At 49.9% G+C, this 143,545-nt stretch overlaps 1 pseudogene and 13 gene segments (V, D, J or C); all 14 read left to right on the top strand.

Annotated features, from left to right (window-relative positions):
- The first annotated feature begins 4,797 nt into the window (after window positions 1-4,797).
- Window positions 4,798-9,498, top strand: LOC123810845. The segment is given in 3 exon segments: window positions 4,798-4,925; window positions 5,029-5,364; window positions 9,461-9,498. Coding segments are annotated over 3 exon segments (435 nt in total).
- A 2,961-nt stretch (window positions 9,499-12,459) lies between these two features.
- Window positions 12,460-17,422, top strand: LOC123810942 (annotated as a pseudogene).
- A 4,163-nt stretch (window positions 17,423-21,585) lies between these two features.
- LOC123810844 lies at window positions 21,586-22,175 on the top strand. The segment is given in 2 exon segments: window positions 21,586-21,696; window positions 21,799-22,175. Coding segments are annotated over 2 exon segments (423 nt in total).
- Window positions 22,176-27,558: 5,383 nt separating this feature from the next.
- On the top strand, window positions 27,559-28,143 carry LOC123810939. The segment is given in 2 exon segments: window positions 27,559-27,707; window positions 27,807-28,143. Coding segments are annotated over 2 exon segments (366 nt in total).
- Window positions 28,144-33,530: 5,387 nt separating this feature from the next.
- Window positions 33,531-34,062, top strand: LOC123810843. The segment is given in 2 exon segments: window positions 33,531-33,639; window positions 33,743-34,062. Coding segments are annotated over 2 exon segments (366 nt in total).
- A 20,550-nt stretch (window positions 34,063-54,612) lies between these two features.
- Window positions 54,613-60,844, top strand: LOC123810842. The segment is given in 3 exon segments: window positions 54,613-54,658; window positions 54,762-54,846; window positions 60,610-60,844. Coding segments are annotated over 3 exon segments (366 nt in total).
- A 20,521-nt stretch (window positions 60,845-81,365) lies between these two features.
- On the top strand, window positions 81,366-81,903 carry LOC123810841. The segment is given in 2 exon segments: window positions 81,366-81,480; window positions 81,584-81,903. Coding segments are annotated over 2 exon segments (366 nt in total).
- Window positions 81,904-85,849: 3,946 nt separating this feature from the next.
- On the top strand, window positions 85,850-86,379 carry LOC123810840. The segment is given in 2 exon segments: window positions 85,850-85,904; window positions 85,991-86,379. Coding segments are annotated over 2 exon segments (435 nt in total).
- A 4,485-nt stretch (window positions 86,380-90,864) lies between these two features.
- On the top strand, window positions 90,865-91,398 carry LOC123810839. The segment is given in 2 exon segments: window positions 90,865-90,975; window positions 91,079-91,398. Coding segments are annotated over 2 exon segments (366 nt in total).
- A 5,558-nt stretch (window positions 91,399-96,956) lies between these two features.
- LOC123810964 lies at window positions 96,957-102,669 on the top strand. The segment is given in 3 exon segments: window positions 96,957-97,037; window positions 97,140-97,277; window positions 101,526-102,669. Coding segments are annotated over 3 exon segments (597 nt in total).
- Window positions 102,670-109,428: 6,759 nt separating this feature from the next.
- Window positions 109,429-109,971, top strand: LOC123810838. The segment is given in 2 exon segments: window positions 109,429-109,548; window positions 109,652-109,971. Coding segments are annotated over 2 exon segments (438 nt in total).
- A 6,809-nt stretch (window positions 109,972-116,780) lies between these two features.
- Window positions 116,781-117,334, top strand: LOC123810971. The segment is given in 2 exon segments: window positions 116,781-116,869; window positions 116,973-117,334. Coding segments are annotated over 2 exon segments (366 nt in total).
- Window positions 117,335-122,773: 5,439 nt separating this feature from the next.
- On the top strand, window positions 122,774-123,291 carry LOC123810837. The segment is given in 2 exon segments: window positions 122,774-122,868; window positions 122,972-123,291. Coding segments are annotated over 2 exon segments (366 nt in total).
- A 9,788-nt stretch (window positions 123,292-133,079) lies between these two features.
- LOC123810836 lies at window positions 133,080-133,878 on the top strand. The segment is given in 3 exon segments: window positions 133,080-133,125; window positions 133,229-133,515; window positions 133,777-133,878. Coding segments are annotated over 3 exon segments (435 nt in total).
- The last annotated feature ends 9,667 nt before the right edge of the window (window positions 133,879-143,545 follow it).

The raw sequence follows: 143,545 nt of genomic DNA, 5'->3' as shown, positions 1-143,545 counted from the left end.
TGCAGAGCCCAGGCCAGGGTTGGACACCCCTGCTTAGAACGTCTGACTCTAAGGGTCTGACTTTGTGAGCAAAAACCCACCTAAAGTGTTAGTGGTAGCTGATTCTTCTCATATTGTTTATCATAACTTTGCTAAGATATAACTTGCACGCCATGAGTTTCACTGGTTCATTCCTACAACATAACATCATTTAGCATATTTACAAAGTGGTATTACCATCCCATATTCTAATTTTAGAACATTTTTATTCTCCCTCAGAGAAAGTCCCCCACATAAGTAATCACCCCTCATCACTCCTCTGTGGGTGCCAAGCCACTGCCGACCCACTTTCTGCATTTATATGTCCGTTCCCTCTCCTGGAGAGTCATGTAGATGGAAGCAGGAAATAGGTGGGTTTTGGTGGCTATCTTGTGTCCTTTAAAATTCTTTTGAACAATGTCCTTGAGGTCCCATGCATGCCGGGCATGGGTCAGTACCCTTTTTTTGGTCAAATATTACCGCAATGTCTGAGCACGCCGGTGTTTGTTGCCCATCACCTGCTGATGGGCATGGAGTTGTTTTTATCTTTGGCTGCTGTGCACAGTGCTGCTGAGAAAATCTGTGTACACGTTACGATTTTTTTGTTTTGAGTGGATATGCTTTTGTTTCTTTTGGGGAGACACTTAGAAATGGAGTTACTGAGACACATGACAACCTTCTGTTATGATTGTGAGAGGCTGTTAGATGCTGGTCAGTACAGCTCAATTGTTGACTTTTCTAGCAGCAAGATGTCAGGGCCTGATTTCTCCACATCTTCTCAGCAACTGCTCACCTGTCTCCTTTATCACCGCCCTTCTAGTCCGGATGAGTGACACCTCACCACAGGTTTAGAGAGCAGCACTGGTCGATCGCCCTTGTGCCTGTCCCACCCAGGAATCAAACCCGCAACCCAGGCATGTAGCCTGACTGGGAATCACAGCAGCCACCTCCTTGCTTTGCAGAACGACACCCAACCAACTGAGCCACACTGGTCAGGATCCTTGCTGCAGTTTTAACTTGTATTCCTTTAGTGACCAATGAAATCTTTCCATGTGCTGTAGTTATTGCTTTTCTCAAGTTTAGAACATTCAAAGCTCTACAGTATTTTATCTCAGTTATTGCTAGAATGACTCACTCAAACTGTGTTCATCCCTACACAGCAGGAATTAAGAAGGGAATCCCTCTCACAGATAGTGGGATGGGCAGTGTTCCCGTGTGAGGACCACAGTACTGGAAGGTCCTGTGGAATCGGCCTGTGATGGGCACTCCATCCGTAGCACTCTCAGGGGCCCTGTGAGCTCTGGGCTCTGGCTCTCACACCTGCCTCCCGTTTCGTTGTCCCCAGTTCCTGGAGTTCTTTCTCCAGCCTGACGTGCAGGTATAAACAGAGAGACTGCCACACCTCAGGATCAAATCTGCGTGACGTCTTGCTGGGCACAGGACAAGAAACAATTGGTGATGAGAGAGTTCCAGCAAATGGGCCTGAGCGGACAGAGGGCTGGGGCTTCCCCTTATCATGACCCAGATCCTTCTGCTCCTCACCATCCTCACTCATTGGACAAAGAGCTGCTGAGGTCCGCCCTGCCTGGTCTTAGGGATCTGTAACCACCTGTGACTATGGCTGAGTAAGAGGCCTCTGAACCAGGAGACACTAAAAAGACAAAAACTTATTTCCCTGGCATGAACACTGCCTGTTCTAATGCCTGGCTCCCTTTGCATGATCGGCAGTCAATGAAGGGTAACAATTCTCTAGGAAAGAGAATCAATCTAAGACAGATGCGATCACATGGGAATGCCCTAAGGGAAGAGACTCAGGGGGCTGTGGAAATGATGGGGTGATAGACATCGACCCTGCCCCCTAGGCTTTGCGACAGCCTAAGTCCTTGAGAAATTCAAGTCTCCCAGCTGCCTTTGTCTCCTCTACCGGACTCAGGCCTGCAGAAATAACAGGGGCGGTGCAGTCCAGACCAGAGTTGGTGGACCCCTGCGGTAATCAGGCCTGAGACATAGAATATGAGAGATCCTATGAGATCTGCTTGCTGGAGGATGCTCTTTAATTAGAATATGAAGGCACAGGCAGAAAACAAAACTAAATTTTTAAGTCCTGTAGTCTTTTTAAATGGCAAAACCCCAAAATCTCTGGCTTAGGATCCCAGCAGGAGATCTGCCAGCGCCTTTCAAAGCTGACTACTTGTAATTTGCAAACGGTATTTGTATTCAAGAATAAAAGCCTGTTGGGGCAAAAAAACCCAAGGAGCTCCCCATTAGAGGGAGTGGCCATTTCGTCCCTATTTCCCCACAGGACCCAGTTGTCTCTGTGTACGTTTTTCTCATGTTTCGATGAGCATCCGCAGCAGGGATGGATACTGCTGGCCAGTATCTGCCTCAAGGAGCTTCACTGGCAGGAGGGGGAGTGAAGGATGTCCATGGGGGACATTCACACTGCCCTTTACTTTTGTCATCTGGACATAAGAAGTGGGTTATCTCAGTCTTTCTACCACCTCTGTCCCCAGTTCCAGGGTCCTGGGTTCGACAGTGTTATTTCTGCCTTCATGCACACTCCCTGGGTCTGTGTGTGTGTGTGTGCACACGAGTGTGTTGGGGGGGATGATCTCTGATGCTGAATCTATGTCAGAAAGCATAACGACACACTTCTGGCAAATGTTCAAGAAGGTGTTCCAGGATACTCTTCCTATGGAGTAGCCATTCTCTGTCTCCTAGCTTTATTAATAAACTCACTTTCACTTTAAACTCCAAAAAAGAAGGTGTTTCAAATACCTGAAATAGAGGTACATGGTCTAATCTAATTCACTAATTATCGAAAAAGCAGAAACCCCCAAACAGGAACAGTCTGAGGTTTCAAAATTATAGGACATCATTTATGAGCATAGGTGGAAAAATTCCTCAACATGCCAGTAGAACCCATGTTATATCTAGAAAGATTTACTTGACCACGAGGGAGGACATGGGCTGAAGCTAGGGCATATGGCATGTTTCCGAGGAACGGAAACACGGATTTTGGAGGAAGAGCAAATATGAAGAAGTAATGAACCACATGGGAAATGCCCCATTCAGAGCTCTCACTGGTGTTGCTGTGACACACCATAATAGGACAAGATGGTGTAACCGGACACGATATCATGGACTCACTGATACTGCACCCCATGGTCCATAAAGTGCATCAGCGCGGTCCTTCGGAGATAAACAGCTCAGCCTAAAGGAAAGCTCTTACCTGGGTGAGGCAGCATCACCCCAGAGCCACCAGGGGGCGCTGCGCTCCACTCCTTCCTGCATTGTGACGGGTTCCTGGGCCCCCGAGTTCTCTCATATTCATTCTTGCAACCCTCAGTTCAGCACTCCCTCCCAATTGCAGCCCAATTTCCCCACGGCAGAGAACTGCTTTCAACCCTAGTGTCTCAGACAATTTCCGAAGAGACTCAGGGCTCCCTCCAGAGGTCAGGAACCCTGAGGGCAGCGGGTAGGACCCAGTGTGTTAACGAGGACACTCACGGTCAAGGCTGTGGTCCTTTGTCACATATTCAGATATGTCTGGCTGGCAGATTCTCACTTATTTCAGGGACAGTAATTCCTAATAACTTCTGGAAACTGATGTTGTTTATATATTGAGATATTTCAATTACCGTTCAAATGATTTATTTTTACCTTAAATTTTAGATCCTTCTCATTTCAAGATATAACATATATAATTACATAATTATCTCTATGGCATCAAATGCGAATTTGGTTACTATACACATACAGTATTTCAGTAGGAATCATTTTGTCTGATATAAGTTGAGCATCACGAACACAGTGATGAGAATAAAAAGTACATTCAAATTTCATTAATCAGTTTACTGGCAATTAAGAAATAAATATGAAATCATACCTTTTATTTCACACTGCAATGAAAACAATTGAGGGCATTGTCTTCACCAAATACTGGAAAAACTTTGCTCCTGCCACCTTCCCTCCCCCCAAGTCTCCCTCCTTCCTGTCCATTCCTTCTGCTCCACAGGGGACAGTGGGGACACAGGTGGTTAAAATGCCCCGTGGTGTTCACACCAACTAGTCTAGGCACCGTGTGACTCTCTTGTTTTTGTTTTTTAATTATTAGGCATATTTTTCTTATTTTGTTATATCCCTTGTTTGTTGGGATAAATCTGGTAATGTAATGGCGATGCTGTTGCCTTTCTCCTCAAAGGCAGCGATGTGGAGGATATTCCGTGCACTAGGACGACAGAGAGCTGAGGGGAGCTGGCACCCACGCCTGGGGAGACAGCTCCAGCCCTGGTCCCCTGACGGCTGCACCCAGAGAGCTGACAGGGCTGAGTCGGTGGGAGACTCGTGTCCCTTCACACCCCTGACACTAGCTCTGCGATTCCCTAGTGGTCTCAGTGCTGGAGGCAGGAGACCTGCTAAGAATCCACAGGGAGGGCAGGAAGGGGTTTTACTAGAGAGGCCAGAACATGTTCAGAAGGATGGGTTAGGTTTGGGAGAAACAAAGCCACTGGGGCAGGAGGGTGAGACCACACACAGGTCACTGTTCAGTCCTCCCCCTTTCCAGAGGGGAAGTAAGGACCGAGGTCCCCAGGAACTTGGGAAGCTGCTTGGGTGGAAGACATCCAGCCCCCTCACTCAGTGTCTCAGTCACTGTTCTCTGTGCGGGGTGCCAGCATCTGCCTCTTTCCACATCTCCCCAGGGGACTTCAGGGTGACACCGGGGCGGCAAGACAGAGGAAGCTGATTTGCATGAAGCACATTCTCCTCCTAGTGGGTCTGGGAGGCATGAAAAGGCCCCAAGGACACCACCCTCCAGCCCAGGAGCCTGAGGAGGCCGTGTCCTATGAGTGTCCCCACCATGGCCTGGACAGTTCTCCTGCTGGGGCTCCTTGCTTTCAGCTCAGGTCAGAGGAAGGGACTCTGCATTCTTGGGGGACACAGCAAAGCAGGTTCTCATAATTACTCTATCTTCCATAACAACCCATGTCTCTCTGCTCTTGGTTTTAGGTGTGGATTCTCAGACTGTGGTGACCCAGGAGCCATCCCTGTCTGTGTCTCCAGGAGGAACAGTCACACTCACCTGTGGCTCTAGCTCTGGGTCAGTCTCTACCAGTAACTACGCTAACTGGTTCCAGCAAAACCCAGGCAAGGCTCCCCGCACGCTCATCTACAGCACAAGCAGCCGCCCCTCTGGGGTCCCTGAGCGCTTCTCTGGATCCATCTCTGGGAACAAAGCCGTCCTCACCATCACAGGGGCCCAGCCTGAGGACGAGGGGGACTATTACTGTGTTCTACATTACAGCAGCCCTTATAATTTGCACAGTGCTCCAGAGTCACAGGGAAGTGAGACTAAAACCTCCCTGGGCACCTCCTGCCAGGGAACCTCACCCCTGCTCTGCCTGAAACCAAGTCTAATGCAGGGCTCACATCTGTTGTCACTTCTGCACACAGGACCTGAGCTTCCTCTTAACAGCAATCTCACCTTTCCCAATCTCTCATTGAGACTCACCATCATCACTATGTCTCAGCTGTTCCTGTCTCAGAGGCAGAGAGTCCTTTTAGAGAGAAACGTTCCCTAGTTATTGGTACTGGCCGTGCCCAGCCCTGAGTCCCGTTGGAATGATGGGGAGCTCAGGAGTGGGAAAATTTTAGTTTAAGGTCCTAGTTAATAAGCCTAGTTGTTAATGCACGTGAAAAGCTATTGTTTCGAGAACTGCAGGTATGGCCCACCCTGACTCCAGGAAACCACAGCCACGGACCTTCATGCTCCTCAAGAGACAGTAAGTGATCAGGGTGGCCTCTGAGCCATTGTGTTCCAGGCAGAGACAGGGGCACAGCTAACCCTCAGGGTGAGCATGCTGTAGGTTTTTTAAATCTAATTTTCCCTGAATTCCAAACTCCTCACCACACTTTGTTCTCTGTTATAAAAAGGCTGGATTTAAAGGAAGTGTAGGACAGTCTGTTACGGTACAACCACACCCTCTGCTCAGCTCTCCAGCCATCTGGATAAGCTGCCCATAAAGATTCAATCCCCGTCTCTGCTTATTGGGTCTGGTAGGTGACAGGCAGCCCAAACGCCAGCTTTTCTAGTTTCAGAGACTCAGTGATAGTTCTTCGCTAAATGTTTTAATGAGCTTTCAGATACAAAAGCATCCTACAGAAATAAGCAGCAATTTCACACTAAGAAGGAATCATCACAAATTAACAAGAAAACAAAAGTTAACAATAAATTTAAAAAGAAACATTTATACTGGTCCTCACTGGGTGGCTCAATTGCCTGGAGCATCATCACATTCACAAAAAGGTCACATGCTCATTTCCCAGACAAGGCACATACCTAGGTTACAGGTGTGACGCCCAGTGGAAGAGCATACGAAAGGCAACATATCAGTGTTTCCTTCTCACATGTGTGTGTCTGTCTGTCTCTCTCCCCTCTTTCTCTTGTCCTCTCTGTCTAAAATCAACAAAATCACCACATCCTTGAGCAAGGATTTTAAAAATGCGAAATAAAAAAAAATTATAATGGAATAAAAAATAAGAAATACTTAAAGATAAATATAAATATCTGACCATGTAAAATAAGAGGTTTGAACTTCCCTGTTATACATGGAAAAAAAAACAAAATAAATGAACACGATTACTTTATGGTGTTTAGACACTCAATATCATCATCCCTATATGTATTTATATATTGATGGCGAGAACTCAGTTACATCTGCTTACAATGAATGACCAGGTAGAAAATCTCAGCAAAGAAATAGAAACTGTAAGAAAATAATAAAATACGTAAGAACTCTGGGAAATCACTGCTCCATGTCCATGTGACCTGCCTGCATCTGAGGGAGGAGAGGCATATGGAGTTGGCTTGATGTCAGGAGACCAAACCAGGGGGTCAAAGCAGAGCCCATGCCTCCCTCCCAGTCCCTGAGCTTAAGGCTGCCTGAGCACCCTGGGCCCCAGGGATGCAGTACAGGGTGGTGAGATGCCAGGTAAGGACACAGGATGGGAGGAACTCCAGGCACACAGTGGCCCAGACACTTGGCTGGGTACCTGGACCTTCAGAAGTGAGGTGATGGAGAGGAGGATTGGTCCACGGGCAAATTTCAGGCCAGGGGCCAGGAGGTCTCTTAATGGAACAGAAGAGGATCGAGGATGGTCTATATTTCCTGTGAAATTGCCAAGCCTGCTCCAGGGTAAAGTGGGTCCAGGGATGAGACACTCTGACAGTTGACATCTGACACCACTGAGGACCACGGGGACTCCTGGGAGTGGATGCCTGAGTCCTTGGGCACTGATTGTGCCCCCACCCCTCCCACACCCTCCTGCAGCTCTCCAACAGGCCAGGGTGGGGGCTGGTCTATAAGACAGCAGGAATGGGTGCTCCCCACTCTGTTCCTGTGTCACATCCCCTGTGAAGCTCTTGATGGACCCAGATCCAAAGTCACCTTCTCCTGCACTGGGAGACCCAGAGCCACAGGAGCTGCCATGGCAATTGTTCCCAGGGCACTCAGGCAGGGCCCCAGCTTTCCTACCTGAGACAGCACAGAAGCACCTTCCAGGGATTCAGCTTGATTGTCCTGATCCAGGTCTGTCACCAGAACCTGTGTGATCACCACTGGGCTCCAGTCTGAGGCTCAGGCTGAAGCTCATCCTTAGAGAGATGGACACAACCCCAATGCCACAGAGAGCTCCTGCTCCATGGGGACACGTGATCAAATCTGCCCCCTCCTCTCCTGTCTGATCCATCACTGCCCTGTCCCTGCCCCTGAACCAACACCAGCTCAGTCGTGGGCTTGTTTTGTCTCTTGTGCTACTAAAGCTGGGGGGCCGGCCCTCAACTCAGTCTCCCCTTAGAAAGTAAGTGGAAATGTATGCCTTGGGTTCACTGGTCTCCAACACAAACATAATTCTGTTCTTAGAAAAAGCAAAGTACCTGCTCAGTGGCTGAGTGGGGAAGAGGACAGAAGTGCATCATGTGTGACAGAGAACCGGGTGGCCAGTGCCCAGGGCCCTGTGTGTCTCCTTGCGCCAGCCTGGGCTCCCCTGATAGCTCCCTGAGCCCTGGGTCCTTACAGAACCTGGGTCTCCCTGTCCCCTGAGATCAGAGCTCTGCAGGGCCCCTGCATTCCCTGGGCTGGGCAAAGCCTCCCATGGAGGAGAGGCTCTCAGACCATCGAGTGCTCACTGTCACAGCTCAGCCTCAGGACTTCCAATGTGTTTCCCTCTTTAGTAGTTTGGGAGGAAGGATGTCGGATAGATCTTAGTCATTTGATGCTGAGCTGGGGCATGGATTGTATAAATTCCAGCCCTATCACTGGACAGAAACTTGATTCTCTGTTTTATATTAATCTTTGCACTGAAGAAAATAGTATTTAGACTCTAATGTCTGAAATGTATTAGACAGTCACAAGAAAGTAAGGCATCACCAGGCTGACAAAGGAGGCCAATGGGAACCCAGAGCAGTAAGGAAGAGCAGAACACAGGATCCCAGATAACGATTAGTATGGTGGACAGACAGGGATCCATGCCACAACTTCTGCAGTGGGGGCTGGGGACCGACAACAGACCCTCCTCACAGCAACAGCAGGGACATAAGTTAACCTGTAAGAATGAGCAGTGCACAGGTGTTCCCAGGTGGCCCTGAAATATCTAGTAACAAGCTCTGTGCTCTATGTTCTGTTTTTAACTCTTTAGAGGTCATTAGGGATGTGGAAAATCAGTGTCTGGGCCCAATCCACACTGCAGGGACCTACTCAAGGGACTGCCTTATTCAGTGACATCAGATAACATCCAAGTGCAGAAGTCATCCCCCACTGCCCCTTGCAGGACAGCTGGGAGGATCAGGAGGCCAGAAGCATGTGGGCTGTGGAGACAGTAGGGGGTGCTGTTGCCTGAACCTGAGAGGACTCCCTTCCTGGACGAGACAAGTAGGAAAATTCTTTTCTGAATCTTGCCCACTCAGGGAAGCAGTGTCCTCACAGTGTGTGACTTGCCATCACCAGGGTCCCCAGGAGCTACATGATCCCTGAGGTCTCACTCACACCCTTGCTTCACTTCCATCTCCCCCTTGAAGGAGTTGTTCCTGCCTGATGTGCAGACAGACAGTTTCAGGTGGACAGACACACAGCAGGAGCAAATCTGCATAAGGAAACTAGGCTGATGAGTCTTGCAGGACACAGGACAAGAGACCCTTGGAGATGGGAGAGTCTCAGTTCCTACAAGGAGGCCTGACTAGGCAGAGCGCTGGGGCTTCCCCATCATGGCCCAGATCCCTCTGCTCCTCACCCTCCTCACTCCCTGGACAAGGAGTTTCACTGGGAGGAATTGGGGGGAGCGAAGGATGTCCGTGAGGGACATTTGCACTGCCTGTCACATCTGGCCTCTGGACTTCAGTAGTGGATATTTCCAGTCTTCTACCACCATCTGCCCCTAATTCCAGGGTCCAGTTCAGACTGTGCTAATGTTGCCAACACGTAGTGTCTGGTCTGTGCACGTGTGTGCACGTCTGTGCACATGAAATGAGTGATGGCCTTCTCTTGTACAAAGTCCGGGTCAGAAGCTCCATAGCAGGTGTCCTTGAAACACACAAGGAATTATTCCAAAGACTTAAAAAGCGATGGCTCGTAGTCCAGTGTAATTCACTGTTTAGAGAAAAACCAGATATCTCAACCCAACAGGAAGACTATGAGATTTCAAAATTATGGGACAACATTTATGAGCATAGGTGCAAAAATTCCTCGACAAGTTAGGAGAACCCATGTTATATCAACAAAGATCTACACTGACCACCAGGAAGGACTTGGGCTGAGGAGGGTGTTTGAGAAGATTCTGAAGGATGGGAACCTGGATTTGTAGGGAGGGCAAATATGAAGGTGTACTGAAATGTATGAATCAGATTCCCCATTCCAGGAAGGAATGGCAGAACTCTTACTGGCGGTGCCCTGACACACTACAGGAGAAAGAGCTGGTGTAACTGGACGTCATGAATGGACTCATAGATACTGCAGCCCATGGTCCATAATGTGCTGACATCAGCATGGTCCTTTCTGGATAAAACAGCACATCCCAAAAGAAAACTCTCCCCTGGGCAAGAGGACCTTGGGTGGTCCTCTCATCCAAGGACCACCAGGGGGCACTGCGTTCTGCTCCTTCTTGCATTGTGATGGGCTGCTGGGACACCTGCATTTTCTCCTAGGAAATTTAGCCATCCTCAGTTCAATGCTGGTGCCTCATTGCAACCAGACTGTCCCCACAGGAGAGGTCTGCTCTCAACAGATCTGCCCCAAGAATACCTGAGACAGTTTACAAAGGAGGCTCAGGGCTCCCCCCAGAGGTCAGGAACCCTGCAGGCAGCTGTGAGGACCCAGTGTGTTCACGAGGACACCCACAGTAAATGCTGGAGTCCTTGTGCTGTCATCTTCTGGGTCAGCCAAAAAGTCCATGTAGTTTTTCCGTTCGATGGCTCTAGTAGTGCTTAGTTGTCTTTAACTCCATTGGAAACAATTTTGTCAGATTGTGTTATGACAGCTGTCATATCAACGTGCATTGAAAAATCATCAAAATGCCCTGGCTGGCATAGCTCAGTGGACTGAGCACAGGCTGGGAACGAAAAGTGTCCCAGGTTCAATTTCCAGCCAGGGTACATTCCAGGGTTGCAGGCCATAACCCCCAGCAACCGCACATTGATGTTTCTCTCTCTCTCTCTCTCTGTCTCTCTGTTTCTCTGTCTCTCTCTCTCTCCCCCCGCTTCCCTCTCTAAAATAAATAAATAAAATATTTTTTAAAAATCATCAAAACTGGTGAATATTTGTGCAGTTATTTTAATAATGATGATGGAAGAAGATATGCAACATTTTCAGTGTAGTACGCTTTATTATTTGAATACAGGTTAAAGCGCAACTGAAATGCAAAATAAAATATTTGTGCAGTGTATGGAGAAGGTGGTGTGAGTGATCAAACATGTCAAACATGGTTTGAAAACTTTCTGAGCACTATTAATATTTGGACAAATAATTCTTTGCTGTGGGGTTGTCTTATGCACTGGAAGATGTTTAGCAGCACCCTTGGCCTCTACCCACGGAAGCCATTAGCAGGAGATAGCTGACGTACTCAAAATATCCAAATCAACACTTATTGGTGAAAATGAAACATGTCTTTCATTTTATGGAAAAAACAATGGATTTTTTGGCCAACCCAATATTTAGATTATATGTCTTGCCGGTCTATTTCCCATTTATTTCAGTGACATTAATTCCCAATGATTATGGAAAGTGATGAGGCTTATATTTTGAGATATTTCAATTACTTTTCAAAGGATTTATTTTTATATTAAGTTTTACATCCTCATTTCAAAATACATATAGGCACATATAATTATATAATTATCCCTATTTCAAACAGTACACATTTGGTTATCATAGGCATATCATATTGAAGTAGGAATCATTTTGTCTGATATAAGTTGAGCATCATTAACACAATGATGAGAATAAAAAGTGCAAATTTCATTAATCAGTTTACTGGCAATTAAGAAATAAATATGAAATCATAGTTTTTATTTCACACTGCAATGAAAACAATTGAGGGCATTATCTTCACCAAATACTGGAAAAACTTTGCTCCTGCCACCTTCCCTCCCCCCAAGTCTCCCTCCTTCCTGTCCATTCCTTCTGCTCCACAGGGGACAGTGGGGACACAGGTGGTTAAAATGCCCCGTGGTGCTCACACCAACTAGTCTAGGCACCGTGTGACTCTCTTGTTTTGTTTTTAATTATTAGGCATATTTTTCTTATTTTGTTATATCCCTTGTTTGTTGGGATAAATCTGGTAATGTAATGGCGATGCTGTTGCCTTTCTCCTCAAAGGCAGCGATGTGGAGGATATTCCGTGCACTAGGACGACAGAGAGCTGAGGGGAGCTGGCACCCACGCCTGGGAGACAGCTCCAGCCCTGGTCCCCTGATGGCTGCACCCAGAGAGCTGACAGGGCTGAGTCGGTGGGAGACTCGTGTCCCTTCACACCCCTGACACTAGCTCTGCGATTCCCTAGTGGTCTCAGTGCTGGAGGCAGGAGGCCTGCTAACAACCCACAGGGAGGGCAGGAAGGGGTTTTACTAGAGAGGCCAGAACATGTTCAGAAGGATGGGTTAGGTTTGGGAGAAACAAAGCCACTGGGGCAGGAGGGTGAGACCACACACAGGTCACTGTTCAGTCCTCCCCCTTTCCAGAGGGGAAGTAAGGACCGAGGTCCCCGGGAACTTGGGAAGCTGCTTGGGTGGAAGACATCCAGCCCCCTCACTCAGTGTCTCAGTCACTGTTCTCTGTGCGGGGTGCCAGCATCTGCCTCTTTCCACATCTCCCCAGGGGACTTCAGGGTGACACCGGGGCAGCAAGACAGAGGAAGCTGATTTGCATGAAGCACATTCTCCTTCTAGTGGGTCTGGGAGGCATGAAAAGGCCCCAAGGACACCACCCTCCAGCCCAGGAGCCTGAGGAGGCCGTGTCCTATGAGTGTCCCCACCATGGCCTGGACAGTTCTCCTGCTGGGGCTCCTTGCTTTCAGCTCAGGTCAGAGGAAGGGACTCTGCATTCTTGGGGGACACAGCAAAGCAGGGTCTCATAATTACTCTATCTTCCATAACAACCCCTGTCTCTCTGCTCTTGGTTTTAGGTGTGGATTCTCAGACTGTGGTGACCCAGGAGCCATCCCTGTCTGTGTCTCCAGGAGGAACAGTCACACTCACCTGTGGCCTTAGCTCTGGGTCAATCTCTAGTAGTCACTACCCCATCTGGTTCCAGCAGACCCCAGGCCAGGCTCCCCGCATGCTCATCTATGAAACAAACCGCCGGCCCTCTGGGGTCCCTGAGTGCTTCTCTGGATCCATCTCTGGGAACAAAGCCACCCTCACCATCACGGGGGCCCAGCCTGAGGATGAGGCCGATTATTACTGTAGTTTGTACGTGAGTGGTGAGTCTTACACAGTGATGTGATCTCATGGGGAAGTGCAACCTGAACCTCATGTTCTGAGAATGGCTCAGCTTTAGTGACAGATGGAAAGAGAGAGGGTGGAAACGGTCAACACACACAAGTAGAGGGGGCTCCAGGGCCCCATTCCCATGTGCAGTGGCTCCTCTCCACGTGCCTCCTCCAGTCTCCTCCAGGGTGTGCCCATGTGTCCCATGTGACCCTGGCACAATGGGCTTCCTCTCCTCCCCTGTCCTTAGAACAATGATGGGGTGAGGGCTGAGGGCAGACACATTAACAATCAGAGAGACCCAGAGCCCCCACTGCCCTTGTAGTCCTGCCTGTGTTCCAGGAGCTTTAACAGGATTTACTCTCATGTTGATTTCACCCTGTGGACCTTGTGAGGGTTTTATTAGCATTTAAGTGAGGGTATCACTGGGAGCTTGCAGGTGATGCTGGTCCCCTGACTAGGCCTGCTGGGTCAGATCTGTGTGTGTGTGAGCAAAATCTGTGTTTTAACAAATCAGTTAGACTTTTTTAGCAACACTAAAGTTTGAGAACTTCCTCTACCTTTGCTTTTTTAAAATTATTCCTAAACGCTTTTGCTTCAAATTTACTCAAGTTAAATTCTAGGTCACAGTCTCTCCTAAACGAACCTTTATAAATCCAGAAATGTTCAGAAACAGGTTTAAAATTTCAGGTCATCAATGAAAACTGTGACTTAATTTTTTTTATTCCTTGTTTTTAAAGTGAAAACTACAACCACAAGTTGAGAGGATTTCCATGACTTACATGAATATTGATGCTTTGAGAGGCCACCTGTTTAGAAGTGGCTACCAGAAACACTCCTCCCAGCCCTGGGCCACTTCCCCAGGCACAGGGACAGGGGAGGGGCTTCAGGTGGTGTCTCCACACCCCGTTCCCCAGGGCGCCCGGCACTGGGCTGTGAGGGGAGCAGCAGAGAGTGAACCTGTCCTTTTATTAGCACTTCTCATCTTTGTTAAAAAGTCTTCTCAGAGAACCTTCATATCAAGGCAACACACAATAATTTTTTTTAAAAAAAGCATTACATCTAGTAAGCTAGAAATATATATATTTGAGTGTGATTGTTTTCTGTAATGTTTACTGAATTATTGGATTCTTGGAATGGTTCTAAAACAGAAAAAGTATATATATGGGAATTTTGTGAAATTTTAATAAAACCTGAATATAGTTAATATTATTTTACCTAAGTTAGCTTCTTAGTTTTTAAAGATAACCTTAGGTTTGCAAGATTATAATGCTAGACAAAATGTGAATGACAGGCACAGAAAAGGTTTCTATTATGCCTGTTTTCCTGTCAGTGCAGAATTATTGCCAAATGAAAAGTTTGAAAACACTGACACAGGAATGAAGATACAGTCCCTTCTCTCCTGGGAAGGTGAAGTCCAAGGCCGACCTCTTGTGCAGGGCCAGGCTCCTGAGCAGACAGTCAACCTTTCACATGTAAACCATGGCCACGTGTTCTATGTTCATTTGTATCTACTTCAAATGATAAAAAAGTAAAAACTATATGAAAATATTAATCATGTTTCCTAGCCACTTATTTATATATACATAATCTCTGCAGAACCAGAAAAGCACAGCCTCTCATTCATCCAAGGGCTGAAATAAACCATTAGGATTCTATTCCTAGAATGGAATAGAATGAATGGAATGAGAATTTCAGAACTGAGTCCCTGTGAAGAGCCCCATTGTTCCCACAGTCTCTTCCAGTATAAGCTCCTGGCTGTGCAGCCAAAGCAACTCCATCTGGAAGCCAACCTGCTGTTTTAACTCCTGCTGCACCTCCCCACTCCCAGTAGACACACAGACTGTGCTCCTCCCTTGTCTTTATCTGTCTCTACACCAGCTCTGGTGACAGAGATGGTGGCACCTGAGGGTGCCCTCCCACCTTAAATTAAAGACACATTCATTTCCTAGCAGGTAGGCTCTGTGGTTGGAAGACTCAATAGATAGCCTGGAAGTGGTGGTGGAAGGCACAGAGCAAATACAAGGGGTCCTGTCTCTGCCTGAAACGCACCATGAGTGTGACTTCCCTTAATGAACTCCTGATGGCCTGATACATTCAGTCTCCTTCTCTGGTCTCTGGGGCCAAGGAAATCTTACATACACTGGACCTAGTAAATCAAAGCAGAAGTAGACTTCCAGTGTGAAAAGAAGGCTGACTTCCTACCTTCTCAAACTGGGGGAACACAATGGTTTGGAGTCCTTGGGTCCTCATTACCTCCCTGTAGGCACAGCAGATAGGTGCAGAGAACTCAAGGTTTCAAACAACTAAGATACAAGCAAAATGGTAGATAGATAGATGGATAGAGGCTCCTAGAAGACCCTTTCTCTCTAGCTGAAGAACCTGGGAATCAGATGCCTAACCAGAGAAAATCTTTGGGAGGACACCCCCCCACTGACTTCCCACACTATAGAACCCCCGACCTGCACCCCCATCCAGAGATGTCAGCTGTAAGGGCCAGGGTGTTGGTCTTCATTCCCTCCCAGCACAAGCTGGCAGTGTCCCTTTGCCACTTGGCAGTGTGGGTGATTCAGTGGAAGGTGACTCCCTCCCATTAGAGACTCAATGAGCCTTAGCCAGGTAGGGCCAGTTGAGGCTGGTTAGCACTCCAGTTCTCCCACTCATGACTCTGGCTGCCCAGTGGGAACCTGAACTTCAACCTTACCCCTCAGCAATGAGACTGGATGAGGGGGTAGAGGGCAGAGGAGCTGTGCATTTCAGCGCCCCTGCTTATACTGACAGGAGATGGTGAGGAGCTAAGCCTTGACTGCCCAGTGGGATTCAGAGCTCTGAGTAAGGAATGGGAGGCAGACCAGTGGGCCATGCAGGGGCCCGCAACCCTCCTTGTGTCAGTGCTGCCCTGGAGGGATGCAGTGGAGAGTTGAGCGGCCAGCCTGCTGAGCACAGCACCTCCCCTCCTCCCTGTGCTTCCCTCCCTGAGTTCAGAGGGCCTGGCTGTGGGCTCAACACTCACCCTAACTTGAAAGGAACCAACCGGTGACAGTCACAGCCCCACTGTCCCCAGGAAGGTGTCAAAGCAGGGGAGTCAGTGCTCCACCTCTGCTGGGCCAGAGGGAGCTGAACATCCACCCCCTCACCTCTGTGCTGCAGCTCAGCAGGCAGATGACCTAGTGGAAGACAGAGGAAATGGGACACAGGGGCCCCTAATGCAGTCTCCCAATGTCCTGGACCCGGTAAGAAATAACACTGGCCTTATCTAGAACCAGGAAAATGAAAACTTGAGGAAACCAAGAAAGTCTACTAAAACCAACACAAAAATGACTTAGATAATTAACTTATGTGACATATTTCTTCGGCAATCATCATAAAATCCATATAACCAGCAAATACAGACATTCTTGGAAGAAATGAAAAGGGACAGTAACTCAAATAGGAGACATGATAAAGATGCCAAGTGGAAATGTAGAACTAAAAAATACCAACAATGAAGTTTCATAAACCAATGGAGGGATCAAGAATACATAAAGTTGATCGATTATTTTATTTGTTTGTTGTATGTTTATAGATTGACTGTTGAAATGAAAACTGGGCTACAATTCCTAGTGAACAGCTCCCACACCATGACTCATCTGTGAAGGACGTCACCAGGGGGCGCTGTGGGTCTTCTCAGAGCTGCAAGGCCTGAAACCAACCCAAATGGTTCTAATTCAATGGGCCGCTTGCCCACATCCATGGCCTCAGTTAGAGGAGACAGCAGGTGCTTCCTCTCAAGGGGGAGACTCAGAGCTCACAACAAGCCCAGCCTCCTCCTGAGAGTAGAACTATAAACTGGGCCCCCGGACCCAGAACTGGATGGTGCTCTGGGCTCCCATTTGCATAATGCCCCAGTAAACACACCCCTCACCCAGGGCGCTGAAGAGGAGATAAAGGAACACCGGGAGAGCAGCCCCAGCCTCAGGCCAGGGGATTTGGAAAGTGTCCACCATGGCCTGGACTCTGGTCCTCCTGCTCCCCCTCCTCACCCTCTGCCCAGGTCCAGGGACACTTCAGAGACCAGCCTTTGGGAGGGTCCTTCTGCCTTTACTCTTCATTCCTGACATGTGACTGTTTTTCTTTCAGGGTCCAGGTCTCAGGCTCTAGTGACTCAGGACCCCTCCCTGACTGTGTCCCCAGGAGGGACAGTCACTCTCACCTGTGCCTCCAGCACTGGAGCTGTAACCAGCAGTCTCTATGCATACTGGATCCAGCAGAAGTCTGGCCAAGTCCTCACCACACTGATTCATCGTACCAGCAATAAACACTCCTGGACCCTTGCCCGGTTCTCAGGCTCCCTCCTTGGGGGGCAAAGCTGCCCTGACCCTGTCGGGGGCCCAGCCTGAGGACGAGGCTGAGTACTACTGTTTTCTGTGGCACAGTGACCATCAATAGAGTGACACATGCAGGGGGGGAGTGAGGTATCAGCCCCGAGCATCAGCCACAGCTCCGCCGTTTCTTATGTGTGCAAAGCTGAACAGAAGCCCTAGAAAGTGCATGTGGTGAGTGAGAGGTATGAACCTCTGGATGTCAGAAGGCAGACAAGCAACCAGACAGCCTGTGCTCTACCTCCTGGTGCTCATACCCTTATGTGACCTCTGCCTTTAGTGTGGGCTGCCCTGCATGGGGACTGAGACAGAGGCTGTCAGGGGACAGTGAGAAGGTGTCAGCGCACCCCGGTGGAGGCCCAGTGGGAGCTTGTTTGAACCGTACTTGTACAGGTTGTGTGAGGACAAACTCTCAGTTCAAGATCTCTTCCAGACATTGTCACCCAGGTGTGGAGAGCCCAGGGACTTTCTGGGGAGGGGGACAGAGAGAGGAATGAGTGCTCTACAGTTGTCACTCAGTGGTTCATTGGGCATCCCTGGATCAGAGAGCTGCAGGGCTGCATCCCTGTGACAACAGTGGTGGTCCCAGGGCTGGCCTTGTCAGTGGTGAGTGGGTGGGGAGCGCAGGGGACAGGGTGTGCAACACAGTCGGGCTCCAAATGGCTGAGAATGATCTTGTTCAGGTTGTTTTCAGCTGGATGTGTAAGAAAGTGAATTTTACACTCAGAATCCCAGCCTGCTGTGAGGAGGTGACAAGGACCTACACAGAGACCTCATCAAGCCTATAAACCAGGAGAATCCAAACTGTGGTCCTCGGGCTGACTGCACCTCAGGAAGTCTACGAATGGGGCCCAATGCAAAAATCATAAATTCACTTAAAACATTAGGAGATTTCTTGGTGATTACATGTTACAATATCATGTAAAATCAATGTGTGTTCCCTCTTGAAACTTGGATGCATGCGTGACTTCAGTTACTACTGATAGATGATTTTAGAAGATTATCAAAAGAGCAGCGGCACAATAGGGTTACCATGTGAGGACAGGTTTGCTTATCTGCAGTGGCAGATAACATGAAAATTATGCATGGACCTTTTTTTGTTGATCAGTTCTCATTAGTGTTTGTGTATTTATGGGTGGCCCTAGACAAGTACTCTCCTTCCAGTGTGTCCCAGAGACACCAAAAGGTGGACAGCTCCCTTCACAGGTATCACAGGAACATGCTCCTCGTGGGACAGCACAGGGACTCACTGAACCATCGCTGCCCTTCATTCCTACTCACTGGGATTAACCTGAACCTTCACTGTTTCACGGGGAGAGCAGCTGGCTACCTGCTACTGAGCTACGGTGCTGAGGCTTGGGGTTCTGTGTGCTGGAGCCCATGGATGCCCTTGGGGAGCTCTTACCCAATGCAGGGGCTGCTTGTCCCCAGTTAAAGGACAGAGCTACTTCTGACATTACAGGGGGAAGAGAGGTGTGAGCAGCTACTGGACAGGGTGGGCAGGGGACTCAGGACTGACGCTGGTCACAGTCAATATACTGGAGGTGTCATTGTGGGTCAGGACCCTCGTGGCAGCCCTTTCTCTGGGGGCAGGGAAATAAGGGCCGATGGAAAAACTCGAGAGCAGTGCAAACTCACCATTCTGTGTCTGTGCAGGGAAGGGCGTCCAGTCCCTGTTACCTACATCCACATCCCCTGTCACCCCCACTGCCTCCTCCCAGGGCAGGGTTCCAGGGGGTGGGTTCTCTGCTGGTCACATGGCTTCAGGAGGCCACATTCCCTCCAGACCCTGAGACACGGTCCTGAAATGCCCTCATCTGGTTTGAAGAAATCAGCATGGTGCATCCTGCTCCTCACTCACTCACTCACCCGTATCCCTGTTGCACCAAAAGCAATGTGTCTGCAAGAGAGAGCAGAGTAGCCGGGGGTTCAGAGAGGAAGGAGACACGTGTGGGGACCACACCCATGAGGAACCCTAAGAACAGAGCATCACAGGGATGTGAAGCACAGCGTGGGGAGTGTGGTCAGTGATGCTGCCCCAGTGGGGGTGTGGCCCTGTGGGGATTGGGAACATCTCGAGAAACACTTTGTAAAGGATCTGATTGTCTAACCACTCTGCTGTGCACAAGAAATCAATACAAAATAATGTCGGCAGTAACTAGATCAGGGCTAATGGAGACTGGAGATGATGAAAATAGATTTCTAAATCCCGTATTGAAGAAAGGACCTCTAAAAAGGGGTGGACTGCCTTTTATAATAATGTCAACACAAGAATTATATTTTTTCATCAATCTTTGTGTTGACAATATTTATAAAATTATGCAAAATTTTCTTAAATTCTTGAAAAATCAGAAGTATTTTTGGCATCACAGGCAAGGGTAAGTGAGAACCAGCAGGGGCAACCACGAACACAAGGCGTGAGCTCCTCCCAGGGCTGCGTTCTCACGGCAAAGACAGGAAGAGAAAGCCAAGGCCTGTCCCTGGGGCTGGGGACCCAACAGGAAACCCTCACAATGACAACAACAGCAAAAACAACACCGCTGGTTTCAACCTGAAGGAATCACCCAAATGGAACTGTGGCCAGCTATGCACTAACGGGGCTCCCTGAGGAACTTTAAACCTCAAAAGTAACTCAGAGTGGTCATGTACCAGCAACAGACCCAGGGGCCTGACAGAAGGAAACTCAACTATCCTGTCATCCTTCACCATCTGGGAACACAGCATTTCATGTAGCTGTATGGAGGTCACTAGAGACCTGAAAAAATTAATGACTCATCCCAGAGTCACAGAGGGGACCTGTTCATTCCACTGCCCTGGGTGGTGACATCAGAAAGACCCAACTGCAAACAGCAGAGCCCTCCCAGGAGAGCTGGGGGTGTGAGATGAGCTGGAGGATGTGCCTTCTCAGACCAGCAGGGGGAGCTGGTGGACTGGACCTGAGAGTCAGGGCTCTGGGCCAGGAAGGCTGTGAAAAGACTCTACTGGCCCTTGCACACTTGGGCAGGCAGTGTCCTCAGTGAAGTGTGACTGTCCTGCAGCTGGTCCCCAGGAGTCACATGACCACTCAGCTCTGACTCACACACATGCCTCATATCTTGCCCTCCTCCCATCATGTAGTCATTGTCCAGACCCGATTCACAGGACAAGGGAGATGGACAATCACACAATGAAAATAAATGTCCTTGGAAAAAAAAAAAACGTGCCCTATGGTTGTCCCTGGGCATAGGGTAGGAGACACCTAGTCAGGGACAGTCTCAATGTCAACAACTAGGCCTCAGACAGCAGAGCTCTGGGGCTTCCCCACCATGGCCTGCATCCTTCTGTCACATCCTCACTCACTGCAGAAGGATTTACTCCCGGGGACCCTGAGAGGATACGTGGGGGGAGGCACTGTCACTGCCTTTTCCTGCTGCCATCCGGGCGCAGCTGGTGGGTTGTCCCATTAATTCTGCCACCTTCTAGCCCTGCCTCTGGTCCTGGATTACACAGTGCTGTCCCTGCCAGAGAGAGAGAGAGATGATGTCACCTAAATTAATGTTTTCTTTCTAGCAAATCAAAGTGGTCATTTGCTGCTACACTTGCAAATATATTCTTAAAGAAATTGGTAATAAATGCTTTCACATTTTTCTGTCATCCTTTCAGTGGTTATTTCTTCCTAGTCTGTCCTTTCTCGTTCATTTCAATGGTCTGTAGTGACACTGTGTCCACACTCAGCCTTGGTCGGCTCCTTCACTGAGGCTGCTGGGTCAGAGCTGAGTGAGGGGAGACCCTGTTGCTTCACTCCCCACACACAAACTCTGGTTTCCCTGAGGACTCCCTGTAGGAGGAGGCAGTGTCTACTACCTCCTTCAAATAAGACAAGAATGGTTTTCACTGAAGAAGGAACAAAATGTTCTACTCTGAGGGACAGAGTGGGATTTGTGATGAGATAGATCGCTGGGGCCAGAGGGAAACACAGTCACCTCATCATGGAGGCCACAGACGATTCACAGAGACATTTACCACTAAGGCCACCAGGGATGTGGGGGAACTGATTTGGTGACAGAGGTCAACACTGCACATTCAGGGCCTTAGTCACTGTGCAGTCATTGGTGTTGGGAGGCAGCAGCACCTGCCTCTTTCCAGATCTCCCCAGGGGATATCAGGGTGACACTGTGTCAGGACAAGACAGAGGGAACTGATTTGCATGAAGCACATGCTCCTCCTAGTGGGTCTGGGAGGCATGAAAAGGCCCCAAGGACAGCACCCTCCAGCCCAGGACCCTGAGGAGGTCGTGTCCTGTGAGTGTCGCCACCATGGCCTGGACGGTGCTCCTGCTCGGGCTCCTCACTTACAGCTCAGGTCAGAGGAAGGGAGTCTGCATTCTTGGGGGACACAGCAAAGCATGGTCTCAGGTGACCTAGTCACCCATAACAACACCCATATCTTTCCTGTTGGTTTTAGGTGTGGATTCTCAGACTGTGGTCACCCAGGAAGCATCACTGTCCGTTTCTCCAGGAGGGACAGTCACACTCACCTGTGGCCTTAGTTCTGGGTCAGTCTCTAGTGGTAACTACCCCAGCTGGTACCAGCAGACCCCAGGCAAGGCTCCCCACACGCTCATCTACAACACAAACAGCCGGCCCTCTGGGTTCCCTGAGCGCTTCTCTGGATCCATCTCTGGGAACAAAGCCGTCCTCACCATCACGGGGGCCCAGCCTGAAGATGAGGCCAACTATTACTGTAGTCTGTTCATGGGTAGCTATGCTTACACAGTGATGTGTACCCATGGGGAAGTGCAACCTAAACGTCCTCATGTGTTCAGAATGCTGCAGCTTTAGTGACAGAAGGAAAGAGAGAGGGTGGAAATGGTCAGCACACCAAGGGGAGGGGCTCCAGGGCCCCATTCCCGTGTCCAGTGGGTCCTCTCCATGTGCCTAGTCCAGGTTCCCCCAGGGTGTACCCATCTCTCCCATGTGACCCTGTTAACCATCAGAGAGACTCAGATCCCCCACTGCCCCTTGTCAACCTGTTCACAATTCTAGGCTGGCCCAGAAGGAATGGAAAATCACTGTGGGAAACTGCCTGCAGACCCTACCCAGGACACACAGATGCCTGGCTAGGATTGGGGTCTAGGGTCATCCTATCTGCCATAACATGATGTAGCTTTAACTTCAGCCTGACAAGATGTATTAAGAACAATGGTCAGCAGAAAGAGCACCCAGCAACCAGCTCTAGCCAATCAGATGCTGACACCCAAACCAGCAACCCTTCATGGGTTTTTGTGCCTAAAAACCCTGCCCTAAGAAGAATGGAGCGAGTCCCAACCTCCCTGGCTCCACTTCCCCTCCTATTCCCTGCTGATAGACCCTGCTCCTTAGCTCACTGCATCTACCTGGTTTCTTCAGTGATTTAAACCTAACACCTGCCTGTATCCCAGGAACTTTAAGAAGTTATGCTCTCATGTATTGACTTCAGCCTGTGGACCATGGGAATATTTTATTAGCATTTAAATGAGAGTGTCACTGGGAGCTTGCAGGTGATGCTGTTTCCCTGACTAGGCCTGCTGGGTGAAATCTGTGTGTTCATGAGAAAAATCTGTCTTTTCACAAGCTCCCTGGAAAGTGTTTCGGGAGGGCTAAAGACTGAAATATACCTCCACTTCTATTATTGTAAAATTATTTCTGAATACTGGACATCATGGAACACAGGAGTTAATTTTCCTACTGTGTATTCTGGGGATGCTGACATCTGAAATACTTATATGTGCATGTTTTCACTTGCTGTAGACCAGAACTCTTTCTGGCAGTGAAAAGCAGTAAGGTTCACACACCCCATGATTGATCAACAGTATCTACACATGAGACCCTGGATGTGTGGGTAGAGACAGCCACCTGGTGAGCTGCAGATACCAGCTGGGCTCTCAGGGCTTTGGGTTATGACCAGCAGGGGGCACTGGTGGACTGTCCCGGAGCCTGTAAACAGTTGCTCAGTGAGGATCATTCTCTGGAAGGAATCTGGGCCTGGGGGCTGAGCACTGTGCTCAGTGATGGAGACTCAGGAGCTGTGCCATCTCAGGCCTTGCAGAGTCCCCTGAGCTGGTATCTTTGTGTGGCCTCAACAAGTGCTTCCTCCCTGGGCTCTCCCCAGGAATAAAGCCAACCCCCATCTTCCTCAGTTGTAGCCTAAACTGAGCTCCAGCACCAGGGCTCAGGGAGAAGCTGGGCAGCCCCTGGATGGACACACATTTGCATGGGCAGTCCCTCCCCTGGCAGAGGGTGGGGAGAAAAGGAGGCCTGGGCAACTCAGCCCCACTGTGGGCTCAGGGGCTGTGTGCACCATGGCCTGGACTCCTCTCCTCCTCGTGCTTCTCTCTCACTGCACAGGTAGGGACAGGACCTGGGTCCAAGACAGCCATTTAGCTTGGATCTTCCTCCATTTGAACAGAGCCTTGAGGAACTTTAACCTGAGTACCTGCTGCATCAACCATGAGTGTCTCTCTTTCTGTGCGCCCTCTCCCAGCCTGTGGTGGCTCAGCCCCTCCCTCTCTGCATCCCGAGAAACATCAGTGAGACTCCCATGCACACTGAGAAGTGGATTTAATGTTGGCGGCTACCACAGACTGCTACCAGCAGAAGTCGGGGAGCCCTTCCCAGCATCTTGTGTCCAAGCACCCAGATTCAGACAAGCACCAGGGCTCCTGCCTCTGCAGGTGCTTCTCTAGATCCAAAGACACCTCGACCAGTGCAGGGCCCCTTCTCATCTCCAGGCTGTAGCCCGAGGACGAGGCTGGCCTTGCTGTTGTGTCCATTACAGCAGCCCTGATGCTCACACCCTGCTGAGAGTCACAGATTGGTGAGACTGAAGGCACCTGTGCTCCCCCTGCCAGGGAACCTCACCCCTGCTTGGCCTGGGATCATGTTTCCCTCACAGGTGACATCTGTTGTCACTTCTGCAGACAGGACTTGAATTTCCTGTAAACAGCAATCTGGCCTTCCCCTCATCTCTCTTTTAGACTCATCATCACCACCATGTCTCAGCTGTTCCTGTCTCAGAAGCAGAGAGTCCTTTCCAGGAGAACCGTCTCCCAGGGGAGATGCTGGAGGTGCGGACACTGGTTAGGACCGGCCGGACTGGCTCTGAGTCCGGGGGAGACTCAGTGATGTTTCCTCCCTAAATGCTTTAATTGGGGCTTTGAGATACAAAAACAACATGCAGAACTGAATACCAATGTACACAGAAGGAATAAACCATCAATAATTAACAAGAAAACTTGTAAATTAACAAGAAAATTTTTAAATATTATAATAGCATCAGAAATAAGAAACACTTAAAAATAAAACTAAAAAACTAAAAGTTTTCTAAAAATGAGAGGTACAACTAATACCTGTTATACATGAAGAAGATCTAAATAAATGAACACACATCTACTTTATGGTCAGACACCGAATATCAACCATCCCCATACACATTTATACATTCTCAGCGAGAATATGAGTGACATACACATGCAATGAAAGAACAGGTAGGAAATCTCAGCAAAGAAGCAGGAACTGTAAGAAAATAATAAAATACGTTACAGCCCTGGGAAAACACTGCTCCATGTCCATGTGACCTGCCTCTGAGGGAGGAGAGGCATAAGGAGTTGGCTTGATGTCGGGAGACCGAATCAGGGGATCAAAGCAGACCCCGTCCCTCCCTCCCAGTCCCTGAATTCAAGGCTGCCTGAGCACCCTTGGCCCCAGGGATGCAATACAGGGTAGTGAGATGCCAGATGAGGACATAGGTGCGGTAGGAACTCCGGGCACAGAGTGGCCCAGACTCCTGAGTGGGTACCTGGACCTTCAGGTTTGAGGTGATAGACAGGATGGTTGGTGTAAGGGGAAGTTTGGGGCCTGAGACCAGGAGACATCTTAATCGGACAGGAGAGGATGGGGGTGGTCTACATTTCCTGGGGAATTGCCGAGCCTGCTCCAGGGTAAAGTGGGTCCATGGATGACACACTCAGAAAGTTGACACCGCTCAGGACCACTGGGACTCCAGGGAGTGGATCCCAGACTCTGTAGGAACTGACTGTGCCCCCAGCCCTCCCACACCCTCCTATAGCTCTCCACCAGTCCAGGGTCGGGGTTCGGTGGGGAGGCAGCAGGATCCGGTGCTTCCCAACCTCTTCCTGTGTCACACCCCCTGTGATGTTCTCAAGGACTCCAGAGCCGAGGTCACCTTTTCTTGCACAGGAAGTTCCAGAGCCACTGGAGGTGCCATGGCAATTGTTCCCAGGCCCCCCAGGCAGAGGCCCAGCTTCCCTTCCTGACACAGCACAGAAGCACCTTCCAGGGGATTCAGCTTGATTGTCCTGACCCAGGTCTGTCACCAGAACCTGTGTGATCACCTCTGGGCTCCAGTCTGAGGCTCAGGCTGAAGCTCATCCTTAGAGAGATGGACACAACCCCAATGCCACAGAAAGCTCCTGCTCCATGGGGACACGTGAGTAAATCTGCCCCCTCCTCTCCTGTCTGACCCATCACTGCCCTGTCCCTGCCCCTGAACCAACACCAGCTCAGTTATGGGCTTGTGCTGTCCCTTCTCCTACTCAAGCTGGAGGGCTGGCCCTCAACTTAGTCTTCCCTTAGAAAGTAAATGGAAATATCTGCTTTTGGGTCCCTTGTCTCCAACACAAACATAATTCTGTTCTTAGAAAAAGCAAAATTATGACTCAGTGGCTGGGAGGGAAGGAGGACAGAAGTGCATCATGTGTGACTGAGAGAACCAGGTGGCCCGTGCCCAGGGCCCTGTGTGTCTCCTGGTGCCAGCCTGGGCTCCCCTGATAGCTCCCTGAGCTCTGAGACCTTACAGAACCTGGGTCTCCCTGTGCCCTGAGATCAAAGCTCTGCGGGGCCCCTGCATCCCTGGGGCTGGGCAAAGCCTCCCATTAAGGAGAGACTCTCAAACCGCCGAGGGCTCACTGTCCCAGCTCAGCCTCAGGACTTCCAATGTGTTTCCCTCTCCAGTAGTTTGGATAAAGAATGTGGGATAAATGTCAGTCATTTGGGCATGGATCCTTTAAACTCAAACCCATCACCTGACAGAAACTTGATTCTCTGTTTTTTTTTTTTATTAACCTTTCACTGAGGAAACAATTGTTCAGATTCTAATGTCTCAAATGTACTAGACAGTCACAAGAAAATAAGAGATCACCAGGCTGACAAAGGAGGGACAATGGGGACCTAGAGCAGTGAGGAACAGCAGAACACACGGTCCCAGACAACGATGCGTCTCGTGAACACAGAGGGATCCAAGCTCCAGGCTCTGCGGTGAGGGCTGGGGACCAACAGGAGACCCTCCCCACAGCAACAGCAGGGACACAAGTTTACCTGTAAGAATGAGCACTGCACAGGTGTTCCCAGGTGGCCCTGAAATATCTAGTAACAAGCTCTGTGCTCCACATCCTGTATTTAACTCTTCAGAGGTCATTAGTGATGCAGAAAATCAGTGTCTCAGTTTGCACCATGCTGCCAGGACCTACTCAAGGGACTTCCTTAGTCACTGACACCAGATAACATCCAAGTGCAAAAGTCATCACCCCCTGCCCCTTGCAGGAGAGCTGTGAGGTTCAGGAGGCCTGGAGCATGTGGGCTGTGAAGACAGCTGGGGGCGCGGTTGCTTAGACCTGGGAGGACTCAGTTCTGGGACGAGACAAGTAGGAAAATTCTTTTCTGAATCTTGCCCACTCAGGGAAGCAGTGTCCTCAGAGTGTGTGACTTGCCATCACCAGGGTCCCCAGGAGCTACATGAGCCCTGAGGTCTCACTCACACCCTTGCTTCACATCCAGCTCCCCCTTCAAGGAGTTGTTCCTGCGTGATGTGCAGTCAGACACTTTCAGGTGGACAGACACACAGTAGGAGCTGATCTGCATGACGAAGCTCAGCCCATGAGTCTTGCTGGGCACAGGCCAAGACACCCTTGGAGATGGGAGAGTCTCAGCTCCTACAAGGAGGCCTGAGCAGGCAGAGCGCTGGGGCTTCCCCATCTCACCCAGATCCCTCTGCTTCTCACCCTCCTCACTCCCTAATTTGGTGACAGAGGTCACTATGCTCATTTAGTGCCTGAGTCACTATCTTCACTGGTCTGTGTGAGGTCCCAGCATGTGCTCTTTCTACATCTTCCCAGGGGACATCAGGATGACATTGTGACACCAAGAGAAACAGTTGATTTGCATGAAGCAGCTCCTCCTCCTAATGGGCCTGGGAGGCAAGAAAAGGCCCCAAGGACACCTCTTTCCACCCCAGGAGCCTGAGGAGGCCGTGTCCTGTGAGTGTCCCCACCATGGCCTGGATGGTCCTCCTGTTCGGGCTCCTCACTTACAGCTCAGGTCAGAGGAAGGGACTCGGTATTCTTGGGAGATACAACAAAGCAGGGCCCTGGGATGATCTTGTCTCTCATAACAATACCTGTGTCTTTCCGGTTTTAGGTGTGGATTCTCAGACTGTGGTCACCCAGGAGCCATCACTGTCCGTTTCTCCAGGAGGGACAGTCACACTCACCTGTGGCCTTAGTTCTGGGTCAGTCTCTAGTAGTAAGTACCCCAGCTGGTACCAGCAGACCCCAGGCAAGGCTCCTCGCATGCTCATCTATGAAACAAAGAACCGACCCTCTGGGGTCCCTGAGCGCTTCTCTGGATCCATCTCTGGGAACAAAGCCGTCCTCACCATCACAGGGGCTCAGCCTGAGGATGAGGCCGACTATCACTGTGCTCTGTACATGGGTAGTGATACTTACACAGTGATGTGACCCCATGGGGAAGTGCAACCAAAATCTCCTTGTGTGCTCAGAATGGCTCAGCTTTAGTGACAGAAGGAAGGAGAGGGGGTAGAAATGGTCATCACACCAAGTAGTAGGGTGCTCCAGGGCCCCTTTCCCATGTCCAGTGGCTCCTCTCCATGTGCCTCCTCCAGTCTCCCCCAGAGTGTGCCCATGTGTCCCATGTGACCCTGGCAGAATCGACTTCCCGTCCTCCCCTCTCCCTAGAACCATGACGGGGTGAGGGCTGAGTGCAGACACATTAACCATCAGACAGACCCAGAGCCCTCACTGCCCCTTGTAGTCCTGCCTGTGTTCCAGGAGCTTCAACAAGTTATAATCTATTCTATTGGCTTCATCCTGTGTTTGCAGAAATGTTTCATTTAACATTTAAGTGAGAGTGTCACTGGGAGCTGGCAGGTGATGCTGGTCCCCTGACTAGACTGCTGGGTCAGATCTGTGTGTGTGTGAGCAAACGGTGCTTTAACAAGACTCTCCTGGAGTATTTTAGGAACACTAAAATTGCAATGTACCTCCACTTCTATTATTATGAAATTATTCCTGGAAATTTCTGTTTGATATTTAATACAGTGAAATTCCAGGTCACAATCTCTCCTAAATCAACCTTCATAAATCCAGGAATGTTCAGAAATAGATTTCAAGTCTCAGGTCATCGCTGAAAACTGTGATTTGATTTCTGTTTCCTTCTTTGACATTGAAAACTACAAGCACAAGTTGAGAGGATTTCCATGGTTTATGTGAATATTGATGCTCTGAGATAAAATCTGTTTAGAAGTGGCTTCCAGAAACACTCCTCCCAGCCCCGGGGTCGCCTCCCCCGACCTCACCCAGGCACAGGGACAGGGGAGGGGCTGCAGGCGGTGTCCACACCAGGTTCCCCAGGGCACCCAGCCCTGGGCTGTGGGGGGAGAAGCAGAGAATGAAATTGTCCTTTTATTTACTGTTCTTATCTTTGTTTAAAAAATCTTAGAAAAACTTTATCTGGAGGCTACACAAAATAAAAGAATAAAGCATTATATCAGGTATGTTGGAAATACATTTATTTGTCTGTGCTTGTTTTCTGTAATGTTTATTGCATTGTTGGATTCCTGGACTGATTCTATGAATAGAAAGAGGATATATTGGGTATTCCATGAAATTTAAATCCAATTGCAATTTAGTTAATATTATTTTACCAAAGTCAGCTTCTTAGGATTTAAATATGACCCTAGTTTTCCAAGAATGTAATGGTAGAAAAAATGTGAATGAAAGTTGTGCAAGGACTTTTAATACTAACTTTTTTCTGTGAGAACTGCAACAGCAGCAGCCCTGTGAGGACAGTGGTGACCCCAGGGCTGGTTTTGTCAGCAGTCTCTGGGGAGAGCAGGTGACAGGGTATGCAACGCAGTCAGGCTCCAATTGGATGAGAATAATCCTTTCAGGTGTGTGCTGGGGCTCCTGGAAGCCCTTGCAGTATGCTTACCCACTGCAGGGGCTGCTTGTCCCCAGATAAAGAATAGAGCTACTTCTGACACTATGGCGGGGGAGGGACGGTGTGAGCAGCAACTAGACAGTACAGGCAGTGTCTCAGGGCTGAAGCTGGACTCAGGCAAGACGCTGGACGTGTCATTGTGCGTCAGGACCCTTGTGGCTGCCCCTCTCTGGGGGCAGGGTAATAACGGCCAATAGAAAAGCTTGAGAGCAGTGCAAACACAGAATTCTGTGTCTGTGCAGGGAAGAAGGGCATCCACCCCTCTTATCCGCCTCCACACCTCCTCATCCACATCCCCTGCCACCCCCACTGCCTCCTCCCAGGGCAGGGTTCCAGGGGGTGGTCACATGGGTTCAGGACACCACAGTCCCTCCAGTCCCTGACACACTATCCTGAAATGCCCTCATTTGATTTGAAGAAATCAGTGTGGTGCATCCTGCTCCTCACTCACTCACTCACCCGTATCCCTGTTGCACCAAAAGCAATGTGTTCGCAAGAGGGAGCAGAGTCGCCGGGGGTTCAGAGAGGAAGGAGACACGTGTGGGGCCACACCCCTGAGGCTCCCTAAGAACAGAGGGTCACAGGGATGTGAAGCACAGGGTGGGGAGTGTGGTCAGTGGTGCTGCCCCAGTGGGGGCGGGGCCCCGTGGGGACTGGGAACATCACAGGAAACACTTTGTAAAGGATCTGATTGTCTAACCACTCTGCTGTGCAGCAGAAATCATTACAAAATAGTGTCGGCAGTAACTAGATCAGGGCTAATGAAGGCTGAGAATATGAAACAAAGGTTTCTAAATCCCGTAATGGAGAAAGGACCTCTAAGAAGGAGTGGACTGCCATTCATAATAATATTCTTTTGATATCAATCCTTGTACTGAAGAACAATTATAAACTAGACAAAATACATATTAAATACCCCCAGAGTCAAAAGAAGGTATTGTCGGCATCACAGTCAAGGGTAAGTGAGAACCAGCAGGAGGAACCACGAACACAAGGCATGAGCTCCTCCCAGGGCTGTGTTCTTACGGCAAAGGCAGGAAGAGAAAGCCAAGGCCTGTCCCTGCAGCTGGGGACCCAACAGGAAACCCTCAGAACGACGACGACAACAACAGCAAAAACAACACTCAATATTTCCATCTGAAAGAATCACCCAAAGAGAACTGTGACCAGCTATGAACTAACGGGGCTCTCTGAGGAACTTTAAACCTCAAAAGTGACTCAGAGTGGTCATGTACCAGCAACAGACCCAGGGGCCTGACAGAAGGAAACTCAACTATTTTGTAATCCTTTACCATCTGGGAACACGGCATTTCATGTAGCTGTATGGAGGATACTAGTGACCTGAAAAAATTAGTGGCTCATCCCAGAGTTCTAGAGGAGACCTGCTCATTCCACTGCCCTGAGTGGTGACATCAGAAAGACCTAACTGCAAACAGCAGAGCCCTCCCAAGAGAGCTGGGGGTGTGAGATGAGCTAGAGGTTGTGCCTTCTCAGACCAGCAAGGGGAGCTGGTGGACTGGACCTGATAGGGCTCTGGGCCAGGCAGGCTGTGAACAGACTCTACTGGCCCTTGCACACTTGGGCAGGCAGTGTCCTCAGTGAGGTGTGACTGTCCTGCACCTGGTCCCCAAGAGCCACATGAGCACTCAGCTCTGACTCACACACATGCCTCATATCTTGACCTCCTCCCCTCATGTAGTCATTGTTCAGACCTGATTCACAGGACAAGGTAGGTGGACAATCACACAACGAAAATAATTTTCCTTGGGAAAAAAAAAACATTTCCTACAGTTGTCCCTGGGCATAGGGTAGGAGATGCCTAGGCAGGGACAGTGTAAATGTCAACAGTTAGGCCTCAGCTAGCAGAGCTCTGGGGCTTCCCCACCATGGCCTGGATCCTCCTGTCACGTCCTCACTCACTGCAGAAGGAGTTTGCTCCCGGGGCCCCTGAAAGGATACGTTGGGGGAGGCACTGGCACTGCCTTTTCCTGCTGCCATTGGGGCGCAGCTGGTGGGTTGTCCCATTAATTCTGCCACCTTCTAGCCCTGCCTCTGGTCCTGGATTAGATGGTGCTGTCCCTGCCAGAGAGAGAGAGAATGTCACCTATATTAATGTTTTCTTTCTAGAAAAGCAAAGGAGCTTAATGCAAACGAACTATGGAAAATTACCCAAAATATTTCATTTATGATTACTGCTGACATTTTCTCAAATGACTCAACACATTACTGGAATCCATGTCTTATCAAGGAAAATTCCTGACCCACAGTGAGGATTTAGGCTGAGGCTAGAATATGTTCACCTGTCTGGGTGATGATGGACCTGGGATCTCGGGGAGAGCAGACCTGAAGAGGCCAAGGTCAGCCTGCAGCAGGTGTCTCTCAGAAGTAAAAGCACCACCCAGAGAAAGCTCCTCCCTGAGCCAGGCTGTGTCCCTCAGAACCAACAGGAGGCGCTGCTCCATCTCCTTCATATGTGGGAGGGGCTCCTGGGAGAGTCCCCACACCCAGCCTATCCTTCCCTCCATCCCACACTGGCTCCCAATCCCTAGAGGCACCTTGGTATCAGGGGAAAGCCTGAGACAGTCTGTACCCCTGGTCAACCTCAGGGTCATTTGCTGCTACACTTGCAAGTGTATTGATGAAGAAGTTGGTAATAAATACAGTCGCTTTTCCCCTCCATATTTAAGTTGTTATTCCTTACTAGCCTGTCCTTTCTCATTCATTGCAATGGAGTAATGACCGATGGGACTGGTATTAATCACACATTCAGCTCTCTGCTTTGCTTGTGTCTTTCCTAATCTCAAAGTGCAATGGGTGTACCCTTCTAATTTCTCTCCACACTATCGCAGATCCAGTTGAATAATGGGAGAAATAATTCAGGTGAGTATGTTGTCTCCCATGAGCCCCGATCTCAAACACATATGAAGGGAAAGGAAAAATAAGCATTAAGGGCTCTTCCACACACAGTTTACTAGGAATTTCTGAATGGACCCAAAGACAGAATCTCACTTCCCTATGACGCACCCACTGTGCGGTCTTCCCTGAAGGCGGGAGATGCTCTGCCTTCTGCCTGTCCTCTGACATCCCAGATCCCTCGTCCGCCCTTCCCTCCCTCGGCCCCACAGCCCAATGCAGAGGGAAACAGAGCTTTTAGAAGTTCCATCATGTTCACACAGAAGCATGATTAACAGTTATTTTTATTTCTGATGATAAGACATAGTTTCCTACCTTGCATGTCTGATGTTGTGAAGTATCTCAGGACTTCATGGTGACTTTACTTACGATCTTCAGTTAAAATGAAGCTGCTCCACATAATTGCCGGCTTCTCAGCACAAATGAGAGCTGCCCTCCCCGCCTGGTGGTGCGGCCTTGTGTCCACTCTCAGCCCTGGTCGCTCCTCCATTGCGGCTGCTGGGTCAGGGTGAGTCAGGGGAGACCCCGTGCCTACAATCCCCACACATGAACTCTGTGGTTTCCCCGTGGACTCCCTGTAGGAGTAGAAAGTGCTTGCTACCCCCTGCAAATTAGACAAGAACGGTTTTCCCTGAAGAAGGAGGAAGTCTTCAAATCTAAGAGATGGATGAGATTTGAGATGAACTAGATCGCTGGGACCAGGAGGGAAACACAGTCATCCCATCGTGAAGGCCACAGCCGATTCACAAAGACATTATTCATTAAGGCCACCAGGGACATGGGGGAACTAATTTGGTGACAGAGGTCAACACCCCTCATTCAGGACCTTAGTCACAGTGCAGCCACTTATATATTTGTGGTCACAGCATCTGCCCATATACTGATTTTCCCAGGGGACACCACAGTGACACTGGCAGGATAGGAGACAGGAAGCTGATTTGCATCACACACCTTCTCCTCCTAATGGGCCTGGGAGGCATGAAAAGGCCCAAGGACACCACCCTCCAGCCCAGGAGCCTGAGGAGGAGGCCTGGTCCTGTGAGATTCCCCACCATGATCTGGATGGTGCTCCTGCTCGGGGTCCTTGCTTACAGCTCAGGTCAGAGGCAGGGACTCTGCATTCTTGTGGGACACAACAAAGCGGAGTCTTGGGGAGATCTTGTCCCTTATAACAACACCCATGTCTTTCCTGTTGGTTTTAGGTGTGGATTCTCAGACTGTGGTGACCCAGGAGCCGTCACTATCTGTGTCTCCAGGAGGGACAGTCACACTCACCTGTGGCCTTACCTCTGGGTCAATCTCCAGTAGTAACTACCCTAGCTGGTCCCAGGAAACCCCAGGCAAGGCTCCTCGTGCACTCATCTACAGCACAAGTAGCCGCCCCTCTGGGGTCCCTGAGCGCTTCTCTGGATCCATCTCTGGGAACAAAGCCACCCTCACCATCACAGGGGCCCATCCTGAGGACGAGGCTGAGTACTACTGTTTTCTATGGTACAGCAGCCATTACCACAGTGAGACATGACGAGGAGGAAGTGAGACATAAACTCCTGGTTCAGCCACAGCTCTGCTCCTTCCTGTGTGTGCAAAATTGAACAGAAGCCCTAGAAAGTGTGTGTGGTGAGTGAGAGGTATGAATCTCTGGAGGTCAGAAGTCAGACAACCACACTGACAGCCTATGCCCCACCTCCTGGTGCTCCTACCCTTGTGTGACCTCTGCCTTGAGTGTGGGCTGCCCTGTGTGGGGACTGAGACAAAGGCTGTCAGGGGAGAGTGAGAAAGTGTGAGTGCACCCTGGTCCAGGCCCTGTGGGAGCTTGTTTGGGCTGCACTTGGACAGGGTGTATGACAGACAAACTCCCAGTTCAAGGGCTCTTCTAGACACTGTCACCCAGGTGTGGAGAGCCCAAGGACTTCCTTGGAAGGGGGAAGGAGAGAGGAATGAGTGCTCTGGAGATGTCACTCAGCAGCTCAGTGGGGGTCCCAGGGTCAGAGAGCTGCAAGGACAGCAGCCCTGTGAGGACAGTGGTGGCCCCAGGGCTGGTCATGTCAGTGGTGAGTGGGTGGGGACAGAGTGTACAATGCATTTGGCCTCCGAATGGCTGCGAATAATCTCTCTGAGTGCCATTTCTCTCAACTGGATGTGTAAGAAATTAATTTAACTCTCAGAATCCCAGCCTGCTATGAAGAGGTGATAAGAGAAAGATCAACAGGCAGAGGTCATCAAATATGCAGACTCTCAGTGATGCTGATTCTGATGCGAACATGTAAGAAGGATAACACAGCATACTGCCAGCTCTGTTGGGGAGAAGGGAGCAGAGGGATGGAGCAAAAATGAAAACAAGAGAGGATTCCTGGACACCAGCAACCTTGGGGTGACTGTGGGGTTGGAGGGGGTAGAAGAGGGTATGAGAGGGATAAACTGTAATGGAAAAAACACAATGAAGTCAATTTTTATAAACAGAGGCCTTGGAGACATTTACATGGTGTTAGCCCAGGACAAGGGGCCACTGCCCACTGCTTTCCTGGTTGCAAGTCTCATGGGGGCACTTACTGTTTGGAAGAAATGCTGAGATACATGGTGTAGGTGTGCTCCAGTGAGATGGCCCCAGGGATCCTTTGTCTTGAGGCTTTTTATCTCAGCAGGGGGTCTTAAAGAATATTCATTAACTTTCCAGGTGTCCTGCAATGTATGGTTCATCAAAATGTGCATATAGAGGGGTCAGGATATTTTTGGTGAGCTTTATTATTAAGAACATATTGACAAGGGACCATGACAAATGATTTGCCCTATGACAGTCCAGCACAGGTGACTGTTTTGCTCCTAGTCTCCTGGTGAGGTAACATAAAAGCTAGGGATTCACTAGCTGGCTGTAATTGCTCAAATTCCTTCACCTCTTATATATTTTCTCTTTGATTCCCATATTCCACTCATCAAGCAACTTCCCTAGCTCCTTACCATCCTCCCTCAGGACCCACCTAATCAGGATACCAGTCACGGTGGCTGAACAACACCTGTGATGTATAAACGCCTAACCGGTGACTATGGTCGTGGTGCTCTCTCCTGACCTGCAACATAGTCTGGACCCCAGCACCACAAGGGGTGCAGAGGAGAGACCACTCCTTCTGTCAGGGCTGGGGTCCACGTGGGGTGTCTCTCCTTCCATTTCCTGCAGTGCTGGTCTCTGTGGGCTCTCATGCTGCTGCAGGGAGATGAGGAATTATTTATTCCAGGAACACAAGAGAAATCCTAACATTTCCAAGGTCAGCTCTACTGGGACCTATACATGAAGAGAAAAGTCACCAAACTGGCAGGAAGAGTTGACTTTGATTATGAGGACGTGGTGGGGCTGCTTTCACAGAATGGGGATGAGAAATGCTGAGCTTGGCTTTGGAGAGTCTCTCCTCCCCGATTGGGATGGGAAGAGAACAGCTACAGCAACAACAAACACGTCCTCAGAAAGAAGTGGATTTGAGCATAAACCCTTCGAGGAGGAGGTTCTGACCCACCCTGTGAGGTAGCCACCTGGACCTGGTGGTTAGAAAGGGCAGGGAATCACCACGGGAGATGGAAGGAGAGGACAAGCAACATCCTTATTGCTCGAGACCCACCTAGCAGCAGATGCTACAGTTCTTCTCATGGATGAGAGCTTGCAGTTTGCCCAAAGGTCCCGGGAAGAACAGCTTATGAGACAGATGACATAAACTGGTGGATCTAAACAGTACAAGGGTGGACCATAGGGGATGGAGCACTGTCCTGCTGTGATTGCTTCTTCCAGGACAGAGCGTCCTTGCCCAATGGCAGAGGGTTGTCATCCAACAGCTCTAAGCAGACACTGCCAGAGTCTCAATTTGAATGAGAGACCCCCTATGATCTCCCAGGGAAAGGGCACGCAGGATGTGAGCCGTGAGATGAGAAGAGTGTAATGGAATGAGACTCAGATGTTCAACATTAAGTATCATATGCAACTGAGCTCCATTCCTGTTTTTTATGGACTACAGATGGGAAGCTTAGGCAGGAGACATGCATCAGTTCATGGCAGGCCTGAAGATACGTTGAATGAGACACTAAAGATTTTTATTTAATCATGATGGGGAGGCAACAATTAGGAGTTTTATAACTGGAGACGGCCTTCATCATATGTATACATTGCAACTATGACTGTGACAATAATCCAAAATATTAAATAAAGGGAAGGAAAGGGTGCACAGCACCAGACAGAGATGGGTGCGTGGCCCTGGTGAGTGAGACAGGACGAGCACAGAGCCCCTGGAGCCCTGCATCTGGGCCAGAGGAACAGGACGCACTGTGGGAGGCCCTTCAGTCCAGCACTGCCCTTCCTTTGTGAGGCTCCTGTCTCTCAGCCATCAGGGGTTGCCTCCAGATCTGAGGGGGATCCCAGGCCAAGTGGGGATTCCAGCCACGTGGGGACATTTGTGATGACAGTGACTCTGTTCCCTGTGACTTTTCCTGCTGGTGTAGAAGCTCCATGAGAACTGAGATTGTAAATGTTTTTGTGTTTTGTTACTAATGTATTTACAGATCCAGAACACAGGCTGACATGAAAGACAAACTCAAACATGTTTGTTGAGTGAATATACCTGGGCACCTAAATGTGTAATCTCGGAAAAGGAGCAGATCTGAGGCCCATAGAAAGACTTCTGCTTTCTGGGCATTTTGGCATTCAGGTTCTGAGTTAGTTCTAGAAGAAGTGTAAAACATTTGACCCCAGAGTCTCAAAGGCAGGAAAGTGCCATGAATGTGAGTCCTCATCTCCTTAATTAACCAGGTATGTGAGGTACTGGCCCCAGGGCTGGGGAAGGGGACAGTGCCAGGACCTGGGTCCAGGGCCTCAGGCAGAGAAAATGGAGAGGTTGTGATGAGTCATCAGGACCTGAGTGAAGAACCACAGGGACAGGGAGATGGCAGGGGAGGCTGAGGACGACAGACGCCCTCCCAGAGCCAGTACAGTGCTGAGTGCGGGACAGCTGGGTGAATGTGCACTGGTGTCTCCCTTCACTAAGGTCCCATAATGTAATCATTTGTCCATACATGTTACCTACAGAGAACCACGTGACCTATGAAACTCTAGTATACAGCCCCACATCCCCAATCCCACAAAAGCATGATGGAAACATTCTTGAAAGAAGTGAAGATGGGTTTGTGTGCTCTGCATCCACAGAGGAGAGGCTTCTGCAAAACGAGGTGAGGGCAAAAGAGCCAGAAATGAGGAGGTGAGAATTTCTGTCACAGACTGGATGTCATTCCACCCAGCGTGTGCTTCCGTGATCCTCAGACCTGCATGACGAGGACCCATTGTCCGTCCCTCACTTTCATCAGCTCATGGTTTACATCGGCCGGCCCTGGGGGAATGGAACACAAGTCAGTGCTGTGACAGTAGTGGATTTAATGCACAGGAGTTTCTGAACATTAAAACACATGTACATAAAAAAGACTATCTATGTATAGTACATGCATGACTAGGACAAAATGTGCAAAAATAAATATGGCAGCATATGCAGGATACTACAAATACAGAAAAAGAAATATCAATTCTTGGTGTAAAGAAGTATATATGCTGGTAAATGCTAAGCACACCAATGTCTTAATTCCTCACAAATTCCTAGATATTCTCTGTTCCCTAACAAAATCCTAAAGCTTTGCCCTGATTTGAATATGCCACCAAGCTCAATTTTCGGAAATTCTTTTCATACCCATTTTACTTCCTCTTTTCTGACCCTGAATTTCATGGAACACAGGGGCCCTTAACATTTTCTACAACACTCTGGGGACACTGATATCTGAAATAGTTATATGTACACGTTCTTGCTTCCCGCAGACCAGAAGTCTTTCTGGCAGTGAAAAGAAGTAGGGTAATTGGGCCCCACAGGACTGATCACCATTATCTACAGGAGAGACCCCAGATGTGTGGATAGAGACATCCACCTGGTGAGCTGCAGAACCCAGCTGGGCTCTCAGGGCTTTGGGCCATGACCAGCAGGTGGCACTCATGGATCACCCAGGAGCCTCTAAACTCTTGCTCTGTGAGGATCATTCTCTCAAAGGAATCTGGGCCTGGGGGCTGGGCAGGGTGCTCACTGATGGAGACTCAGTTGCTGTGTCCCCTCAGGCCTGCCAGAGTGCCCTGAGCACAGATTTTTGTGTGGCCTCAGCAGGGGCTTCCCCCCACAGGGTTCTCCCCAGGTATGAAGCCAACCTCCATCATCCTCAGTTGTTGTCTAAATTGAGCTCCAGCACCAGGGCTCAGGGATGGGCTGGGCAGCCTCTGGATGGACACACATTTGCATGGACGGCCCCTCCCCTGGCAGAGGGTGGGGAGAAAAGGAGGCCTGGGCAGCCAGCACCACTGTGGGCTCAGGGGCTGTGTGCACCATGGCCTGGACTCCTCTCCTCCTCCTGCTTCTCTCTCACTGCACAGGTAGGGACAGGCTTAAGCGTCCCAGGACACCTACTGAGCTTGCATCTTTCTTTACTTGCCCAGAGACTTGTGAAACTTTAACCTGAATATCTGCTCCATCAACCATGAGTGTCTCTCTTTCTGTGTGCCCTCTCCCAGCATGTGCTGGCTCAGCCCCTCCCTCTCTGAATCCCCGGGAACATCAGTGAGATTCCCATGCAGCCTGAGAAATGGATTTAATGTTGCCGACTATGCACAGACTGGTACCAGCAGAAGTCACAGATCTCTTCCCAGTATCTCCTGTCCTACCTCATAGTCTCAGACAAGCACCAGGGCTCCGGGGCCTGCAGGAGGTTCTCTGGATCCAAAGACACCTCGGCGAGAATAGGGATCCTGCTCATCTCTGGGCTGCAGCCTGAGGATGAGGTTGGCCTTGCTGTTGTGTCCATTACACGAGCCCTGATGCTGACACTCTGCTGAGAGCCACAGGTTGGTGCGACTGAAGGCACATGTGTTCCTCCTCCCAGGGAAGCGCACCCCATCTCTGCCTGGGATCAAGTTTCACTTGGGGGTGACATCTGTTGTCACTTCTACAGACAGGACCTGAGTTTTCTCTGAAGAACAAATCAGGCCTTTCCCTCATCTCTCATTTAGACTGGCCGTCACCACTATGTCTCAGCTATTCCTCTTCTCAGGCAACAGTTTTCTCAGAGAGAAACACCTCCCAGTGGAGATGCTGGAGGCGCAGACAGTGCCCAGCTCTGAGTGCAGGGGAGACGCAGTGACCTTTCTTCTCCAAATCATTTCACTGGGGCTTTGAGATACAAGAACAACATGCAGAAATGAATACCAATGTACCCACTACCAGTAAACCACAAAAATTAACAAGAAAACTTATACACTAACAATAGAATTTTTAAAGTTATAATGGCAACAAAGACAAGAAATACTTAAAGATAAATCTAAAACCTGAAAGTGCTATTAAATGAGAGGTACAAAGTATTTCTGAGATACATGAAGAAGACCTAAATAAATGAACACATGTATCTAGTTTATGGTCAGACACTCAATGTCCACGTGACCTGCCTGCATCTGAGGGAGGAGAGGCATATGAAGTTGGCTTGACATTAGGAGACCTAATCAGGGAGTCAAAGAAGAGCTTACCCCTCCCTCCCAGTCCCTGAGCTCAAGGCTGCCTGAGCACCCTGGGCCCCAGGGACACAGTGCTGGGCTGGAGGTGCCAGGTGAGGACACAGTTGTGGGAAGCACTCCAGTCACAGAGCAGACAGGACCTCTGGCTGCCTACCTGGATCTTCAGGTGTCATGGACAGGAGGGTTGGTGTAAGGGGAAGTTTGGGGCCTGAGACCAGGAGACCTGTTAATGGGACGGGAGGGGATGGGGGGTGGTCTACATTTCCTGGGGAATTGCCGAGCCTGCTCCAGGGTAAAGTATGTCCAGGGGTGAGACACTCTGACAGCTGACACCACTCAGGACCACAGGGACTCCAGGGAATGGATCCCTGAGTATGTGGGCAATACCTGTGCCCCCACCCCTCGCACATCTTCCTGCAGCTCTCCAACAGGCCAGGTCCGGGGCTGGGCAATGGGGTAAAAGAACTGCTGCACCCAATCTTTTCCTGTGTCGCATCCCTTGTGAAGTTCTCAATGAGCCAAGAGTTGAGGTCACCTTCTCCAGCACTGGGAGCTCCAGACCAGTCAAGGGGCCATGGAAGTGGTCCCCAAGACTCTAGGCAGGGTCCCAGCTTTCCTTCCTGACACAGCACAGAAGCACCTTCCAGGGGATTCAGCTTGATGGTCCTGATCCAGGTCTGTCACCAGAACCTGTGTGATCACCTCTGGGCTCCAGCCTGAGGGTCAGGCTGATGTTCATCATTAGAGAGATGGACAGAGCCCCAATGTCACAGAGAGCTCCTGTTTTATGGGGACACGTGATCAAATCTACCCCTTCCTCTCCTGTCTAGCCCATTACTGCCCTGTCCCTGCCCCTAAACCAACACCAGCTCAGTTATGGGCTTGTGCTGTTCCTTCTGCTACTCAAGCTGGGAGAAGGTTTCCATTAGTCTCTCCTTAGAAAGCAAATGGAAACATCTACTTTGGGGGTCACTGTTCTCCCGACAAACATAATTCTATTTGAACAAGAAGCAAAATTGTGGCTCAGTGGCTGGGTTGGGAGGAGGACAGACATGCACTGTGTGTGACTGAGAGAAGCAGGTGGCCAATGCCCAGTGCCCTGTGTGTCTTCTGGTTCCAGCCTGGGCTCCCCTGATAACCCCCTGAGCTCTGAGACCTTACAGAAGCTGGGTCTCCGTGTCCCCTGAGATCAGAGCTCTGCAGGGCCCCTGCATCCCCGGGGCTGAGCTCAGCCCCAGGGACGCAGTGAGCTCTCAGGCCATCGAGGGCTCACTGTCCCAGCTCAGCATCAGGACTTCCAATGCGATGCCCTGTCCAGTAGTTTGGGTGGAGGATGTTAGATAAATGTCAATTCATTTCTGCATGGATCCTGTAAACTCAAAGCCATCACCTGACAGAAACTTGATTCTCTGTTTTTTTTTTTATTAACCATTCACTGTGGAAACAATTATTTAGACTCTAATGTCTAAAATGTACTAGACAATCACAAGAAAATAAGGCATCACCAGCCTGACAAAGGAGGCCAAAGGGAACGCAGAGCAGTAAGGAAGAGCAGAACATACGGTCCCAGACAACGATGCATCTCATGCACAGACAGGGATCAAAGCCACAGCCTCTGCGGGGGCGGGGGGGGGGGTGGAGGGTGGGGACTGACAGGAGACCCTCCCCACAGAAACAGCAGGGGCATAAGTTAACCTGTAAAAGTGAACAGTGTACAATATTCCCAGGTAACTCTGAAATATCTAATAATAAGCTCTGTGCTCCATGTTCTGTATTTAACTCTTCAGATGTCATTAGTGATGTGGAAAACCAGTGTCTTGCTTTCATTCCATGCTACAGGGACCTACTCAATGTACTGCCGTAGTCAGTGACACCAGATTACATCCAAGTGCAAGAGTCATCCCCTACAACCCTTGCAGGAGAGCTGGGTGTGCCAGGAGGCCTGGGGCATGTGGGCTGCTGCTTGGTCCTGGGAGGACTGGGTTCTGGGAGAGGAGAACTAGGAAAGTACTTTTCTGAAGATTGTCTGTTTGGGCAAGCAGTGCCCTAATTGTGTGTCACTTGCCATCACCTGCGTCTCCAGGAGCTACATGAGCCCTGAGGTCTGACTAATACCCTTGCTTCACATTCATAATCCCTTTCAGGAGTTGATCCCACCTGGTGTGCAGACAGACATTTTCAGGTGGACAGACACACAACAAAAGCAAATCTGCATGAGCAAGCTCAGCCCATGAGTCTTGGAGGACACAAGACAAAAGACCCTTGGAGATGGGAGAGTCTCAGTTGATACAAGAAGACCTGAACAGGCAGAGCACTAGGGCTTCCCCATCAGTGCCCAGGTCCCTCTGTTCCTCACCCTCCTCACTCCCTGATTTGGTGACAGAGGGCGACTCTGTTCCTTCAGTGCCTGAGTAGCTCTATCTTCACTGGTCTGTGCAAGGTCCCAGCATCTGCTCTTTCCACAGGAGCCCTGGGGACATCAGGATGACACTGTTACCAAGAGAGGAAGCTGATTTGCATGAAGCATCTCCTCCTCCTACAGTGTCTGTGAGGCAAGAAAAGGCCCCAAGGACACCTCCTTCTACCTCAGGAGTCTGACGAGGCCGTGTCCTGTGAGTGTCCCCACCATGGCCTGGATGGTGCTCTTGCTTGGGCTCCTCACTTACAGCTCAGGTCAGAGGAAGGGAGTCTGGATTCTTGGGGGACATAACAAAGCAGCATCTTGGGGTGATCTTGTCTCTCATAACAACACCCATGTTTTTTGTGTTGGTTTTAAGTGTGGATTCTCAGACTGTGGTGACCCAGGAGCCATCACTATCTGTGTCTCCAGGAGGGACAGTCACACTCACCTGTGGCCTTAGTTCTCGGTCAGTCTCTAGTAGTAACTACCCTGGCTGGTACCAGCAGACCCCAGGCAAGGCTCCTCGCACGCTCATCTACTGAACAAACAACCGGCCCTCTGGGGTCCCTGAGCGCTTCTCTGGTTCCATCTCTGGGAACAAAGCAGTCCTCACCATCACAGGGGCCCAGCCTGAGGACGAGGCCGACTATTACTGTGCTCTGTCCACGAGTAGTAGTATTTACACAGTGATGTAACCCCACAGGGAAGTACAGCCTAAACCTCCTCGTGTGCTCAGAATGGCTCAGCTTTAGTGACAGAAGGAAAGAAAGAGGGTGGAAATGGTCGGGACACCAAGGAGAGAGGCTCCAGGGCCCCATTGCCAGGTCCAGTGGCTCCTGTCTACATGCCTCCTCCAGTTTCCCCCAGGGTGTGCCCATGTGTCCCATGTGACCCTGGCACAATGGGCTTCCTCTCCTCCCCTATCCCTAGAACCATAACAGGGTGAGGGCTGAGTACAGATACATTAACCATCAGAGACTCAGAGCCCACTCTGACCCTTGTAATCCTGCCTGTATTCTAGAAGCTTTAACAAGTTTTGCTCATGTTGTGACTGAGCCTGTGGACAATGGCAATATTTTATTGGCATTCATGTGAGAGTGTCACTGGGAGCTTGTAGGTGATGCTGGTCCCCTGACTAGGCTGCTGAGTCACAACAGTGTGTTTGTGAGCAAATCAGTGTTTTAACAAGCTCTCTCCTCCTAATTTTAAGAACACTACAGTTTTAAATAGACCTGTACTTTTATTATACAATTTTTTGAACACTTTTTGGTAAAATTTAATCCAGTTAAATTCCTGGTCACCATCTCTCCTAAACGAACCTTCATAAATGTGGAACCTTCAGGAACTGGTTTAAAATCTCAGGTCATCGATGAAAACTGTGAGCTGATTTCTCTTTTCCCTGGTTTTTAAAATGAAAACTACAACCACAAGTTGAGAAGATTTCCATGGTTTATGTGAATAATTTGCTCTGAGAAGACACCTGTTTAGAAGTGGCTTCCAGAAACACTCCTCCCAGCCCTGGGCCGCCTCCCCTGGTGCAGGGACAGGGGAGGGGCTACAAGCGGTGTCTCCACACCCGGTTCCCCAGGGCACCAGGCACTCGGCCGTGAGGGGAGAAGCAGAGTGTGAAATTGTCCTTTTATTTACTGTTCTTACCTTTGTTTAAAAATCTTAGATAAAATTTTATTTCAAGTCAACACAAAATGAATTTTCAAGAAAAAAGCTTAATATCTGGCATGTTGTAAATATATCTATTTATCTGTGATTGTTTTCTGTAGCATTTATGGCATATGGATTCCTGAACTGGTTCCAAGAATCTAAAAAGAATGTACTGGGTATTTGATGTAATTTAAATCCAACCTGCAGTTTACTAAATGTTTTCTTACCAATGTTAGCATCTCAGTTTGTAAAAATGACACTAGTTTTTAAGACTGTAATGTTAGAGAAAATACAAGTGATAGTTATGGAAAAGTGGTTTTTTTACTGACATGTTGTCTGTAAGTGCAAAATTATTACAAAATTAAAAGTTTGAAATAACTCACAGGATAATCAAAATATACTCCCTTTTCTCCTGGGAGGGTAAAGTCCAAGGCCAACCCCTGGTGCAGGGCGACACTCCTGAGCAGACAGGCAGCCTTTCACATGCAAACCACAACCACCTGTTCTATGCTCATGTTCATCTATGCTAAGGAAAAAAATTAAAGTATTAATCATGTTTCCTAGCCACTTTTTTATATATACATAATCTCTGCAGAACCAGAAAAGCACAGCCTCTCATTCATCCAAGGGCTGAAATAAACTATTAGGATTCTATTCCATGAGAATTTCAGGACTGAGTCCCTGTGAAGAGCCCCATTGTTCCCACAGTCTCTTCAAGTATAAGCTCCTGGCTGTGCAGCCAAAGCAACTCCATCTGTGTTGCGTGGGTCCCCGGCCAGCAGGGACCACGGAACGCTGTGGATTGCTCGACGAAAACACGCGAGAAATAATGCACAGAAGACAGACTAGTTTCTGTGGAGAAGTAGGGACGAAATGGCCACCCCACCTAGTGGGGAGTGCACTGATTTACAGGCCATACCTGCTTTTATTGGGCTCATTTTGCATAATAATTCAGGTAAAGTACAGTACTCATTAGGGGGAAGTAAGAAGCCATAGAAAACAAGGAACTATGCGGTCTATTTTGAGTCGGGGTCAAAGAGCTGTAAGACTGAGGAACAAACTAACTTCCTCCTTGGACCCCTCTCATTCAACTGAGAGCACTCTAAACAAAGAAGGTTTCACAGTAATTTACATATTCTTTGCTGAAAGGGAATCCACCCTTTTCAGCACAGAGCTGCACCACCCTGTCATTGTTTCAGGCTTAGGTGGAGCGCGGTAACTAAGGCAACCAAGAGACAAGGAGATCTTCTCCCAGATGATGAGAACTCAGGCCATGTCAAAGCCGAGGAGTGAGGGTTCATCACCCCCTCTGCTGTAGCCCGCCAAGTCCTTCTTTTGGGGGGCCTCCCAAAGTGATCATGCCTGCCTTAGGTTGTTACCCCCATGGGGAATCTTACCCGTCTTTGGCTAACCGACCAAGCTTTTGGGGGTTCAGCAGCAGAAGCAGCATTCCTGCCAGGCAGATAAGCTTTTGTCTCCTTGCTGGCTTACGGTTCCAAGGGAGTTCCCTTAGCCTTAGCCTAGGTGGGGGTTTCAGCTTCTGATACCAGTCAGGGCGGTTCCCAACACATCTGGAAGCCAACCTGCCATTTTGACTTTTGCTGTTTCTTCCTGTCCCCGCCCCCAGGAGACATAAGGACTTTGTGCTCCTCCCTTGTCTTTATCTGTCTCTACACCAGCTCTAGTGACAGAGCCCGAGGTACCCAACCCTTAGATTAAAGACACAATCCTTTCCCAGCAAGTGGGCTCACTGGATCAAAGACAAAGCACGCAGTCTGGGTGTGGCAGTGGAAGGCACAGAGCAAATCCAAGGGGTCCTGTCTCTTCCCAAAACACACCTTGAATGTGAATTTCCTTAATGAGCTCCTGATGGAATGATGCCCTTTTCAGTACAGAGCTGCACCACCCTGTCACCCTGTGGCCAGTCTCCTTCTCTGGTTTGTGGGGCCAAGGAAAATCTTACATACACTGGACCTAGTCAATCAAAGCAGAAGTAGACTTCCAAAGTGAAAACAACAAGGCAGACTTCCTCCATTCCCCAACTGGGGAACAGAGTGGTTTGGAGTCCTTGGGTCCTCATTACCTCCCTGTAGACACAGCAGATAGGTGCAGAGAACTCAAGGTTTCAAACAACTAAGATACAAGCAAAATGGTAGATAGATAGATAGATAGATGCTCCTAGAAGACCCTTTCTCTCTAGCTGAAGAACGTGGGAACCAGATGGCTAGCCAGAGAAAATCTTTGGGACTACACATGCCCCATACCCTCCCACACTATCAAAGCCCTGACCTTCACCCCCATCCCCATCCAGAGACATCAGCCATAAGGGCCAGGGTGTGGGCCTGCATTCTCTCCCAGCACAAGTTGACAGTGTCCCTTTGCCACCAGGGGCAGTGTGAGTGATTCAGAGGAAGGCTGACTCCCTCCCATTAGAGAATCAACAAGCCTTAGCCAGGTAGGGCCAGTTGAAGCTGGTTAGCACCCTAGCTCTCCCACTCATGACTCTGGTTGCCCACTGGAGACCTGAACTTCAACCTCACCCCTCAGCAATGAGACTGGATGATGGTGTACAGATCAGAACTAGTATGTGCTCCTGCTCCACTTCTTATACTGGCAGGAGCTGATGGGGAGCTAAGCCTTGACCACCCAATGGCATTCAGAGTTTTGAGTATGTGATAGGAGGCAGGCCAGTGGGCCATGCAGGGGCCCACAACCCTCCTTGTGTCAGTGCTGCCATGGAGGGACCCAGTGGGGAGCTGGGAGCCCAACCCACTGAGCAGAGCAGCTCGCCTCCTCCCTGTGCTTCCCTCCCTGAGTCCACAGGGCCCAGCTCTGGGCTCGACACTCACCCTAACTTGAAGGGAACCAGCTGGTGACAGTCACTGCCCCACTGCCCCCAGGAAGGTGTCAGAGCACAAAGCTGGGGAGTGAGTGCTTCACCTTTGCTGGGCAAGAGAGAGCTGAACACACTCCTAGACCTCTGTGCTACAGCTCAGCAGGCAGGCAGCCTGATGAAAGACAGAGGAAATGGAACACAGGGGCCTTTAATGAAGTCTCCCAATGTCCTGGAAATGGTAAGAGATAATACTGGTCATATCTAGAACCAGGAAAATGAAAACTTGAACAAACCAAGAAAGTTTACTGTAACCAACACAGAAATGACTCGCATAATCAAATTATGTGACAGATTTCTTCAGCAATAGTCATAAAATCCATGTAACCAGCCAATACAGATATTCTTGGAAGAAATGAAAAAGGACAGAAACTCAAATAGAAGGGGACATGGTAAAACGACACCAAGTGGAAATGTAGAACTAAAAAATACCAAAGATGCAATTTTATAAACCAGTGGAGGAATGGAGGATGTATAAAGTTTATTGATTATTTTGATTGTTTGTTACGTGTTTATAGATTGATTGATTGTTGAAATGAAAACTAGGCTACAATTCCTACTGCACAGCTATCACACCATGAGTTATCTGTGAAGGACGTCACCAGGGGGCGCTGTGGGTCTTCTCAGAGCTGCAAGGCCTGAAACCAACCCAAATGGTTCTAATTCATGGATGTGGTCCAGTGCCCACATCCACGGCCTCAGTGAGAGGAGACAGCAGGTGCTTCCTCTCAAGGGGGAGACTCAGAGCTCACAACGAAGCCAGCCTCCTCCTGAGAATAGAACTATAAACTGGGCCCAGGACCCAGAACTGGATGGTTCTCTGGGCTCCTATTTGCATAATGCCCAGCAAACACACCCCTCACCCAGGGAGCTGAGGAGGAGATAAAGGGACACCCAGAGAGCAGCGCCAGCCTGAGTTCAGGGGATTTGGAAAGTCTCCACCATGGCCTGGACTCTGGTCCTCCTGCTCCCCCTCCTCACCCTCTGCCCAGGTGCATATGGATATTACATTGAGCCTTTGGAGATCCTCTGCTTTCCTTCCTTATTCCTGACATGTGACTGTTTCTATTTCAGGGTCCAGGTCTCAGGCTGTGGTGACTCAGGAGCCCTCACTGACTGTGTCCCCAGGAGGGACAGTCACTCTCACCTGTGCCTCCAGCTATGGAGCTGTCAGCACTGGTCACTATCCATGCTGGTTCCAGCAGAAGTCTGGCCAAGTCCCCAGGACAGTGATTTATAATACAAACAGTAAACACTCCTGGACCCCTGACCGGTTCTCAGGCTCCCTCCTCGGGGGAAAAGCTGCCCTGACTCTCTCAGGGGCCCAGCCTGAGGACGAGGCTGAGTACTACTGTTTTCTCCAGTACAGCGACGATCAGCACAGTGACACATGCAGTGGGGAAGTGAGACATAAACTCCTGGTTCAGCCACAGCTCTGCTCCTTCCTGTGTGTGCAAAATTGAACAGAAGCCCTAGAAAGTGTATCTGGTGAGTGAGAGGTGTGAACCTCTGGAGGTCAGAACTCAGACAACCACCCAGACAGCTTGCACCCCACCTCCTGGTGCTCATGCCCTTGTGTGACCTCTGCCTTGAGTGTGGGCTGCCCTGCATGGGGAGTGAGACAGAGGCTGTCAGGGAACATGAGAAGGTGTGAGCCCTCCCTGGCCCAGGCGCAGCGGGAGCTTGTTTGGGCTGCATGTGGACAGGGTGTGTGAGGACAACCCTCAGTTGTAGAGCTCTTCCAGACACTGTCACCCAGGTGTGGAGAGCACAGGGACTTCCTGGGAAGGGGGACAGAGAGGGGAATGACTGCTCTGGAGACCTCACTCAGCAGCTCAGTGGGGGTCCCTGGGTCAGAGACCTGCAGGGCTGCATCCCTGTGAGGACAGTGGTGGCCCCAGGGCTGGCCTTGTCAGTGGTGAGTGTGTGGGGAACGCAGGGAACAGTGTGTGCAACACAGTCGGGCCCCGAATGGCTGAGAATAATCTTGTTCAGGTTGTTTCCACCTCAACTGGATGTGTAAGAAAGTGTATTTTACACTTAGAATCCCAGCCTGCTGTGAAGAGGTAATAAGGTCCAATAGGCGGAGGTTATTAAATATGTAGACTAGGAGAGTCCAAACCTTGGCCCAAGGGCAGAATGCACCCCAGAATGGCTATGAATGAGGCCCAATAAAAAAATTATAAATTAGCTTGAAACGTTAGGAGATTTCTTGGTGATTATGTGTCGCAATGTCACGTAAAATCAACATATGTACACTCTTGCTTCATACACATGCGTGGCTTAAGTTACCATTGCTAGATGATTTCAGAAAATTCTTGAAAGAACCTCTGCACAACGTGATTACTGTTGGGAACCGCCCTGACTGGTATCAGAGGCTGAAACCCCCGCCTAGGCTAAAGCTAAGGGAACGCCCTTGGAACCGTGAGCCAGCAAGGAGACAAAAGCTTGTCTTCCTGGCAGGAATGCTGCTTCTGCTGCTTTATTCATAACTGAACCCCAAAAAGCTTGGTTAGTTAGCCAAAGACGGGTAAGATTCCCCACGGGGGGAACGACCTAAGATAGGCACGATCACTTTGGGAGGCCCCCCAAAAGAAGGATTTGGGGGGCTGCAGCAAAAGAGGGTGATGGACCCTCGCTCCTCAGCTTTGACATAGCCTGAGTTCTCAGCATCTGGGAAGAAAACTTCCTTGTCTCTCGGTTGCCTTAGTTCCCTTGCTCCACCTAAGCCTGAAACAATGGCAGGGTGGTGCAGCTCGGTACTGAGAAGTGCGGATTCCCCAGGGTGATCAGGCCTAAGAAAGAACATGTAAATTACTGTGAAACCTCCTTTGTTTAGAATGCTCTCAGTTGAATGAGAAGGGTCTTAGGAGGAAGTTATTTTGTTCCTCAGTCTTACAGCTCTTTGACCCCCAACTCAATAGACTGGCAGAGTTCTTTGTTTTCTATGTTCCTTACTTCCCCCTAATGAGTACTGTACTTTACCTGAATTATTATGCAGAATGAGCCTAATAAAAGCAGGTATGGACGGTAAATCAGCGTGCTCCTCACTAGAAGGGGTGGCCATTTCGTCCCTACTTCTCCACAGAAACTAGTTTGTCTCTGTGCAGGTTTTTTCTCACGTGTTTATCGTCGAGCCATCCACAGCATTCCGTGGTCACTGCTGGCCGGTGACCCACGTGCAACAGATTACAACATGATTATTGTGAGGACAGTTTTGCTTATCGGCAGTGGCGAATATCAAGAAAATTATGCAACGACCCTTTTTTGCTGATCAGTTGTCGTTAGTGTTTCTGTATTTATGAGTATCCCTAGACTAGTTTTCTTCTTCCAGTGTGCCCCCGAGACACCAAAAGGTGGACAGCCCCTTCACAGGTATCACAGAAACACTCTCCCCATGGGACAGCACAGGGACTCACTGAACCATCGCTGCCCTTCATTCCCCCTCACTGGGATTCACCTGAACTGTCACTGTTTCACGTGGAGAGCAGCTGGCTACCAGCTACTGAGCTACGGTGCTAAGGCTCAGGGCTGTGTGTGCTGGATCCCACGAAGGCCTTTGGGGTGCACTTCCCCACTGCAGGGGCTGCGTGTTCCCACTTAAAGGACAGAGCTACTTCTGACACTACAGGGGGGAGGGGGCAGCATGAGCAGCCGCTGGACACAGTGGACAGGGGACTCAGGACTGACACTCAGCTCAGGCAAGATGCTGGAGGTGTCATTGTGGGTCAGGGCCGCCATGGCAGCCCGGGCCCTGGGGACAGGGAAATAAGGGCCAATGGAAAAGCGGAAGAGGAGCCCAAACACAGGATTCTGTGTCTGTGAAAGGAAAGGCGTCCAGTCCCTGCTATCTGCCTCCACACCTCCTCATCCACATCCCCTGACACCCCGTCTGCCACCTCCCAGGACAGGGTTCCAGGGGGTGGGCTTTCTGCTGGTCACATGGCTTCAGGAGGCCACACTCCCTCTAAACCCTGACACACTATCCTGAAATGCCCTCATCTGGTTTGAAGAAATCAGTGTGGTGCATCCTGCTCCTCACTCACTCACTCACTTGTCTTTCTGTTGTACCAAAAGCAATGTGTCTGCAAGAGGGAGCAGAGCAGCCGGGGGTTCAGAAAGGAAAAAGACACCTGTGGGGACCACACCCCTGAGGCACCCTAAGAACAGAGGGTCATGGGGATGTGAAGCACAGAGTGGGGAGTGTGGTCAGTGGTGCTGCCCCAGTGGGGATGCGGGACTGTGGGCCCTGGGAACATCACAGGACACACTTTGTAAAGGATCTGATTGTCTAACCACTCTGCTGCAATGAAATCAATACAAAATAATGTCGGCAGTAAGTAGATCAGGACTAATGGAGACTAGAGAATATGAAACGAGTGTTTGTAAATCCCGTAATGCAAAAGGACCTCTAAGAAGGAGTGGACTGCCATTCATAATACTGTTCTTTTGATATCAATCCTTATACTGAAAAATAATTACAAAACTAGACAAAACATATATTAAATACCTCCAGAGCCAGAAGAAAGTATTGTTGGCATCACAGTCAAGGGTAAGTGAGAACCAGCAGGAGGAACCACGAACACAAGGTGTAAGCTCCTCCCAGGGCTGCGTTCTCATGGCAAAGGCAGGAAGAGAAAGCCAAGGCCTGGCCCTGGGGCTGGGGACCCAACAGGAAGCCCTCACAACTACAACAACAGCAAAAATAACACCGTTTGTTTCAACCTGAAAGAATCACTCAAATGGAACTATGACCAGCTATGAACTAACGGGGATCTTGAGGAACTTTAAACTTCAAAAGTGCCTCAGAGTGGTCATGTACCAGCAACAGACCCAGGGGCCTGACAGAAGGAAACTCAACTATCATGTAATCCTTCACCATCTGGGAACACAGCATTTCATGTAGCTGTCCAGAGGTCATTAGTGACCTGAAAAAATTAATGACTCATCCCAGAATCACAGAGGGGACCTGCTCATTCCACTGCCCTGGGTGGTGACATCAGAAAGACCCAACTGCAAACAGCAGAGCCTTCCCAGGACAGCTGCAGGTGGGAGATGAGCTGGAGGATGTGCCTTCTCAGACCAGTAGAGGGAGCTGGTGGACTGGACCTGAGTGCTCAGGGCTCTGGGCCAGGCAGGTTAGGAAAATATTAGACTGGCTCCTGCACACTTGAGCAGGCAGTGTCCTCAGTGAGGTGTGACTGTCCTATACCTGGTCCCCAGGAGCCACATGACCACTAAGCTCTGACTCACATACATGCCTCATATCTCGCCCCCCTCCCCTCATGTAGTCATTGTCCAGACCTGATTCACAGGACAAGGTAGATGGACAATCACACAATGGAACTAAATTTCCTTGAGAAAAATATGTGCCCTACAGTTGTCCCTGGGCACAGGGTAGGAGACGCCTAGGCAGGGACAGTGTCAATGTCAACAGTTAGGCCTCAGCTAGCAGAGCTCTGGGGCTTCCCCACCATGGCCTGGATCCTTCTCTCAGTCCTCACTCACTGCAGAAGGAGTTTCCTCCCAGAGATCCTGAGAGGACACATGGGGGGAGGCACTGGCACTGCCTTTTCCTGCTGCCATCGGGGCGCAGCTGGTGGGTTTTCCCATTAATTCTGCCTCCTTCTAGCCCTGTTTCTGGTCCTAGATTAGATGGTGCTGTCCCTGCCAGAAAGAGAGAGAATGTCACCTAAATTAATGTGTTCTTTCTAGAAAAGGAAAGGAGGTTAATGCGAAGGAACTATGGAAAATTACCCAAAATATCTCAGTTATGATTATAGCTGATATTTTCCCAAATGACTCAACTCATTACTGAAATCCATGTCTTATCAAGGAAAATTCCTGTCCCTTCCTGAGTATTTAGGCTGAGGCTAGAGTGTGTTCATCTCTCTGGGTGATGATGGACCTGGAATCTTGGGGAGAGCAGACATGAAGAGGCCAAGGTCACCCTGCAGCAGGTGTCTCTCAGAAGTAAAAGTTCCACCCAGAGAAAGCTCCTCCCTGAGCCAGGCTGTGTGCCTCAGAACCAACAGGGGGCACTGCTCCATCCCCTTCATTGTGGGAGGAGTTCCTGGGGTCCTGGGAGAGTCCCCACACCCAGCCTATCATCCTCTCCATCCCACACTGGCTCCCTGTCATTAGAGGCACCTTGGTGTCAGTGGAAAGCCTGAGACAGTCTGTACCCCTGGTCAACCTCAGGGTCATTCGCTGCTACACTTGCAAGTGTGTTGATGAAGTTGGTAATAAATGCAGTCGCCTTTTCCCCTCCTGGTTTAAGTTGTTATTCCTTACTAGTCTGTCCTTTCTCATTCATTTCAATGGAGTGATGACCGATGGGACTGGTATTAATCACACATTCAGCTCTCTGCTTTGCTTGTGTCTTTCCTAATCTCAAAGTGCAATGGGTGTACCCTTCTAATTTCTCTGTACACTCTCACAGATCCAGTTGAATAATGGGAGAAATAATTCAGGTGAGTATTTTGTCTCCCATGAGCCCCGGTCTCAAACACATATGAAGGGAAAGGAAAAATAAGCATTCAGGGTTCTTCCGCACACAATTTACTAGGAATTTTTTAATGAACCCAAGGGCAGAATGTCACTTCCCTCTGACGCACCCACTGTGCGGTCTTCCCTGAAGGCGGGAGATGCTCTGCCTCCTGCCAGTCCTCTGACATCCCAGACCCTCATCTGCCCTTCGCTCCCTCGGCCCCACAGCCCAATGCAGAGGGAAACAGATTTTAGAAGTTCCATCATGTTCACACAGAAGCATGATTTACAGTTATTTTTATTTTTCATGATGAGACATAGTTTCCTACTTTGTATTTCTTATGTTTTGAAATATCTCAGGACTTCACAGTGACTTTACTTACGATCTTCAGTTAAAATGAAGCTGCTCCACATAGTTGCCGGCTTCTCAGCACAGAGGAGAGCCGCCCTCCCCACCTGGCGGTGCAGCCTTGTGTCCACTCTCAGCCTGGTCGCTCCTCCATTGCAGCTGCTGGGTCAGGGTGTGTCAGGGGAGACCCCGTGCCTTCACTCCCCACCCATGAACTCTGTGGTTTCTCTGTGGACTCCGTGTAGAAGGAGAGAGTGCTTGCTACCTCCTGCAAATTAGAGAAGAATGGTTTTCCCTGAATAAGGAGGAAGTCTTCAAATCTAAGAGATGGATGAGATTTGAGATGAACTAGATCGCTGGGACCAGGAGGGAAATACAGTCATCCCATCGTGAAGGCCACAGCCAATTCACAAAGACATTATTCATTAAGGCCACCAGGGACATGGGGGAACTGATTTGGTGACAGAGGTCAACACCCCTCATTCAGGACCTTAGTCACAGTGCAGTGAATTATATATTTGTGGTCATAGTATCTGCCCATATCCAGATCTTCCCAGGGGACACCACAGTGACACTGGCAGGATAGGAGACAGGAAGCTGATTTGCATCACACACCTCCTCCTCCTAATGGGCCTGGGAGGCATGAAAAGGCCCGAGGACACCACCCTCCACCCCAGGAGCCTGAGGAGGCCTGGTCCTGTGAGATTCCCCACCATGATCTGGACGGTGCTCCTGCTCGGGGTCCTTGCTTACAGCTCAGGTCAGAGACAGGGACTCTGCATTCTTGTGGAACACAACAAAGTGGAATCTTGGGGTGATCTTGTCCCTTATAACAACACCCATGTCTTTCCTGTTGGTTTTAGGTGTGGATTCTCAGACTGTGGTCACCCAGGAGCCATCCCTGTCTGTGTCTCCAGGAGGGACAGTCACACTTTCCTGTGGCCTTAGGTCTGGGTCAATCTCCAGTAGTAACTACCCTGGCTGGTCCCAGCAGACCCAAGGCAAGGCTCCTCATGCACTCATCTACACCACAAGCAGCCACCCCTCTGGGGTTCCTGAGTGCCAATACAGTGCTGAGTGCGGGACAGTTGGGTGAATGTGCACTGGTGTCTCCCTTCACTAAGGTCCCATAACGTTATCATTTTTTCACACATGTTACATACAGAGAACCATGTGACCCATGAAACACTCGTATACAGCCCCACATACCCAATCCCACAAAAACCATGATGGAAACATTCTTGAAAGAAGTGAAGATGGGTTTGTGTGCTCTGCATCCACAGAGGAGAGGCTTCTGCAAAGCGAGGTGAGGGCAAAGCAGTCAGAAATGAGGAGGTGAGAATTTCTGTCACAGACTGGATGTCATTCCACCCAGCATGTGCTTCCGCGATCCTCAGACCTGCACGACGAGGACCCATTGTCCGTCCCTCACTTTCACCAGCTCATCAGTTACATCGGCCAGCCCTTGGGAACATGGAACACAATTCAGGGCTGTGACAGCAGTGGATTTAATGCACAGGAGTTTCAGAACATTAAAACACATGTACATAAAAAAGAGTATATATGGATAGTATATGCATGACTAGGACAAAATGTGCAAAATAAATGTGGCAGCATATGCAGAATACTGCAAATACAGAAAAAGAAAAATCTATTCTTGATGCAAAGAAGTATATACACTGGTAAATGCTGAGCACACCGATGTGTTAGTTCTTCACAAATCCCTGGACATTCTCTGTTCCTACCAAAGTTCTAAGGCGTTGCCCTGATTTGAATATGCCACCAGCCTCACTTTCTGGAAAATTCTTTTCACACTCGTTTGACTCTGCTCCTCTTGTCTGACCCTGGACTTCATGGAACACAGGGGTTAACTGTTTCTCCTGTGTATACAGGGACGCTGACATCTGGAATAACTATTTGTACATGTTCTTGATTCCCGCAGACCAAAACTCTTTCTGGCAGTGAAAAGAAGTAGGGTAATTACCCACCACATGATTGATCAACAGTATCTACACATGAGACCCTGGATGTGTGGCTAGAGACAGCCACCTGGTGAGCAGCAGAACCCAGCTGGGCTCTCAGAGCTTTGGGCCAGGACCAGCAGGTGGCGATGGTGGACCACCCAAGAACCTGTAAACACTTGCTCAGTGAGGATCATTCTTTCAAAGGAATCTGGGCCATGGCGCTGGGCACTGTGCTCACTGATGGAGACTCACTGATGGAGATACACTCACTGTGTCCTCTGAGGCCTTGCAGAGTCCCCTGAGCTGGGATTTTTATGTGGCCTCAGCAGGTGCTTCCCCCCAAGGCTCTCATTAGGGATAAAGCCAACCCCCATCCTCCTCAGTTGTAGCCTAGGCTGAGCTCCAGCACCAGGGCTCAGGGAGGGGCTGGACAGCCCTTGGATAGACACACATTTGCATGGACAGCCCCTCCCCTGGCATGGGGTGGGAAGAAAAGGAGGCCTGGGCAGCCTAGCCCCACTGTGGGCTCAGGGGCTCTGTGCACCATGGACTGGACTCCTCTCCTCCTGGTGCTCCTCTCTCACTGCACAGGTAGGGACAGGACTCTGGGTATAGGACAGCCATTTACCTTGTGTGTTCCTTCACTTGAACAGAGCCTTGAGGAACTTTAACCTGAGTACATGCTCCACCAACCACGAATGTGCCTGTTTTTAGGTCCCCTCTGCCAGCCTGTGCTGACTCTGCCCCTCCCTGTCCTCATCCCCAGGAACATCACTGACTCCCATGCACCCTGAGAAGTGGATTTAATGTTGGCGGCTACCACACAGACTGGTACCAGTAGAAGTCACGGAGCCCTTCCAAACATTTCCTGTCATAACACCCAGACCCAGGCAGGCACCAGGGCTCCAGGGCCTGCAGGAGCTTCTCTGGATCCAAAGACACCTTGGCAGTGCAGGCCCCTGTTCATCTCTGGGCTGCAGACTGAGGATGAGGTTGGCCTTGGTGTTGAGTCCATTACAGCAGCCCTGATGCTCACACCCTGCTGAGAGTCCCAGGCTGGTGGGACTAAAGGTACCTGTGCTCCCCCTGCCAGGGAACCTCACCCCTGCTTGGCCTGGGATCAAGTTTCCCTCACAGGTGTCATCTGTTGTTACTTCTGCAAATAAGACTTGAGTTTCCTCTAAACAGCAATCTGGCCTTCCCCTCATCTCTCATTTAGACTCACCATCACCACCATGTCTCAGCTGTTCCTGTCTCAGCATAGAGTACTTTCCAGGAGAAACGTCTCCCAGTGGAGATGCTGGAGGTGCGGACACTGATGGGTACCGGCCGTGACTGGCTCTGAGTCCAGGGGAGACTCAGTGATGTTTCCTCCCTAAATGCTTTAATCGGGGTTTTGAGATACAAAAACAACATGCAGAACTGAATACCAATGTACACAGTAGGAATAAACCATCAATAATTAACAAGAAAACTTGTAAATTAACAAGAACATTTTAAAATATTATAATGGCATCAGAAATAAGAAATACTTAAAAATAAACTAAAAAACTGAAAGTTTTCTAAAAATGAGAGGTACAACTAATACCTGTTACACGTGAAGAAGATCTAAATAAATGAACACACATCTACTTTATGGTCAGACACTGATTATCAACCATCCCCATACACATTTATACATTCACAGCGAGAATTTGAGTGACATCCACTTGCAATGAAAGAACAGGTAGGAAATCTCAGCAAAGAAGCAGAAACTGTAAGAACATAATAAAGTATGTTAAAGCCCTGGGAAAAAACTGCTCCATGTCGACGTGACCTGCCTGCATCTGAGGGAGGAGAGGCCTATGGAGTTGGCTTGATGTCAGGAGACCAAATCAGGGGGTCAAAGCAGAGTCTGTCCCTTCACTTTCAGTCCCTGAGTTCAAGGCTGCCTCAGCACCCTGGGCCCGGAGGACATAGTACAGGGTGGTGAGATGTCAGGTGGGTACACCGGTGTGGGAAGAACTCCAGTCACAGAGCAGACAGGACCCTTGGCTGGGTACTTTGACCTCCAGGTGTGAGGTCATGGACAGGAGGGTTGGTGTAAGGGGAAATTTGGGGCCTGAGACCAGGAGACGTCTTAATGGGACAGGAGAGGATGGGGATGGTCTACATTTCCTCTGAAATTGCTGAGCCTGCTCCAGGGTAAAGTGGTCCAGGGAAGAGATGCCCAGAAAGCTGACACAGCTCAGGACCATGGGGACTCCTGGGAGTGGATCCCTGAGTCCTTGGGCACTAACTGGGCCCCCAGCCCTCCCACACCTCCTGTGCCTCTCCAACAGGCCAGGACGGGGGCTGGGTGGTGGGACAGCAGGAGCAGGTACTCCCCAATCTGTTCTTGTGTCACACCCCCTGTGAAGCTCTCAATGAGCCCAGATTTGAAGTCACCTTCTCTTGCACAGGTGGCCCCACAGTCACTGGAGTAGCCATGACACTTGTCCCTAAGGGTCCCAGCAGTGCCCCAATTTTCCTACCTGACACAGCACAGAGGGACCTTCTAGGGATTCAGCTTGATGGTCCTGACCCAGTTCTGTCACCAGAACCAGTATGATCACCTCTGGGCTCCAGTCTGGGGCTCAGGCTGAAGCTCATCCTCAGACAGATGGCACAACCCCAATGCCACAGAGAGCTCCTGCTCTATGGGGACACGTGAGTAAATCTGCCCCCTCCTCTCCTGTCTGACCCATCACTGCGCTGTCCCTGCCCCTGAACCAACACCAGCTCAACTTGGGCTTGTGGTCTCCCTTGTGCTACTAAAGCTGGGGGATCAGCCCTCAACTCAGTCTCCCCTTAGAAAGTAAATGGAAATATCTGCTTTGGGGTCACTGGTCTCCCAACACAAACATAATTCTGTTCTTCGAAAAAACAAAATTCTGACTCAGTGGCTGGGTGGGGAAGAGGACAGAAGTGCATCCTGTGTGACTGAGAGAACCAAGTGGCCCATGCCCAGGGCCCTGTGTGTCTCCTGGTGCCAGCCTGGGCTCCCCTGATAGCTCCCTGAGCTCTGAGTCCTTACAGAACCTGGATCTCCCTGTCCCCTGAGTTCAGAGCTCTGCAGGGCCCTGCATCCCCGGGGCTGGGCAAAGTCTCCCATGGAGGAGAGGCTCTCAGACCACCAAGTGCTCACCATCCCAGCTCAGCATCATGACCTCCAGTGTGATTCCCTGTCCAGTAGTTTGGGTAGAGGATGTCAATCCTTTCAACATGGATTCTGTGAACTCAAACCCATCACCTGACAGAAACTTGATTCTCTGTTTCTTATTAACCTTTCACTGAGGAAACAATTATTTAGACTCTAATGTCTGAAATGTACTAGATAGTCAAAAGAAAGTAAGGCATCACCAGGCTGACAAAGGAGGCCAAAGGGAACCCAGAGCAGTAAGGAAGAGCAGAACACACGATCCCAGACTATGATGCATCTCGTGAACACACAGGAATCAAAGTCACAGCCTCTGCAGTGGGGGCTGGGGACTGACAGGAGACCCTTCCCACAGAAAAAGCAGGGAGATAAGTTAACCTGTAAGAATGGACAGTGCACAGGTGTTCCCAGGTAGCCCTGAAATACCTAGTAACAAGCTCCATGCTACACGTCCTGTATTTAACTCTTTAGAGGTCATTAGTGAGGTGGAAAATCAGTGTGTGGGCCCAATCCACATTTCAGGGACCTACTCACTGTATTGCCTTAGTCAGTGACATCAGATAACATCCAAGTGCAAAAGTCATCCCTCCCTGCCCCTTGCAGGACAGCTGGGAGGTGTCAGGAGGCCTGGGGCATGTGGGCTGTGAAGACAGTAGGGGGTGCTCTGCCAGTCCTGGGAGGCTGGGTTCTGGGACAGGACAACTAGGAAAATTCTTTTCTGAATCTTGCCCACTCGGGAATGCAGCATCCACACAGTGTGTCACTTGCCATCACCAGGGTCCCCAGGAGCTACACAATTCCTGAGGTCTGACTCACACCCTTGCTTCACATCCATCTCCCCCTTCAAGGAGTTGTTCCTGCCTGATGTGCAGACAGACAGGGTCAGGCGGACTGACTCACAGCACAAAGAAATCTGCGTGAAGAAACCCGGCTGATGAGAGGTGCAGGACACCGGACTAGAGACCCTTGGACATCAGAGAGTCTCAGTTCCTGCAACCAGGCCTGAGCAGTCAGAGTGCTGGGGCTTCCCCATCATGACCCAGATCCCTCCACTCCTCACCCTTCTCACTCCCTGATTTGGTGGTGACAAAGGTCACTCTGCTCATTCAATGTCTGAGTCACTGTATCTTCACTGGTGTGTGTTAGGTCCCAGCATCTGCTCTTTCCACATCACCCCTGGGGACATCAGGATGTCACTCTAGTACCAACAGTGGAAGCTGCTTTGCATGAAGTATCTCCTCCTCCTTATGGGTCTGGGAGGCAAGAAAAGGCCCTCAGGCCACCTACTTCCATCCCAGGAGCCTGAGGAGGCTGTGTCTTGTGAGCGTCCCCACCATGGAATGGATGGTGCTCCTGCTCGGGCTCCTTGCTTACAGCTCAGGTCAGAGCAAGGGACTCTGCATTCTTGGGGGACACAACAAAGCAGGGTCTCAGGGTGACCTAGTCACCCATAACAACACCCATGTCTTTCCTGTTGGTTTTAGATGTGGATTCTCAGACTGTGGTCACCCAGGAGCCATAACTGTCTGTATCTCCAGGAGGGACAGTCACACTTTCTTGTGTCCTTAGCTCTGGGTCAGTCTCTACTGGTTACTACCCCACCTGGTACCAGCAGACCACAGGCAAGTCTCCCCGCATGATCATCTACCACACAAACAACCGGCCCTCTGGGGTCCCTGAGCGCTTCACTGGATCCATCTGTGGGAACAAAGCCATCCTCACCATCACGGGGGCCCAGCTTGAGGATGAGGCCGACTATCACTGTGCTCTGTACTTGGTTAGCTACACGTACACAGTGATGTGACCCCATGGGAAAGTGCTACCAAAACCTCTTCTTGTGCTCAGAGTGGCTCAGCTTTAGTGACAGAAGGAAGGAAAAGGGGGGAAACTGTCAAAACAGCAAGTAGAGGGGGCTCCAGGGCCCCATTCCCATGTTCAGTGGCTCCTCTCCACATGCCTCCTCCGGTCTCCCCCGGGGTGTATCCATGTGTCCCATGTGACCCTGGCAGAATCAACTTCCTGTCCTCCCTTGTCCCTAGAACTATGATGGGGTGAAGGCTGACGCAGACACATTAACCATCAGAGAGACTCAGAGCCCTCACTGCCCCTTGTAGGCCTACCTGTGTTCCAGGAGCTTTAACAAGATTTACTCTCCTATTGATTTCACCCTGTGACCAGGGAAGGTCTCATTAGCATTTAAGTGAGAGTGTCACTGGGAGCTGGCAGATGATGCTGGTCCCCTGACTAGGCTGCTGGGTCAGATCTGTGTGTGTGTGAGCAAAATGGTATTTTAATCAAGCTCTTTCCTAAAGTATTTTAGGAACACTAAAGTTTTAAATACACCTCCACTTCTACTATTATAAAATTATTCCTGAAAATTTGTGTTTGAAATTTAATCAAATTAAATTCCAGGTTACCACCTCTCCTACATCAACCTTCAGAAATCCAGGAATATTCAGAAACACATTTCAAATTTCGGGGCATTGCTGAAAACTGTGACTTGATTTCTTTTATTCCTTGTTTTTAAATTGAAAACTACAACTACAAGTTGAGAGGATTTCCAGGGCTTATGTGAATACTGATGCTCTGAGAGGTCACCTGTTTAGAAGTGGCTTCCAGAAACACTCCTCCCAGCCCTGGGCCGCCTCCCCTGGCGCAGGGACGGGGAGGGGCTGCAGGCGGTGTCTCCACACCAGGTTCCCCAGGGCGCCCTGCACTGGGCCTTGAGGGGAGAAGCAGAGAGTGACATTGTCCTTTCACTTACACTCCTTATTTTTGTTGAAAAATCTTGGAAAAACTTTTTATCGAGGCAACACAAAATAAAAGAATAAAGCATTATATCTAGTATGTTAGGAATATGTATATTGGTTGTGCTTTTTTCTGTAATGTTTGTCACATTATTGGATTCCTAAACTGGTTCCATAGACAGAAAAATGATATATTGGGTATTTCCTGAAATTTAAATCCAACCTGCAGTTTAGTTAATATTATTTTACCAAAGTTAGCTTCTTAGGTTTTAAATATGACCCTAGTGTTGCAAGAATGTAATGGCAGAAAAAAATGTGAATGGAAGTTATGCAAAGATTTATTTATACTAATGTTCTTCTGGGAGAGCTGCAACGGCAGCAGCCCCGTGAGGACAGTGGTGGCCCCAGGGCTGGACTTGTCAGTGGTGAGTGGGTGGGGAGTGCAGGTGACAGGGTGTGCCACCCATTCGGGCTCTGAATGGCTGAGAATAATCCTTTTCAGTTCCATCTACATCATGTGGAAGTGTGAAAAATGAAATCTACACTCCGAATCCCAGCCTGCTGTGAAGTGGTAACAAGGAACTTCACACAGACGTGATCAAGTTACAGACCAGGGGTTTCCACAGTGAGGCCCACGGGCCAAATGTGCCCCAAGATGGCTGTGAATGGGGCCCAAAACTAAGTCATAAATTTACCTAAAACTTTAGGAGATTTTTGTGATTATGTGTCACAATGTCACATAAAATCAATGTGTGTTCACTCTGCTATTCATATCCATGTGTGGCTTCAGTTACTACTGATAGATGATTTTAGAAGATTATTGAAAGAGCCGCTGCATAATAGGGTTACCATGTGAGGACAGTTTTGTTTATGTCTGGTGGCGAATAACATGAAAATTATGTACGGACCCTTTTTTTGCTTATCAGGTGTCATTAGTGTCAGGGTACCTATGGGTGGCCCTAGACAAGTCCTCACCTTCCAGTGTGGCCCCGAGACACCAAAAGGTGAACAGCCCCCTTCACAGGTATCACAGGAACATGCTCCTCGTGAGACAGCACAGGGACTCTCAGGACCATCGCTTTCCTTCATTCCCTCTCACTGGGATTCACCTGAACTGTCACTTTTTCATGGGGAGAGCACCTGGCTACCTGGTACTGAGTTACAGTGCTGAGGTTCACGGCTTTGTGTCTTGGGGCGCACAAAGGTTCTTGGTGTGCACTTATGCACTGCAGGGGCTATTTGTCCCCAGTTGAAGAACAGAGCTACCTCTGAGACTACAGTGGGGAGGGGCAGCATGAGCAGCCACTGGACTGGGCAGGCAGGGGACTCAGGGCTGACTCTGGACACAGTCAACATGCTGGAGGTGTCATTGTGGGTCAGGACAGCCATGGCAGCCCCGGCTCTGGGGGCAGGGAAATAAAGACCGATGGCAAAGCAGGAGACCAGCACAAACACAGGATTCTGCGGCTGTGCAAGGAAGGGTGTTCAGTCTCTGTTACCTACCTCCACACCTCCTCATCCACATCCCCTGTCACCCCCACTGCCTACTCCCAATCAGAGTTCCCAGGGGGTGGGCTCTCTGCTGGTCACATGGCTTCAGGAGGCCACACTCCCTCCAAACCCTGACACACTATCCTGAAATGCCCTCATCTGGTTTGAAGAAATCAGTGTGGTGCATCCTGCTGCTCACTCACTCACTCAGTTGTCTCCCTGTTGCACCAAAAGCAATGTGTCTGCAAGAGGGAGCAGAACAGCCTGGGGTTCAGAGAGGAAGGGGACACGTGTGGGGACCAAACCCCTGTGGCACCCTAAGAACAGAGGGTTACAGGCATGTGAAGCACAAAATAGGTAGTGTGGCCAGTAATGCTGCCCCAGTGGGGGTGTGGCCCTGTGGGGACTGGGAACATCACAAGAAACACTTTGTAAAGGATCTGATTGTCTAACTACTCTGCTTTGCACCGGAAATCAATACAAAATAATGTCGGCAGTAACTAGATCAGGGTTAATGGGGACTGGAGAATAAGAAATGAGGGTTTCTAAATCACATTACAGAAAAAAACCTCTATAAAAGGGTGGACTGCCATTCATAATAATATTCTTTTTTATCAATCCTTGTGCTGATAATATTTACAAAATTAGACAAAATTGTCTTAAATTTGTCCAAAGTCAGAGGTGTTGCCAGCATCAGAGTCAAGGGTAAGTGAGAACCAGCAGGAGGAACCACGAACCCAAGGCGAGAGCTCCTCCCAGGGCTGTGTTCTCACTGCAAAGGCAGGAAAAGAAAGCCAAAGCCTGGCCCTGGGGCTGGGGACCCAGCAGGAAGCCCTCACAGTGATGATGACAACAGCTAAAACAACACCAAATGTCTCCACCTGAAAGAATCACGTAAATAGAACTATGACCAGCTGTGAACCAGCAAAGCTCCCTGAGGAACTTTCAACCTCAAAAGTGACTCAGAGTGGTCATGTACCAGCAACAGATCCAGGGGCCTGACATCAGGAAACTCAACTATCTTGTAATACTTTAACATCTGGGAACACAGAAATTCAGGTAACTCCATGGAGGTCATTAGTGACCTGAAAAAATTAATGACATCCCAGAGACACAGAGGGGACCTGCTCATTCCACTGCCCTGAGTGGTGGCATCAGAAAGACCCAACTGCAAACAGCAGAGCCCTCCCAGGACAGCTGGGGGTGTGAGATGAGCTGGAGGATGTGCTTTCTGAGACCAGCAGGGGACACTGGAGGACTGGGCCTGAGAGCTCTGTGTGTCCTTTGCACAGCTGGGAGGTAGGCAGTGTCCTCAGTGAGGTGTGACTGTCCTGCACCTGGTCCCCAGGAGCCACATGAGCACTCAGCTCTGACTCACACACATGCCTCATATCTTGACCTCCCCTCTCATGTAGTCATTGTCCAGGCCTGATTCACTGGACAAGGTGGGTGGACAATCACACAATGAATATAAATTTCCTTGAAAAGAGATGTGCCTTACGGTTGTCCCTGGGCATAGGGTAGGAGACGCCTAGGCAGGGACAGTCTCAATGTCAACAGTTAGGCCTCAGCTAGCAGAGCTCTGGGGCTTCCCTGCCATGGCCTGGATCCTCCTGTCACGTCCTCACTCACTGCAGGAGTTTGCTTCCAGGACCCTGAGAGTATACGTAGGGGGAGACACTGGCACTGCCTTTTCCTTCTGCCATCGGGGCGCAGCTGGTGGGTCATCCCATTAATTCTGTCACCTTCTAACCCTGCTTCTGGTCCTGGATTACACAGTGCTATCCCTGCCAGAGAGAGAGAGAGAGAGAGAATGTCACCTAAATTGATGTTTTCATTCTAGCAAATCAAAGAAGCTTAACTCAAGAGAATTATTGGAAAATTACTCCAGGTATCTCACTTTTTATTATAGCTGATATTTTCTCAAACTACTCAACATATGAGCAAGAAGAATCCATGTCTCATAAGAAAACTTCCCCATTATTTGCAGGAAGGATTTAGGCTGAGGCTTGAATATGTTCATCTCTCCAGGTGACGATGCACCTGGAATTTGGGGACAGCAGACGTGAAGAGGCCAAGGTCTGCCTGCAGCAGGGTGTCTCTCAGAGGTGAAAGCACCTCATGAAGGAAAGTGCTCCCTGAGTCAGGCTGTGTCCCTCAGGACCCACAGAAGGCTCCAATCTGTGTCCTTCATATGGAGGAGGGGCTCCTGGGGTCCTGGGAGTGTCCCCACACCCAGCCTATCATTCCCTCTGTCCCACACTGGCTCCTAATCCTTAAAGGGACACATGGTGTCTAGGGGAAAGCCTGACACATCTGTACCTGTGGCAAAACTCAGGATGATTTGCTGCTACACTTGTAAATGTATTGATGAGAAACTTGGTAATAAATGTTTTCACCTTTTTCTGTCATCCTTTCAGTGGTTAATTCTTCCTAGTCTGTCCTTTCTCGTTCATTTCAATGGTCTGCAGTGACACTGTGTCCACACTCAGCCTTGGTCGGCTCCTTCACTGAGGCTGCTGGGTCAGAGCTCAGTGAGGGGAGACCCCGTTCCTTCACTCCCCACACGCAAACTCTGGTTTCCCAGAAGACTCCCTGTAGGAGGAGGCAGTGTCTGCTAATAAGACAAGAATGGTTTTCACTGAAGAAGAAAGGAATGTTCTAATCTAAGAAACGTAGTGAGATTTGAGATGAACGAGATTGCTGGGACCAGAGGTAAACACAGTCATCTCATCATGTAGGCGACAGATAATTCACAAAGACTTAGCTTTAAGGCCACCAAGGACGTGGTGGAGCTGATTTAATGACAGAGGTCAACACTCCGCACTCAAGGCCTTAGACAGAGCAAAGTCACTGGTGTTGTGAGGCAGCAGCATGTGTCTCTTTCCACATCTCCCCAGGGGACATCAGGGTGACACTGGGGCAGGAAGACAGAGGAAACTGATTTGCATGAAGCACATGCTCCTCCTAGTGGGTCTGGGAGGCATGAAAAGGCTGCAAGGACACCACTCTCCAGCCCAGGACCCTGAGGAGGCCGTGTCCTATGAGTGTCCCCACCATGGCCTGGACGGTGCTCCTGCTCGGGCTCCTGACTTACAGCTCAGGTCAGAGGAAGGAACTCTGCATTCTTGGGGGACACAACAAAGCAGGGTCTCTGGGTGACCTAGTAACCCATAACAACACCTATATTTTTTCTGTTGGTTTTAGGTGTGGATTCTCAGACTGTCGTGACCCAGGAGCCGTCACTATCTGTGTCTCCAGGAGGGACAGTCACACTCACCTGTGGCCTTAGTTCTGGGTCAGTCTCTAGTGGTAACTACCCTGGTTGGCACCAGCAGACCCCAGGCAAGGCTCCTCGAACGCTCATCTATAACACAAACAACCGGCCCTCTGGGGTCCCTGGGCGCTTCTCTGGATCCATCTCTGGGAACAAAGCCGTCCTCACCATCACGGGGGCCCAGCCTGAGGATGAGGCTGACTATTTCTGTCTTCTGTACCCGGGTTCTTATCCTTACACAGTGATGTGACCCCATGGGGAAGTGCAACCAAAACCTCCTCATGTGCTCAGAATGGCTCTGCTTTAGAGACGAGGAAAGAGAGAAGCTGGAAATGTCAGCATAGGAAGGGGACGGGCTCCAGGGTCCCATTGCCAGGTCCAGTGGCTCCTGTCTACATGCCTCTCCAGTCTCCCCCAGGGTGTGCCCATGTGTCCCATGTGACCCTGCAGAATGGGCTTCCTCTCCTCCCCTGTCCCTAGAACCATGACGGAGTGAGGGCTGAGTGCAGACACATTAGCCATCAGAGAGACTCAGAATCCCAACTGCCCCTGTTGACAGACCTAGGCTGGACCAGGAGGAATGGAAAATCCCTGCCAACCTTATCCAGCACAAACAGATGCCTGGCTAAGTTTGCGGGCCTGGAGTCATCCTATCTGCCATAACACGATGCAGCCTTAACTTGAGCCTGACAAGATGTATCAAGAACAATGGTCAGCCGAAAGGGCACCCAGCAACCAGCTCTAGCCAATCAGATGCTGACACCCGAACCAGCTACCCTTCATGGGTTTTTGTGCTTAAAAACCCTGCCCTAAGAATGATGGAGCCAGTCCCAACCTCCCTCACTTGGCTCCACCTCCCCTCCTATTCCCTGCTGGTAGACTCTGCTCTTTAGCTCCCTGCATCCACCTGGTTTCCTGAGCAACTGCGACCTAACACCTTCCTGTATCCCAGGAGCTTTAAGAAGATATGCTCTCACCTACTGACTTCAGCCTGTGGACCATGTGAATATCTATTAGCATTTTAATGAGAGTGTCACTGCCAGCTTGCAGGTGATGCTGTTTCCCAGACTAGGCCTGCTGAGTGAGATCTGTGTGTTTGTGAGAAAAATCTGTGTTTTCAGAAGCTCCCTGTAAAGTGTTTCAGGAGTGCTAAAGACTGATATATACCTCAACTTCTATTATTATAAAATTATTCCTGAACTCTGGACATCATGGAACACAGCGATTAACTTTTCCTACTGTGTATTCTGGGGACGCTGACATCTGAAATACTTATATGTGCATGTTTTCACTTTCTGTAGACCAGAACTCTTTCTGGCAGCGAAAAGCAGTAAGGTTCACACGCTCCATGATTGATCGACAGTATCTACACATGAGACCCTGAATGTGTGGATAGAAGACAGCCACCTGGTGAGCTGCAGACACCAGCTGAGCTCTCAGGGCTTTGGGCTATGACCAGCAGGGGGCACTGGTGGACTGTCCCGGAGCCTGTAAACAGTTGCCAGGTGAGGATGATTCTCTCAAAGGAATCTGGGTCTGGCGGCTGGGCACTGTGTTCACTGATGGAGACTCAGCAGCTGTGACCTCTCAGGACTTGCAGAGTCCCCTGAGCTGGGATCTTTGTGTGGCCTCAACAGGTGCTTCCCCCCAAGGCTCTCGCTAGGGATAAAGCCAACCCCCATCCTCCTCAGTTGTAGCCTAAACTGACCTCCAGCACCAGGGCTCAGGGAGAACCTGGGCAGCCCTTGGATGGACACATGTTTGCATGGGCAGCCCTGCCCCTGGCAGAGTGTGGGGAGAAAAGGAGACCTCGACAGCCCAGCCCCACTGTGGGCTCAGGGGCTGTGTGCACCATGGCTGGACTCCTGGCCTCGTGGTGCTCCTCTCTCACTGCATAGGTAGGGACAGGACTCTGGGTTTAGGACAGCCATTTACCTTGCATGTTCCTTCACTTGAACAGAGCCTTGAGGAACTTTAACCTGAGTACCTGCTCCACCAACCACGAATGTGCCTGCTTTTCGATTCCCTCTCCCAGCCTGTGCTCACTCAGCCCGTCCCTCTCTGCATCCCAGGGAACATCAGTGAGATTTCCATGCACACTGAGAAGTGGATTTAATGTTGGCAGCTACCACATAGCCTGGTACTAGCAGAAGTCACAGAGCCCTTCCCAGCATCTCATGTCCAAGCACCCAGATTCAGAAAAGCACCAGGGCTCCTGCCTCTGCAGGTGCTTCTCTGGATCCAAAGATACCTCGGCCAGTGCAGGACCCCCTTCCATCTCCGGGCTGCAGCCTGAGGACAAGGCTGGCTTTGCTGTTGTGTCCGTTACAGCAGCCCTGATGCTCATACTCTGATGAGAGTCTAAAGGCTCTAAAGGTTGGTGCTCCCCCTGCCAGGAAAACCTCACCCCTGCTCTGATGGAATCATGTGTCCCTCACAGGTGACATCTGTTGTCACTTCTGCAGACAGGCCTTGTGTTTCCTCTAAACAGCAGTCTGACTTTCTTCTCATCTCTGAATTACACTGACTGTCACCACTATGTCCCAGCTCTTCCTGTCTCAGAGGCAGAGAGTTCTTTCAGAGAGAAACATCTCCCAGTGGAGACGCTAGTGGTGCAGACAGTGTTTGGTGCCAGCCGTGCCCAGCTCTGATCCAGGGGAAAATCAATGATGTTTCCTCTCTAAATACTTTAACTGAGGCTTTGAGATGAAACACCAGCATGTAAAAATTAATATCAGCGTACACACTAGCAGTAAACCATGAAAAATAAAGAATAGAACTTAAAAATTAACAATAAAAATTTTAAAACTATAGTGGTATCGAAAATGAAAAATACTTAAAGACAAAACTAAAAAGGTGAAAGTTTTGTAACAATGACAGATACAAACTATTCTTGAGATACATGAAGAAGACTGAAATGAATGAGCGCACATTTAGTTTATTGTCAGACACTCCATATAAATCATCCCCATATGAACGTGTACATTCTTGGAGACGATTTGAGTGACTTCCCCTTGTAATGAATGGCCAGGTAGGAAATCTCAGTGAAGAAGTGGAAACTGTGACAAAATCATAGAAGACGTTAGAGCCCTGGGAAAACACTGCTCCATGTCCACATGACCTGCCTGCATCTGAGGGAGGAGAGGCATATGGAGTTGGCCTGATGTCAGGAGACCCAATCAGGGGGTCAAAACAGAGCTTATCCCACTCACCCAGTGCCAGAGGTCAAGGCTGCCTGAGCACCCTGGGCCCCAGGGACACAATACTGAGCAGTAAATGCCAGGTAAGGGTACAGGTGTGGGAGAACTCCAGGCACAGCGCAGCCAGGATCCCTGGCTGGCTACCTGGGACTTTGTGTGTGAGGTCATGGACAGGAGGGTTGGTCTAAGGGGAACTTTGGGGCCTGAGACCAGGAGACCCCTTAATGGGACAGGAGAGGATGAGGGATGGACTACATTTCCTGTGGAATTGCTGAGCCTGCGCCAGGGTAAAGTCGGTCCATGGGTGAGACACTCTGACAGGTGACACCTCTCAAGACCGTGGGGACTGCTGGGAGTGGATCCCTGAGTCTCTCAGCATGGACTGCGCCTCCACCCTCCCACACCCTCCTGCAGCTCTCTAAAAGTCCAGGGTGGGGAAAGAGTAGTGGGGCAGCAGGTGAGGGTGCTACCTAATCTGTTCCTGTGTTTACACCCCGAGTGAAGCTCCTAATGAGCCCAAATTTGAGGTCACCTTCTCCAATACAGGGATCTGCAGACCCACTGCAGGTGCCATGGCAATGGTCCCCAGGGTCACCAGGCAAGGCCCCAGCTTTCCTACCTGACACAGCACAACCTTCCAGGGGTTCCACTTGCCAGTCCTGATCTAGTTCTGTCACCAGATCCAATATGATCACCTCTGGGCTCCAGTCTGGGGCTCAGGCTGAAGCTCATCCTTACAGAAGCAGACACAACCCAATGCCACAGACAACTCCTGCTCATGGGGACACGTGATCACATCTGCTCCCTCCTCTCCTGTCTGAGCCATCACGGCCCTGTCCCTGCCCCTGAACCAACACCAGCTCAATTTGGGCCTTGTGCTGTCCCTTGTGCTTCTAAAGCCGGGGGTCTGGCCCTCGACTCTGTCCACCCTTAGAAAGTAAATGGAAACATCTGCTCTGAGGTCACTGGTCTCCCAAAAGAAGCACAATTTTTTTGTAACAAGAAGCAGAATTCTGGCTCCACAGCTGGATCAGGAGGAGGACAGAAGTGCATCATGTATGACGGAGAGCCAGGTGGCCCGTGCCCAGGGCCCTGTGTGTCTCCTGGTGCCAGCCTGGGCTCCCCTGATAACTCCCTGAGCTCTGAAATGTTACAGAAGCTGGGTCTCCCTGTCTCCTGAGATCAGAGCTCTGCCGGGCCCCTGCATACCCGGGGCTGGGCAAAGTCTCCCAGGGAGGAGGGGCTCTCAGACCCCCAAGTGCTCCCTGTCCCAGCTCAATGTCATCATCTCCAATGTGTTTTTCTGTCCAGTAGTTTGGATGGAAGGATGTCAGATAAACGTCAATTCTTTAAACCATGGATCCTGTAAACCCCAGCGTCATTTGAAGACAAAGACTTGATTATCTGTTTTATAATAGCTTTTGCACTGAAAAAAACAATAATCAGACTCTAATGTCTGAAATGTACTAGATAGTCACAAGAAAAGACATAACCAGGCTGACAGAGGAGGGCCGATAGCGACTCAGAGCAGTAATAAGGAGCAGAACATATGACCCTAGATAACAGTAGACCCTCTCCAGAGCAACAGCAGGGACATAAAGTAACCTGTAAGAATGACCGGTGCACAGGTGTTCCCAAGTAGTCTTGAAATATCTAGTAACAAGCTCTGTGATCCAGATCCTGTATTTAACTCTTCAGATGTCATTAATGATGCAGAAAATCAGTGTCTGAGTCTCCACCACGCTGCAGGGACCTACTCAAGGGACTGCCTTAGTCAGTGACACCAGATAACATCCAAGAGCAAAAGTAATCCCCCTGCCCCTTGCAGGACAGCTGGGAGGTGTCAGGAGGCCTGGAGCATGTGGGCTGTGAAGACAGTAGGGGTGCTGTTGTCTGGCCCTGAGAGGACTGGGTTCTCTGACAGGACAACTAGGAAAATTCTTTTCTGAATCTTGCCCACTCAGGGAAGCAGCGTCCTCACAGTGTGTGACTAGTCATCACCAGGGTCCCCAGGAGCTACATGAGCCCTGAGGTCTCACTCACACCCTTGCTTCACATCCAGCTCCCCCTTCAAGGAGTTGTTCCTGCCTGATGTGCTGACAGACAGTTTGAGGTGGACACACACACAGTAGGAGCTGATCTGCATGACGAAGCTCAGCCCATGAGTCATGCTGGACACAGGCCAAGACACCCTTGGAGATGGGAGAGTCTCAGTTCCCAAAAGAAGGCCTGAGAAGGCAGAGTCCTGGGGCCTCCCATCATGACCCAGATTCCTCTGTTCCTCACCCTTCTCACTCCCTGATTTGGTGACAGAGGGCGACCCTGTTCATTCAGTGCCTGAGTCACTCTATCTTCACTGGTCTGTGCAAGGTCCCAGCCTCTGCTTTTTTCCACATCACCTCAGGGGACATCAGGATGACACTGTGGCACCAAGAGAGGAAGCTGATTTGCATGAAGCATCTCCTCCTCCTAATGGGTCTGGAAGGCAAGACAAGGCCCCAAGGACACCTCCTTCCACCCCAGGAACCTGAGCAGACCGTGTCCTGTGAGTCTCCCCACCAAGGCCTGGATGGTGCTCCTGCTCGGGCTCCTTGCCTACAGCTCAGGTCAGAGGAAGGGAGTCTGCATTTTTGGCGGATACAGCAAAGCGGGGTCTTGGGGTGATCTTGTATCTTACAGCAACATCTGTGTGTTTCCTGGTGGTTGTACGAGTGGATTCTCAGACTATGGTCACCCAGGAGCCTCACTGTCCGTGTCACCAGGAGGGACGGTCACACTCACCTGTGGGTCTAACTCTGGGTCAGTCTCTAGCAGTAGTTACCCTAACTGGTTCCAGCAGACCCCAGGCCAGGCTCCCCGCATGCTCATCTACAGCACAACCAACCGGCCCTCTGGGGTCCCTGAGCGCTTCTCTGGATCCATCTCTGGGAACAAAGCCACCCTCACCATCACGGGGGCCCAGCCTGAGGACGAGGCCGAGTACTTCTGTATTCTGTGGCACAGTGACCATTACCACAGTGTCAGATGCAGAGGAGGAAGTAAGACATAAACTCTGGGTTCAGCCATAGCTCTGCTCCTTCCCTCATATGCAAAGTTGAACAGAAGCCCTAGAAAGTGTGTGTGGTGAATGAGAGATGTGAACCTCTGGATGTCAGAATGCAGAAAACCACCCAGACAGCCGGTGCCCCACCTCCTGGTGTCATGCCCTTGTGTGACCCCTGCCTTGAGTGTGGGCTGCCCTGTGTGGGGACTGAGACAGAGGCTGTCAGGGGACAGTGAGAAGGTGTGAGCCCACCCTGGTCGAGGCCCAGTGGGAGCTTGTTTGGGCTACACTTGGATAGGTTGTATGAGAACAAACTCTCAGTTCAAGATCTCTTCCAGACACTGTCACCCAGGTCTGGAGAACCCAGCAACTTCCCGGGAAGGGGGACAGAGACAAGAATGAGTGCTCTGGAGATGTCACTCAGCAGCTCAGTAGGGGTCTCAAGATCAGAGAGCTGCAAGGGCAAGAGCCCTGTGAGGACAGTGGTGGCTCCAGGGTTGGCCTTGTCAGTGGTGAGTGGGTGGGGAGCACAGGAGTCAGGGTGTGCAACACAGTTGGGGTCCAAATGGCTGAGAATAATCTCCTTCTCATGCCATTTCCCCCATCTGGGTGTGCAAAAATTAATTTAACTCTCAGAATCCCAGCCTGCTGTGAAGAGGTGATAAGAGAAAGACCAACAGGCAGAGGTCATCAAATATGCAGACTCTCAGTGATGCTGATTCTGACTGGAACATGCAAGGAAGAGAACACAGCACACCGCCAGCTCCATGGGGGAGAGGGGAGTGGATGGAGGGATGGAGCAAAAATGAAAACAAGAGAGAATTCATAGACACCAGCAATAGTGAGATAACTGTGGGGTTGGGAGGGGTAGAAGAGGGTATGAGAGGGATAAATTCTAATGGAAAGAACACAATGAAGTAAATTTTTATAAATGTAGCTCTTGGAGACATTTACAGTGTGTTAGCCCAGGACCAGGGGCCACTGCCCACTGCTTCCCTGGTTGCAAGTCTCATGGGGGCACACTAAGTTTGGGAGAAAGAGCAGAGACATAAGGATCCAGTGAGATGGCCCCAGGGATCCTTGTCCTGAGGGTTTTTATCTCGAGGGTTCTTAACAGAATATTCATTAACTTTCCAGGTGTCGTGCAATGTATGATTCATCAAAATGTACATATACAGGGGCAGGATATTTTCTGGTGAGTTTTATTTTTAAGAACATATTGACAAGAGACCAGGACAATTGCTGATCTGCCCCAGGATAGTCTGCCACGGGTGACCCTTTTGCTCCACGTGTTCTTAGTGACGTATCATAAAAGCTGGTGATTCACTAGCTGGCTGTACTTGCTCAAACTGCTTCGCCTGTTATATATTTTCTCTTCAATTCCCATATTCCACTTGTCAAGCAGCTTCCCTAGCTCCTTACCAGCCTCTCTCAGGATTCACCTCAACAGGTTACCCATCATGGTGGCTGAACAACACCTGTGATGTATAAAAGCCTAACCTGTGACTGTGGATATGGTGCTCTGTCCTGACCTGCAGCATTGTCTAGACCCCAGCACCACAAGGGGCAAGGAGGAGAGACCACTCCTTCTGTCAGGGCTGGGGTCCACGTTGGGTGTCTCTGACTCCATTTCCTGCAGTGCTGGTCTCTGTGGGCTCTCATGCTGCTGCAGGGAGATGAGGAATATTTATTCCAGGAACACAAGAAAATCCTAACATTTCCAAGGTCAGCTCTACTGGGACCTATACATGAAGAGAAAAGTCACCAACCTGTCAGGAATAGTTGACTTTGATTATGAGGACGTGGTGGGGCTGCTTTCACAGAATGGGGATGAGAAATGCTGAGCTTGGCTTTGGAGAGTCTCTCCTCCCCGATTGGGATGGGAAAAGAACAGCTACAGCAACAACAAACACGCCCTCAGAAGGAATGGGATTTGAGCATAAACCCTTCAAGGAGGAGGTTCTGACCCACCCTGCGAGGTAGCCACCTGGACCTGGTGGTTAGAAAGGGCAGGGAATCAGCACGGGAAGGGGAAGGAGAGGACAGGCAGCATCCTTATTGCTCGAGACCCACCTAGCAGCAGATGCTACAGTTCTTGCCATGGTTGAGCCCTTGAAACCTGCCCAAAGGTCCTGCAAGAACACTTCATGAGACAGATGACAGAAACTGGTGGATCTAAACAGTACAAGGGTGGACCATAGGGGATGGAGCACTGTTCTGCTGTGATTGCTTCTTCCAGGACAGAGCGTCCTTGCCCAGTGGCAGAGGGTTGTCATCCAACAGCTCTAAGCAGACACTGCCAGAGTCTCAGTTTGGATAAGAGACCCCCTATGATCTCCTGGGGAAAGGGCACCCAGGATGTGAGCCGTGAGATGTGAAGAGTGTAACGGAATGATACTCAGATGTTCAGGGTTAAGAATCACTTGCAAACAGCATCCATATGTGTTTTTTACGGACTACAGATGGGAAAATGAGGCAGGAGACAGGCATCAGTTCACGGCAGGCCCCCAGATACCTTGAATTAGACATTAAAGATTTTTATTTAATCATGATGGGGAGGCAACGATTTGGAGTTTTACAATCGGAGACAGGCTTCATCATATGTTTGCATTTCAACTACCACTGTGATGATAATGCCAAAAATTAAATAAAGCTGGGTGCACAGCACCAGACAGAGATGGGGTTCACGGCCCTGATGAGTGAGACGGGACGAGCACTGAGCCCCTGGAGCCCTGCAGCGGGGCCAGAGGACCAGGACGCACTGTAGGAGGCCCTTCAGTCCAGCACTGTCCTTCCTTTGTGAGGCTCCCGTCTCTCAGCCATCAGAGGTTGCCTCCAGATCTGAGCGGGATCCTGGACCTGGTGGGGATTCCAGCCACGTGGGGACATTTGTGATGTCAGTGACTCTGTTCCCTGTGGGTTTTCCCGCTGGTGTAGAAGCTCCATGAGAACTGAGATTTTAAATGTTTTCATGTTTTGCTATCAATGTACCTACAGATCCAGAACACAGGCTGACATGAAGGACAAACTCAAACATGTTTGTTGAGTGAATATGTCTGGGCACCTAAATGTGTGATCTGGGAAAAGGAGCAGATCTGAGGCCCATAGAAAGACTTCTGCTTTTGGGCATTTTGGTATTCGGGTTCTGAGTTAGTTCTAGAGGAAGTGTGAAACATTTGACCCCAGAGTCTCAAAGGCAGGAAAGTGCCATGAATGTGAGTCCTCATCTCCTTAATTAACCATGTATGTGAGGTACTGGCCCCAGGGCTGGGGAAGGGGACAGTGCCAGGACCTGGGTCCAGGGCCTCAGGCAGAGAAAATGGAGAGGTTGTGATGAGTCACCAGGACCTAGTGAAGAACCACAGGGACAGGGAGATGGCAGGGGAGGCTGAGGACGACAAATGCCCTCCGAGAGCCAATACAGTGCTGAGTGCGGGACAGCTGGGTGAATGTGCACTGGTGTCTCCCTTCACTAAGATCCCATAACATAATCATTTGTCCACACATGTTACATACAGAGAACCATGTGACCCATGAAACTCTAGTATACAGCTCCACAACCCCCATCCCACAAAAACCATGATGGAAACATTCTTGAAAGAAGTGAAGATGGGTTTGTGCACTCTGCATCCACAGAGGAGAGGCTTTTGCAAAGTGAGGTGAGGGCAAAACAGCCAGAAATGAAGAGGTGAGAATTTCTGTCACAGACTGGATGTCATTCCACCCAGCGTGTGCTTCCGTGATCCTCAGACCTGCATGACGAGAACCCATTGTCCATCCCTCACTTTCATCAGCTCATGGTTTACATCGGCCGGCCCTTGGGAACATGGAATACAAGTCAGTGCTGTGACAGCAGTGAATTTAATGCACAGGAGTTTCAGAACATTAAAACACATGTACATAAAAAAGAGTATATATGGATAGTATATGCACAACTATGACAAAATGTGCAAAAATAAATATGGCAGCATATGCAGGATACTACAAATACAGAAAAAGAAATATCAATTCTTGGTGTAAAGAAGTATATACACTGGTAAATGCTAAGCACACCAATGTATTAATTCCTCACAAATTCCTGGATATTCTCTGTTCCCTAACAAAATTCTGTACCTTTGCCCTGATTTGAATATGCCACCAGCCTCACTTTCCGGAAATTCTTTTCACACCCATTTTACTTCCTTCCTCTTTTCTGACCCTGGATTTCATGGAACACAGGGGCCCTTAACATTTTCTACAACACTCTGGGGACACTGATATCTGAAATACTTATATGTACACGCTCTTGCTTCCCGCAGACCAGAAGTCTTTCTGGCAGTGAAAAGAAGTAGGGTAATTGGCCCCACAGGACTGATCACCATTATCTACAGGAGAGACCCCAGATGTGTGGATAGAGACATCCACCTGGTGAGCTGCAGAACCCAGCTGGGCTCTCAGGGCTTTGGGCCATGACCAGCAGGTGGCACTCATGGACCGCCCAGGAGCCTCTAAACTGTTGCTCTGTGAGGATCATTCTCTCAAAGGAATCTGGGCCTGGGGGCTGGGCAGGGTGCTCACTGATGGAGACTCAGTTGCTGTGTCCCCTCAGGCCTGCCAGAGTGCCCTGAGCACAGATTTTTGTGTGGCCTCAGCAAGGGCTTCCCCGCAGGGTTCTCCCCAGGTATGAAGCCAACCTCCATCATCCTCAGTTGTTATCTAAATTGAGCTCCAGCACCAGGGCTAGGGATGGGCTGGGCAGCCCCTGGATGGACACACATTTCAATGGACGGCCCCTCCCCTGGCAGAGGGTGGGTAGAAAGAAGGCCTGGGCAGCCAGCACCACTGTGGGCTCAGGGGCTGTGTGCACCATGGCCTGGACTCCTCTCCTCCTCCTGCTTCTCTCTCACTGCACAGGTAGGGACAGGCTTAAGGGTCCCAGGACAGCTACTGAGCTTGCTTCTTTCTTTACTTGCCCAGAGACTTGTGAAACTTTAACCTGAATATCTGCTCCATCAACCATGAGTGTCTCTCTTTCTGTGTGCCCTCTCCCAGCATGAGCTGGCTCAGCCCCTCCCTCTCTGAATCCCCAGGAACATCAGTGAGATTCCCATGCAGCCTGAGAAATGGATTTAATGTTGCCGACTACACACAGACTGGTACCAGCAGAAGTCACGGATCTCTTCCCAGTATCTCCTGTCCTACCTCATAGTCTCAGACAAGCACCAGGGCTCCGGGGCCTGCAGGAGGTTCTCTGGATCCAAAGACACCTCAGCGAGAATAGGGATCCTGCTCATCTCTGGGCTGCAGCCTGAGGATGAGGTTGGCCTTGCTGTTGTGTCCATTACACGAGCCCTGATGCTGACACTCTGCTGAGAGCCACAGGTTGGTGCGACTGAAGGCACATGTGTTCCTCCTCCCAGGAAAGCGCACCTCATCTCTGCCTGGGATCAAGTTTCACTTGGGGGTGACATCTGTTGTCACTTCTACAGACAGGACCTGAGTTTTCTCTGAAGAACAAATCAGGCCTTTCCCTCATCTCTCATTTAGACTGGCCGTCACCACTATGTCTCAGCTGTTCCTCTTCTCAGGCAACAGTTTTCTCAGAGAGAAACACCTCCCAGTGGAGATGCTGGAGGCGCAGACAGTGCCCAGCTCTGAGTGCAGGGGAGACGCAGTGACCTTTCTTCTCCAAATCATTTCACTGGGGCTTTGAGATACAAGAACAACATGCAGAAATGAATACCAATGTACCCACTACCAGTAAACCACAAAAAATTAACAAGAAAACTTACACACTAACAATAGAATTTTTTAAAGTTATAATGGCAACAAAGACAAGAAATACTTAAAGATAAATCTAAAACCTGAAAGTGCTATTAAATGAGAGGTACAAAGTATTTCTGAGATACATGAAGAAGACCTAAATAAATGAACACATGTATCTAGTTTATGGTCAGACACTCAATGTCCACGTGACTTGCCTGCATCTGGGGAGGGAGAGGCATATGAAGTTGGCTTGACATTAGGAGACCTAATCAGGGGGTCAAAGCAGAGCTTATCCCTCCCTCCCAGTCCCTGAGCTCAAGGCTGCCTGAGTACCCTGGGCCCCAGGGACACAGTGCTGGGCTGGAGGTGCCAGGTGAGGACACAGTTGTGGGAAGCACTCCAGTCACAGAGCAGACAAGACCTCTGGCTGGCTACCTGGATCTTCAGGTGTCATGGACAGGAGGGTTGGTGTAAGGGGAAGTTTGGGGCCTTAGACCAGGAGACCTGTTAATGGGACAGGAGGGGATGGGGGGTGGTCTACATTTCCTGGGGAATTGCTAAGCCTGCTCCAGGGTAAAGTGGGTCCATGGATGAGACACTCTGACAGCTGACACCACTCAGGACCACAGGGACTCCAGGGAATGCATCCCTGAGTCTGTGGGCAATACCTGTGCCCCCACCCCTCCTACACCTTCCTGCAGCTCTCCAACAGGCCAGGTCTGGGGCTGGGCAATGGGGTAAAAGAACTGCTGCACCCAGTCTTTTCCTGTGTCACATCCCTTGTGAAGTTCTCAATGAGCCCAGAGATGAGGTCACCTTCTCCAGCACTGGGAGCTCCAGACCAGTCAAGGGGCCATGGAAATGGTCCCCAAGACTCTAGACAGGGTCCCAGCTTCCCTTCCTGACACAGCACAGAAGCACCTTCCAGGGGATTCAGCTTGATTGTCCTGATCCAGGTCTGTCACCAGAACCTGTGTGATCACCTCTGGGCTCCAGTCTGAGGCTCAGGGTGATGTTCATCATTAGAGAGATGGACAGAGCCCCAATGTCACAGAGAGCTCCTGCTCTATGGGGACACGTGATCAAACCTGTCCCCTCCTCTCCTGTCTGACCCATCACTGCCCTGTCCCTGCCCCTGAACCAACACCAGCTCAATTTGGGGCTTGTGCTGTCCCTTTTGCTACTCAAGCTGGGGGGGAAAGTTTCCATTAGTCTCTCCTTAGAAAGCAAATGAAAACATCTGCTTTGGGGGTCACTGTTCTCCCAAAGCATAATTCTATTCGAACAAGAAGCAAAATTGTGGCTCAGTGGCTGGGTTGGGAGGAGGACAGACATGCACCGTGTGTGACTGAGAGAAGCAGGTGGTCAATGCCCAGTGCCCTGTGTGTCTCCTCGTGCCAGCCTGGGCTCACCTCATAGCTCCCTGAGCTCTGAGACCTTACAGAAGCTGGGTCTCCGTGTCCCCTGAGATCAGAGCTCTGCAGGGCCCCTGCATCCCCGGGGCTGGGCAAAGCCTCCCATTGAGGAGAGGCTCTCAGACCCCCAAGGGCTCACTGTCCCAGCTCAGCATCAGGATTTCCAATGCGATTCCCTGTCCAGTAGTTTGGGTGGAGGATGTTAGATAAATGTCAATTCACTTCCGCATGGATCCTGTAAACTCAAACCCATCACCTGACAGAAACTTAATTCTCTGTTTTTTTTTTATTAACCATTCACTCTGGAAACAATTATTTAGTCTCTAATGTCTTAAATGTATTAGACAGTCACAAGAAAATAAGGCATCACCAGGCTGACAAAGCAGGCCAAAGGGAACCCAGAGCAGTAAGAAAGCGGGACACACAGTCCCAGAAAACGATGCATCTCATGCACAGACAGGGATCAAAGTCACAGCCTCTGCACTGGGGGGTGGGGACTGACAGGAGACCCTCCCCACAGAAACAGCAGGGGCATAAGGTAACCTGTAAAAGTGAACAGTGTATGATATTCTCAGGTAACTCTGAAATATCTAATAATAAGCTCTGTGCTCCATGTTCTGTATTTAACTCTTCAGATGTCATTAGTGATGTGGAAATCAGTGTTTCGCTTTCATTCCATGCTACAGGGACCTACTCAATGTACTGCCGTAGTCAGTGACACCAGATTACATCCAAGTGCAAGAGTCATCCCCTACAACCCTTGCAGGAGAGCTGGGTGTGCCAGGAGGCCTGGGGCATTTGGGCTGCTGCTTGGTCCTGGGAGGACTGGGTTCCTGGACAGGAGAACTAGGAAACTACTTTTCTGAAGGTTGTCTGTTTGGGCAAGCAGTGTCCTAATTGTGTGTCACTTGCCATCACCTGCGTCCCCAGGAGCTACATGAGCCCTGAGATCTGACTCACACCCTTGATTCACATTCATAATCCCTTTCAGGAGTTGATCCCACCTGGTGTGCAAACAGACAGTTTCGGGTGGACAGACACACAACAAAAGCAAATCTGCATGAGCAAACTCAGCCCATGAGTCTTGGGGGGCACAAGACAAAAGACCCTTGGAGATGGGAGAGTCTCAGTTGATACAACCAGGCCTGAGCAGGCAGAGCGCTGGGGCTTCCCCATCAGTGCCCAGGTCCCTCTGCTCCTCACCCTCCTCACTCCCTGATTTGGTGACAGAGGGGGACTCTGTTCCTTCAGTGCCTCAGTAGCTCTATCTTCACTGGTCTGTGCAAGGTCCTAGCATCTGCTCTTTCCACATCACCCCAGGGGACATCAGGATGACACTCTGGTACCAAGAGAGGAAGCTGATTTGCATGAAGCATCTCCTACTCCTAAAGGGTCTGGGAGGCAAGAAAAGGCCCCAAGGACACCTCCTTCTACCTCAGGAGTCTGAGGAAGCCGTGTCCTGTGAGTGTCCCCACCATGGCCTGGATGGTGCTCCTGCTCGGGCTCCTCACTTACAGCTCAGGTCAGAGGAAGGGACTCTGTATTCTTGGGGGATACCACAAAGCAGCATCTTGGGGTGATCTTGTCTCTCATAACAACACCCATGTATTTTGTGTTGGTTTTAGGTGTGGATTCTCAGACTGTGGTGACCCAGGAGCCGTCACTGTCTGTGACTCCAGGAGGGACAGTCACACTCACCTGTGGCCTTAGTTCTGGGTCAGTCTCTAGTAGTAACTACCCCGGCTGGTACCAGCAGACCCCAGGCAAGGCTCCCCGCATGCTCATCTACCAAACAAACAGCCGGCCCTCTGGGGTCCCTGAGCGCTTCTCTGGATCCATCTCTGGGAACAAAGCTGTCCTCACCATCACAGGGGCCCAGCCTGAAGACGAGGCCGACTATTACTGTGCTCTGTCCACGAGTAGTGCCATTTACACAGTGATGTAACCCCACGGGGAAGTGCAACCTAAACCTCCTCTTGTGCTCAGAATGGCTCAGCTTTAGTGACAGAAGGAAAGAAAGAGGGTGGAAATGGTCAGGACGCCAAGGAGAGAGGCTCCAGGGCCCCATTGCCAGGTCCAGTGGCTCCTGTCTACATGCCTCCTCCAGTCTCCCCCAGGGTGTGCCCATGTGTCCCATGTGACCCTGGCACAATGGGCTTCCTCTCTTCCCCTGTCCCTAGAACCATGACGGGAGGAGGGCTGAGTGCAGACACATTAACCATCAGAGACTCAGAGACCACACCTAGCCTTGTAATCCTCCCTGTGTTCTAGAAGCTTTATCAAGTTGTGGTCATGTTGTGACTGAGCCTGTGGGCAAAGGCAATGTTTTATAGGCATTTAAATGAGAGTGTCACTGGGAGCTTGTAGGTGATGCTGGTCCCCTGACTAGGCTGCTAAGTCACAACGGTGTGTTTGTGAGCAAATCAGTGTTTTAACAAGCTCTCTCCTAAAGTATTTTAAGAACACTACAGTTTTAAATATACCTGTACTTTTATTATAAAATTTTTTTGAACACTTTTTGGTAAAATTTAATCCAGTTAAATTCCTGGTCACCATCTCTCCTAAACGAACCTTCATAAATGTGGAACCTTCAGGAACTGGTTTAAAATCTCAGGTCATCGATGAAAAGTATGAGCTGATTTCTCTTTTCCCTGGTTTTTAAAATGAAAACTACAACCACAAGTTGAGAGGATTTCCAGGGCTTACATGAATACTGATGCTCTGAGAAGACTCCTGTTTAGAAGTGGCTTCCAGAAACACTCCTCCCAGCCCTGGGCCCCCTCCCCTGGCACAGGGACAGGGGAGGGGCTGCAGGCGGTGTCTCCACACCCGGTTCCCCAGGGCGCCTGGCACTGGACTGTGAGGGGAAAAGCAGAGAGTGAAATGGTCCTTTTATTTACTGTACTTACCTTTGTTTAAAAATCTTAGATAAAATTTTATTTCAAGTCAACACAAAATCAATTTTAAAGAAAAAAGCTTCATATCTAGCATGTTGGAAATATATATATTTATCTGTGATTGTTTTCTGTAGCACTTATGGCATATGGATTCCTGGACTGGTTCTAAGAATCTAAAAAGAATCTATTGGGTATTTTATGAAATTTAAATCCAACCTGCAGTTTACTAAATGTTTTCTTACCAATGTTAGCATCTCAGTTTGTAAAAATGGCACTAGTTTTTGAAAACTGTAATGTTAGAGAAAATATAAGTGATAGTTATGGAAAAGTGGTTCTCTTACTGACATTTTGTCTATAAGTGCAAAATTATTACAAAATTAAAAGTTTCAAATAACTGACACGGTAATGAAAATATACTCCCTTTTCTCCTGGGAGGGTAAAGTCCAAGGCCAATGCCTGGTACAGGGCGAAACTCCTGAGCAGACAGGCAGCCTTTCACATGCAAACCACGACCAGGTGTTCTATATTCATGTTTATCTATGCTAAGGAAAAGAAATGAAAGTATTAATCATGTTTCCTAGCCACTTATTTCTATATACATAATCTCTGCAGAACCAGAAAAGCACAGCCTCTCATTCATCCAAGGGCTGAAATAAACCATTAGGATTCTATTACATGACAATTTCAGGACTCAATCCCTGTCAAGAGCCCCATTGTTCCCACAGTCTCTTCAAGTATAAGCTCCTGGCTGTGCAGCCAAAGTAACTCCATCTGGAAGCCAACATGCCCTTTTGACTTTTGCAGTATCTTCCCACCCCCCGCCCCCAGTAGACACAAAGACTTTGTGTTCCTCCCTTGTCTTTATCTGTCTCTACACCAGCTCTAGTGACAGAGCCCGAGGTGCCCCACCCTAGATTAAAGACAGAATCCTTTCCCAGCAAGTAGGCTCACTGGATCAAAGACACAGCATGCAGTCTGGGTGTGGCAGTGGAAGGCACAGAGCAAATCCAAGGGGTCCTGTCTCTTCCCAAAACCCACCTTGATTGTGACTTCTTTTAATGAGCTCCTGATGAAATGATGTGGCCAGTCTCCTTCTCTGGTCTGTGGGGCCAAGGAAATCTTACATACACTGGACCTAGTCAATCAAAGCAGAAGTAGACTTCCAATGTGAAAACAACAAGGCAGACTTCCTCCATTCTCAAACTGGGGAACAGAGTGGTTTGGAGTCCTTGGGTCCTCATTACCTCCCTGTAGACACAGAAGATAGGTGCAGAGACCTCAAGGTTTCAAACAACTAAGATACAAACTAAATAGTAGATAGATAGATATGTAGATAGATAGATAGATAGATAGATAGATAGATAGATAGAGGCTCCTAGAAGACCCTTTCTCTCTAGCCAAAGAATCTGGGAACCAGATGCCTAGCCAGAGAAAATCTTTGGGGCTACACATGCCCCATACCCTTCCACACTATAGAACCCCTGAACTGCATCCCCATCCAGGGTGTGAACTATAAGGGCCAGGGTGTTGGCCTGCATTCCCTCCCAGCACAAGCTGGCAGTGTCCCTTTGTCACCTGGGACAGTGTGGGTGATTCAGTGGAAGGGGACTTCCTCCCATTAGAGAGTCAACAAGCCTCAGCCAGGTAGGGCCAGTGGAAGCTGGTTAGCATTCCAGTTCTCCCACCCATGACTCTGGCTGCCCAGTGGGGACCTGAACTTCAACTCACCCCTCAGCAATGAGACTGGATGAGGGAGTACAGACCACAGCTAGTCTGCACTCCTGTGCCCCTGGCTTGTAGCTGTGGGAGCCAGTGAGGAGCTAAGCCTTGACCACCCAGTGGCATTCAGAGCTCTGAGTAAGGAATGGGAGGCAGACGAGTGGGCCATGCAGGGGCCCCCAACCCTCTTGTGTCAGTGCTGCCCTGGAGGGACCCAGTGGGGAGTTGAGCGGCCAGCCGGCTGAGCACAGCAGCTCCGCTCCTCCCTGTGCTTCCCTCCCTGAGTCCACAGGGCCTGGCTGTGGGCTCGACACTCACCCTAACTTGAAGGGACCAACTGGTGACAGTCACTGCACTATTTTCCCCAGGAAGGTGTCAAAGCAGGGGAGTCAGTGCTCCACCTCTGCTGGGCCAGTGGGAGCTGAACATCTACCCCCTGACCTCTGTGCTGCAGCTCAGCAGGCAGGTGGCCTGGTGAAAGGCAGAGGAAATGGGACACAGGGGCCCCTAATGCAGTCTTCCAATGTCCTGGAAATGGGAGGAAATAACACTGGTCACATCCAGAACCAGGAAAATGAAAACTTGAGGAAATCAAGAAAGTCTTCTGAAACCAACACAGAATGACTCAGATAATTAAATTGTGTGACAGATTTCTTCAACAATAGTCCAAAAATCCATGTAACCAGCAACTACAGACATTCTTGGAAAAAATGAAAAAGGACAGTAACTCAAATAGAAGGAGACATGATAAAGATGCCAAATGGAAATGTAGAACTAAAAAATACCAAAGGTGAAGTTTTATAAACCAATGAAGGAATCAAGGATACATAAAGCTTATCAATTATTTTATTTGTTTGTTGTATGTTTATAGATTGATTGCTGTGCAGTAGGGTACAACTGCTACTGCACAGCTCCCACCACCATGAGTCATCTGTGCAGGATGTCACCAGGGGGCGCTGTGGGTCTTCTCAGAGCTGCAAGGCCTGAAACCAACCCAAATGATTCTAATTCAATGGGCCCCATGCCCACATCCATGGCCTCAGTGAGAGGAGACAGCAGGTGCTTCCTCTCAAGGGGGAGACTCAGAGCTCACAACGAAGCCAGCCTCCTCCTGAGAGTAGAACTATAAACTGGGCCCTGGACCCAGAACTGGATGGTGCTCTGGGCTCCTATTTGCATAATGCCCAGCAAACACACCCCTCACCCAGGGAGCTGAGGAGGAGATAAAGGGACAGCCAGAGAGCAGTGCCAGCCTCAGGCCAGGGGATTTGGGAAGTGTCCACCATGGCCTGGACTCTGATCCTGCTCCCCCTCCTCACCCTCTGCCCAGGTCCAGGGACACTTCAGAGACCAGTCTTTGGGAGGGTCCTTCTGCCTTTACTCTTCATTCCTGACATGTGACTGTTTTTCTTTCAGGGTCCAGGTCTCAGGCTGTGGTGACTCAGGAGCCCTCCCTGACTGCGTCCCCAGGAGGGACAGTCCCTCTCACCTGTGCCTCCAGCACTGGAGCCGTCACCAGCAGTAACTATCCATACTGGATCCAGCAGAAGTCTGGCCAAGTCCCCACCACACTGATTTATGATACAAGCAGTAAATACTCCTGGACCCCTGCCCGGTTCTCAGGCTCCCTCCTCGGGGGCAAAGCTGCCCTGTCCCTGTCAGGGGCCCAGCCCGAGGACGAGGCCGAGTACTACTGTGTTCTGTGGTACAGCAGCCATCACCACAGTGACACATGCAGGGGGGAAGTGAGACATAAACTCCTGGTTCAGCCACAGCTCTGCTCCTTCCTGTGTGTGCAAAGCTGAACAGAAGCTCTAGAAAGTGTGTGTGGTGAGTGAGAGGCGTGAACCTCTGGATGTCAGAAGGCAGACAACCACCCAGATAGCCTGCACCCCACCTCCTGGTGCTCATACCCTTGTGTGATCCCTGCCTGGAGTGTGGGCTGCCCTGTGTGGGGACTGAGACAGAAGCTGTCAGGGGACAGTGAGAAGGTGTGAGCCCACCCTGGTCGAGGCCCAGTGGGAGCTTGTTTGGGCTGCATTTGGACAGGTTGTGTGAGGACCAACCCTCAGTTCAAGAGCTCTTCCAGACACTGTCACCCAGGTGTGGAGAGCCCAGGGACTTCCTGGGAAGGGGGAAGGAGAGGAGAATGAGTGCTCTGGAGATGTCACTCAGCAGCTCAGTGGGGGTCCCAGGGTCAGAGAACTGCCAGGTCATCAACTCTGTCGAGTACATGGTTCCCCCAGGGCTGGCCTTGTCAGTGGTGAGTGGGTGGGGATCACAGGTGACAGGGTGTGCAACGCAGTTGGGCTCCAAATGGCTGCAAATAAATTGTTCTTGTTGTTTTCACCTCAACTGGATGTGTAAGAAAAGGAATTTAACAGTCAGAATTTCAGCCTGCTGTGAGGAGGTGATAAGGACCAACAGGAGGACGTTATTAAATATATAGACAAGGAGGGTCCAAACCTTGGCTTAAGGGCCAAATGCACCCCAGGACGGCTATGAATGAGACGCAATAAAAAATCATAAATTAACTTAGAACATTAGGAAATTTCGTGGTTATTATGTTCACTCTTGCTTCATACACATGCGTGGCTTCAGTTACCATTGCTAGACGATTTCAGAAAATTAGTGAAAGAGCCAGTACATAATAGGATTACAACGTGAGAACAGTTTTTCTTATCAGCTGTGGCACATGTCAACAAAAGTATGCACGGACCCTTTTTTGCTGATCAGTTGTCGTTAGTGTTTGTGTATTTATGTGTGGCCCTAGATAAGTCCTCTCCTTCCAGTGTGGCCCCAAGACACCAAAGGGTGGACAGCCCCCTTCACAGGTATCGCAGGAACACGCTCCTCATGGGACAGCACAGGGACTCGCAGGACGATCGCTGCCCTTCATTCCCCCTCACTGGGATTCACCTGAACTGTCACTGTTTCACGGGGAGAGCATCTGGCTACCAGCTGTTGAGTTACTGTGCTCAGGCTCGGGCCGTGTGTCCTGGGGCACATGGAGGCCTTTGGGGTGCACTTCCCCACTGCAGGGGCAGCTTGTCCCCACTTAAAACACAGAGCTACTTCTGACACTACAGGCGAGAGGGGGCAGCATGAGCAGCCGCTGGACAGGGCGGGCAGGAGACTCAGTACTGATGCTCAGCGCAGGCAAGATGCTAGAGGTGTCATTGTGGGTCAGGACCCTTGTGGCTGCCCTGGCTCTGGGGACAGGGAAATAAGGGTCAATGGGAAAGCGGGAGAGCAGCATAAACACAGGATTCTGTCTGTGCAGGGGAGGCCATCCCGTCCCTCTTATCTGCCTCCACACCTGCTCATTAACATCCCCTGCCACCCCCACTGCCTCCTCCCAGGGCAGGGTTCCAGGGGGTGGACTCTCTGCTGGTCACATGGCTTCAGGAGGCCACACTCCCTCCAGACCCTGAGGCACTGTCCTGAAATGCCCTCATCTGGTTTGAAGAAATCAGTGTGGTGCATCTTGCTCCTCACTCACTCCCTCACCTACTGGTCTCCCTGTTGCACCAAAAGCAATGTGTCCACAAGAGGGAGCAGAGCAGCCTGGGGTTCAGAGAGGAAGAAGACACCTGTGGGGACCACACCCCCAAGGCACCCTAAGAACAGAGGGTCACGGGGATATGAAGCACAAAATGGGGAGTGTGGTCAAAATGCTGCCCCATGGGGGGCGTAGCCCCAGGGGACAGGGAACATCAAGAGAAACACTTTGTAAAGGATCTGATTGTCTAACTACTCTGCTGTGTACCGAAAATCAATACAAAATACTGTCGGCAGTACCTAGGTTAGGGTTAATGGGGACTGGAGAATAAGAAATGAGGGTTTCTAAATCACATTATAGAAAAAGACCTCTATAAAAGAGTGGACTGCCATTCATAATAATATTTTTTTATCAATCCTTGTTCTGATAATATTTATAAAATTAGACAAAATTATCTTAAATTTGTCCAAAGTCAGAGGTGTTGCCAGCATCAGAGTCAAGGGTAAGTGAGAACCAGCAGGAGGAACCACGAATCCAAGGCGTGAGCTCCTCCCAGGGCTGTGTTCTCACTGCAAAGGCAGGAAAAGAAAGCCAAAGCCTGGCCCTGGGGCTGGGGACCCAGCAGGAAGCCCTCACAGTGATGATGACAACAGCTAAAACAACACCAAATGTCTCCACCTGAAAGAATCACCCATATACAACTATGACCAGCTGTGAACTAACGGGGCTCCCTGAGGAACTTTCAACCTCAAAAGTGACTCAGAGATGTCATGTACCAGAAACAGACCCAGGGGCCTGACAGAAGGAAACTCAACTATCTTGTAATCCTTTAATATCTGGGAACACAGAAATTCAGGTAACTCCATGGAGGTCACTAGTGACCTGAAAAAATTAATGACTCACCCCAGAGTCACAGAGGGGCCCTGCTCATTCCACTGTCCTGCGTGGTGACATCAGAAAGACCCAAATGCAAACAGCAGAGCCCTCCCAGGACAGCTGGGGGTGTGAGATGAGCTGGACGATGTGCTTTCTGAGACCAGCAGGGGACACTGGTGGACTGGGCCTGAGAGCTCTGTGTGTCCTTTGCACAGCTGGGTAGGCAGTGTCCTCAGTGAGGTGTGACTGTCCTGCACCTGGTCCCCAGGAGACACAGGAGCACTCAGCTCTGACTCACACACATGCCTCATATCTTGACCTCCCCTCTCATGTAGTCATTGTCCAGGCCTGATTCACAGGACAAAGTAGGTGGACAATCACACATTGAATATAAATTTCCTTGAAAAGAGATGTGCCTTACGGTTGTCCCTGGGCATAGGGTAAGAGACGCCTAGGCAGGGACACTCTCAATGTCAACAATTAGGCCTCAGCTAGCAGAGCTCTGGGGCTTCCCTGCCATGGCCTGGATCCTCCTGTCACGTCCTCACTCACTGCAGGAGTTTGCTTCCAGGACCCTGAGAGTATACGTAGGGGGAGGCACTGGCACTGCCTTTTCCTTCTGCCATCGGGGCGCAGCTGGTGGGTCATCCCATTAATTCTGCCACCTTCTAACCCTGCTTCTGGTCCTGGGTTACACAGTGCTGTGCCTGCCAGAGAGAGAGAGAGAGAGAATGTCACCTAAATTGATGTTTTCATTCTAGCAAATCAAAGAAGCTTAACTCAAGAGAATTATTGGAAAATTACTCCAGGTATCTCACTTTTTATTATAGCTGATATTTTCTTAAACTACTCAACATATGAGCAAGAAGAATGCATGTCTCATAAGAAAACTTCCCCATTATTTGCAGGAAGGATTTAGGCTGAGTCTAGAATATGTTCATCTCTCCAGGTGACTATACACCTGGAATTTGGGGACAGCAGACGTGAAGAGGCCAAGGTCCGCCTGCAGCAGGGTGTCTCTCAGAGGTGAAAGCACCTCATGAAGGAAAGTGCTCCCTGAGTCAGGCTGTGTCCCTCAGGACCCATAGGGGGCTCCAATCTGTGTCCTTCATATGGAGGAGGGGCTCCTGGGGTCCTGGGAGTGTCCCCACACCCAGCTTATCATTCCCTCCATCCCACACTGGCTCCTCATCCTTAAAGGGACACATGGTGTCTAGGGGAAAGCCTGACACATCTGTAGCTATGGCAAAACTCAGGATGATTTGCTGCTACACTTGTAAATGTATTGATGAGAAACTTGGTAATAAATGCTTTCACCTTTTTCTGTCATCCTTTCAGTGGTTAATTCTTCCTAGTCTGCCCTTTCTCGTTCATCTCAATGGTCTGCAGTGACACTGTGTCCACACTCAGCCTTGGTCAGCTCCTTCACTGAGGCTGGTGGGTCAGAGCTCAGTGAGGGGAGACCCCGTTCCTCCACTCCCCACATGCAAACTCTGGTTTCCCAGAAGACTCCCTGTAGGAGGAGGCAGTGTCTGCTAATAAGACAAGAATGGTTTTCACTGAAGAAGAAAGAAATGTTCTAATCTAAGAAGCGCAGTGAGATTTGAGATGAACTAGATCGCTGGGGCCAGAGGTAAACACAGTCATCTCATCGTGCAGGTGACAGATAATTCACAAAGACTTAGCTTTAAGGCCACCAGGGATGTGGGGGAACTGATTCGGTGACAGAGGTCAACACTCCGCACTCAAGGCCTTAGACAGAGCAAAGTCACTGGTGTTGTGAGGCAGCAGCATGTGTCTCTTTCCACATCTCCCCAGGGGACATCAGGATGACACTGGGGCAGGACAAGACAGAGGAAGCTGATTTGCATGAAGCACATGCTCCTCCTAGTGGGTCTGGGAGGCATGAAAAGGCCCCAGGACACCACCCTCCAGCCCAGGAGCCTGAGGAGGCGGTGTCCTGTGAGTGTCCCCACCATGGCCTGGACTGTGCTCCTGCTCGGTGTCCTCACTTACAGCTCAGGTCAGAGGAAGGGACTCTGCATTCTTGGGGGACACAGCAAAGCAGGGTCTTGGGGAAACCTAGTAACCCATGACCACACCTATATTTTTTCTGTTGGTTTTAGGTGTGGATTCTCAGACTGTGGTGACCCAGGAGCGAGCACTGTCTGTGACTCCAGGAGGGACAGTCACACTCACCTGTGGCCTTAGTTCTGGGTCAGTCTCTAGTAGTAACTACCCCAGCTGGTACCAGCAGACCCCAGGCAAGGCTCCCCGCATGCTCATCTACAGCACAAACAGCCGGCCCTCTGGGGTCCCTGCGCGCTTCTCTGGATCCATCTCTGGGAACAAAGCCATCCTCACCATCACGGGGGCCCAGCCTGAGGATGAGGCTGACTATTTCTGTCTTCTGTACCCGGGTTCTTATCCTTACACAGTGATGTGACCCCATGGGGAAGTGCAACCAAAACCTCCTCATGTGCTCAGAATGGCTCTGCTTTAGAGACGAGGAAAGAGAGAAGCTGGAAATGTCAGCATAGGAAGGGGACGGGCTCCAGGGTCCCATTGCCAGGTCCAGTGGCTCCTGTCTACATGCCTCCTCCAGTCTCCCCCAGGGTGTGCCCATGTGTCCCATGTGACCCTGCAGAATGGGCTTCCTCTCCTCCCCTGTCCCTAGAACCATGACGGAGTGAGGGCTGAGTGCAGACACATTAGCCATCAGAGAGACTCAGAATCCCAACTGCCCCTGTTGACAGACCTAGGCTGGACCAGGAGGAATGGAAAATCCCTGCCAACCTTATCCAGCACAAACAGATGCCTGGCTAAGTTTGCGGGCCTGGAGTCATCCTATCTGCCATAACACGATGCAGCCTTAACTTGAGCCTGACAAGATGTATCAAGAACAATGGTCAAGAGAAAGGGCACCCAGCAATCAGCTCTAGCCAATCAGATGCTGACACCCCAACTAGCTACCCTTCATGGGTTTTTATGCCTAAATACTGTGTCCTAAGAATGATGGAGTGAGTTCCAACCTCCCTCGGTTGGCTCCACTTGCCCTCCCATTCCCTGCTGATAGACCCTGCTCCTTAGCTCACTGGGTCCACCTGGTTTCCTGAGCTAATGCAACCTAACTAACGCCTGTCTGTATCCCAGGAGCTTTAAGAAATTATACTGTCATCTATTGACTTCAGCCTGTGGACTGTGTGAATGTTTTATTAGCATTTAAATGAGAGTGTCACTGGGAACTTGCAGGTGATGCTGTTTCCCAAACTAGGCCAGCTGAGTAAGATTTCTGTGTTTGTGAGAAAAGTCTGGGTTTTCGCAAGGTCCCTGTGAAGTGTTTCAGGAGTGCTAAACTGAAATATCCGTCCACTTCTATAATTATAAAATTGTTCCTGAACACTGGACTTCATGGAACACAGGGGTTAACTTTTCCTACTGTGTATTCTGGAGATGCTGACATCTGAAATAGTTTTATGTGCATGTTTTCACTTCCCATAGACCAAAACTCTTTCTGGCAGTGAAAAGAAGTAGGGTAATCATGCACCACATGATTGATCAACACTATCTACACATGAGACCCTGGATGTGTGGATAGAGACAGCCACCTGGTGAGCTGCAGAAACTAGCTGAGCTCTCAGGGCTTTGGGCCATGATCAGCAGGGGGCACTGGTGGACTGCCCTGGAGCATCTAAATAGTTGCTCAGTGAGGATCATTCTCTCAAAGGAATCTGGGCCATGGCGCTGGGCACTGTGCTCACTGATGGAGACTCACTGGTGCAGATACAGTCACTGTGTCCTCTCAGGCCTTGCAGAGTCCCCTGAGCTGGGATCTTTGTGTGGCCTCAGCAGGTGCTTCCCCCCAAGGCTCTCCCTAGGGAAAAGCCAACCCCCATCCTCTTCACTTGTAGCCTAAACTGAGCTACAGCACCACGGCTCAGGGATGGGCTGGGAAGCCCTTGGATGGACTCATGTTTGCATGGACAGCCGGTGCAGAGGGTGGGGAGAAAAGGAGGCCTGGGCAGCCCAGCCCCACTGTGGGCTCAGGGGCTGTGTGCACCATGGCCTGGGCTCCTCTTCTCCTGGTGCTCCTCTCTTACTGCACAGGTAGGGACAGGCCTCAGGGACCAGGACAGCCATTTAGCTTGGATCTTCCTCCACTTGAACAGAGCCTTGAGGAACTTTAACCTGATTACCTGCTCTACCAGCCACGAATGTGCCTGCTATTAGGTTCCCTCTCCCAGCCTGTTCTCACTCAGCCCCTTCCTCTCTGCATCCCAGGGAACATCAGTGAGATTCCCATTCACCCTGGAAGTGGATTTAATGTTGGCGGCTACCACAGACTGGTACCAGCAGCAGTCACAGAGCCCTTCCCAGCAGCTCGTTCCAAGCACCCAGATTCAGAAAAGCACCAGGGCTCCTGCCTCTGCAGGTGTTTCTCTGGATCCAAAGAAACCTCGGCCAGTGCATGGCACCTGTTCATCTCCAGGCTGCAGCCTGAGGATGAGGTTGGCCTTGCTGTTGAGTCCATTACAGCAGCCCTGATGCTCACACCCCACTGAGAGTCACAGGTTGGTGAGACTAAAGGTACCTGTGCTCCCCCTGCCAGGGAACCTCACCCCTGCTCTGCTGGGATCAAGTTGCCCTCACAGGTGACATCTGTTGTCACTTCTGCAAATAAGACTTGAGTTTCCTCTAAACAGCAATCTGACCTTCCCCTCATCTCTCATTTAGACTCACCATCACCACCATGTCTCAGCTGTTCCTGTCTCAGAAGCAGAGAGTCCTTTCCAGGAGAACCGTCTCCCAGGGGAGATGCTGGAGGTGCGGACACTGGCTGGTACCGGCCGTGACTGTCTCTGAGACCAGGGGAGACTCAGTGATGTTTCCTCCCTAAATGCTTTAATCGGGGCTTTGAGATACAAAAACAACATGCACAACTGAATACCAATGTACACAGGACTAATCCATCAATAATTAACAAGAAAACTTGTAAATTAACAAGAACATTTTTAAATATCATAATGGCATCAAAAAGAAGAAATACTTAAAATTAAAACTAAAAAACCTGAAAGTTTTGTAGAAATGAGAGATACAATTCATTCCTGTTATACATAAAGAAGACCTAAAGAACTGAACACACATCTACTTTATGGTCAGACACTGAATACCAATCATCCCCATACATATTTATACATTCTCAGTGAGAATTTGAGTGACATACACTTGCAATGAAAGGACAGGTAGGAAATCAGAGCAAAGAAGTAGAAACTGTAAGAAAATCACAAAATATGTTAGAGCCCTGGGAAAACACTGCTCCATGTCCACGTGACCTACCTGCATCTGACGGAGGAGAGGCATATGGAGTTGGCTTGATGTCAGGAGACCCAATCAGGGGGTCAAAGCAGAGCCTGTCCCTCCCTCCCAGTCCCTCAGTTCAAGGCTGCCTGAGCACGCTAAACCTGAGGAACAGAGTACTGGGCTGGAGGTGCTGGGTGAGGATACAGGTGTGCTAGGAATTCCAGTCACACAGTAGACGAGACCCCTGGCTGGGTACTTGGACCTTCAGGTGTGAGGTCAGGGACAGGAGGGTTGATGTAAGGGGAAGTTTGGGGCCTGAGACCAGGAGACGTCTTAATGGGACGGGAGGGGATGGAGGATGGTCTACATTTCCTGGGGAATTGCCGAGCCTGCTCCAGGGTAAAGTGGTCCAGGGAAGAGACACCCAGAAAGCTGACACAGCTCAGGACCATGGGGACTCCTGGGAGAGGATCCCTGAGTCTATGGGCACTGACTGTGCCCCTGGCCCTCCCACACCCTCCTGCAGCTCTCCAACAGGCCAGGGTGGGGGCTGGTTGGTGGGACAGCAGGAGCGGGTGCTCCCCAATCTGTTCCTGTGTCACACCCCCTGTGAAGCTCTCAATGAGCTCAGATCCAAAGTCACCTTCTCTTGCACAGGGATTTCCAGAGACACTGGAGTAGCCATGACACTTGTCCCTAAGTGTCCAGGCAGTGCCCCAACTTTCCTACCTGTCACAGCATAGAGGGGCCTTCCAGGGATTCAGCTTGATGGTCCTGATCCAGGTCTGTCACCAGAACCTGTGTGATCACCTCTGGGCTCCAGTCTGGGGCTCAGGCTGAACCTCATCATTAGACAGATGGAGACAACCCCAATGCCCCAGAGAGCTCCTGCTACATGGGGACAAGTGATCAAATCTGCCGCCTCCTCTCCTGTCTGACCCATCACTGCCCTGTCCCTGCCCCTGAACCAACACCAGCTCAGTTATGGGCTTGTGCTCTCCCTTGTGCTACTAAAGCTGGGGGGCTGGCCCTCAACTCAGTTTCTCCTTAGAAAGTAAATAGAAATATCTGCTTTGGGGTCACTGGTCTTCAACACAAACATAATTTTGTTCTTAGAAAAAGCAAAATTGTGACTCGGAGGTTGGGTGCAGAAGAGGACAGAAGTGCATCATGTGTGACTGACGGAACCAGGTGGCCCGTGCCCAAGGCCCTGTGTGTCCCCTGGTGCCAGCCTTGGGCTCCCCTGATAGCTCCCTGAGTTCTGAGACCTTACAGAATCTGGGTCTCCCTGTTACCTGAGATCAGAGCTCTGCGAGGCCCCTGCATTCCCGGGGCTGGGCAAAGCCTCCCATGGAGGAGAGGCTCTCAGACCATTGAGTGCTCACTGTCCCAGCTCAGCCTCAGGACTTCCAATGTGTTTCCCTGTCCAGTAGTTTGGGTGGAGGATGTGGGATAAATGTCAGTCATTTAGGCATGGATCTTGTAAACTCAAACCTATCACCTGACAGAAAGTTGATTCTCTGTTTTTATTAACCTTTCTCTGAGGAAACAATTATCTAGACTCTAATGTCAGAAATATATTGGACAGTCACAAGAAAATAAGGCATCACCAGGCTGACACAGGATGCCAATGGGGACCCATAGCAGTAAGGAAGAGCAGAACAAAGGATCCCAGACAACGATGCCTCTCGTCCTCACACAGGGGATCAAAGTCCCAGCCTGTGCAATGGGGGGTGGGTACGGACAGGAGACCCTCCCACCAGCAACAGCAGTGGCATAAGTTAACCTGTAAGAATGAGCAGTGCACAGGTGTTCCCAGGTGGCCCTGAAATATCTAGTAACAAGCTCTGTGCTCCAGGTCCTGTATTTAACTCTTCGGATGTTATTAGAGATGTGGAAAATCAGTGTCTGGTACCCAATCCACACTGCAGGGACCTACTCAATGTACTGCCTTAGTCAGTGACAGCAGATAACATCCAACTGCAAAAGTCATCCCCGCCAACCCTTGCACGAGAGCTGGGAGGATCAGGAGGCCTGGGGCATGAGAGCTGGACTAGAGGGGCGCTGTTGCTTGGTCCTGGGAGGACTGGGTGTCCTGGACAGGAGAACTAGGAAACTACTTTTCTGAAGGTTGTCTGTTTGGGCAAGCAGTGCCCTAATTGTGTGTCACATGCCATCACTAGGGTTCCCAGGAGCTACATGAGCCCTGAGGTCTGACTCACACCCTTGCTTCACATTCATCTTCCCCTTCAGGAGTTGATTCTACCAGGTGTGCAGACAGACAGTTTCAGGGGGACAGACACACAACAAAAGCAAATCTACATGAGGAAACTTGGCCCGTGAGTCTTGCTGGACACAAGACAAAAGACCCTTGGAGATGAGAGAGTCTCAGTTGATAAAACCAGGCCTGAGCAGGCAGAGGGCTGGAGCTTCCCAATCATGGCCTAGGTCCCTCTGTTCCTCACCCTCCTCACTCCCTGATTTGGAGACAGAGGGAGACTCTGTTCCTTCAGTGCCTGAGTAGCTCTATCTTCACTGGTCTGTGTGAGGTCTCAGCATCTGCTCTTTCCACATCACCCCAGGGGACATCAGGATAACACTGTGGTACCAAGAGAGGAAGCTGATTTGCATGACGCAGCTCCTCCTCCTAGTGGGTCTGGGAGGCAAGAAAAGGCCCCAAGGACACCTCCTTCCACCCCAAGTGCCTGAGTAGGTGGTGTCCTGTGAGTGTCCCCACCGTGGCCTGGATGGTGCTCCTGCTTGGGCTCCTCACTTACAGCTCAGGTCAAAGGAAGAAACTCTGTATTCTTGGGGGCCACAGCAAAGCAGGGTCTCAGGTGATCTTGTCTTTTATAACAACACCCATGTCTTTCCTGTTGGTTTTAGGTGTGGATTCTCAGACTGTGGTCACCCAGGAGTCATTACTGTCTGTTTGTCCAGGAGGAACAGTCACACTCACCTATGGCCTTAGCTCTGGGTCAGTCTCTAGTAGTCACTACCCCGGCTGGTACCAGCAGAGCCCAGGTAAGGCTCCTCTCATGCTCATCTATGAAACAAAGAAACAACCTTCTGGGGTACCTGAGCGCTTCTTTGGATCCATCTCTGGGAACAAAGCCACCCTCACCATCACCGGGGCCCAGCCTGAGGACAAGGCAGACTATTACTGTGGTCTGGCCATGGGTAGTTATACTTACACAGTGAAGTAACCTCATGGGGAAGTGCAACCTAAACACCTTCTAGTGCTCAGAATGGCTCAGCTTTAGTAACAGAAGGAAAGAGAGAGGGTGGAAATGATCAGCACACCAAGGAGACAGGTACCAGGGCCTCATTCCCACGTCCAGTGGCTCCTGTGCACGTGCCTCCTCCAGGCTCCCCCAGGGTGTGCCCCTGTGTCCCATGTGACCCTGGCATAATGGGCTTCCTCTCGTCCCCTGTCCCTAGAACCATGACAGGGTGAGGGCTCAGTGCAGACACATTAACTATCAGAGAGACTCAGAGCCCTCACTGACCCTTGTAATCCTGCCTGTGTTCCAGGAGCTTGAACAAGATGTACTCATGTTGTGATTGAGCCTGTGGACAATGGCAATATTTTTTTGGCATTTAAATGACAGTGTCACTGGGAGCTTCTGGTGATGCTGGTCCCCTGACTACGTGCTGAGTCAGAACTGTGTGTTTGTGAGCAAAACAGTGTTTTAACAAGCTCTCTCCTAAAGTATTTTAGAAACACTAAAGTTTTAAATATACCTGTACTTTTATTATAAAATTATTCTTGAACACTTTTGTGCAAAATGTAATCCAGTTAAATTCTTGGTCACTTTCTCTCCTAAATCAACCTTCATAAATGTGGAACCTTCAGAAACTGGTTTAAAATATCAGGTCATCGATGAAAACTGTGAGCTGATTTCTCTTTTCTCTGGTTTCTAAATTGAAAACTACAACCACAAGTTGAGAAGACTTCCATGGCTTATGTGAATACTGATGCTCAGAGAGGCCACCTGTTTAGATGTGGCTTCCAGAAACACTCCTCCCAGCCCTGGTCCACCTCCCCTGGTGCAGGGACAGGGGAGGGGCTGCAGGCAGTGTCTCCACTCCCGGTTCCCCAGGGCGCCCGGCACTGGGCCGTGAGGGGAGAAGCAGAGTGTCACATTGTCCTTTTATTTAGTGTACTCACCTTTGTTAAAAAATCTTAGAATAAACTTTATTTCAACTCAACACAAAATCAATTTTAAAGAAAAAAGCTTAATATCTGGCATGTTGGAAATATATACATTTATCTGTGATTGTTTTCTGTAGCATTTATGGCATTATGGAATCCTAAACTGGTTCTAAGAATCTAAAAAGAATCTATTGGGTATTTTATGAAATTTAAATCCAACCTGCAGTTTAGTTAATGTTGTCTTACCAATGGTATCATCTCAGTTTGTAAAAATGGCACTAGTTTTTAAGACTGTAGTGTTAGAGAAAATATAAGTGATAGTTATGGAAAAGTGGGGTTTTTTTACTGACATTTTGTCTTTAAGCGCAAAATTATTACAAAATTAAAAGTTTTAAATAACTCTCATGGGAATGAAAATATACTCCCATTTCTCCTGGGAGGGTAAAGTCCAAGGCCAACCCCTGGTGCAAGGTGAGGCTCCTGAGCAGACAGTCAGCCTTTCACATGCAAACCACGACCAGGTGTTCTATGTTCATGTTCATCTATGCTAAGGAAAAAATATGAAAATATTCATCATGTTTACTAGCCACTTATTTATATAAACAAAATCTCTGCAGAACCAGAAAAGTATGGCCTCTCATTCATCCAAAGGCAGAAATAAACCATTAGGATTCTATTCCACGAGAATTTTGGGATTGAGTCCCTGTAAAGAGCCCCATTGTTCCCACAGTCTCTTCAAGTATAAACTCCTGGCTGTGCAGCCAAAGCAACTCCATCTGGAAGCCAATTTTGACGTTTGCTGTCCCTCCCCCGACACTCCTCCAGTAAACACAACGACTTTGTGCTCCTCCCTTGTCTTTATCTGTCTCTATACCAGCTCTGGGGACAGAGCCCGAGGTGCTCCATCCTTAGATTAAAGACACATTCCTTTACCAGCAAGTAAGCTCACTGGTTCAGAGACACAGCACAAAGTCTGGGGGTGGCTGTGGAAGGCACAGAGCAAATCTATGTGGTCTTTTCACTGCCTGAAACGCACCTTGAGTGTGACTTCTCTTAATGAGCTCCTGATGGAATGACGTGGCCAGTCTCCTTCTCTGGTCTGTGGGGCCAAGGAAATCTTACATACACTGGACCGAGTCAATCAAAGCAGAAGTAGACTTCCAAAGTGAAAACAACAAGGCAGACTTCCTCCATTCCCCAACTGGGGAACAGACTGGTTTGGAGTCCTTGGGTCCTCATTACCTCCCTGTAGACAGAGCAGATAGATACAGAGACCTCAAGGTCTCAAACAACTAAGATACAAACAAAATGGTGGATAGATAGATAATCCTAAATAGATATAGGCTCCTAGAAGACCCTTTCTCTCTAGCTGAAGAACATGGGAACTAGATGCCTATCCAGAGAAAATCTTTGGGATGACACCCATGTACTGACTTCCCACACTATAGAACTCCCGACCTGCACCCCCATCGAAGGGTGTCAGCCATAAGGGACAGGGTGTTGGTCTCCACTCCTGCTAACACAAGTTGGCAGTGTCCCTTTGCCACCTGGGACAGTGTGGGTGATTCAGTGGAAGGCTGACTCCCTCCCATTAGAGAGTCAACAAGCCTTAACAAGTAGGGCCAGTTGAAGCGGGTTAGCACTCCAGTTCTCCCATCCATGACTCTGGCTACACAGTGGGGTCCTGAACTTCAACCTCACCCCTCAGCAATAAGAATCGATACGGGGTACAGACCAGAGTTAGTCTGCATTCCTGCTCCCCTTGCTTGTAACTATGGGAAGCAGTGAGGAGCTAAGCCTTGACCACCCAGTGGCATTCAGAGCTCTGAGTAAGGAATGGGAGGCAGACGAGTGGGCCATGCAGGGGCCCCCAACCCTCTTGTGTCAGTACTGCCCTGGAGGGACCCAGTGGGGAGTTGGGAGCCCAACCCACTGAGCACAGCAGCTCCCTTCTTCCCTGTGCTTCCCACCCTGAGTCCACAGAGCCTGGCTGTGGGCTCAACACTCACCCTAACTTGAAGGGAACCAACTGGTGACAGTCACTGCCCTATTTTCTTGAGGAAGTTGTCAAAGCAGGGGAGTCAGTGCTCCACCTTTGCTGGGCCAGTGGGAGCTGAACATCCACCCCATGACCTCTGTGCTGCAGCTCAGCAGGCAGGCGGCCTGATGGAAGACAGAGGAAGTGGGACACAGGGGTCCCTAATGCAGTCTCCCAATGTCCTGGACCCAGTAAGAAAAAACACTGGTCACATCTAGAACCAGGAAAATGAAAACTTCAATAAACCAAGAAAGTCTACTGAAACCAACTCAGAATGACTCAGATAATTAAATTGTGTGACATATTTCTTTAGCAATAGTAATAAAATCCATGTAACCAGCAAATACAGACATTCTTGGAAGAAATAAAAAGGGACAGAAACTCAAATAGAAGGAGACATGATAAAGATGCCAAATGGGAATGCAGAACTAAAAAATACCAAAGACGAAGTTTTATAAACCAATGAAGAAATCAAGGATACATAAAGTTTATCAATTACTTTATTTGCTTGTTGTATATTTACAGATTGATTGATTGTTGAAATGAAAACTGGGATACAATTCCTACTGAACAGCTCCCACACCATGACTCATGTGTGCAGGATGTCACCAGGGGGCACTGTGGGTCTTCTCAGAGCTGCAAGGCCTGAAACAAACCCAAATGGTTCTAATTCAATGGCACCTGAGCCCACAATCATGGCCTCAGTGAGAGGAGACAGAAGGTGCTTCCTCTCAAGGGGGAGACTCAGAGCTCACAACAAAGCCAGCCTCCTTCTGAGAGTAGAACTATAAACGGGGCCCAGTACCCAGAACTGGATGGTGCTCTGGGCTCCTATTTGCATAATGCCCAGCAAACACACCCTTCACCCAAGGAGCTGAGGAGGACATAAAGGGACAGCCAGAGAGCAGCCCCAGACTCAGGCCAGGGGATTCGGAAAGTGTCCACCATGGCCTGGACTCTGGTCCTCCTGCTCCCCCTCCTCACCCTCTGCCCAGGTGCATATGGATATTAGCTATGAGCCTTTGGAGATCCTCTGCTTTCCTTCCTTATTCCTGACATGTGACTGTTTTTCTTTCAGGGTCCGGGTCTCAGGCTGTGGTGACTCAGGAGCCCTCACTGACTGTGTCCCCAGGAGGGACAGTCACTCTCACCTGTGCTTCCAGCACTGGAGCTGTCACCAGTGGTCACTATCCATACTGGTTCCAGCAGAAGTCTGGCCAAGCCCCCAAGACACTGCTTTATCATACAAGCAGTAAACACTCCTGGACCCCTGCCCAGTTCTCAGGCTCCCTCCTTGGGGGCAAAGCTGCCTTGACCCTCTCAGGGGCCCAGCCTGAGGACGAGGCCGTGTACTACTGCTGGCTGGTGTACAGTGGTGTTTGGCACAGTGAGAGACCCAGAGGGGGAAGCAGGACAGAAACCTTCTCAGCACTTATGATACGGGGATGGCAGGATCAGACACACCAGCTCTCAAGAAGCCTATTGTGGGCCATCCATTGACAAGGGAAGGGAAGGGTAGAAATGAATTCCTATGGGTACTTGAGGCCTAAAGTGGAGGAAATACACATGATTTGGGAGGAACTTGTTCTGGAAAAGCAACACCCAATTATTTCATAATCCAGAAGGAATAGGAAGAGCCGGATCAGACCTAAGGGCTCTGGTCAAACACCTTCCCCCGAGAAAGGAGTACCTCCCATGGTCTACTTTGCTGGCTCCTTTTATATATCACTAAAGGGCATGTCACTGAGTAGTGAATAATACAACACACATGGGTTGTATAAAAGCAAAAGGATTGAATATCAGCGCTGGCTTCTGTGGCTCAGCAGATAGATGCTGAATTGCAAACCAAAGGGTCACGGGATCGATTCCCAGTCAGGGCACATGTCTGGGTTGCAGGGAAGGTCACCAGAACGGGGCACACGAGAGGCAACTACACATTGATGCTTCCCTCTCTGCCTCCCTTTCCCTTTAGCTATAAATAAATAAATAAAATTTTTAGAAAAATTATTGAATATCACCAAAGTCCTCCCAAAAGTTCTCTATGCCAAACCTTTATTAATATCAATATATTATAACCATAATCTATCGGTATATAACTGTACTTCTGAACTTCAATGCACGCTTTCACTTCTATTTCAATGTATCCAAAATTGTGATCAAACCTGGTGCTGACATCTCGGCATGTTATATACTGTTCATGTCCTATAAGAGTTATACAGATAACTTCCCACTGATTAAAAGGGCACACATGTTCGGACGCCTGCTTAATATCATTGTGATTTCTCTATGATGCAGTGTTACAGTAAAGCGAAGGTTTCTTAGTCAAATAAAGAAGTGACATTACTCCGTAATCCATCTTGTTAGTCAGACAACACCGTGTTCGTCTGTGCACTTTATGAAGTCAGGGGAGATGCCTGCCATTGCCACTGGGAACCCCCCGGACGCTGTCCCTGGCATTTCAGTCCGCAAAGAGGGAGACAGGGAGAGTAGCTGCACGTGTCAGAGGGAAGAGTAACAGATCCCTTATCGGCATAACCCAAGTCCAAAATCGTGCCAGTGTCTTTGAGCATGCCCCGGACCTGTGTCTCTCAACTCTAAGGTGGGTAAGAACCGTCTATGGATCTCGTAAAATGTGGGTTCTGATTCATGAGTGTGGAGTGAGGGTGGAATTTCTGTATTTCTAAGAGCTCCCAACCACCCAAAGGGCAAATTCTGTATGTATATGTATATGCTTAATAGCAAATATGAGGATCGTACAAAATAAAAAGGAGAACAGCTGGCAGACAGGAGCCTAAGAGGAACCTCTGAGAGAAGAACTAAGGACTTGGGATTAGAGAAAAACCTCCCAGAGCTGCAACCTGGAGCTTCCCTGGGAGGACAGTTGCGGAGCTGGGAGAGGCTCCTCTTTGTTTGAGAACAAAGCAAAAGCAAACAGAAGAACTCAAAGACCTCTTCTGCACCTCAACTTCCCTCTACACTTGCCCAATTCCGCTGTGGGCTGCTCTTCCAGTCTTCTCTGAGGGACAGGACCTTCTCCATCTCTGACTGAAGCTTCCCTTCTGAGCTCACCGTCCCCCCCTTTCCCAACATGCCCCATCTCCCTTGGCCCCTCCTCAGAGTGCCGCTGACAGTATTCCAGACTTTTCCTGCTTGGGGCTGGCACATTCCCTTTCCCTTCCCTGACCCTCTCTAATCCCTTAGCTCTGAAGTCTCCTGACCCTGCTCATTCCTTCTTTGTTTATCTCCCCTGGCTACCTTCTTCTTCTACTTCCCGGGTGCCCCCTCATTTTCCACTCAGTCCAGAAAACCACACATGCATGCTAATCTATCCTCATGAATGTTCCCCACTTGGCCCTAGAGCGGGCAGGGGAGGATTCAAGTGGAAAGAGAGGAAACCGCATGGCGAACAGCCTGAAGAGGGGCTCATGGCTGAGCGTGGACTGGGAACCCAGACACTCATCTCCCTGTGTCTGTTTTGTGCTCACAAGCAGCCGTTCCCCCACTAGGGCCCCAGGGGACTCACTGAGCACACATCCTCTCCATCTCCAAACAGGCCGGCCTCAACAAGAAGGGCTGAGCTCTGTGTCCTACGTGGACAAACACAACCACGGGTAGCAGGACAGAGTTGCACTGAGTCCCCTCCATCTCCAGGATTGGGGTGGGGGGCAGGGGAATGACACAGCATGGAAGCTGTTCACCCTGAGCCTTGTGGTTCCACCATGACCTGGACCCCTCACCAACCTCTCTCACTACACAGGTGGCAGGAGACTCGGCATCAGGATCTGGCTCATTCACCCTGTGTCTTTCCCAACTGTCACGAGCCCACACTGTCAGAGGCTGTGACTACACCTGTCACCACCTCTTCTCCTGGAAACTGCACCAAGGTGGGTCTTGGGACTGAGTCCTGGAACAAACAAGGATCAGGCGATGCCCACAGACCTCTGGACTGTAGAAGCAAATACCAGCCTGCAGAGGACCTGGCCTGCTTTTCAGGCTACGGTGTCTGGCAACACAGCCTTGCAGAGCACCTCTGGGCTCTACCCAAAGCTGGTCGTCACAGTGAGGCCCTACACAGCCTCCCACAAAGTTGCAGCCTGCAGGGAAGTGAGACTGGAACTTGTGGGACCAGCCAACACTGTGACCCTGACTGTAGCACCTGACACCCATGGTGGGGACAGCACATGTGCTAGTTTGAGCCCTAACTAGGCCCTAGCACTCAAGTCAGGACGGCTAGCTCAGGAATGCAGCCTCATCCTCCCAAGCTTGGCCCTAGATGGGCACCCTTGTCAGCCTGCATCAAAGGCCCTGGAGACAGAGTCTGGGATGGGCCAGTCTGAACAGGGACAGAGTCCAGCTGGGTCAGACCAGGGAAACAATAGATACAGAGGTCTGTCCATCCTTAACGTTTTCCTGAACAGGTACTGTGTCAGGCTCGTTGTGTCAGGCTCAGGTCTGCAGCTCAGGGTACAGCACTGGCCAGAGAGGCCAGACAGGCAGGGTCCCCTCCTCAGGACACCATACAGGGAAGCCAGAGTCAACATGTGGTAGGAATAAAGCATATTATGGGGTGTGACAAGAGGGGACATGAACAAGAAAGGGGTGGACACCAGGAAGCCGTTAAAGGTTTGTAAGGAAGGAAGAGATAGAAGGTGACGTCAGCTTTATCAGAAGTCCAATTCCTAGAACAGTGAAAGGGGAGGTGCAGCGTGAAGGCTGGCAGCCCCGGTGGGGACGGTGGCATCACCCAGAGGAGACTGATGTTGCTGTGGAGACGGGGGGAGTGAACAAGGGAAGCACCACGTGGGACAGGGTGCTGGGTTGGTACCTCAATCCCACCCTGTGACACATATGTTAGCAACACCTGCACACCATGGTTGAAGGTTGCCATGGGGACACTGTCCTTCAGGACAGCACTGAAACTCACTGGACCATCGCTGCCCTTTATTCTCACTCACAGAGATTTACCTGAAATGTCACTTTTTCACCAGGAGAGGAGCTGGCTTCTTGCTATTGACTTATGGTACTGAAGTTCTGGGCCATGTGTGTTGGGGTGCAGGGACATTCTTGGGGTACACTTACCCCTGAACAAGCTGCTTGTCCGCAGTTAAAGCACAGACTTACTTCTGACACTACAGAGGGGAGGGGGCGGTGTGAGCAGCCTCTGGACAAGGCTAGCAGGGGACTTGGCGTTGAGGCTCGACTCAAGCAAGATACTGGAAGTGTCATTGTGGGTCAGGACCCTGGTGGCAGCCCCGGCTCTGGGGGCAGGGAAAAAAGGACCAATGGCAAAACTCGAGAGCAGTGCAAAGACAGGACTCTGTGTCTGTGCAGGGAAGGGCGTCCAGCCCCTCTTATCTGCCTCCACACCTCCTCACCCACATCCCTGTCACCCCCACTGCCTCCTCCCAGGGCAGGGTTCCAGGGGGTGGGCTCTCTGCTGCTCACATGGCTTCAGGAGGCCACACTCCCTCCAGACCCTGAGGCACTGTCCTGAAATGCCCTCATCTGGTTTGAAGAAATCAGTGTGGTGCATCCTGCTCCTCACTCACTCACTCACTGGGCTCCCTGTTGCACCAAAAGCAATGTGTCCACAAGAGGGAGCAGAACAGCCTAGGGTTCAGAGAGGAAGTAGACACCTGTGGGGACCACACCCCCAAGGCACCCTAAGAACAGAGGGTCACAGGGATGTGGAGCACAAAATTGGGAGTGTGGTCAAAATGCTGCCTCAGTGGGAACGGGGCCCCTTGGGGACAGGGAACATCATGAGAAACACTTTGTAAAGGATCTGCTTGTCTAGACACTCTGCTGTGCACCCAAAATCAATACAAAATAATGTCAGCAGTAACTAGATCAGGGCTAATGGAGACTGGAGACTATGAAACGAGGTTTCTAAATCCCACAATGGAGAAATGACCTCTAAAAATGGGTGGAATGCCATTCATAATAATTTTATTTTTTATCAATCTTGTGTTGACAACATTTATAAAATTTGACAAAATTAGTTTAAATTCATCAAACGTCAGGAGTATTGTCAACATCTCAGTCAAGGGTAAGTGAGAACCAGCAGGAGGAACCAAGAACACGAGGCGTGAGCTCCTCCGAGGGCTGCATTCTCATGGCAAAGGCAGGAAGAGAAAGCCAAGGCCTGGTCCTGGGGCTGGGGACCCAGCAGGAAACCCTCACAACAACAACAACAGCAAAAACAACACTGAATGTTTCCATCTGAAAGAATCACCCAAATGGAACTATGACCACCTATGAACTAATGGGGCTCCCTGAGGAACTTTCAGCCTCAAAAGTGACTCAGAGTGGTCATGTATCAGCAACAGACCCAGGGGCCTGACAGAAGGAAACTCAACTATCATGTCATCCTTCACCATCTGGGAACACAGCATTTCATGTAGCTCCATGGAGGGCATTAGTGACCTGAAAATATTAATGATTCACCCCAGATTCCCAGAGGGGACCTGCTCATTCCACTGCCCTTGGTGGTGACATCAGAAAGACCCAACTGCAAACAGCAGAGCCCTCCCAGGACAGCTGCAGGGGTGAGAAGAGCTGGAGGGTGTTTCCTCTCCGACCAGCAGGAGGAGGTGGTAGACTGGACCTGAGAGCTTAGGGCTCTGGGCCAGTCAGGATAGGAAAAGAGTAGACTGGCCCTTGCAAACCTGGGCAGGCAGTGTCCTCAGTGAACTGTGACTGTCTTCCACCTGGTCCCCAGGAGCCACATGAGCACTCAGCTCTGACTCACACACATGCCTCATATCTTGCCTTCCTCCCCTGATGTAGTCATTGTCCAGACCTGATTCACAGACAAGGTAGGTGGACAATCACACAATGAAACTAAATTTCCTTAAAACAAAATATGTGCCCTACGGTTGTCACTGGGGATAGCGTAGGAGACACCTAGGCAGGGACAGTCTCGATTTCAACAATTAGGATTCAGGCAGCAGAGCTGTGGGACTTCCCCACCATGGCCTGGATCCTTCTGTCATGTCCTCACTCACTGCAGAAGGAGTTTGCTCCCGGGGTCCCTGAAAGGATACGTGGGGGGAGGCACTGGCACTGCCTTTTCCTGCTGCCATCAGGGGCACAGCTGGTGGGTTGTGCCATTAATTCTGCCACCTTCTAGCCCTGCCTCTGGTCCTGGATTAGATGGTGCTGTCCCTGCCAGAGAGAGAGAGAATGTCACCTATATTAATGTTTTCTTTCTAGAAAAGGAAAGGAGCTTAATGCAAACAAAGTATGGAAAATTACCCTAAATATCTCAGTTATGATTACTGCTGGCATTTTCTCAAATGACTCAACATATTACTGGAATCCATGTCTTATCAAGGAAAATTCCTGACCCGCAGTGAGGAGTTAGGCTGAGGGTAGAATATTTTCACCTGTCTGGGTGATGATGGACCTGGACTCTGGGGGAGAGCAGACATGAAGAGGCCAAGGTCACCCTGCAGCAGGGTGTCTCTCAGAAGTAAAAGTTCCACCCAGAGAAAGCTCCTCCCTGAGTCAGGCTGTGTCCCTCAGAACCACAGGGGGCGCTGTTCCATCTCCTTCATTGTGGGAGGGGCTCCTGGGGTCCTGGGAGAGTCCCCACACCCAGCCTATCCTTCCCTCCATCCCACACTGGCTCCTAATCCTTGGAGGCACCTTAGTGTCAGGGGAAAGCCTGAGACAGCCTGTACCCCTGGTCAACCTCAGGGTCATTTGCTGCTACACTTGCAAGTGTATTGATGAAGTTGGTAATAAATGCAGTTGCTTTTCCCCTCCATGTTTAAGTTGCTATTCCTTACTAGTCTGTCCTTTCTCATTCATTTCAATGGAGTGATGACCGATGGGACTGGTATTAATCACACATTCAGCTCTCTGCTTTGCTTGTGTCTTTCCTAATCTCAAAGTGCAATGGGTGTACCCTTCTAATTTCTCTCCACACTATCACAGATCCAGTTGAATAATGGGAGAAATAATTCGGTGTGAGTATTTTGTCTCCCATGAGCTCAGGTCTCAAACACATATGAAGGGAAAGGAAAAGTAAGCATTGAGGGCTCTTCCACACACAGTTTACTAGGAATTTCTAAGTGAACCCCAAGGCAGAATATCACTTCCCTCTGACGCACCCACTGTGCGGTCTTCCCTGAAGGCTGGAGATGCTCTGCCTCCTGCCCGTCCTCTGACGTCCCAGATCCCTCATCCGCCCTTCCCTCCCTCGGCCCCTCAGCCCAATGCAGAGGGAAACAGAGCTTTTAGAAGTTCCATCATGTTCACACAGAAGCATGATTTACAGTTATTTTTATTTCTGATCATAGACATAGTTTCCTACTTTGCATGTTTGATGTTGTGAAGTATCTCAGGACTTCATGGTGACTTTACTTACGATCTTCAGTTAAAATGAAGCTGTGCCACATAATTGGTGGCTTCTTAGCCCAGAGGAGAGCCGCCCTCCCCGCCTGGTGGTGCAGCCCTGTGTCCACTCTCAGCCCTGGTCGCTCCTCCATTGCGGCTGCTGGGTCAGGGTGAGTCAGGGGAGACCCCGTGCCTACACTCCCCACACATGAACTCTGTGGTTTCCCCGTGGACTCCCTGTAGGAGGAGAAAGTGCCTGCTACCTCCTGCCAATAAGACAAGAATGGTTTTCCTTGAAGAAGGAAGAAGTGTTCTAATCTAAGGGATGGATGAGATTTGAGATGAACTAGATCGCTGGGGCCAGGAGGGAAACACAATCATCCCATCATAAAGGCCACAGCCAATTCACAGAGACATTATTCATTAAGGCCACCAGGGACATGGGGGAACTGATTTGGTGACAGAGGTCAACACCCCTCATTCAGGACCTTAGTCACAGTGCAGTGAATTATATATTTGTGGTCATAGTATCTGCCCATATCCAGATCTTCCCAGGGGACACCACAGTGACACTAGCAGGATAGGAGACAGGAAGCTGATTTGCATGACACACCTCCTCCTCCTAATGGGCCTGGGAGACATGAAAAGGCCCGAGGACACAACCCTCCAACCCAGGAACCTGAGGAGGACTGGTCCTGTGAGTGTCCCCACCATGGCCTGGATGGTGCTCCTGCTCGGGCTCCTCACTTCCAGCTCAGGTCAGAGGCAGGGACTCTGCATTCCTGTAGGACACCACAAAGCAGTGTCTCGGGGTGATCTTGTCTCTTATAACAACACCCATGTCTTTTCTGTTGGTTTTAGGTGTGGATTCTCAGACTGTGGTCACCCAGGAGCCATCACTATCTGTGTCTCCAGGAGGGACAGTCACACTCACCTGTGGCCTTAGCTCTGGGTCAGTCTCCAGTAGTAACTATCCTGGCTGGTTCCAGCAGACCCCAGGCAAGGCCCCTCGAACACTCCTCTACACCACAAGCAGCCGGCCCTCTGGGGTCCCTGAGCGCTTTTCTGGATCCATCTCTGGGAACAAAGCCACCCTCACCATCACAGGGGCCCAGCCTGAGGACGAGGCTGAGTACTCCTGTGTTCTGTGGCACAGCAGCCATTACCACAGTGAGAGATGATGAGGAGGAAATGAGACATAAACTCTGGGTTCAGCCACAGCTTCACCTCTTCCTGTGTGTGCAAAGCTGAACAGAAGCCCTAGAAAGTGTGTGTGGTGAGTGAGAGGTGTGAACCTCTGCATGTCAGAAGGCAGACAACCACTCAGACAGCCTGCGCCCCACCTCCTGCTGTTCATGCTCTTGTGTGACCCCTGCCTTGAGTGTGGGCTGCCCTGTGTGGGGACTGAGACAGAGGCTGTCAGGGCACAGTGAGAAGGGGTGAGCCCACCCTGGTAGAGGCCCAGCGGGAGCTTGTTTGGGCTGCACTTGGACAGGGTGTGTGACAGACAAACCATCAGTTCAAGAGCTCTTCTAGTCACTGTCACCCAGGTGTAGAGAGCCCAGGGACTTCCTGGGAAGGGCTACAGAGATGGGAATGAGTGCTCTAGAGATGTCTCTCAGCAGCTCTGTGGGGGTCCCAGGGTCAGAGAGCTGCAAGGCAGCAGCCCTGTGAGGACAGTGGTGGCTCCAGGGCTGGTCATGTCAGTGGTGAGTGGGTGAGGACAGAGTGTACAACGCATTTGGCCTCTGAATGGCTAAGAATAATCTCTCTGAGTGCCATTTCTCTCAACTGGATGTGTAAAAAGTTAATTTAACTCTCAGAATCACAGCCTGCTGCAAAGATGTGATAAGAGAAAGACCAACAGGCAGAGGTCATCAAATATGCAGACTCTCAGTGATGCTGATTCTGACTGGAACATGCAAGGAAGAGAACACAGCGCACTGCCAGCTCCATGGGGGAGAGGGGAGTGGATGGAGGGATGGAGGAAAAATGAAAACAAGAGAGAATTCATAGACACCAGCAAGAGTGGGGTGACTGCGGGGTTGGGAGGGGGTAGAAGAGGGTATGAGAGGGATAAACTCTAATAGAAAAACACAATGCAGTAAATTTTTATAAACAGAGCCCTTGGAGACATTTACAGGGTCTTAGCCCAGGACAAGGGGCCACTGCCCACTGCTTCCCTGGTTACAAGTCTCATGGGGCACTTACTGTTTGGGAGAAAGAGCAGAGACATAAGGATCCAATGAGATGGCCCCAGGGATCCTTGTCCTGAGGGTTTTTATCTCAGCAGGGGGTCTTAACAGAATATTCATTAACTTTCCAGGTGTCCTGCAATGTATGATTCATCAAAATGTGTGTATAGAGGGGTCAGGATATTTTTGGTGAGCTTTATTATTAAGAACATATTGACAAGGGACCAGGACAAATGCTGGTTTGCCCTATCACAGTCCAGCACAGGTAACCCTTTTGTTCCTACTCCTTGGTGAGTTAACATAAAAGCTAGAGATTCACTAGCTGGCTGTACTTGCTCAAACTGCTTCTCCTGTTATATATTTTCTCTTCCATTCCCATATTCCACTCGTCAAGCAGCTTCCCTAACTCCTTACTATCCTCACTCAGGATCCACCTCATTAGGCTACCCATTACGGTGGCTGAACAACACCTGTGGTGTATAAAAGCCTAACCTGTGACTATGGACATGGTGCTCCGTCCTGACCTGCAGCATTGTCTGGACCCCAGCACCACAAGGGGCGCAGAGGAGAGACCACTCCTTCTGTCAGGGCTGGGGTCCACGTTGGGTGTCTCTGACTCCATTTCCTGCCGTGCTGGTCTCTGTGGGTTCTCACGTTACTGCAGGGAGATGAGGAATATTTATTCCAGGAACACAAGAGAAATATTAACATTTCCAAGGTCGGCTCTACTGGGACTTATACATGAAAAGTCACCAAACTGGCAGGGACAGTTGACTTTGATTATGAGGACGTGGTGGGGCTGCTTTCACAGAATGGGGATGAGAAGTGCTGAGCTTGGCTTTGGAGAGTCTCTCCTCCCCGATTGTGACGGGAAGAGAACAGCTACAGCAACAACAAACACGTCCTCAGAAGGAAGTGGATTTGAGCATAAACCCTTCAAGGAGGAGGTTCTGACCCACCCTGCGAGGTAGCCACCTGGACCTGGTGGTTAGAAAGGGCAGGGAATCAGCACGGGAAGGGGAAGGAGAGGACAAGCAGCATCCTTATTGCTTGAGACCTACCTAGCAGCAGATGCTACAGTTCTTGCCATGGTTAAGCCCTTGAAACCTGCCCAAAGGTCCTGCAAGAACACCTCATGAGACAGATGACAGAAACTGGTGGATCTAAACAGTACAAGGGTGGACCATAGGGGATGGAGCACTGTTCTGCTGTGATTGCTTCTTCCAGGACAGAGCGTCCTTGCCCAGTGGTAGAGGGTTGTCATCCAACAGCTCTGAGCAGACACTGCCAGAGTCTCAATTTGGATAAGAGACCCCCTATGGTCTCCCGGGGAAAGGGCACTCAGGATGTAAGCCGAGAGATGTGAAGAGTGTAACGGAATGAGACTCAGATGTTCAGGGTTAAGAATCACTTGCAAACAGGATCCATTTGTGTTTTTTATGGACTACAGATGGGAAAGTGAGGCAGGAGACACGCATCAGTTCATGGCAGGCCCCCAGATACCTTGAATCAGACAGTAAAGATTTTTATTTAATCATGATGGGGAGGCAACAATTTGGAGTTTTACAATCAGAGACAGGCTTCATCATATGCATGCATTTCAACTACCACTGTGACGATAATGCCAAAAATTAAATAAAGCTGGGTGCACAGCACCCTGGTGAGTGAGACGGGATGAGCACAGAATCCCTGGAGCCCTGCATCTGGGCCAGAGGACCAGGACACCCTGTGGGAGGCCCTTCAGTTCAGCACTGTCCTTCCTTTGTGAGGCTCTTGTCTCTCAGCCATCAGGGGTTGCCTCCAGATCTGAGGGGGATCCCGGGCCTGGTGGGGATTCCAGCCACTTGGGGACATTTGTGATGACAGTGACTCTGTTCCCTGTGGGTTTTCCCACTGGTGTAGAAGCTCCATGAGAACTGAGATTTTAAATGTTTTTGTGTTTTGTTACCAATGTACTACAGATCCAGAACACAGGCTGACATGAAGGACAAACTCAAACATGTTTGTTGAGTGAATATATCTGGGCACCTAAATGTGTGATCTGGGAAAAGGAACATATCTGAGGCCCATAGAAGGACTTCTGCTTTCTGGGCATATTGGTATTCAGGTTCTGAGTTAGTTCTAGAGGAAGTGTGAAACATTTGACCCCAGAGACTGAAAAGCAGGAAAGTGCCATGAATGTGAGTCCTCATCTCCTTAATTAACCATGTACGTGAGGTACTGGCCCCAGGGCTGAGGAAGGGGACAGTGCCAGGACCTGGGTCCAGGGTCTCAGGCAGAGACAATGGAGAGGTTGTGATGAGTCGCCAGGACCTGAATGAAGAACCACAGGGACAGGGAGATGGCAGGGGAGGCTGAGGACGACAGATGCCCTCCGAGAGCCAACACAGTGCTGAGTGCGGGACAGCTGGGTGAATGTGCACTGGTGTCTCCCTTCACTAAGGTTCCATAACATAATCATTTGTCCACACATGTTACATACAGAGAACCATATGACCCATGAAACTCTAGTATACAGCTCCACATCCCCAATCCCACAAAAGCATGATGGAAACATTCTTGAAAGAAGTGAAGATGGGTTTGTGTGCTCTGCATCCACAGTGGAGAGGCTTCTGCAAAGCGAGGTGAGGGCAAAACAGCCAGAAATGAGGAGGTGAGAATTTCTGTCACGGTCTGGATTTCATTCCTCCCAGCGTGTGCTTCCGTGATCCTCAGACCTGCATGACGAGGACCCATTGTCCATCCCTCACTTTCATCAGCTCATCAGTTCCATCGGCCAGCCCTTGGGAACATGGAACACAAGTCAGTGCTGTGACAGCAGTGGATTTAATGCACAGGAGTTTCAGAACATTAAAATACATGTACATAAAAAAGAGTATATATGCATAGTATATGCATGACTAGGACAAAATGTGCAAAATAAATGTGGCAGCATATGCACAATACTGCAAATACAGAAAAAGAAAAATCGATTCTTGATGCAAAGAAGTATATACACTGGTAAATGCTGAGCACACCAATGTGTTAGTTCTTCACAAATCCCTGGATATTCTCTGTTCCCTATCAAAGTTCTAAGGCTTTTCCCTGATTTAAATATGCCACCAGCCTCACTTTCTGGAAAATTCTTTTCACACTCATTTGACTCTGCTCCTCTTGTGTGACCCTGGACTTCATGGAACACAGGGGTTAACTGTTTCTCCTGTGTATTCTGGGATGCTGACATCTGAAATAGTTATTTTTATATGTTCTTGATTCCCACAGACCAAAACTCTTTCTGGCAGTGAAAAGAAGTAGGGTAATTACCCACCACATGATTGATCAACAGTATCTACACATGAGACCCCAGATGTGTGGCTACAGGCAGCCACCTGGTGAGCAGCAGAACCTAGTTGGGCCTCAGGGCTTTGGGCCAGGACCAGCAGGTGGCGATGGTACCTCCTTGGAGCTTCTAAACACTTGCTCAGTGAGGATCATTCTCTCAAAGGAATGGGGGCCTAGGAACTGGGCACTGTGCTCACTGATGGAGACTCACTGATGGAGATACAGTCACTGTGTCCTCTCAGGCCTTGCAGAGTCCCCTGAGCTGGGATCTTTGTGTGGCCTCAGCAGGTGCTTCCCCCCAGAGCTCTCCCTAGGGACAAAGCCAACCCCCATCCTCCTCAGTTGTAGCCTAGGCTGAGCTCCAGCACCAGGGCTCAGGGAGGGGCTGGGAAGCTCTTGGATGGACACACGTTTGCATGGGAAGCCCCTCCCCTGGCATGGGATGGGAAGAAAAGGAGGCCTGGGCAGCCCAGCCCCACTGTGGGCTCAGGGACTCTGTGCACCATGGCCTGGACTCCTCTCTTCCTCGAGCTCCTCTCTCACTGCACTTGTAAGGACAGGATTCTGGGTCCAGGACAGCCATTTACCTTGCATGTTCCTTCACTTGAACAGAGCCTTGAGGAACTTTAACCTGAGTACCTGCTCCACCAACCATGAATGTGCCTGTTTTTAGGTCCCCTCTGCCAGCCTATGCTGACTCTGCCCCTCCCTGTCTGCATCCCCAGGAACATCAGTGAGATTCCCATGCACCCTCAGAAGTGGATTTAATGTTGGCGGCTACCACACGAACTGGTACCAGCAGAAGCCACGGAACCCTTCCAAGCATCTCCTGTCATAACACCCAGACTCAGACAAGCACCAGAGCTCCAGGGCCTGCAGGAGCTTCTCTGGATCAAAAGACACCTCGACCAGTGCAGGGCACCTGCTCATCTCTCGGCTGCAGCCTGAGGATGAGGCTGGCCTTGGTGTTGAGTCCATTACAGCAGCCCTGATGCTCACACCGTGCTGAGAGTCACAGGTTGGTGAGACTAAAGGTACCTGTGCTCCCCCTGCCAGGGAACCTCACCCCTGCTTCGCCTGGGATCAAGTTTCCCTCACAGGTGTCATCTGTTGTCACTTCTGCAAATAAGACTTGAGTTTCCTCTAAACAGCAATCTGACCTTCCCCTCATCTCTCATTTAGACTCACCATCACCACCATGTCTCAGCTGTTCCTGTCTCAGAAGCAGAGAGTCCTTTCCAGGAGAAACGTCTCCCAGTGGAGATGCTGGAGGTGCGAACACTGGCTGGTACCAGCAGTGACTGGCTCTGAGACCCGGGGAGACTCAGTGATGTTTCCTCCCTAAAAGCTTTAATCAGGGCTTTGAGACACAAAAACAACATGCAGAACTGAATACCAATGTACACAGGAATAAACCATCAATAATTAACAAGAAAACTTGTAAATTAACAAGAACATTTTAAAATATCATAATGGCATCAGAAATAAGAAACACTTAAAAATAAAACTAAAAAACTGAAAGTTCTCTAAAAATGAGAGGTACAACTAATACCTGTTATACATGAAGAAGATCTAAATAAATGAACACACATCTACTTTATGGTCAGACACTAAATATCAACCATCCCCATACACATTTATACATTCTCAGCGAGAATTTGAGTGACATACACTTGCAATGAAAGAACAGGTGGGAAATCTCAGCAAAGAAGCAGAAACTGTAAGAAAATAATAAAGTATGTTAAAGCCCTGGGAAAAAACTGCTCCATGTCGACATGACCTGCCTGCATGTGAGGGAAAAGAGGCATATGGAGTTGGTTTGATGTCAGGAGACCAAATCAGGAAGTCAAAGCAGAGCTTATCCCACTCTCCCAGTGCCAGAGGTCAAGGAAAATTCTTTTCTGAATCTTGCCCACTTGGGAATGCAGCATCCACACAGTGTGTCACTTGTCATCACCAGGGTCCCGAGGAGCTACATGAGTCCTGAGGTCTGACTCACACTCTTGCTTCACATCCATCTCCCCTTCAAAAAGTTGTTCCTGCCTGATGTGCAGACAGACAGGGTAAGGTGGACTGACTCACAGCACAAAGAAATCTGCGTGAAGAAACCCGGCTGATGAGAGGTGCAGGACACTGGACTACAGACCCTTGGACATCAGAGAGTCTCAGTTCCTGCAACCAGGCCTGAGCAGCCAGAGTGCTGGGGCTTCCCCATCATGACCCAGATCCTTCCACTCCTCACCCTTCTCACTCCCTGATTTGGTAGTTACAGAGGTCACTCTGCTCAATCAATGTCTGAGTCACTGTATCTTCACTGGTGTGTTTTAGGTCCCAGCATCTGCTCTTTCCACATCACCCCAGGGGACATCAGGATGACACTCTAGTACCAAGAGTAGAAGCTGATTTGCATGAAGTATCTCCTCCTCCTTATGGGTCTGGGAGGTAAGAAAAGGCCCCAAGGCCACCTACTTCCATCCCAGGAGCCTGAGGAGGCAGTGTCTTGTGAGCATTCCCACCATGGAATGGATGGTGCTCCTGCTCGGGCTCCTTGCTTACCGCTCAGGTCAGAGCAAGGGACTCTGCATTCTTGGGGGACACAACGAAGCAGGGTCTCTGGACGACTTAGTCACCCATAACATCACCCGTGTCTCTCCTGTTGGTTTTAGGTGTGGATTCTCAGACTGTGGTCACCCAGGAGCCATCACTGTCTGTATCTCCAGGAGGGACAGTCACACTCACCTGTGGCCTTAGCTCTGGGTCAGTCTCTACTGGTTACTACCCCACCTGGTATCAGCAGACTCCAGGCAAGTCTCCCCACATCATCATCTACCACACAAACAACCGGCCCTCTGGGGTCCCTGAGCGCTTCACTGGATCTATCTCTGGGAACAAAGCCGTCCTCACCATCACGGGGGCCCAGCCTGAGGACGAGGCCGACTATCACTGTGCTCTGTACTTGGTTAGTTACACGTACACAGTGATGTGAACCCATGGGGAAGTGCTACCAAAACCTCTTCTTGTGCTCTGAGTGGCTCAGCTTTAGTGACAGAAGGAAGGAGAGAAGGTGGAAACTGTCAACACATCAAGTACAGGGGGCTCCAGGGCCCATTCCCGTGTCCAGTGGCTCCTCTCCACATGCCTCCTCCAGTCTCCCCCAGGATGTGCCCATGTGTTCCATGTGACCCTGGGAGAATCAACTTCCTCTCCTCCCCTGTCCCTAGAACCTTGACGGGGTGAGGGCTGAGTGCAGACACATTGACCATCAGAGAGACTCAGAGCCCTCCCTGCCCCTTGTAGTCCTGCCTGTGTTCCAGAAGCTTTAACAAGATGTACTCTCATGTATTGATTTCACCCTGTGGACGTTGTGAATATTTTATTTAGCATTTCAGTGAGAGTGTCCCTGGAAGCTTGCAGGTTGTACTGGTCCACTGTCTAGACCTCCTGTGGCAGAGCTGTGTGTTTGTGAGCAAAATCTGTATTTTAACAAGTCACTTACACATTTTTATCAACACTAAAGTTTGAAAACTGCCTCTACCTCTATAATTATAAAAGCATTCCTGGAAACTTCTCTTTGATATTTAATATAGTTAAAATCCAGGTCACAATGTCTCCTAAATCAATCTTCATAAATCCAGGAACCTTTAGAAACAGATTTAAAATCTCAGACCATCAATGAAAACTGTGACTTGATTTCTTTTATTCCTTCTTTTCAAATTGAAAACTACAACCAGAAGTTGAGAAGATTTCCATGGTTTATGTGAATACTTTGCTCTGAGAAGACACCTGTTTAGAAGTGGCTTCCAGAAACACTACTCCCAGCCCTGGGCCGCCTCCCCTGGTGCAGGGACAGGGGAGGTTCTGCAGGTGGTGTCTCCACACCAGGTTCCCCAGGGCGCCCTGGCTCTGGGCCGTGAGCAGAGAAGCAGAGAGTGACATTGTCCTTTTATTAACAATTCTCATTTTTGTTAAAAAATCTTACAAAAACTTTATATCAAGGCTACACAAAATAAAAGAATAAAGCATCATATCTAGTATGTTCGGAATATGTATATTGGTTGTGCTTGTTTTCTGTAATGTTTGTCACATTACTGGATTCCTGGACTGGTCCCATAGACAGAAAAAGAGTATATTGGGTATTTCATGAAATTTATATCCAACCTGCAGTTCAGTTAATATTATTTTACCAAAGTTAGCTTCTTAGGTTTTAAATACGACCTACTGTTGCAAGAATGTAATGCCAGAGAAAATGTGAATGGAAGTTATGCAAAGATTTATTTATACTAACTTTCTTCTGGGAGAGCTGCAAGGGCAGCAGCCCCGTGAGGACAGTGGTGGCTGCAGGGCTGGACTCATCAGTGGTGAGTGGGTGGGGAGCGCAGGTGACAGGGTGTCCCATGCAGTTGGGCTCCGAATGGCTCAGAATAATCCTTTTCGGTTCCATCTCCATCATGTTGAAGTGTAAAAAGTGAATTTTACACTCAGAATCCCAGCCTGCTGTGAACAGGTGACAAGGAGCTACACGCAGACATGATCAAGTTGACAGACCAGGGGTTTCCACAGTGAGGCCCACGGGCCAAATGTGCCCCAGGATGGCTGTGAATGGGGCCCAAAACAAAATCATAAATTTACCTAAAACTTTAGTAGATTTCTTGGTGATTATGTGTCCCAATATCATGTAAAATAAACGTGTAAAATTCACTCTTGGTATCTGTATGCATGTGTGGCTTCAATTACCATTGCCAGATTATTTTAGAAAGTTAGTGAAAGACCACTGCATAATAGGATTACAATGTGAGAACAGTTTTTCTTATCGGCTCTGCCAGATATCAAGAAAAGTATGTACGGACTCTTTTTGCTGATCGGTTGTTGTTAGTGTTTGTGTATTTATGTGTGGCCTGAGACTACTCTTCTTCTTCCAGTGTGGCCCCGAGACACCAAAGGGTGGACAGCCCCCTTCACAGGTATCACAGGAACACGCTCCTTGTGGGACAGCACAGGGACTCCCAGGACCATCGCTGCTCTTCATTCCCACTCACTGGGATTCACCTGAACTGTCACTGTTTCACGGGTAAAACAGCTGGCTACCAGCTACTGAGTTATGGTGCTGAGGCTCGGGGCCGTATGTGCTGGGGCCCACGGAGGTCCGTGGGGTGCACTTATCCACTAAAGGGGCCCCTTGTCCCCACTTAAAACACAGAGCTACTTCTGACACTACAGGGGGAAGGGGGCAGCATGAGCAGCCGCTGGACAGGGCGCACAGTGGACTCAGGACTGATGCTTGGCTCAGGCAAGATGCTGGAGGAGTCATTGTGGGTCAGGACCTTCGTGGCAGCCCCTGCTCTGGGACAGGGAAATAAGGGCCAATGGAAAAGTGGGAGAGCAGCACAAACACAGGATTCTGCGGCTGTGCAAGGAAAGGCGTCCAGTCCCTCCTATCTGCCTCCACACCTGCTCATTAACATCCCCTGTCACCGCCACTGCCTCCTCCCAGGGTAGGGTTCCCAGGGGGTGGGCTCTCTACTGGTCACACGGCTTTAGAAGGCCACACTGCCCCCAGACCCTGAGGCACTGTCCTGAAATGCCCTCATTTGGTTGAAGAAACTAGTGTGGTGCATCCAGCTCCTCACTCACTCACTCACTGGTCTCCCTGTTGTACCAAAAGCAATGTGTCTGCAAGAAGGAGCACAATAGCTGGGGGTTCAAAAAGGAAGAAGACACGTGTGGGGACCACACCCCTGAGGCACCCTAAGAACAGAACGTCATGGAGATGTGAAGCGCAGAGTGGGGAGTGTGGTCAGTGATGCTGCCCCAGTGGGGACGGGGCCCTGTCAGGACTGGGAACATCACAGGAATCACTTTGTAAAGGATCTGCTCTTCCAACCACTCTGCTGCGATGAAATCAATACAAAATAATGTCAGCAGTAAGTAGATCAGGACCAATGGAGACTACAGAATATGAAACGAGTGTTTCTAAATCCCATAATGCTAAAGGACCTCTAAGAAGGAGTGGACTACCATTCATAATACTGTTCTTTTGATATCAATCCTTATACTGAAAAATAATTACAAAACTAGACAAAATATATATTAAGTTCCTTAGAGCCAGAAGAAAGTATTGTCAGCATCAGAGTCAAGGGTAAGTGAGAACCAGCAGGAGGAACCACGAGCTGAAAGTGTGAGCTCCTCCCAGGGCTGCGTTCTCATGGCAAAGGCTGGAAGAGAAAGCCAAGGCCTGTCCCTGGGGCTGGGGACCCAACAGGAAACCCTCACAGTGACAATGAAAACAACAACAAAAACAACACTGAATGTTTCAACCAGAAAGAATCACCCAAATAGAACTGTGACCAGCTATGAACTAACGGGGCTCCCTGAGGAACTTTAAACCTCAAAAGTGACTCAGAGTGGTCATGTACCAGCAACAGACCCAGGGGCCTGACAGAAAGAAACTCAACTATCTTGTAATCCTTCACCATCTGGGAACACAGCATTTCATGTAGCTCCAAGGAGGGCATTCGTGAGCTGAAAAAATTAATGACTCAACTCAGATTCACAGAGGAGACCTGCTCATCCTACTACCCTGTGTAGTGACATCAGAAAGTCCCAACAGCAAACAGCAGAGCCCTCCCAGGACAGCTGGGGATGTGAAATGACCTGGAGGATGTTACTCCTCAGACCACTAGGGGGTGGTGGTAGCCTGGGCCTCAAACCAAGTGCTCTGGCCTAGGCAACCTGGGAAAGGACTGTACAGAGTTTGCTCACTTAGGCAGGCAGGGTCCTCATTGAAGTGTGCCTGTCCTGCACCTGGTCCCCAGGAGCCACATGAGCACTCAGCTCTGACTCACACACATGCTTCGTATCTTGACCTCCTCCCCTCATGTAGTCATTGCCCAGGACTGATTCATAGATCAAGGTAGGTGGACAATCACACAATGAAACTAAATGTCCTTGAAAAAAAAAAAAAAAAAACCATGCCGTACGGTTGTCCCTGGGCATAGGGTAGGAGACGCCTAAGCAGGGATAGACTGGATGTCAATGATTAGGCCTCAGCTAGCAGAGCTCTGGGGCTTCCCCACCATGGCCTGGATCCTTCTGTCACGTCTTCACTCACTGCAGAAGGAGTTTGCTCCCGGGGACCCTGAGAGGATACATGGGGGGAAGCACTGGCACTGCCTTTTCCTGGTGCCATCGGGGCACAGCTGGTGGGTCGTCCCATTAATTCTGCCACCTTCTAGCCCTGCTTCTGGTCCTGGATTACACAGTGCTGTCCCTGCCAGAGAGAGAGAGAGATGATGTTGCCTAAGTTAATGTTTTCATTCTAGCAAATCAAAGAAGCTTAACTCAAAAGAATTATTGGAGAATTACCCAAATTATCTCATATGTTATTATAGCTGATATTTTCAGAAATGACTCAACATATGAGCAAGAAGAAGCCGTGTCTCATCAAGAAAAATTTCCCTCGACCCACAGGGAGGATTTAGGCTGAGGCTAGAATATGTTCACCTCTCTGGGTGGCGATGGACCTGGAATTTGGGGGCAGCAGATGTGAAGAGGCCGAGGTCAGCCTGCAGCAGGGTGTCATTCAGAGGTGAAAGCACCTCATGAGGAAAGTGCTCCCTGAGTCAGGCTGTGTCCCTCAGGACCCACAGTGGGGGTGCTGTTCTGTCTCCTTCCTATGTAGGAGGGGCTCCTGGGGTCCTGGGAGTGTCCCCACACCCATCCTATCATTCCCTCCATCCCACACTGGGTCTTAATCCTTAAAGGGACACATGGTGACTGGGGAAAACCTGAGACAGTGTATAAGTGACAAACCTCTGGGTCATTTGCTGCTACACTTGCAAATGTACTGATGAAGAAATTGATAATAAATGCTTTCACATTTTTCTGTCATCCTTTCTGTTGTTACTTCTTACTAGTCTGTTCTTTCTTATTCATTTCAATGGTCTATAGTGACACTGTGTCCACACTCAGCCTTGGTCGGCTCCTTCACTGAAGCTGCTGGGTCAGAGCTGAGTGAGGGAAGACCCCGTTCCTTCGCTCCCCACACGCACACTCTGGTTTCCCTGAGGACTCCCTGTAGGAGGAGGTGGTAGTTTTCACTGAAGAAGGAAGAAAATGTTCTAAACTGAGGGACAGAGTGAGATTTGAGATGAGCTAGATCACTAGGGCCAGAGGGAAACACAGTCATCTCATCGTGGAGGCCTCAGACGCTTCACAAAGACATTTAGCATTAAGGCCATCAGGGATGTGGGGGAACTGATTTGGTGACAGAGGTCAACACTCTACATTCAGGGCCTTAGTCACAGCAGAGTCACTGGTGTTGTGAGGCAGCAGCATGTGTCTTTTTCCAGATCTCCCCAGGGGACATCAGGGTGACACTGGGGCAGAAAGACAGAGGAAGCTGATTTGCATGAAGCACACGCTCCTCCTAATGGGTCTGGGAGGCATGAAAAGGCTCCAAGGACACCACCCTCCAGCCCAGGACCCTGAGGAGGCCGTGTCCTGTGAGTGTCCCCACCATGGCCTGGACGGTGCTCCTGCTCGGGCTCCTCACTTACAGCTCAGGTCAGAGGAAGGGACTCTGCATTCTTGGGGGACACAACAAAGCAAGGTCTCTGGGTGACCTAGTCACCCATAACAACAGCCATGTCTTTCCTGTTGGTTTTAGGTGTGGATTCTCAGACTGTGGTGACCCAGGAGCCATCACTGTCTGTTTCTTTAGGACGGACGGTCAAGCTCACATGTGGCCTTAGTTCTGGGTCAGTCTCTAGTGGTCATGACGCTGGCTGGTACCAGCAGACCCCAGGCAAGCCTCCCCGCATGCTCATTTATTTCACATACAACCGGGCCTCTGGGGTCCCTGAGCGCTTCTCCGGATCCATCTCTGGAAACAAAGCCGTCCTCACCATCACAGGGGCCCAGCCTGAGGACGAGGCCGACTATTACTGTGCTCTGGATATGGGTAGTTATACTTACACAGTGATGTGAACCCATGGGGAAGTGCAACAAAAACTCCTGTAGTGCTCAGAATGGCTCAGCTTTAGTGACAAGGAAAGAGAGAGGGTGGAAATGGTCAGCACAGTAAGGGGAGGGGCTCCAGGGCCCTATTCCCATGTCCAGTGACTCTTGTTTACATGCTTCCACCAGTCTCCCCCAGGGTGTGCCCATGTGTCCCATGTGACCCTGGCACAATGGGCTTCCTCTCGTCCCCTGTCCCTAGACCCATGACGGAGTGAGGGCTGAGTGCAGACACATTGACCATCAGAGAGATCCAGAGCCCCCACTGCCCCTTGTAAGCCTGTTGAAATAACTAGGCTGGCCCAGTAGGAATGGGAAATCCCTGCGGGAAACTCCCTGCCAACCCTACCCAGGACAAACAGATGCCTGGCTAAGATTGGGGTCTGGGGTCGTCCTATCTGCCATAACACGACGCAGCTTTAAGTTCAGCCTGACGAGATGTATGAAGAGCAACGGTCAGCAGAAAGGGCACCCAGCAACCAGCTCAAGCCAATCAGATGCTGACACCAAAATCAGCAACGCTTCATGGGTTTTTGTGTTTAAAAACCCTGCACTAAGAATGGTGGAGTGAGTCCCAACCTCTCTCAGTTGGCTCCACTTCCCCTCCTATTCACTGCTGATAGACCCCGCTGCTTAGCTGCTGCGTCCACCTGGTTTCCAGATTGAATGCAACCTAACACCTGCCTGTATCCCAGGAGCTTTAAAAGTTATACTCTCACCTATTGATTTCATTCTGTGGACCATGTGAATATTTTATTAGCATTTAAATGAGAGTGTCACTGGGAGCTTGCAGGTGATGCTGTTTCCCAGACTAGGCCTGCTGGGTGAGATCTGTGTGTTCGTGAGAAAAATCTGTGTTTTCACAAGCTCCTTCTAAAGTGTTTCGGGAATGCTAAAGAGTGAAATATACGTCCATTTCTATTATTATAAAATTATTCCCGATCACTCTTGTTTGAAACTGATCCAAGTTAACATTCCAGGAGTCAACCTCTCCTAAATCAACCTTCACAAATCCCAGAACATTCAGAAAGAGGTTTAAAATCTGAGTTCATTGCTGCAAACTGTGACTTGATTTCTCTGCTTCCTTCTTTGGACATTGAAAATGAGAAGTACAAGTTGAGAGGATTTCCACAGCTTATGGGAATATTGATGCTCTGAGATGACACCTGTTTGGAGGGGCTTTCAGAAACACTCCTCTCCGCCCTGGGCCGCAAGAAAGTCTCGCTTTCACCATCGCCTGATTGTTCCTCAGCCAGTGAGTGATCCCAGACCAGGGCACATTGGCTGAGCCCAGACACGACCTGTGATCCCGGGGAAGCACACACTGGGGATGGGGTCGTGTCATGTGCAGATGGCACAGGTCCTGTGTTCTCCTGTGACCCCAAGGCACTGTGGACCACTCAGTGGCCCCAGAAGAGAGCACAGCAGTGAGAAAGACATTGTGTTTTCCCTGGACACTCTGTCACTTAGGGCCATACTGGGTACCTCTGCAGAATTCTTAACCCAGTAGGAAGGTTTCTGCTGAGGAAAGGACCCCACCACACAGTTTGCACCCTGATGCTGCCGCCTGTGAGTTCGCTCCTGGTTCAGGCGGGTAACGTGTGGGTTGTGAATAAAACCGTGCACACGTTACTAAAATTTCCTTACACTCGGAAGCTCCGAATTATGGAGAGCCGTGTCAGGAGGCCTGAGAGGAGAGAAAACCCAGGCGGAGAGTCCTGGGACTCTGAGGGCAGGACATGTGTCTGGGGACAAGGCTCTGGTCGGGCCAGGGTCGAAGGAGGACAGAGCTTCTCCTGGACCCTGGGAGGGAGGTGGCTGCTGCCTCCCCTCTGGGCTTCCTGCTCTGCTGCCCCAGGGCTGTCTCCTTCAGGGCGGCCCAGACCTCAGGGTGGCCCTATGAACCTGGACAGATGAGCTGATGGGTCTCGGTGGGGAAGAGCGGTGAGCAGGAATGAGACAGTCCTGCAATTCTGACCCCTTAGGGAAGCTGGGATTGACTTCTCTCTGGAGATCACACTCTGACGAGCGCCTGATGCTCAGGCACGCGGAGACCCGCCCATGAAGGGCCGGGCTCTCAGGCTCTGGCTCCCCTCCTCCCGCGTGTCCCCGAGGCCTGTCCTACATTTCACTCTGGTTTGTGCTGTTATTGTTTGTGTTGTTGGGATGATCTGTGATAATTAGTAGTTGGTTTGCCCTAGACCTTATAAACGCGGTGCCCACTAAATCCGTGGAGTTCTAACAACTGAGCTAGATCGGGGCTAATGCAGACTGGACATGGGAACATGAGGGTTTGGAAATTCCATAGCGGGGGAAGAGCCTGTAGAAAGAGGCAGAGTTCCATTCAGAGTAACATGATTGGTGTGAATCAGTCGATAACATGATAGACTCAGAACCATAACCAATATGAAATGAGAATCATTGTACAGAAAAAAATTGCAATATTATGCAAACTCACTTCAACACCTCAATGGTCAGAGGCAGTGTCAGCATCACAGTCAAGGGAAAATGAGGACTTGAGGGAGGAACCGAGAACATAAGACGTTCGTCCCTGACACTGTGGGATTCTCATGGCAGAGGCGGGACTAAAGGGCAAGACGTGTCCCTGGGGGTGGGGAAATCTAACAAGGGCCTGTGCAACATCTACAGAAACAACCATAAAACAACAGCCAAGCATTTCAGCCTGCAAGCGTCGCCCAAGTAGATTTATTACCACGTAGGAAATGACAGGGCTTTCTGTCAATACTTAAGCATCCAATTTTGCTCAAAATGGTCATGTACCAGAATTTCACCCAGGGGCCAGACACAAGGAAACTCAACTAGCAGGTAACCTTTTAAAATCTGGTAACACAGCATTTCATTGTGCTGTCTGAGGATCATTAGTGACCTGGGAAAATAATGACTCAACCCAAACATCACAGAGGGGACCTGCTCATTCCACTGTCCTGGGTGGTGACATCAGAAAGACCCAACTGCAATCATCACAGCTTTCCCAGGAGAGCTGGGGGTGTGAGATGAGCTGGAAGATGTGCCTTCTGAGACCAGCAGGGGGCACTGGTGGACTGGGCCTGAGAGCTCAGGGCTCTGCACCAGAAAGACTCTACTGGCCCTTGCACACTTGGGCAGACAGTGTGCACTCCTCAGGGAAGTGTGACTGTCCTGCACCTGGGCCCAGGAGCCACATGAGCACTGAGCTCTGACTTAATCACGTGCCTCACATCTCACCCTCCTACCTTCATGGATTCAATTGTCTAGTCCTGATTCATAGGTCACCAGAGATAAACAGTTGCACACACAATAGCAATCTTGAACCAGGAACATGACCTACAATGGTACCTGAGCACAGGGTAGGGAACACCTGAGGAGGAATTTTCTCCATGCCAACAATCAGGCCTCCATAGCCTGGACCCTTCTCGGCACCTCCTCACTCATTACTGCTCCAGTAATTCCTTCCCAGGGACCCTGAGAAGATGTGTGGGGAGGGGCATTGGCACTGCCTTTTCCTGCTGCCATCGGGGCGCAGCTGGTGGGTTTTCCCATTTCTTCTGCCAACTTCCAGCCCTGCTTCTGGTCCTGGATGAGAGGGTGCTCTCTCTGCCAGAAAGAGTGAGAGAGATGGAGAGAGAATGTAGCCTAAAATAATGTTTACATTCTAGCAAATCAAAAGAGCCAAACACAAGTACAGTAGCATATGGGAAAAATACAAATAAGATTATTTATACTCATAGTTAATAGTTGCACAAATGGCTCTATGTACGAACAAAAAGAATCCACGTCTTATCAAGACAAATTCTCCTGACTCTCAGAGAGGATCTGGGAGGAGGTTAGGCCGTGTGCAGTCTCTGAATGATGACGGACCTGCAATTGTGGGGGGAGCAGATGTGTAGAAGCCGTGGTCAGCCTGCAGGCATGAGTGACCTCTCTGAGAAGGCTCCCCCCAGTGCCCACCCTGCTCCCCACCCCCATCCTCTCCAGCCTCCAGTCAGGCAGTGTTACTCAGCATCCACAGGGAGCACCTCTCTGTCTCCTTCACATGTGGGAGGGGCTCCTGAGGCCCTGGGTGCATCTCCCTTTTCCTGCCTGTCAACCCCTCCACCCTACACTGGCTCCTAATTCCCAAACAGGTCTGCTGCACGGGAAACATTTATGCAACCCACAGGGCCTGGAGAAGCCTGAGACAGCTGCAGGGCTGGACCTTTCCTCAGGGACCCTCAGGGACCTGCTGCTAACACGACCCCAGTGTGTTCCTGCTACAAAACGTAGTCAGTGCATGTGTCCTTATCTGCCATCAGGCTGGCTGTTGTTCTACTCGCCCCTGAGTTCTCAGTGACTCCAGCATTTCGTAGGGATTATGGAGACTGACAGTGCGCACTTTTGCTTCCTCATTCTTTCTTTTCCTTCGGAGCTAATATCCCCATCTCCAAATTTGATAGGTATTGAAATGTCTCTATTTCTGTACATTATAAGTTACATGTTTGTGTGACAGAATAATCATTTACTATGAATTATTCTACGGCATGACCTCTCAAACTCATGAGAAAAGAAAGGATTGATCATCAACTTTATAAACATAGATGACTTGTTAGTGATTCCAATGGAAATACCATAAGCCACAGTTTTATTTCACACCCTGAGGGACGCCCTCGTGTGTATTTCTCATCTGCAGTCACCGGAGCCACATCGTCCCCCTGCTCATCCCCTGACCTCCCAAACCCCTGTCCACCCTCCCTGCTCCTTCGGCCCCACAGCAGGACGTGAAGGGAAGGGGGATTTAAATCTTCTATCACCTGCACACCCAGGGGCTCACACACAGCGCTGTTCTCATGACAGATAACGACATACATGTTCCTACTACCTTTTCAGACACTAATAGGATCTCATAACTTCACGGAGACACTTGACACAATAGGTAGTTTATACAGCAAAGCAGAGGAGACATCCATGCCTGGTGGTGCATCAGTCTGTGTCACAACCCCAACCGCTTCCACTGACCACGGCTACTGGGGCAGGGCCCTGGATGGAGTCAGGGGGACACCCCTGTCCCTTCACAGCTCAGACACAAGCTCTGCGAAGTCACAGAGGACTCAGAGGTGGGCAGAGGAGTGACTGCTAAGATCCTCCAAAGAAGATGAGGAAGGATGACCCTGAAGAGGGAAGAGTGTTCCCAGGGACAGGGTGGGACTGGGGATGGTCTAGAACGGATCACTGAGGGCAGGAGGGGAGAACACAGCCATCTCAACTGTGAACCCCAGACTCTCGAGGAATGAAATTCAGGATTCAGGTCATCAGGAATGTGGGGGACAGATTTGGTGGCACACATCAGTTCCCTCACTCAGTGCCTCTGTCACTGTGCAGTCCCTGACTGGTCAGTGTGAAGTCCCAGCATCTGCCTCTTTCCAAAACTCCCCAGGAGACATCAGGGTGACACTGGGGCAGGAAGAGAGAGGAACCTGAGGGTCATGAAGCAGCTCCTCCACCTAATGGGTCTGGGAGGCATGAAAAGCCCCAAGGACACCACCCTCCAGCCCAGGGGGGTGAGGAGGTGGTGTCCTGTGAGTGTCCCCACCATGGCCTGGATGGTGCTCCTGCTCGGGCTTCTCACTTACAGCTCAGGTCAGAGGAAGGGACTCTGCATTCTTGGGCGACACAACAAAGCAGGGTCTTGGGGCAATCATGTTTGTCATAACAACATTTGTGTCTTTCCTGTTGGTATTAGGTGTGGATTCTCAGACTGGGGTCACCCAGGAGCTGTCATTGTCTGTGTCTCCAGGAGGGACAGTCACACTCACCTGTGGTGCTAGCTCTGGGTCAGTCTCCAGTGGTAACTACGCCAGATGGTTCCTGAAGACCCCAGGCCAGCTACCCGCACCCTCATCAACAACATAAACACTGGACCCCTGGGGTCCCTCAGCACTTCTCCTGATCCATCCCTGGGATCAAAGCCATCCTCACCATCACAGGGGCCCAATCTGAGAACAAGGGGTCTATTGCTGTGGAGTACCTCACAGTAGCAGTTATTTTACACAGTGTTCCCTTACACAGGGTAGTGGAACTGACACCTCCCTGGGCTCCTCCTTCCGGGGAAGCTCACCTCTGCTCTGAGTGAATCCAAGCCTAATGCAGGGCTCACATCTGTTGTCTCTTCTGCATACGGGACCTGAGCTTCCTTGTAACAGCCATCTGACCTTCCCCCCATCTCTCACTGAGACTCACCATCGCCATTATGTCTCACCTGTTCCTGTCCCAGAGGCAGAGAGCTCTTCTCAGGGAGGAAACCTCCCAGCGGAGATGCTGCAGGTGCGGACAGTGGTTGGTACTGGCCATGCCCAGCTCTGAGTCCTGGGAACAATTGGTGATGTTTCTTCTCTAAATGCTTTAATCAGGATTTTGAGGTACAAAAGCAGCATGCAGAAGTGAACGGCAATGTACACACTAGCAGTAAACCATCAATAATTAACAAGAAAACAAAACTTACCAATACAAGTGGGAAGACATTTATGATGGGCCTGCTTGGGGGGCTCAGTTGGTTGGAGCATCAGTCCACATGGAGAAAGGCAGCGGGGTGATCCTGGGCAGGGGACACACCGAGGGCACAGGCTTGTCCTCAGTCCAGAGCTTATGGCAGAAAACCGGCTGACACTTCTCACATTGATCTCAATCTCTGTCTCTCCCTCACTTTTCCTCATTGTCTAAAATAAACAATCATATCACTGGGTGAGGACTTTTTAAATAACAAAATAAAATAAAAAATGTATGATGGCATCCAAATTAAGAAACACTGAAACACAACTCTAAAAAACTGAAGGTTCTGTCAAAATGAGAGGTACTGACTATCCTGAGATACATGGAGGCCAAAATAAATGAATACACATCTAGTTTATGGTCAGACGCTCACTATCAGCCATCCCCATACATATTTATACATTCATTGGACAACTGGAGTGGCATCCACCTGCAATGAAAGAACAGGTAGGACATCTCAGCAAAGAAGTAGAAACCATAACAAAACCATAAAGGACATTGGAGCCCTGGGAAAACACTGCTCAATGTCCACATGACCTGCCTGCAGCTGAGGGAGGAGAGGCATATGGAGATGGTTTGATGTGAAGACACCAAACCTGGGCTCAAATTAGAGCCCCTCCCTCCTTTCCAGTCCCTGAGCTCAAGGCTGCCTGAGCACCCTGGGTCCCTGGGACACAGTAAAGGGTGTTGAGATGCCAGGTGAGGACACAGGTGTGGCAGGAACTCCAGGCACAGAGTGGCCCAGACCCCTGGCTGGGTACCTGCACCTTCAGGAGTGAGGTCAAGGATAAGAGGGTTTGTCCAAGGGAAAAGTTGGGGCCAGAGTCCAGGAGACCTCTTACCAAGATAGGAGAGGATGGGGGATTGTCTAACTTTGCTGGGGAATTGCCAATCTTCCTCCAGGGTAAAGTGGGTCCCTGGATGAGACACTCTGACAGCAGACACTGCTCAGGGCCCTGGGGACTCCTGGGAGTGGATCATTGTGTCCACAGGCACTGACTGTGCCCCTCCCCAACACCCTCCTGCAGCTCTCCAACAGTCCAGGGTGGGGACTCGGTGGAGGGGCACCAAGAGTGGGTGCTCTCCAATCTCTTCCAGTGTCACACCACCTGTGAAGCTCTCAATCAGCGCAGAGATGAGGTCACCTTCTCTTGCACAGGGAGCTCCAGACCCACAGGAGGTGCCATGGTAAATGTCCCCATGGCCCCAAGGAAGGACCTCCGCTTTCCTACCTGAGACAGCACAGAAGCACCTTCCAGGGGGTCCAACTTGACGATCCTGATCCAAGTCTGTGACCAGAACCTGTGTGATCACCTCTGGGCTCCAGTCTGAGGCTCAGGCTGCAGTTCATCATTAGAGAAACAGACACAACCCCAATGCCACAGAGAGCTCCTTCTCCATGTGGACACATGGTCAAATCCGCACTCTTCTATCCTGTCTGACCCATTGCTCCCCTGTCCCTGCCCATGAGCAACATCAGCTCAGTTTTGGGCTTCTGCTGTCCCTTGTGCTACTAAAGCCAGGGCAGCCAGAACTTGACTCAGTCCATCCTTAGAAAGTAAGTGGAAACATCTGCTTTGGGGTCATTCGTCTCCGAACTCAAACAAAATTCTTTTATACCAAAAAGCAAAATATCTGCTAAGTGGCTGGGTAAGGAGGAGGACAGAAGTGCATCGTGTGTGACTGAGAGAACCAGGTGGCCCGTGCCCAGGGCCCTGTGTGTCTCCTGGTGGCATCCTGGGTTCCCCTGTTATCTCCCTGAGCTCTGAGACCTTATAGAAGCTGGGTCTCCCTGTCCCCTGAGATCAGAGCTCTGCAGGGCCCCTGCATCTCCAGGGCTGGGCAGAGCCTCCCATGGAGGAGAGGCTCTCAGACCCTCGAGTCCTCACTGTCCTAGCTCAGCGTCAGGACCTCCAAGGTGTTTCCCTGTCCAGTAGTTTGGGTGGGAGGATGTCAGATAAACGTCAGTCATTTGGGCATGGATCCTGTAAACTGAAACCTATCACCTGACAGAAAGTTGATTCCCTGTTTTTATTAACATTTCTCTGAGGAAACAATTATTTAGACTCTAATGTCAGAAATATATTGGACAGTCACAAGCAAATAAGGCATCACCAGGCTGACACAGGATGCCAAGGGGACCCATAGCAGTAAGGAAGAGCAGAACACAGATCCCAGACAATGATGCCTCTCATTCTCACACAGGGATCAAAGTTTCAGCCTGTGCAATGGGGGGTGGGGACGGGCAGGAGACCCTCCCACCAGCAACAGCAGTGGCATAAGTTAACCTGTAAGAATGAGCAGTGCACAGGTGTTCCCAGGTGGCCCTGAAATATCTAGTAACAAGCTCTCTGCTCCACGTCCTGTTTTTAACTCTTCAGATGTCATTAGGGATGTGGAAAATCAGTGTCTGGGACCCAATCCACACTGCAGGGACCTACTCAATGTACTGCCTTAGTCAGTGACAGCAGATAACATCCAACTGCAAAAGTCATCCCCGCCAACCCTTGCAGGAGAGCTGGGAGGATCAGGAGGCCTGGGGCATGAGGGCTGGACTAGAGGGGCGCTGTTGCTTGGTCCTGGGAGGACTGGGTTCCTGGACAGGAGAACTAGGAAACTACTTTTCTGAAGGTTGTCTGTTAGGGCAAGCAGTGCCCTAATTGTGTGTCACATGCCATCACCAGGGTCCCCAGGAGCTACATGAGCCCTGAGGTCTGACTCACACCCTTGCTTCACATTCATCTTCCCCTTCAGGAGTTGATTCTACCAGGTGTGCAGACAGACAGTTTCAGGGGGACAGACACACAACAAAAGCCAATATACATGAGGAAACTGGGCCCGTGATTCTTGCTGGACACAAGACAAAAGACCCTTGGAGATGGGAGAGTCTCAGTTGATACAACCAGGCCTGAGCAGGCAGAGCGCTGGGGCTTCCCCATCATGGCCCAGGTCCCTCTGCTCCTCACCCTCCTCACTCCCTGATTTGGTGAAAGAGGGGGACTCTGTTCCTTCAGTGGCTGAGTAGCTCTATCTTCACTGGTCTGTGTGAGTTCCAGCATCTTCTCTTTCCACTCACCCCAGGGGACATCAGGATGACACTGTGGCACCAAGAGAGGAAGCTTATTTGCATGACGCAGCTCCTCCTCCTAGTGGGTCTGGGAGGCAAGAAAAGGCCCCAACACACCTCCTTCCACCCCAAGTGCCTGAGTAGGTCATGTCCTGAGTGGGCCTCCACCATGGCCTGGATGGTGCTCCTGCTCGGGCTCCTCACTTACAGCTCAGGTCAGAGGAAGGGACTCTGTAATCTTGGGGGACACAACAAAGCAGGGTCTTGGGGTGATCTGGTCTCTCATAACAACACCCATGTCTTTCCTGTTGGTTTTAGGTGTGGATTCTCAGACTGTGGTGACTCAGGAGCCATTACTGTCTGTTTCTCCAGGAGGGACAGTCACACTCACCTGTCGCCTGAGCTCTGGGTCAGTCTCTAGTAGTCACTACCCCGGCTGGTACCAGCAGACCCCAGGCAAGGCTCCCCTCATGCTCATCTATGAAACAAAGAAACAACATTCTGGGGTCCCTGAGCACTTCTCTGGATCCATCTCTGGAAACAAAGCCGTCCTCACCATCATGGGCGCCCAGCCTGAGGACGAGGCCGACTATTACTGGCCATGGGTAGTTATACTTACACAGTGAAGTGACCTCATGGGGAAGTGCAACCTAAACCCCTTCTAGTGCTCAGAATGTCTCAGCTTTAGGAACAGAAGGAAAGAGACAGGGTGGAAATGGTCAGTATACCAAGGAGAGAGGTTCCAGGGCCCCATTCCCACGTCCAGTGGCTCCTCTCCATGTGCTTCCTCCAGGCTCCCCCAGGGAGTGCCCATGTGTCCCATGTGACCCTGGCACAATGGGCTTCCTCTCGTCCCCTGTCCCTAGAACCATGGTGGGGTGAGGGATGAGTGCAGACACATTAACCATCAGAGAGACTTCGAGCCTCCACTGCCCTGTGTAATCCTGCCGGTGTTCCAGGAGCTTTAGCAAGATGTACTCGTGTTTTGATTAAGCCTGTGGGCAATGGGAATATTTTATTGGCATTTAAATGAGGGTGTCACTGGGAGCTTTTAGGTAATGCTGGTCCCCTGACTAGGCTGCTGAGTCACAAGGTGTGTTTGTGAGCAAATCAGTTTTTTAACAAGCTCTCTCCTAAAGTATTTTAGGAACACTAAAGTTTTAAATATACCTGTACTTTTATTATAAAATTATTCTTGAACACTTGTGCAAAATGTAATCCAGTTAAATTCTTGGTCACTTTCTCTCCTAAATCAACCTTCATAGATCTGGAACCTTCAGAAACTGGTTTAAAATGTCAGGTCATCAGTGAAAACTGTGAGCTGATTTCTCTTTTCCCTGGTTTCTAAATGGAAAACTACAGCCACAAGTTGAGAAGATTTCCAGGGCTTACATGAATATTGATGCTCTGAGAAGACACCTGTTTAGAAGTGGCTTCCAGAAACACTCCTCCCAGCCCTGGTCCGCCTCCCCTGGCGCAGGGACAGGGGAGGGTCTGCAGGCGGTGTCTCCACTCCTGGTTCCCCAGGGCACCTGGCACTGGGCCATGAGGGGAGAAGCAGAGTATAAAATTGTCCTTTTATTTAGTGTACTCACCTTTGTTAAAAAATCTTAGAAAAAACTTTATTTCAACTCAACACAAAATCAATTTTAAAGAAAAAAGCTTAATATCTGGCATGTTGGAACTATATATATATTTATCTGTGATTGTTTTCTTTCACATTTATGGCATTATGGAATCCTGGACTGGTTCTCAGAATCTAAAAAGAATGTACTGGATATTTCATGAAATTTAAATCCAACCTGCAGTTAGGTAATGTTGTCTTACCAATGTTTGCATCTCAGTTTGTAAAAATGGCACTAGTTTTTCAAGACTGTAATGTTAGAGGAAATATAAGTGATAGTTATGGAAAATTGATTTTTTACTGACAGTTGCTCTGTAAGTGCAAAATTATTACAAAATTAAAGGTTTGAAATAACTCACATGGGAATGAAAATAGACTCCCATTTCTCCTGGGAGGGTGAAGTTCAAGGCCAACCTCTGGTGCAGGGCAAGGCTCCTGAGCAGAGATTCAGCCTTTCACACAGAAACCACGACCACGTGTTTTATGGTCATGTTCATCTATGCTAAGGAAAAAAATATGAAAATATTAATCATGTTTTCTAGCCACTTATTTATATATACCTAATCTCTGTAGAACCAGAAATGTACAGTATCTCATTCATCCAAGGGCTGAAATAAACCATTAGGATTCTATTCCATGAGAATTTCGAGATTGAATTCCTGTGAAGAGCCCCATTGTTCCCACAGTCTCTTCAAGTATAAACTCCTGGCTGTGCAGCCAAAGCAACTCCATCTGGAACCCAATTTTGACTTTTGCTGTCCTTCCCCCCACACTCCCCCAGTCAACACAAAGACTTTGTGCTCCTCCCTGGTCTTTATCTGTCTTTATACCAGCTCTAGTGACAGAACCCAGGGTGCCCCACCCTTAGGTTAAAGACACAATCCTTTCCCACCAGATAAGCTCATTAGTTCAAAGACGCAGCACATAGCCTGGGGGTGGAAGGCACAGGGCAAATCCAAGGGGTCCTGTCTCTTTCCAAAACCCACCTTGAATGTGACTTCCCTTAATGAGCTCCTGATGGGATGATGTTGTCAGTCTCCTTCTCTGGTCTCTGGGGCCAAGAAATCTTATATACACTGGACCTAGTCAATCAAAGCAGAAGTAGACTTCCAGTGTGAAAAGAACAAGGCAGACTTCCTACATTCTCACACTGGAGAACACAGTGGTTTGGAGACCTTGGGTCCTCATTACCTCCCTGTAGACACAGCAGATAGATATAGAGATGTCAAGATTTCAAACAACTACGATATGAGCAAAATGATAGATTGATAGATAGATAGAGGCTCCTAGAAGACCCCTTTTCTCTAGCCAAAGAACCTAGGAACCAGATGCCTAGCCAGAGAAAATCTTTGGGACTACACATACCCCATACCCTCCCAAACTATAGAACCCCTGACATGCACCCCCATCCAAGGTGTGAGCTGTAAGGGCCAGGGTGTTGGCCGGCATTCCCTCCCAGCACAAGTCGACAGTGTCCCTTTGCCAGCTAGGACAGTGTGGGTGCTTCAGTGGAAGGCTGACTCCCTCCCATTAGAAACTCAATAAGCCTTAGCCAGGTAGGGCCAGTTGAAGCTGGTTAGCACTGCAGTTCTCCCGCCCATGACTCTGGTCACCCAGTGGAAACCTGAACTTCAACTTCATCCCTTAGCAATGGGACTGGATGAGGGGGTACAAGCCAGACCTAGTCTGCACTGTTGTGACCTTTGCTTAGAGCTGTGGGAAGCAGAGAGCAGCTAAGCCTTGACCACTCAGTGGCATTCAGAACTCTGAGTAAGGGGTGGGAGACAGGCGAGTGGGCCATGCAGGAGCCCCCAACCCTCCTTGTGTCAGTGCTGCACTGGAGGGACCCAGTAGGGAGCTTGGAGCCCAACCCACTGAGCACAGCACCTCCCCTCCTCCCTGTGCTTCCCTCCCAGAGTCCACAGGGCCTGGCTGTAGGCTCAACACTCACCCTAACTTGAAGGGAAATAGCTGGTGACAGTCACTGCCCTACTGCCCTCAGGAAGGTGTCAGAGCACAAAGTTGGGGAGTCAGTGCTCCACCTTTGCTGGGCAAGAGAGAGCTGAACACACTCCTAAACCTCTGTGCTACAGCTCAGCAGGCAGGCAACCTGGTGAAAGACAGAGGAAATGGGACACAGAGGCTTTTAATGCAGTCTCCAATGTCCTGGAAATGGTAAGAGACACCACTGGTCACATCTAGAACCAGGAAAATGAAAACTTGAACAAACCAAGAAAGTCTACTGTAACCAACACAGAAATGACTCACATAATTAAATTATGTGACAGATTTCTTCAGCAATAGTCATAAAATCCATGTAACCAGCAAATACAGACATTCTTGGAAGAAATGAAAAAGGATAGAAACTCAAATACAAGGGGATATGGTAAAACGACACCAAGTGGAAATGTACAACTAAAAAATACCAAAGATGCAATTTTATAAACCAATGGAGGAATGGAGGATGCATAAACTTTATTGATTATTTTGATTGTTTGTTACGTGTTTATAGATTGATTGTTGAAATGAAAACTAGGCTACAATTCCTACTGCACAGCTCCCACACCATGAGTCATCTGTGAAGGATGTCACCAGGGGGCGCTGTGGGTCTTCTCAGAGCTGCAAGGCCTGAAACCAACCCAAATGGTTCTAATTCATGGATGTGGTCCAGTGCCCACATCCATGGCCTCAGTTAGAGGAGACAGCAGGTGCTTCCTCTCAAGGGGGAGACTCAGAGCTCACAACGAAGCCAGCCTCCTGCTGAGAGTAGAACTATAAACTGGGCCCAGCACCCAGAACTGGATGGTGCTGTGGGCTCCTATTTGCATAATGCCCCAGTAAACACACCCCTCACCCAGGGAGCTGAGGAGGAGATAAAGGGACAGCCAGAGAGCAGCCCCAGCCTGAGGTCAGGCGATTTGGAAAGTGTCCACCATGGCCTGGACTCTGGTCCTCCTGCTCCCCCTCCTCACCCTCTGCCCAGGTGAATATGGATATTAGATATGAGCCTTTGGAGATCCCTCTGCTTTCCTTCCTTATTCTTGACTTTTGACTGTTTTTCTTTCAGGTTCCAGGTCTCAGGGTGTGGTGACTCAGGAGCCCTCACTGACTGTGTCTCCAGGAGGGACAGTCACTCTTACCTGTGCCTCAAGCACTGGAGCTGTCACCAGTGGTCACTATCCATACTGGTTCCAGCAGAAGTCTGGCCAAGCCCCCAGGGCACTGATTTATAATACAAATGGTAAACTCTCCTGGACCCCTGCCCGGTTCTCAGGCTCCCTCCTTGGGGGCAAAGCTGCCCTGACCCTCACAGGGGCCCAGCCTGAGGACGAGGCCGTGTACCACTGCTGGCTGGTGTACAGTGGTGTTCGGCACAGTGAGAGACCCAGAGGGGGAAGCAGGACAGAAACCTTCTCAGCACTTATGATATGGGGATGGCAGGATCAGACACACCAGCTCTCAAGAAGCCTAATGAGAGCCATGCATTGACAAGGGAAGGGAAGGGGAGAAATGAATTCCTATGGGTAGTTGAGGCCTAAAGTGGAGGAAATACACATGATTTGGGAGGAACTTGTTCTGGAAAAGCAACACCCAATTATTTCATAATCCAAAAGGAATAGGAAGAGCCGGATCAGACCTAAGGGCTCTGGTCAAACACCTTCCCCCCAGAAAGGAGTACCTCCCATGGTCTACTTTGCTGGCTCCTTTTATATATCACTAAAGGGCATGTCACTGAGTTGTGAATAATACAACACACACGGGTTGTATAAAAGCAAAAGTATTGAATATCAGCCCTGACTTGTGTGGTTCAGCAGATAGATGCTGGAAGCAAACGACAGGGTCACGGGATCGATTCCCAGTCAGGGCACATGGCTGGGTTGCAGGCAAGGTCACCAGAACGGGGCACACGAGAGGCAACCGCACATTGATGCTTCCCTCTCTGCCTCCCTTTCCCTTTAGTTATAAATAAATAAATAAATAAATAAATAAATAAATAAATAAATAAAATTTTTAGAAAAATTATTGAATATCACCAAGGTCCTCCCAAAAGTTCTCTATGCCAAACCTTTATTAATATCAATATATTATAACCATAATCTATCGGTATATAACTGTACTTCTGAACTTCAATGCACGCTTTCATTTCTATTTCAATATATCCAAAATCGTGATCAAACCTGGTGCTGACAGTTTGGCATGTTATATACTGTTCATGTCGTATAAGAGTTATACAGATAACTTCCCACTGATTAAAAGGGCACACATGTTCGGACGCCTGCTTAATATCATTGTGATTTCTCTGTGATGCAGTGTTACAGTAAAGCGAAGGTTTCTTAGTCAAATAAAGTGACATTACTCCATAATCCATCTTGTTAGTCAGACAACACCCTGTTCATCTGTGCACTTTATGAAGTCAGGGGAGATGCCTGCCATTGCCACTGGGAACCCCCCGGACGCTATCCCTGGCATTTCAGTCCGCAAAGAGGGAGACAGGGAGCATAGCTGCACGTGTCAGAGGGAAGTGTACCAGATCCCTTATCGGCATAACCCAAGTCCAAAATCGTGCCAGTGTCTCTGAGCATGCCCCGGACCTGTGTCTCTCAACTCTAAGGTGGGTAACAACCATCTATGGATCTCATAAAATGTGGGTTCTGATTCATGAGTGTGGAGTGAGGGTGGAATTTCTGTATTTCTAAGAGCTCCCAACCACCCAAAGGGCAAATTCTGTATATATACTTAATAGCAAATATGAGGATCGTACAAAATAAAAAGGAGAACAGCTGGCAGACAGGAGCCTAAGAGGAACCTCTGAGAGAAGAACTAAGGACTTGGGATTAGAGAAAAACCTCCCAGAGCTGCAACCTGGAGCTTCCCTGGGAGGACAGATGCAGAGCTGGGAGAGGCTCCTCTTTGTTTGAGAACAAAGCAAAAGCAAACAGAAGAACTCAAAGACCTCTTCTGCACCTGAACTTCCCTCTACACTTGCCCAATTCCTCTGTGGGCTGTTCTTCCAGTCTTCTCTGAGGGACAGGACCTTCTCCATCTCTGACTGAAGCTTCCCTTCTGAGCTCACCATCCCCCCCCTTTCCCACCATGCCCCATCTCCCTTGGCCCCTCCTCAGAGTGCCGCTGACAGTATTCCAGACTTCTCCTGCTTGGGGCTGGCACATTCCCTTTCCCTTCCCTGACCCTCTCTAATCACATAGCTCTGAAGTCTCCTGACCCTGCTCATTCCCTCTTTGTTTATCTCCCCTGGCTACCTTCTTCTTCTACTTCCCGGGTCTCCCCTCATTTTCCACTCAGTCCAGAAAACCACAAAGCGTGCTAATCTATCCTCATGAATGTTCCCCACTTGGCCCTAGAGCAAGCAGGGGAGGATTCAAGTGGAAAGAGAGGAAACCACATGGCAAACAGCCTGAAGAGGGGCTCGTGGCTGAGCGTGGACTGGGAACCCAGACACCCATCTCCCTGTGTCTGCTTTGTGCTCACAAGCAGCCGTACCCCCACTAGGGCCCCAGGGGACTCACTGAGCACACAGCCTCTCCATCTCCAAACAGGCCGGCCTCAACAAGAAGGGCTGAACTCTGTGTCCTACGTGGACAAACACAAACATAGGTAGCAGGACAGAGTTGCACTGAGTCCCCTCCATCCCCAGGATTGAGGTGGGGGGCAGGGGAATGAGACAGCATGGAAGCTGTTCTTCCCGAGACTTGTGGTTCCACCATGACCTGGACCCCTCACCAACCTCTCTCACTACACAGGTGGCAGGAGACTCGGCATCAGGATCTGGCTCGTTCACCCTGTGTCTCTCTCCCAAGTGTCACGAGCCCACACTGTTGGAGGCTGTGGCTACACCTGTCACCACCTCTTCTACTGGAAACTGCACCAAGGTGGGTCTTGGGACTGAGTCCTGGAATAAACAAGGACCAGGCGATGCCCACAAACCTCTGGACTGTAGAAGCAAATACCAGCCTGCAGGGGACCTGGCCTGCTTTTCAGGCTACGGTGTCTGGCAACACAGCCTTGCAGAGCACCTCGGGGCTCCACCCAAAGCTGGTTGTCACAGTGAGGCCCTACACAGCCTCCCACAGAGTTGCAGCCCGCAGGGAAGTGAGACAGGAACTTGTGGGACCAGCCAACACTGTGACCCTGACTGTCGCACCTGACACCCATGGTGGGGACAGCACATGTGCTAGTTTGAGCCCTAACTAGGCCCTAGCACTCAAGTCAGGACGGCTAGCTCAGGAATGCAGCCTCATCCTCCCAAGCTTGGCCCTAGAAGGGCACCCTTGTCAGCCTGCATCAAAGGCCCTGGAGACAGAGTCTGGGTTGGGCCGGTCCGAACAGGGACAGAGTCCAGCTGGGTCAGACCAGGGAAACAATAGATACAGAGGTCTGTCCATCCTTAATGTTTTCCTGAACAGGTACTGTGTGTCAGGCTCAGGTCTGCGGCTCAGGGTACAGCACTGTCCAGACAGGCCAGACAGGCAGGGTCTCCTCCTCAGGACACCATACAGGGAAGCCAGAGTCAACGTGTGGTAGGAATAAAGCATATCATGCGGTGTGACAAGAGGGGACATGAACAAGCAAGGAGTGGACACGAGGAAGCCATTAGAGGTTTGTAAGGAAGGAAGAGATAGAAGGTGACGTCAGCTTTATCAGAAGTCCAATTTCTAAAACGGTGAAAGGGGAGGTGCAGCGTGAAGGCGGGCGGCCCAGGTGGGGGACGGTGGCATCACCCAGAGGAGACTGATGTTGCTGTGGAGATGGGGGGAGTGAACAAGGGAAGGCCCACATGGGGCAGGGTGCTGGGATGGTACCTTGATCCCACCCTGTGACAGACACATTAGCAACACCTGCCCACCGTGGTTGAAGGTTGCCATGGGGACACTGTCCTTCAGGACAGCACTGAAACTCACTGGACCATCGCGGCCCTTCACTCCAACTCACAGAGATTTACCTGAAATGTCACTTTTTCACCAGGAGAGGAGCTGGCTTCTTGCTATTGACTTATGGTGCTGAGGTTCTGGGCCATGTGTGTTGGGGTGCAGGGACGTTCTTGGGGTACACTTAACACTGAACAGGCTGCTTGTCCGCAGTTAAAGCACAGACTTACTTCTGACCCTACAGCAGGGAGGGGGCGGTGTGAGTAGCTGCTGGACAAGGCTAGCAGGGGACTTAGGGTTGAGGCTCAACTCAAGCAAGATACTGGAAGTGTCATTGTGGGCCAGGACCCTGGTGGCAGCCCCGGCTCTGGGGGCAGGGAAAAATGGATCAATGGCAAAACTCAATACCAGTGCAAAGACAGGACTCTGTGTCTGTGCAGGGAAGGGTGTCCAGCTCCTCTTATCTGCCTCCACACCTCCTCACCCACATCCCTGTCATCCCCACTGCCTCCTCCCAGGGCAGGGTTCCCAGGGGGTGGGCTCTCTGCTGCTCACATGGCTTCAGGAGGCCACACTCTCTCCAGACCCTGAGACACTGTCCTGAAATGCCCTCATCTGTTTTGAAGAAATCAGTGTGGTGCGTCCTGCTCCTCACTCACTCACTCACTCACTCATCTCCCTGTTGCACCAAAAGCAATGTGTCCACAAGAGGGAGCAGAACAGCCTGGGGTTCAGAGAGGAAGTAGACACCTGTGGGGACCACACCCCCAAGGCACCCTAAGACCAGAGGGTCCCAGGGATATGAAGCACAAAATGGGGAGTGTGGTCAAAATGCTGCCTCAGTGGGAACGGGGCCCCGTGGGGACTGGGAACATCACGAGAAACACTTTGTAAAGGATCTAATTGTCTAACCACTCCTCTGTGCACCAGAAATCAATACAAAATAATGTCGGCAGTAACTAGATCAGGGTTAATGAAGACTGGAGAATATGAAATGAGGGTTTCTAAATGGCATTATAGAAAAAGACTTCTCTAAAAGAGTGGACTGCCATTCATAATAATATTCTTTTTTATCAATCCTTGTGTTGATAATATTTATAAAATTAGACAAAATTATCTTAATTTCCTCAAAAGTCATTGGTGTTGCCAGCATCACAGTCAAGGGTAAGTGAGAACCAGCAGGAGGAACCACAAACACAAGGTGTGAGCTCCTCCCAGGGCTGCGTTCTCATGGCAAAGGCAGGAAGAGAAAGCCAAGGCCTGGCCTTGGGGCTGGGGACCCAGCAGGAAGCCCTCACAACGACAACAACAGCAAAAAGAACACCAAATGTTTCCACCTGAAAGAATCACTCAAATAGAACTATGACCAGCTATGAACTAACGGGGCTCCCTAAGGATCTTTAAACCTCAAAAGTGACTCAGAGTGGTCAGGTACCACCAACAGACCCAGGGACCTGACAGAAGGAAACTCAACTATCATGTCATCTTTTACCATCTGGGAACACAGCATTTCAGGTAACTCCATGGAGGTCATTAGTGACCTGAAAAAATTAATGATTCATCCCAGAATCACAGAGGGGACCTGATCCATCTACTGCCCTGGGTGGTGACATCAGAAAGACCCAACTGCAAACAGCAGAGCCCTCCCAGGACAGCTTGGGGTGTGAGATGAGCTACAGGATGTGCTTTCTGAGACCAGCAGGGGGAGCTGGTGGACTGCGCCTGAGAGCTCTCTGTGGCTCTTGCACAGCTGGGCAGGCAGTGTCCTCAGTGAGGTGTGACTGTCCTGCACCCGGTCCCCAGGAGGCACATGAGCACTCAGCTCTGACTCACACACATGCCTCATATCTTGGCCTCCTCCCCTCATGCAGTCATTGTCCAGGCCTGATTCACAGGACAAGGTAAATGGACAATCACACAATGAAAATTAATTTCCTTGAAAACAACGTGCCCTACGGTTGTTCCTGGGCATAGGGTAGGAAACGCCTAGGCAGGGAAAGTCTCAATGTCAACAATGAGGCCTTAGCTAATAGAGCTCTGGGGCTTCCCCACTATGGCCTGGATACTTCTGTCACGTCCTCACTCACTGCAGAAGGAGTTTGCTCCTGGGACCCTGAGAGGATA

The sequence above is a fragment of the Phyllostomus hastatus genome, unplaced genomic scaffold, assembly GCF_019186645.2.
Source record: "Phyllostomus hastatus isolate PE091 unplaced genomic scaffold, TTU_PhHast_1.1 phas_scaffold_760, whole genome shotgun sequence".
NCBI lineage: Eukaryota > Metazoa > Chordata > Mammalia > Chiroptera > Phyllostomidae > Phyllostomus > Phyllostomus hastatus.
This window is presented reverse-complemented; position numbering and strand designations above follow the sequence as displayed.